The sequence below is a fragment of the Crotalus tigris genome, unplaced genomic scaffold (assembly GCF_016545835.1).
Source record: "Crotalus tigris isolate CLP2741 ecotype Arizona unplaced genomic scaffold, ASM1654583v1 scf7180000021269.431029, whole genome shotgun sequence".
Taxonomy (NCBI): domain Eukaryota; kingdom Metazoa; phylum Chordata; class Lepidosauria; order Squamata; family Viperidae; genus Crotalus; species Crotalus tigris.
In genome coordinates, this window is record NW_024098426.1 from 292,922 (window position 1) to 431,029 (window position 138,108).

The 138,108-nt window shown below is 37.6% G+C and overlaps 3 protein-coding genes and 1 long non-coding RNA gene across 9 annotated transcripts; all 4 read right to left on the reverse strand.

Moving 5' to 3' along the window:
- Positions 1-15,107: 15,107 nt before the first annotated feature.
- Positions 15,108-37,199, reverse strand: LOC120320259. The gene is made up of 3 exons (XR_005559937.1): positions 36,562-37,199; positions 36,377-36,478; positions 15,108-15,350 (listed from the first exon to the last, which is right to left on the reverse strand). It is a non-coding gene; the product is annotated as an uncharacterized LOC120320259 (long non-coding RNA).
- A 1,883-nt stretch (positions 37,200-39,082) lies between these two features.
- RASEF (RAS and EF-hand domain containing) lies at positions 39,083-73,875 on the reverse strand. Its single transcript, XM_039369829.1, has 17 exons — positions 72,601-73,875; positions 62,904-63,050; positions 61,145-61,235; positions 58,145-58,240; positions 57,422-57,499; positions 56,795-56,910; positions 56,643-56,711; positions 54,165-54,249; positions 53,497-53,588; positions 51,938-52,172; positions 51,222-51,359; positions 48,478-48,625; positions 46,135-46,216; positions 45,475-45,589; positions 44,321-44,440; positions 43,799-43,875; positions 39,083-42,683 (listed from the first exon to the last, which is right to left on the reverse strand). Exons 1-17 carry the CDS (start codon positions 73,005-73,007, stop codon positions 42,575-42,577), a joined length of 2,205 nt encoding a protein of 734 aa, XP_039225763.1. The 5' UTR covers positions 73,008-73,875; the 3' UTR covers positions 39,083-42,574.
- A 2,538-nt stretch (positions 73,876-76,413) lies between these two features.
- On the reverse strand, positions 76,414-121,483 carry LOC120320256. Of its 6 annotated transcripts, none has more exons than XM_039369830.1 (14): positions 121,373-121,483; positions 116,605-118,558; positions 114,623-114,737; positions 113,164-113,246; positions 112,099-112,157; positions 109,318-109,462; positions 101,803-101,972; positions 98,992-99,146; positions 96,700-96,777; positions 91,351-91,540; positions 88,316-88,443; positions 84,800-84,916; positions 80,656-80,766; positions 76,414-78,214 (listed from the first exon to the last, which is right to left on the reverse strand). In XM_039369830.1, the coding sequence occupies exons 1-14, from the start codon at positions 121,466-121,468 to the stop codon at positions 78,088-78,090; spliced, it is 3,528 nt and encodes a 1,175-aa protein (XP_039225764.1). In that variant the 5' UTR covers positions 121,469-121,483; the 3' UTR covers positions 76,414-78,087. The 6 variants fall into 6 exon arrangements, 5 of the variants coding, with proteins under 5 accessions (XP_039225764.1, XP_039225766.1, XP_039225767.1 ...); XM_039369832.1 differs by lacking the exon at positions 121,373-121,483 and adding an exon at positions 121,147-121,325; XM_039369833.1 differs by lacking the exon at positions 121,373-121,483 and adding an exon at positions 120,384-121,088.
- An 8,544-nt stretch (positions 121,484-130,027) lies between these two features.
- LOC120320258 (FERM domain-containing protein 3-like) lies at positions 130,028-131,747 on the reverse strand (the record flags this gene model as incomplete). Its single annotated transcript, XM_039369835.1, has 1 exon — positions 130,028-131,747. A coding segment is annotated over one exon (599 nt), but the record flags the coding sequence as incomplete, so codon positions are not given.
- Between the last annotated feature and the right edge of the window lie 6,361 nt (positions 131,748-138,108).

The following is a 138,108-nucleotide window of genomic DNA, read 5'->3' on the forward strand; positions in this document are numbered from 1 at the left end:
AGAGAAAGAAACAGTGAAATGGAGGTATGGTTCTCTGAGATCATGCAGGAAGGGAAGATTAAAAACTGAGTATAGGAAGAAGTCAAGGGCACAATTATGCATAATTATCTGCTGTTCTTACCATGGCCCTAAAATCAATGCCTTAAGTCTGGGTGTGCTCTAGAGACATAAGAATGGCCTGCTTAGAAGTGATGACCTTCCCAAAGGGACATACATGCCATTTATTGTATTGATTGCTCAACAGCAGCAAAAGAGGTTTTTATGGTCCCAAGCTTTTAAACACATTTCTTCCTCATCTTTATTTTATCACCATTGCTTAGCTCCAACAGTTTAGTGCCTATTTAAATGGCATTATTATTTGATTATTTTGCCTTTATTTTTATTTTTATTTTTTTGGCCATTTTTATTTGTTATTTTAACTTTTTAAATATCAGTTTTAAATTAGACCCATAAGACATTTACAAGAAAAGTTTGCTTGGGAAGACAGCATGCCAAAGCTTACATTAGTAAGCAAAATAAATATCCTATTTTAAAAGGGCGTAGTGAAAAGCAGCATATAACCCCATAAATAAATAAGCTAACTTACTATTAAATGGGAAAGAATTCTATCTGGAAGGGAAAGGAGAATCTCATGAAAATGCATTACTCTGGTTGTAAGCATCGATCCCTCTCTCTATTTTTTTTTCCTTCCTAGCATTTTCCCACAAGCATAGGCTCCATTTTTCTTTTTTCAGGTCAACCAAGTGTTGATCCATTTAGTTGCAACAAGAATTGACCAACAGGCTTGTCATCTAAGCCTGACATTATAGGCTGAGAGAGAATGAGTGGCCCAAAATCACCCAGCCAGCTTTCATGGCTAAGCCTCTTTAAGTCCAGAAACAGGGCTTCCCATCAAAGCCAGTCATGCAAATAGCCCCACACGTGACTTCCATGAGCACAGGAACTTGTTTCTAAAAGCCAGTTGATGGTGGACAGCAGTTAAAAGAGTGTCTTTGCTGTAGGCTTTCCAAAGATAAATGCCCCTAAGCTGCTGTGAGGAAAATGTTTGTTCTGCAAGCAGCATGTATTATTTGTATTTGTCAGGAACACAATAAAGCCAGACTAGATGAGCCTGGACTGATCCAGTTGGGCTTTTCTTATGCCCTTCACTAATCTTTTGTGGCACTGACTCAATCTTGCATCTCTGAAGGCTACAATGGATTAAAATTAGCTCCCACACACGCACACACAAAATTACTGTGGACACAGGTATCCTCTCTTCTCCTATTTTGAGAGGAGGTTTTTTTTTTAGAATTCTTTTTATCAGCATGAGAAGATTAACCACAAATTTAAAACAAAGGCCACAGGATGACTTTGTCTGACAAAAGAAAGCATTTAGTTTCCCGTGTCATTCTCGGTGGACCCCACACGTCTCACCTTTGGGGCTTCTGGAAATGCCTGTGATGAAAAATGTAAATGGCATCCTTATCTTGTCCCAGAAGCTCAGACGTTGGCAGAAACCAGAGAACCTGTTTTGAAGGTTCTCTGAGTAATCCTCTTCTCCCCCAAATCATAAGGTTGTTCTTTGTATCTCTCTAAGGCTGCCACAGAGGGGAGATGCACAGGAAAACAATTAATACATCAGAAAACTGTGCCAAGCTTTTATACCATTATAGGCTTTTTCCGCTACAAAAGAACATATTGAATCTTTAGTGGAGAACCCATTCTTCACTGTTTCAGTTGTCTCCTTTTGTTTACACATCCCTGCCATCCTTCTTTCCTTCTTTGTGAATTGAATGCTAAATTATCTCTAGGGAAATGTTAGATTGCTTACAGAATGCTTCAGCAGATGGCTCAGAATGCTGTAACAGAAGGCTGTGATTACACCTGAACTCTGAAAGAACTCTAAACTTAAGCAGAAAAACAAGATAAATGAGGAATCCATAAAGTTTTCTTTCCAAGCCATGGTTTCTGTAGGAGAGGGAAACAACTCATTGTTCATTTGAAACCTGGCACAAAATCCCTTCTGTAGAATTTGCCTTTCATTGCATTAAGAGGGTTAAAGTTTTAGATCTCTATTAGCTTGGATTATCCATAATCAGCAGTGTTAAGCTGTACTTCATTATAAAATGTCCTTGCAAGCTAAAAGTACTGCTAGAAACAAACAAACAAGGAATACTGTGATAATCCTTTTTCTCCCCTCTCTGTCTTAATTAGTCTGAGAATTCCCACAATTCTCTCATGTTAATTAATTAATTAATTAATTAATTAATAATAATAATAATAATAGCAGTAGTAGTAGTAGTAAAGTTGGAAGGGATCTTGGAGGTCATCTAGTCCAACCCCCTGCTCGGGCAGGAAACCCTACACCATTTCAGACAAGTGGCTGTCCAGTCTCTTCTTAAAAACTTCCAGTGTTGGAGCATTTACTGCTTCTGGAGGCAAGCTGTTCCACTGATTAATTGTTCTCACTGTCAGGAAGTTTCTCCTTAGTTCCAGGCTGCTTCTCTCCTTGGTCAGTTTCCACCCGTTGCTTCTTGTCCTGCCTTCAGGTGCTTTGGAAAATAGCTTAATTCCCTCTTCTTTATGGCAGCCCCTGAGATATTGGAATACTGCTATCATGTCCCCCCTTGTCCTTCTCTTCATTAAACTAGACATACCCAATTCTAGCAACCGTTCCTTATATGTTTTAGCCTCCAGTCCCCTAATCATCTTTGTTGCTCTTCTCTGTACTCTTTCTAGAGTCTCAACATCTTTTTTACATCGTGGTGACCAAAACTGGATGCAGTATTCCAAGTGTGGCCTTACCAAGGCATTGAAGAGTGGTATTAATACTTCACGTGATCTTGATTCTATCCCTCTGTTAATGCAGCCTAGCACTGTGTTGGCCTTTTTGGCAGCTGCAGCACACTGCTGGCTCATATTTAGGTGATTGTCTACTAGGACTCCGAGGTCCCTCTCACAGTTACTACTATTGAGCATGGTGCCACCTATGCTGTACTTGTGCATTTGGTTTTTCTTGCCTAAATGTAGAACCTTGCTTTTTTCACCATTGAATTTCATTTTGTTAGTTAGTGCCCAGTGTTCAAGTCTGTCCAGATCCTTCTGTATCTTAAGCCTGTCTTCTGGAGTGTTGGCTATTCCTGCCAGCTTGGTGTCGTCTGCAAATTTGATGAGTTCCCCATCTATCCCTTCATCCAAATCGTTGATGAAGATGTTGAAGAGTACTGGGCCCAGAACAGAGCCCTGGGGCACCCCACTACACACTTCCCTCCATATAGATGCAGTTCCATTGAGGACCACTCGCTGAGTACGGCCGGTCAGCCAGCTACGGATCCATCTGGTGGTGGTTCTGTCTACCCCACATTTTTCTATCTTGTCAAGTAGTAGGTTGTGATCTACTTTATCAAATGCCTTACTGAAGTCCAAGTAAATTATGTCCACAGCATTCCTCTGATCCACTAATTTTGTCACTTGGTCAAAGAATGCAATAAGATTTGTCTGGCATGATCTATTTTTGACAAACCCATGTTGGCTTTTAGTAATGACTTTGTTTGCCTCTAGGTGTTCGTTGATTCGTTGTTTGATTATCTTTTCCAGGATCTTCCCAGGTATTGAGGTCAGGCTGATAGGTCTGTAATTTCCTGGATCCATTTTTTTTCCTTTTTTGAGGATGGGAACTACATCAGCTCTTTTCCAGTCCTCTGGTAGTTCCCCTGTGTTCCAGGATCTTTGAAAAATATAGTTCAGTGGCTCCGATATCACATCTGCCACTTCCTTGAGAACTCTGGGGTGTAATCTTAAGCATCTTAATAGCTGTGCATGCAAACATCACCTAAATCAGGGCTTTTCAACCTTTTCACCCATTGCACCACTTTTAGGCTATGGCAACATCCGAGTACCACCAATGGCCTAGCAAGGTGTCAAAAACTTGATGACAAAAAAAAGGAAAAAAGTGATAAAGTACAGGTAGTCCTTGACTTACAACAGTTCATTTAGTGACTGTTTGAAGTTACAATGGCACTGAAAAAAGTGCCCCCCAAGCCACAGACGAGCAAGACACCTGCCTGCCCACCCAGTGGCACCCTTCCTCCTGTCCGAGGTTTTCATTGTTGTGAGCATTTCTGTTGAGGATTGGCAGCCGGGATGTGGTGAGGGGTGTTTGGTTTTTATTCCCCCCGTCTTCTGGGTGATTGCAGCAGGTTTTGGTCACTTCACATTACCCTGGGACACTGGGACCGTCATAAATATGAATCAGTTGCCAAGCATCTGAATGTAAATCACAAGACCCTGGAGATACTGCAACATTCCAGCTGATCGATGCTTCTTCTCGGCTCAGCAGAAGCACCAGGAGCCTGGTGCTGATCCTGGCACTTCCGCTGAGCCCTGACAGCCCTGAAAAAGCACCGATCAGCTGGAAAGGGGCACTGATCCTGGCGCTTCTGCTGAGCCCTGACAGTCCTGCAGCTCCAGCCATCTCTCACTCAGGCTTGTGTAGTGCTGTCACCGGTTCGCCTCATTCCCCTCCCCCACTACCACTTTTCTAGGATGGTCGCGTACCACCTGCCAGGTGCCAATGTACCACAGGTGGTACCTGTACCACTGGTTGAAAAACCCTAACCTAAATATATCCAGTGCTTTTTTTCTAAAAAAAAAAAAAGGTGCCGGAACTCACACACGTCATGCAACCCACCTTGCCTACCCTACAAGGTTCCATCCAGAAATGGTGCCGGAACTCTGTTCTGGGCATTCTATGAGAAAAAAGCCTGAATATATCTATTTTAAAGAATTCAGGAATGGGTTAAATTAAAATAGGAATGTTTCTCTTCTATCAGGGCTACTGTCATTTGCCTATTTAATTTTCAGGAGATCCTACTGAATTCAGCAACGCTTGCTTCTGAGTAGGCAAGGCTGTTCTACTAAGTATACAAGACTAAGACAATTTGCTATGGCACATACTCACAGCGATGGTGATGGCATTTAATGCAGTTGCTGAGGGGAGGCATCATTAAATATTGTCACGGAAACTTGTTAATGTTACTTTGATTTCCAATAAAATAAGCAAACTCAATGGTGCTGAAAGGCAACCATTTCTTCTAGACTCCAATTTGCATGCAGATCCTAATTCACATGTGAATCTATTTCTTTAAAAAGTAGCAAAAACCTATGGACCATGCTTTCTGCTCAGTTCATCACTTAACTGTTAGAATCACCGGGTCATTAATATCAATAATGAGAGAGAACTGCAATTAGGATGCAAACAAAATATGCTATGCCTGAGTTGATTTATTAGAATGTTTGTCAATAGAAAGTATCATGATGCAGTAAACCAGACTGCAATACTAGGACTGCTACCTTCTCTTTAAATGGGAATCCAAAAAAACAAAAGAATCTGCAGCAGCATCATTTAATTACTGAACGGACTTAATATGAAAGATTTTTTTTAAAAAAAAATCCAGTGCCGTGCTAACTTGTATTAATTTTGGAAGGCACATTTCCAATTATTGAGTGTTCTCAATTAGCAAGTAATTATTTTCTTGCTGCTGATCTAACCCTTCCCTCTTTTCATTGAACACCTCCCATTAGCTCCTCTTTGCACAGCTAATCAGATATAAGCTACTTGCCATTAGTTTCAAGCAGTGCTTTTTTTGTTTAAAAAAAAAAAAGGTGCCGGAACTCACACATGTCATACAACCCGCCTTGCCTACCCTACAAGGTTCCATCCAAAAAAGGTGCTGGAACTCCGTTCTGGGCGTTCTATGAGAAAAAAAGTCCTGGTTTCAAGGGCTGGAGTGAAACAGTTCTCAACTGGCATTGGAGATAGTTTATCTAATTACAGATTTTATGGAACTTACACCTGAAGGAAGGATTGGGGGGGGGGATTCAAAGTAGATGAAAAGTATGTAGACTATATTGAATTTTAGACCACAGATAATTGGAACAAATTGAGAAAACATGGCATGTTTACAGCCTGTTTGCCACACACAAAGGTGGCCCACTAATCTTGTATCAAGGACAGGAAGACATAACATCATCCTTAGCCTGCCTCCAGCCAACCTACAAGGAAGGCAGCTTTCCCTGTCTTAGAATCATAAGATTTTACTGTTAGAAGGGATCTTGGATATTTTCAAGTCACGTTCCATGCCCTGAACAGGAATTCTTAGACAATGCCAGACAAATGACAATGCAGCCATGACTCCAAGTGGCAGACTGTTTGACTGCTTGGCAGCTCTCATGTTCAGGAAACTCTTTATTTCAAGTTTAAATCTTTCTTTGTAACACTTTCATCCATTATTTCTTGTCTTGCCCTTGGCCATTAGGAGGATAATTACAAACTCTTGCTTGTGACATGTCCCTTCAAGTACTGGTACACTGCTATTTTGTCTCCCCTTAACTTTTTCTTCTTTAGGCTAATGAATCTAGGCTTTTAACAGTTCTTCATAAGATGTAACCTTTAAGCCCTTCACCATCTTTGTTGCTTTTCTCTGTACAGTACTTTTCCCAATTGTTCAGCATCCTTCTTATGTTGCAGTAACCAAAGTAGACATAATCATTTAGGCATGGTCTGAAAAGTGCAGCATACAACGGAACTGTCACTTCATACAACATAGAACATAGAAAAATAGAGTTGGAAGGGACCTTGGTAGTCTACTACTTCAATCCCCTGTCAAGCAGGAGACGCTATACCATTTCAGACAAATAGTTGTCCAGTCTCTTTTTGAAAGCCTCCAATGATGGAGCACCTACAACTTTTTAAGACAAGCTATTCCATTGGTTGATTGCTTTCCTCTCACATTATACATGTTGATGCAAGCCAAGAATGAACTGGCCTTTGGGGCAACTACAACAGACTGCTGACCCATGTTTAGTTTGTAGCCAACTAGATCTTTGTCATAAGTACTATTGCTGAACCATATACCACTTATCTTAGCACTGTGTGTCTGTTTTTTCCTACCACATGTAGAATCTTACATTCTCCACTATTTTGTTTAATGCCACCTAATGTTCAAGTCAATAAAGATTCTTTTGAGACTTGGGTCTGTCTTTTGAAGTGTTAACAAACCTTCAGGTTTGTATCATCTGCACCTTCGATGAGCATCCCTTCTATTTCCTCATTTAAGTCATTTATAAAAATATTAAAACCTGAACCCAAGACAAAACCCTGAGATACCCACTGTGTACCTTGCTCCATGTAGACATAGATCCATTAAGGACATCTACCATATTAGTTATGATAGTTCAATCAACTGCAAATCCATCTAATAGTGGAACCATCCATATTGCTATCATACTGTTACCATATTTGTTATATTCCACTTTTTCTATTTTTTAAACTTGTCTTTTTGGGTTTCACAGTTATCACAGAACGCTTTGTGCAGCCGGACTGGTCTTATTAGCTGCCTTCCTTTTTTGCTCTCTTTGTGTTTTTGGTATTTAATTATCTCATTTTTCAGAATTTCACTGCCCTCCTGAACCATTTTGCCCTTCAGGATTTCCATCCATGGAATATTTCCTTACTTTTTCCTTTAGCTTATTGAAGTCAGTTCTCCTGAAATCTAAAACACTAATCAGAATACCTTCAACTCTTCCTTCCTGAAGAACAGTGAATTCTAAGATCAGTTGTTCATTTGCTTTCATTTTCTCAACCATTTCTTTCCTGTTGGTAAATATTAAGTCCAGTATTATTGATACTCTACTTTCCTTCTCCATCTTTTGGATGATCAAGTTGTCTGCAGATCAAGAACCTATTGATTCTCCAACATGCCAAAAGAATTTAATTCTCAGTTAATGTCAGGTTAGTTGAAATCCCCCTCTTGTGACAGGTTTCTTAGACATCATGGGTAACCGATTTGCGAAGATTTAATCTATATCTTCTGCTTGGTTGAGTGGCATATGGTATACCTACAACAGTATCACAATTGTTTCTTTTCCCTTTATATTCACCCAGACACTTTCAGCAGGGTTTTTAATCCTTGATATTATAAATTTCCATACAGAGATAGTCATTAATTATGTAAAATGTATTTCCCCCTTTTAGTAGTCTATTTCTTTTGAATGAACAATATCTTTCCAGTACTACATTGTAATCATGAAGTCCACCACAAAAGGTTCTAGTAATACTAACAATGTCACATTTTCCCTTCACCCAATACCAGGACATCAAGTTCACTCTGTTTGTTTTCCATGCTCCATAATCTTCTCTTGTTCTATGTCAAAAAGAATGTTTTTCAGCTCTTCCAGCAAAAGAGATGCCAGGTGGCCTACCGACTATGCATTATTTTATATAGGTACATATCTTTATTCCAATTGGCTGCCCTGCACTGTGGCAGAATGCCCCCTCCCCTCTGGTCCCTAGTAGCTGCCATCTGGCAATTTAATTCTGCCTACTGGACCACGGAGACACTGATTCACCAGTGGACCAGTGAAGGCCTGAGCTTCTGGCTTTGCTTTCCAGCTTCACGAGTGGAATGGTGGAAAAATAATACAAGTGTAGTACAAGTATTAGTACCACTTTACAAAGCCTTAGTATGGCCACACTTGGAATACTGCATTCAGTTTATGTCATCACAATATAAAAAAGAAGTTGAGACTCAGGAAAGAGTACAGAGAAAAGCAACCAAGATTATTATGAGATTGGAGGCTAAAATATATGAAGAACAGTTGTGGGAATTGGATATGTCTTGTCTAGTGTAAAGAAGGACTAGGATGACATGATAGCAGTATTCCAATACTTGAGGGGCTGCCACAAAGATGAGGGGGGCAAACTATTTTCCAAAGCACCAAAGGCAAGACAAGAAACAATGGATGGAAACTAATCAAGAAGAGAAGCAACCGAGAACTAAGAAGAAATTTCCTAACGATGAGAGCAATCAACTGGTGGAATGGCTTGCCTTCAGAAGTTGTGAGTGTCCATCACTGAAGGCTTTCAAGAAGAGACTGGACAGCCATTTGTCTGAAATATTATAGAGTCTCTTGCTTGAACAGGGGGTTGGACTAGATGACCTCCAAGGTTCCTTCCAACTCTGTTATTCTATATTAAGTCTATGTTCTTCTTCTTTTTAACTGGTATATTGGCAGATTTACCAAATGGGAAGTATGAAGAGAAGTCATCTCTCTCTCTCTCTCTCTCTCCCTCTCCCTCTCTCTCTCTCTCTCTCTCTCTCTCTCTCCCTCCCTCCCTCCCTCCCTCTCCCCCTCTCCCTCTCTCCCTCTCCCTCCCTGTGTGTGTGTGTGTGTGTGTGTGTGTGTGTGTGTGTGTGTGTGTAAAAAATGTATTAATGGAAACCAGATGTTCACAAATCCTCTATGGAAAAGAAAACAGTTGGTACATACGTTCCTGGCACAAGTGGAAGGGAGGTAGAGAAAATTTACCACTACGAACTATCTTGACAGAAGACCAGGCCAACATCATCGCCAAAGCTTGGAATTGAGACAACAATTTCTTAAGCTGGTATCAGGGTGGAAACAAAGCAGCTTAAGGCTACCATAAGGCATTGCTCTCAACAAGACTGAATCAGGCCTAATATGGGGAACTTATTTTGCAGGTAGGAATAGATCTCAGTGGAGTTAATACATTCATTTTTGCTTCCATGGTAGATGTAAAAAGTACAAAAGGAACACATAAAGTGAAGACTCAAAAACAATCTGCCCTAACTTGATGCCCTCCAGATGTATGAACTAAAACTCTTTTTCAGCCTAAACAGCGCTATAATAGTTAGGGATTATGGGAATCATAACTCATACATGCAGAGAGGTTTTGGTAAACTGCTTGGTCTTGAGGGCAGGTTCAATAGATAAAAGGGAAAACTTTATGGAAAGATACTTATGGAAGAACTATTAGGACTGAGGAAATCCAAGTTCAAATCCATAGTACAGCCACTGACAGTCCTTGAATGATTTTGAGCTAATTACTACTATTAGTCCAGCTTACCCCACAAAGTCAATTTTTGAGGAAAATGGGCCACATATACCGCACTCAACTTTTGGAAGATAAGATATAAATTCAACTTCAGCCATGAAGATTGACTAGTGTGGGAGAACCAAAATAAATAATTTTGTTTCTTTTTTAACCACCTACAATTTTCATAATAAGCCAGTTTCAAACTACCAGACTTTCATAATCATTTTGAATTATTAACATTTAATTCTGATCACGACTTTATGGAAACTGTTCACAGTTTAGAATTTGTAGGGATTGCTTTCTGTTTTTATGTCTGTTTTCAAGGGATTAAATATTGTCAGAGTTCTGATGATACTGAAATGTTAAATCCACTGAATGTCAGCTTACCTGTCAAGGTTCATTAAAGGCCATTCTAGCTAGACATTTTGGGAATTGGAGTCCCAACACATCTGGAGGCCACTCATTAGAAAAATCTAAATTAGAGCAAGGATATGCAAAAACCAGAATGACACTGTATTAGCTGATTCCTTGGTAGTTGATGGTAAATCCACAATCATATTGCTAAAGAACAAGTGGCAATCTTAAGGAAATATCTGCATTAAAACCCATTGTGGTTTCATATTACATTTTAAAAAAAATGTTTCATTTCCCATATATTCAATTAATAAATGTCATGTCTTGCCTGGGACATTTCGCTATTTGTCATTAGTGACTCAGAAAGGTCAAAATACTTCACACATTACTTTATAGCTGTTAGATAATTCATTCAGCAAGACTGTTTTTGTATTTGTCTCGTGTCTTCAATGTTTCATTAAACATCCACTCTGTATAACTTCCATTACTGTCAGTGTTAGAAAACAGTACTTCAGTTGATGATCAGCATGTAGATTTGAAGAGTGAATTCAGATAAACATTCTCCAAGCTTTAATAGTTATCAAGCTGCATTCATTTTAAAACTGGTGAGCTCCTTTGCTAAACATCTGTTAGAAAAAGAAGCAGTAATACTGACTTACTCTACTGTTTGTAACGCACAGCATGATGCTAAAAATGTCTCCTCCAAATTTTCCTCAAAAATTTTCTTCCTTTACAAAGGAAAGTTTTGCATCTCATCCTCAGGGCTTCTCCATGCTTTGCAAATATTTTAAAATTTATTATAGATACCGTAGTACTTAGCGGTTATCTGTATTTTTGCATCGCAAATAAGATAGATCTTCCTTTTTGTTGTTGCAAGATGGCGGGAAGTACAGCAGCTTACTCTGCTGCCTAATCTGGGAACGTTATCCAAAAATTGGGCTTTCATAGAGGCATGAGATGCTGCACTATACAAAAAGGATTATACAATAAAGTGTAGGACGTACATGTGCAACATCAACCAACTCATTTAAGGGAAAAACCTTTCTGTCTGGCAATGAATATTCAATTAAATTTTCTTTGTGGTAAAAAAAATTCTGAAAACAATATTCCATCACACTTAACAAGAATGGTTAAAAAGGGGGGGGACCTTGTTAGAGTAAATTTTGGAGGAGGAAGAGGAAGATGGAAATTTAAGTTGTTGAGTTGTTTATCAAGTTGCATCTGATTAGAGAAGTGAATAAAGAACCTTATCAACCCTCAACAATATTTGATTTTCAGTGGTTTGTTTTCAGTGCACTGCAGAACTTATCTGTGAAAAGGAAACATACTGAAAAAGAGAAAGCTTCTTCTAAAAAATCAGAATTAATACAGTATTTCTCTGTCTGTGTGGATTACCTGTGATCCAATTAATATGGTGAAAAGGGAATAAGGGAAAAACAACCTAGTAATACCTGGACTTTTATCTACTTCATTTAATTTTCAAATTATATTGTTATTTATATGCATAATATTGATACATATTAAAATGTGGGTTTAATATAAAAAGAAATTTTACTACCAAATGTAACATCATTAATTACATTGCGGTTGTAAGAATTATTGAATATTAAGATATTAATAGATCTTAAATGAACATTAACAGGCAGTAGATATTAATTCTAAAATAATTAGATATTAATATAAGGGTTTGCATATATCACTTCCTTTTCAGGAAAAGAAATATTCTAACTCATTAAAATCATCTTCTTTATTTTTTTAATAATAATAGAAGAATGTGTGAATGTAAGACTTTAAAATATTTATTATTACAGTAAAGGCTTATTTAATATTATTGCTTCAGTACTGGAGCCTCGATAATAAAAATATACACAATTTCTTCCAGATTAAAAAAAAATCTCGCAAAATATCCTAAGGAAAAGAATGTTTTCTTTTGTTCTGTACTGTTCTGTTTTACTTTAATTTGTTTTGTTCTGTTTAACTAATCACAACTGTGCAGAAATAAGAATTTGATCTAGCTAATAAATGTTTTTAATCTTCAGCACAAAGAAATGTGAGTAGAAAAGTATGGGTGAATTAATGTAGTGCCAGCTTTCCTAGGAATGGAAAGTGGATTGTGAATATCTTCAAGAATGTGATGTATTTATTAGCTCTGAAAAACAAAAAGGGGAAAAATATTTTCCTCTGTGTTTTTAAATCACCAGTAATCGCACATAGTATGTTAATGCAGGCAACAGGGCGTTAGCTAGCCAGAATTTCTATTCTATTCTGTGCTAAATAGAAAAATTGTAGATGTAGAAGGACACTTTGATTATATCAAGTAAAACAGGAAGCCCCCTCCATTCTTTCTCTCTCCGTTTTCTTGGAAATGCTGTCAAGCATGTCTCATCACTCATACTGAATTATTCTTGATGGCATTGAGATGTGTGAGACTGTCATCCAAAGACTGGCCTCTGCTGTTGTCACATCCTTTTTCTTCCTGAATCTTGTGGAAAACATCCAGCCATGTTCCAAGCAGACTCTTCTACTAATTCATAATGGGGGGAAAAAAAAACAAGCAGGCTAGGCAAAGCAAACCCAAGAGAGGTAAGAATCAACATTTGGAAAAATGGAGTTCCCCGTCAACACGTGGTGCAGTATTAGCTGCTCACCAGTTGGCCCACCTGCTTGTTGAAATGACCTTATTTATCTCACAAATAAGATGAGATGTGCAATAAAAACTGTACAACAGCAATACAAAAAACAATAGACAATGAAAACATGAAAATCGTAATTAAAAAAGCAAGGAGAGAGAATTAGATATTACAGACAATGGAGCTACTTCACTGGCTCACCATTCCTTTGACCCTGCCTGGCTCAGCTGATACAACCAAGTTTTCAAGGACTTAACAGAACATTGATAGGGAGATCAAGCTCACGGTTACTTCAGGGCAGTTTCTTTATTGCTGCTACAGACAAAAGTCTTGCCAGGCTAAAGCACTTATCTGCCTTACTCAGTGGTTCTCAACCTTTTTAATGACGCGACCCCCAACCGGTCGTAAGAATGGGACTTTTGGCGGGCTCAGCAGGGCAGAGACAGCCTGGACAATTCCTATTGGCTTTTGAAAGCCAATAGAATTAGACTCTATTCAAGAGAGTCTATTCTATTGGCTTTCAAAAGCCAATAGAATAAAAGGGAGTAGCACAGCTAAGGAAAAGGGGGGAAAATGGCGGACTGCGTTGTTTGGCGACCTCCGTGAAATGGTCATTCGACCCCAAATGTGGTCCTGACCCACAGGTTGAGAACCACTGGCCTTACTGCTAGATATACCCTGTGAACTGCTAGGGGAAATCTATCTTCGCTTTCTTTCTGCATAGCAAAGACTTCGAAGTTTGCTCTCTGGGGAAGAGCCCCTCCCTCCTGTAACTCTGGCCTACACATCACCCCCCTGGGATGAGTTAACTTCACCTGCTTGTTGACCTGATTTCAATTACTTCAGGTAATAGCCAGAGGTTTAATCTCGTTAGCCCAAGGATAGCAGTGCCATGACCTTTCCTTGGACAATTGTTTGAATATGAAGATCTCAGCCTGTGCTCTCCAGCTGAGATCAAAAATTCCCATAGTCTTCAAACTCATAAGAACCACTTTGTACAGGAACAGTACATTCTAGGGAAGAGGTGGCAACTGAAAAAACTGCTGGAGTCTTGGATAGTTTATAGAAATACACAAAACACATAGACTGAACAAATGTGCCTGAAATAGAGTTGTAGAGACCAACAATGAAATGCCTTCACATGCCATAATCACATACCCAATTGCCAATGTGTACATTGAAAATAATTCCTCATTGTTGTCCCTTGGATTTGGTTGATATCCAAAAGATGAATTATATATCCTATTCACATCCTTCAGCCTTCGTCCAAGTGAAGGAGGCTTGATTAGGCCAGAGTTGTATTATAAGCTTCAAATCAATACAATTGTTGGTTAACTACCTTCTTGAATTCAGGAAACTAGACTTTACTAAGGTGGCATCCATCATCTTGATATAAGAACAATGCAAATTCCTTTATCCCTTTCCCAAAACTTCAACAATTTTAGTCTACCTAATTTCTCCTGACTGAAATTTCTATTCAACCAAAGAAAATCATTTGCTTGCTTGCTAATTATTTTTTATTAACACATTTTACCAGTTGCCTCTCATTTTATCATTTGAATTTTCTACACTAGTAAATCAAATGTAACAACAGATAAAAGGGCATCCTTTCCTTCATTAAGAGTTTACCAATTATGAACCATAAACACATGGGCTTCATTTGCACAATCAGACAGTGCTAGGCAAAAAATGTTAATTTGGGTCAATGTGTCATACTACAGAGACCTAGAAGTTGTTCTTAGCATCATTTGAAAAAAGATATGCTACATGATTAACACTTACAATTAAAAAAAAAACCTGACAGATGTTTGTGATATCCTCCCACAGTGCAATGTAACACTTCCAGGACATAACCTTCCTATTTCTCCTAATATGTCTTTTGAGGAGCTGGCAATTTAAAGAAATGCTGCCTTGCCCATGTATAAGTCTTCATATAAACCCTGCCTGCTGTCTCCCAGTTGGCTGCAACTCCAGCTGTACACCAACAAACGGTTTTCGTTCCTTTCTTTCCAGGCTTTTCCTCGCTCACTTCTGCTTTAACACATCCTTTGGCTGCCAGGCAAATGAAGCCATTCAAATATTTGCTTATCTTGTCATCTGTTCTCAGCAGACCTTGCCATTTCTGTCAGGCCCCACATGTCATTTCCAAGCATAACGTCATTAATACCTCCAGTGCACTAATAGACGCTTCACAGATGAACGCATTAATGAAATGTGTTATTGTTTTCTCTCACAGGACATTAACAATCTCGCTCACGTTGAGCCTGCAAAGCCGTGCGGTGGGGCTGAAAACCACTAGCTATCAAATGAACCCTCAGTTACGCCTCGGTAAGTTTAAGTTCAAGTTTATCGCTGAAGCTTCACTCATGTGAAGAGAAGATACAAGCCTCCAAGGTCTTTTAGGCCCAGCTTCAATTTCCATGAAGAGTAACAGGAAACAGCCGACCGGGGTGGTGGAGAGGGAAGCAGGGCTGCAGAAACCGACCCTGTCAAGATAAAATAAAGCAAGACCTGGATGTCACTGGAGTGATTTGTTTCTTGTTTCCCCCTTTTTGCCTAGGGGCTTAATGACTTGAGTAATGAAGGCAGGATCCATTTTCTCTTTGAGTATACAAACAAGGGTGGTCTGGTCTCCAGCCAAATGTCAGCTATTTCAAGTCGGATTAGAGATGCTCCATCAAAACAACAGCAGATGAATCTGGGCTTTTCTGATCAAAGAAAAGCATACTTGATAACAGGTGTCAATGAACCTTATACCTGCTGCGTTTGTGTATTTTATATGTATTCCTATAAATCATAGGCAGAGCCCTCCGATGGTGGTTTAAGATGGCAGTGCTTTAGCTAAAAGAGAAGATGGATGGATGGATGGATGGATGGATGGATGGATGGATGGATGGGAGGGAGGGAGGGAAGGAGGTTCTTTCAATGTTTTTATTTCTCTGGCTTGGTTTACTGTAGTGCAAAAAGTGCCAGTAATATCCATACTATAATTGTCACTCATGGGAGTGCGTCCTCAAGTCATTTCTACAACAAAGCTTGCACTGAAACTTCCTCATGCTAAAATCTACTCACAAATTTGATCTGCAAAGGATTATAGAAGTCATTCGTCACGTGAAGGATGGAGTCCGGCCCATAAATTATCCTTTAGCTAGAGGGTTGGGTCACACAGCCCTGTTTTGCCCTTTGAGGAATCAATTTCTGGTAGTCATCGAAGCTGCATTTAGTCCCCACTTGGAATGATTCTTCTTTATCTTAAGCCCTTTTCAGGCATTACAAAAAAAAAGTTAAAAGTGTTCATGTGCGCAGAAGGAATAAGTTCTGCCCTTCCCAAATTATGAGTGTGACAGCTTTTCTCCAAAAGCATTCAAATTTCTGCAGCAAGAAAGGCTTCCTCTACCTGCAAGCAACTAGAATTATGATAGAAAAGGATTTGAGCACACATAAAACTTACTGACTGACTGACTTAAAACCATTTCTACTATCTCATAAAAATGACTCTGAACAGCATGCAAGAATTAAAACCAGAATAATTAGAACAACAAGCCAGATAAAAATGTACACTGTCCCAAAAATGCAATTACAATAAATATGGCATCAATCAGCAGACCCTTTCGGCTTGAAGGCCTGGGGGAACAATCAGGGTTTCAGGGCCTTATGAAAGGTTAACGGGTGGGAGGGAGGCATTTGGATGTCTGGGTGGATACTGTTTGTTTGTTCATTTGTTTGTTTAGTTATCTATTTGAACTCTGCCCATCACCCTCACAGAGCGACTCTGTGCAGTGATACTGTTCCATAAAGCAGGTCCCTGTTGTTATTATTATATCAATCTTATAGATATGTCATCTTTTTCTGCATTTGCAAAAAACAACCCCCCCCCCCGAAAAAATAAGATTTTTATTTATTTATTTATTTGCTATTAGGCAGCCCTATACTGTATTCTCCATAATTCCTCTCCTAGCAGTAACATCACTTATGGTCTGGGGGAACTCATATATGTGGAGAAAAATAAAAAGGAATATCAAGTCAAAACTCTATACATTTTCTGATAACTTTCTACAGTCTTGTTCTCAGAAGCACAATTCACAAGTTAGATCTGTATTACAGTAAAGCAAGTTTTATAACTATAACCAAAGGGGATTTAATTGCAAGTAGTACATTATACGTTTATGAAAAGCCTAACCCCTAACTAGCTTCATTTTACCATGAGGAGAATTTAAACTGCTCCAATTTTCCCCAAAGCTATCAGTCTGAATAGCAAAAGAATACAGATTAATTGAATTGACACAATTAATATCAAGCCTAGTTTGACCCTAATTTATAGTAGGAGTACATTTTTTGCCATTTACAAGAATATGGAATAGAAGATTGATTTTCCCTTTATGAAGAGGAACTGCATGTAAGATCTGTGACAGTAACTGGATGGGTTTTCTGATCTTGCATAACCTGCTTCTTCACAGATCTTGCCAATCAGCTGCAGATCACAGCTTGCCTGATTCTGGTAATCAACTCTGCTTCCAAGAATCTGCCCCTTAACTTTCATCACTATTAGCTAATTGATACACTTCATAAACCTGTAGCTACTTTTTGCTATTACATGTCTTGCTCAAGTTCTTAACATTGCAGTCAAGCGTTCGTCATCAGCCATTTCGGTACTAATGCATATGCCACCATGGAACTGAGTTAATCGGCTGACTAACATTTGCAAAAAGTCATTTGGTGTATTAGATTTTGGTGTCCATCTTCCAGACAAGGTTCATTTCCCCCTAAGTTTTATTTAAGAAAATTAGGTGCGTCATTTCAATCCTCCTGAAGATTTCAGCTCGGCTCTTATTTTAGATTCTTCATTCCTATAGCAGCAGGAATTGCTGGCTTGGCTCTGAAAAAGGGATGAGCAACTTGCTCCCCTCTAGGCTACCTGCCCCACCTAGCCTGTTTCAGATCTTTGTAATTAAAAATTAAGAAAAGCTCATGTGTGACAAAACAAAATGCCCGTCTCTACCATCAACTTTAGTTACCTTTTGAGGCCCATTTAAGTTCCAGAGGCCTTCATGAATTTTTTTTTTTTAAATGTGGATGCTAACAGCGCAAGGATCTGTTTGCAAATAAGATGATCCAACAGAAAAGAGACAAAGATGAGCAATGCTGATAAGCTGCATCCTCATGTTTTAAAGAGATGGCAGGGAGCAATATGACCAGCTTATCATCTAGTAAATCAGGAGTGTCCAACCTTGGCAACTTTAAGACTTGTGAATTTCAGCTCCCAGAGTTCTCCAGCCAGCATGAGAATTCTGGGAGTTAAAGTCCACATGTCTTAAAGTTGCAAAACACCCATGTGGTACGTTGATGTTTTACAACAGGAAATTGAAAAAACATTCCAAAAGAAGGGAACACCAAGTTACCACTAAAGTGTTGCCAAGAAAACAACACGGATGTACTTATATCTTGAACAGGATCGCAGCTCAAATAAAGGGAGATCTTTTTTGCTTCTTATGCTGCCTGGCATCATATGTTCTCCAAAATCCAAAGATGGCTTGTATTGCCTGTTGAACATTCTAGAGCAGTGGTTCTCAACCTGTGGGTCGGGACCCCATTTGGGGCCGAATGACCATTTCACGGGGGTCGCCAAACAACGCAGTCCGCCATTTTTTTCCCCTTTTCCTTAGCTGTGCTACTCCCTTTTATTCTTTTGGCTTTTGAAAGCCAATAGAATAGACTCTCTTGAATAGAGTCTAATTCTATTGGCTTTCAAAAGCCAGTAGGAATTGTCCAGGCTGTCTCTGCCCTGCTGAGGCCGCCAAAAGTCCCATTCTGAAAACGGTGCTGCACCAGTTGAGTAGTCCTCGACTTACGACCGGTTGAGTAGTCCTCGACTTACGACCGGTTGGGGGTCGCGGCATTAAAAAGGTTGAGAACCACTGTTCTAGAGGCAATAGAGTAGAAACATTTAGCTAGACTGATTCCTCTGCTAGCTTTCTTGAGCTCAGCTGTTTCCAGTCTCCTAAACTGGATTCCAGGAGTGGCAACATTTGCTTGCAACTGAGTGAATCTTGTTGACTATTTCACTTCAAGCATTTGTCTATTGAATGGTAATTATGCCATCTTAACCATAGAACTCTTAGTGGTATATAAAGCATCCATACTAAATACAGAACATAAATGGAATAATAAAATAAACCTGGAGAAGGAAAACAAATTACATTCCAGGATCATTGTTTAACTAGCTTAAAAAGACCTTCAAGAAAGTTTAGCTTTGACTTGTTTCCAGAACGTGAACAGGGTTGGAGCAAGTCTGCCGGGGAAGCTCGTCCCATAGAGTGGAAGCCGTGACAGAAAAACACACCCATGTTTGCACAGTCATAAGTCATTTTTCCCCTGATGTTGATTCTACTTGAAATCAGCAAATCTGGAGACACCTTGATTGTCTTTATTGGTTACAACTGGCTTTTTAAGCTGCACCCAGAAATCTATCAGGAAGCAGTGCAGATCCCACAGGACAGGTGTCCCATAGAGGGTCTCATTCTAATTATCATGGGAGTGAAAATAGAGAGGGAAGAATCCCAATAAATACTTACTGATACTTGGGGTTCCACCAGTGCTTGTCCTTCTCTTTCACTGAAAAAGCACATGAACATTTTGTCCCAATGGCAATTTCTGTGTAATCCTCAAAGACAACTCCATGTAAAGCACATTGCAGTAATCCAACTGTGTAATGATAGCAGGGATTACTGTTGCATGATTCTATTGTCTCAGGAAGGCCCCGAATTGGTGCATCAGCTGAAACTGGCCAAAGATCCTCTTGGCCAGGGCCACCACCTAACCATTTACTCCGAGTAATGGATCTGCTTCCTTAAGGAGAGGGTCACTCCTCAAGCAGCAACTCTGTGTTGCTTAGATTCAGCCTTAACAATTGATTTCCATCCAGACCTTAATTTATTCCACATCTATTGGGCATTTTCTTTGCCCCTGGTTTTCAGTTCATTCATACTTAGGAATTAAAAAGCTCCTATTTTCCACCATTACATTACATTACTGATTTTAAATTAAAAATAACTACCAGATAGTATTTAGGAACAATACTGAGGCATTGGGTCCCACACACCTTTTTTTATTAGCATTGCATATCAAAATTGCAGCCCTCATTTATTCGGGATTTTTTTCCCCATGTTCAAAGTTAGAAATTATTCTGTTTCTACCATCTTCTTCAGTCTTTTAATGACAGCACTGAGCTTGTTTGCAACAGTTTGCCCAAAGCTTTTCCATACACAGTATCTTAGCCAGAACAAGATCTAGCCAGCATTTTCACTAGAACCATGCCCAACTTTGCCTCATTTATTCAGGAAACAATTTTTGCTGGAGAACGTTTAGGGATTGTTACCCACAAACACTACAATGATATTTATATTGTTCAAAATATACCAAGTTTCTTCTGATTATGACAACTGAGCCTCTATCTTCAAGGATTTATTTACTAATTAACCACCCAGAGAGATTCTAGAAACAAAGCACTCTTTCTTTTCTGAAGAACACTTGGTCTAACTGTAATCTTAGTTTAAACATTATAATTAAAAAATAATAACAGTTTGACAAGTTTCAGTAGCTGCAAAGATGAAATTGGATATTTGCAGAGAGGCAAGGTTAGGGGCCATCCATTTCCAGTTGAAAAGACATCCCTCCCTGGAGTATTTCCGACCCACACATCTAATCCCATCATAGTATCCTTCTGTTTAACACCTTTAATGGCCTCTGGATGTGCTAAATACAGAATGAACTTATCTCTTCTTATTAATTCACAATGCCCTCTGTGCAACAGGCTCAAATCCAGGTATCTCCACAAGAAAAGTGTTTTCACCATTATAAGAATCCTTCAGAAGCCAAACTTCTAAGATGCCTCATGCTATTTTGTCTTCATTCCAATGTTTATACTGAAGGAGAAAAGGGAAAGAGCAGCTCAAGCTTCAGAAGAAAAACAGGAAACCCCAAGAGGTATATTCCCTTCAATCTACTATAGGCCTATACACACATTATCTATTTATATTCATTCATTTAATCAGCCTATTTATATAAGGACAGTGTAGTGCCTTAGAGTCAGTCTCTGGAAGGATCTCTAGAGGCTATGGTTGAAAAAATTAAATAGTGGCCATAATAGTTGTGAATGATGTTTCATTGCTTTTTTACATTTATCATATATAGAAAACAGATAGAATTCTTTACCCATTTCAACCAATATCTTGACTTTGTGCCCAGATCCCACTAGATCTCCAAAAATTGCTTTGGAATGCCCAGGGGTGGAAACAGAACTTATTTGCAGTTATCCAAAACTCTCATTTTTATATCTGTGTTTAAAAATATTGTCGAACTATAACAATTTAAAACTAAGTGCATATTAAAAGTACAAACATAATAACAATCACCCAAATTCAAGCTGTTAAATAGCAATCAAGGATGGTTGTTCAAAAAAATCAGTTCACTTCAGGTAATTTCAACTATTGGAACTCAACAATGGAGTTTGTAAATAATTAAATAAACAGATCATACAACACAATTGTGATAAATCTTGCCCACACTTCTCCCTTATTAAGCTATGTTTGAGGAGAGGGAAAAGATACCCAGACAATACCAAATATAGATGGATGGATGGATGGATGGATGGATGGATAGATAGATAGATAGATAGATAGATAGATAGATAGATAGATAGATAGATAGATTGTAGACAGACAGACAGACAGATAGATAATCTCCCCACAGATGATTACATCTCTGATTGATCTCTATGATTCAACTTTATTGCCTAGCCAAAAGAAATCTGAAAACAAATGATCAGGGTTAAGCTGCACTAGAATGGCTTATATTAATTTCTTTCTTTGGAAGTTATCCAAAGCTTTGAAAACATGTCTTTGTCTTCAGGCATCTAAGGGAAAGTACAGACCTAGTTATGCCATGCCAACTCAAGGATTCCCAGGATGCCAAAATATTCAGGTTGGATTCTAAGTTACATCTTATTTGTAAAGTAACTATTTCTAACCCATCTATATTTGTCTTTAATAAATCTGTTTGATTGAAGTGGGTTTATTTCTTCACACTGTGCACAAGTCATTATCAAAAGATATGGTGACAGCCATTGAATCTGTCAGCTTTAAAAGAGGTTTAAATCAATTCATGAAGGAGAAGACTGGTCAAGGGATATCAACTCTAAACCCTCAGTATTACCAAGGGCAATATGCTTCCAAATATCTTCTGCAAGAAACAAGAACTGCAGACTTCTCCTGCTTTCAAACACCTTAGAAGCATTGGGCATGTCCTTAGGAGAAACAAAATTCTCAGCTAAGTTGGATGTTGGCCTGGTTCTGTAGATCCATTCTTATTTTCTTATGTTCTTAGCTGAGATGTCAAAAGAAGGGGGATTTAACATTTTCACTTTATTTTTTAAATACAACGATATGTCCAATCTGTTCCACAGCTGAAAAGCAAAAGATCTAGAAAGCAACAAGGAGAAGAAAATAAGTACAAACTCATCTGTCGCTACTCCCACTGAGATTTGAAAAGAAAAAGAAATTTCAAACACAAAGTTCCTTCTCTTTTGGCCACTCAATCAGGGAAATGGCTTTGCATGAGCACACATGTAAAACTCCTTGCTACATGCCAATTAAGGTCTGGACTGTGTATGATTCACTCCAATAATTTCCCTACTGCGAACAGTAAAAGAACAACTCTCCCTGGAATCAGGATCATAATTACAAATAGCTAGAAGGATCCGCTGTACAAAAAATGAGATATTTTCTTCAGGTAAGACAATCAAAAATCAATTATGACTTAAACACAAGACAGCACTGCCAGGCCCTGGAGTTATAATAAGTAGCACTTGGCTTGCCTCTTCATTACCAAGGTAATCAAGAATGACATCGCTTAATTATTTGCAGTGATCCCATATAATTTGTTTCTGAAATGTTATGCTGAGTTAGCTTGCCTCAGTACGCAGCCACCAACAGTTCCTTTCTATGCAGTTAAATAAGAAATTAAGTATAGTAAAGCTCTTAGCAACTTGTTAAATTCAGTCATTTGAAAGGCTAGAGCAACTTTCAGATGTGTGGACTTCAACTCCCAGAATTCCCAAGTCAGCTTTGCTGGGAAAGTTGAAGTTTCAACAGAATTTATGGGGATGCTGAACTCTTGTGACTGCACAATGATTCCAAACTGATGGCATGTTTAACCCCTCCCTTAGGCTCAGCCTGCTCATCTATTATATCTACTAGATCAGCAATGTTCTCAGGATGTATGTTGGGTACGATGAGTCAAAAACCTCAACATGGCAATCATGACCATGCAATCAAAGTCACCCCCCACTCCTTTTAATGTACATTATACATAAACACTCATAAAAGGGACAGGGCTTTTATGGCACTTTCGTGGACTTTTTTGATACCATTTTGATTCTCACACAATGTTCTAATGTCCATGCCCCCCCCCATGCCCAAAATCTCCCAGGCCTATCTTTAAACACATGTGAACTAATCCTAGAGGGAAACCTTTTAATTACTGCAAATCCAAAATCTTTTATGATGTTATTTACAACTATCACCATCTGAACTGGGGTTTAGTATTAATCTAGATTTCATTCCCTTGACCTCTATTACTGACAAACCATTTATAGAACAACTGGATCAGGATGCCAGACCTATGCTGGCAGGTGATCCACAGATTACTGGACTCATTTTGGTTGGCTCTTCAACATTAACCTGAAATTCAGAAGCAAAATGACCATGGTGGTTTTTAAAACTACCCCATTTTTGCCCCCACAAAGGTTTCAAACTTTGAAAGGACCAGAAGTGAATCCACCACCTGAGGCATCTCACTGCCACACCCTCTGAGTTTGAGGAAGCTGATAATAATCTAAATTTTAAAATGGAGCTCAGTTTAGCTGCTCAAGGAAGATGGCATGGGATACGGAGGATAGAATTGCAAACATCTACACTACATGCAATCAAATGCCCTTTTAGGTTACATTTTATATTGCATAACCATAAAGCAGAATTGAGAAAAATCATTACCTATAGTACTAAGATTTGAACTGCAACCTGCAATATTGGTCAATTGCACATGGTACAGAATTAATTCAAATTGAGACAGAAAAGCAATTGGAATTCCCACTGATGCATAAACTGCCATCTTCTCCAAATTCTGTTATCTTGCTACAGCGATCAGGGGCCACTTTAATCTCACAGGCATTCCACAAATTTAGTTAAAGGGGGATTTCTTTGCCAGAGGCAGATGGGAAGAGTCCACTGGCTCTGTTTTGCTTATTACTTGAGCAGCTTCTACCTCATAAAACACAACCTCAGTCTACTAAGCGTAAGGGAAATCGGAGGCACTTCATCTATTTATACCCATTTCCCTCCTTTCATTTAGAAACTCAAAGCAATACACTTGGGGCCTGGTGTAGTTTTTCTGCAGCAATACTGTGGGACAGGGATGGGCTGTGAAGTAGCGACAGGCCCAAAGTCACCTGGTGTCAGCCATTCTGTGGTTGAGTGGAAACTGTTCATTAAATTGACAGCCTACATCCTATTGTTCCCCCCCCTGCAAATCAGGCTTCTAATGGCCTTCAAAATATGACTAATTGGGTCTAATTAAAGATAAGGAAGCAAAATTTATCCTTGGAACTCAAGCACTAAAATGTTTCAGTGCATCAATTTGAGTTAACCAGTTAGGCATGATAACAGAACACCAACAAGCAACATCTTTTTAAGAGAGAGAAAAATACTTAATGTAATTAAGCTATTTCAGGAAAGAATTAGGAATGGAAAGATCTATATTTATCTTTCATTAGCTAATTGAAATTTATGTAATCTCACTTTCCAAACCTATGTAAAAGTAGTATCCTCCAGATACTGCTGAATTATACCTCCCAACATCCCTTACCATTGACATAATCTGCTGCTTTTTGCCCACATCTACTATTTGCATTCTTCCAAGTTCTGTGATACACTGTGTAGCTCAAAAATGTATAGAAATATATAAATTGAGGAACGTGCACACAAAATGCATTATAATAAGTTGTTGCAGTAGAAACAAGAAGTTAGGAAGTGAGCTTGGTGTTAGGATACTAATCATAAAGCTTTGGTAGCAGGAGTAAGTCAGGAGAAGAAAAAACACAGCAACTTCAACTCCCAGAATTCCTGAGTCAGCATGGCTGGTTCAGGAATTCTGGGTATTGAAGTCCACAAGTCATAAAAGAGCCAAGGTTGCCTGCCTCTGCTCTAATCAAAGAACCACCAAGAAATAAAACATCCAAAAACTGGCAGGACAAGTTATTATATATAAACAGGGGCTCATTTTGATGATGTTTCCTAGTTGGATAATGAAATCTCTGCAAGCAAACAACCAAGATCAGAATTAAGAATTTTTGAAAAGAATCAAGAACTTTATAGTTCAACCCTGAGCTTCAACTATTCTCTTCTATTGGATACTCATGACTGGTCCAGAGGGTAAAAAGTGTAAAGCACAAGTGTAAAGCTCCATCACTTTGTGCAGCTACAAGTCCCCTCACTGCTGCTGCTAAGATCTTGGGATTCATCACTTGGCAGTTGGGCTCAACTTAAAGACAGAGGAGCTAGTGGACTTTATCAGAGAAGAAATCACTTGCATTGGCCAAGGGAGAACTGAATCTTGGACAATAGGGAAGAGACATCAGTTGGAGACCCAACCCAGAAGGTAGGATGAAGAGTTAGAAATCTACAAGGTCATCTCCCTCCCCCATAGACTTTGTAGAGAGCATTTAACCAAAGGATGAAGGGGAGTTGATTTGTTCAACAGCCAATGGATTACTTCAAGAGACACTCATCCCAGTGACATCTACCCATCCTATCAGTTCACTAGGAAAGTCATATTATGGGTCCTGAATATTAAGATGTGGTGATCTGATGGGACCCAGGAGGAGAGTTTTTCCTGTCACACTGCCCACCCTTTGGAAATCATCTCCCTGAACTTAGATTGGCCTTGACCTTCTGAAAGCCTCTAGAGCAGTGTTTCTCAACCTTGGCAACTTTCAAATATATGGACTTCAACTCCCAGAATTTTCCAGTTAGCATGACTTTGTCCGTGTGCCTAGGAATCCAGCTGTAATTCAGAGTCTGCTAGATGGCCGTATTGATGACTTGCATTTGCCTGCTTTTTATTTTTTTCTGGTTTTAATTTTGGTTTATAATTGGGTTTTTAATTGGGTTTTAAAGGGGGTTATTGTGTTTTTAATGATCTGCTAAATCTGAGTAAGCCCCTTAAAAAGATGGGTTCCATTGAGTTCTGTAGCCTAATGCTGATTATATTTCTCTCTTGTATTGTTCATGCATTTGTCTATATGCAATTTCTTAATAATGTAAGTAAACTAGACAGCCCATGACCTGTTGGGCCATTGTTTCAGAGATACTTCCTTACCTTACACTGGTATATTTCTGCACATCCTTCCTATGTCTCTCTCATCTATTCACACACCCCATGCACTCTCTCTGGTACACACATAATGCCTCTCACATACCTCCTGGCACCCTTCACACTCTCCCAATCCATTAATAACATCAATAAAATAAAATAAAATCTGAGTAAAATTAAAATGGTTCAGTTCAGCTATTTCTAGAAAAAGGAGGGTTTGTGAATAGATAGCCTTACAATAAAAAGAGAAGAAAAGAAAGGCACTTAGCAGAGACACTACATTTTTCAGGAAATGATGAGAATTCCGAGAGAAAGTATCACCTACAAATCTGTACAGAACATATACAGACTGCTGGAAGCATTACCACTTACTGAAATCCCTCTGGGCATCAATAATTGCAAAGAGAGCCAGTTGATAGCCTTTCACTTCTAAAAGCTATAAAAGATGTGATGAACCGGGAGTCAACCCTGCCTGTTTCACAGCATAAGCAGTGATTTCCAGCAAAAGCTAGGGATATACACAATTCTGTGAGAATTTTTCACCAAAAAGGCAAACAACAACTTATTCCCCACCACCATCTCTCTGCAAGAATTTAAGGCAACCATCCTTTAGAAATCAAATCTATACATCTATAAGAAATCAAATATATAAACTGAATAAGTAAAATTACTTTCTGAGAGAAAGTGGAACCACCCAACAATTGGGCACTCAACTGTATTTTTTAAACATTTCCACTGGAGGTCATTCTCAATGAAATGTCTTCTCCAGTAGTCCAGTAATCACCTTAAAAGGCCACTACATACTTAGGGGCCTTAGGACTGGACGAAGATCTCGGCCATTTTTAACATACTATAAGAATATTGTATTGTCTATCTTCTCAGTACCTTGATGTGGGAGATGGCCAGGCTGCATCCAAGGATGGGGTCACCACTCCTGCACAAGAGCCTAAGTCCACCACCACCCCCTTGAAGTCCGTTGATTCTTAATCCGGTGCCAATTTGCCTTGACTGTTAGTAGATCAGATTCTTGTGTATAGGTAGCACGGAATGAAATCATAGTGCTATTGAACTCTGTCCTGGCTCCTGATTTTTTGCACCTGACATTCATAGCTCATTATTCTTTAGGCTTTGCAGCTTCCAGATACCAGCACAATTCCTGAATACTATATGGAGCAATGGAATGGCCAGCATTTGCTAATGGTTTCAAGATGAAGTATTAGTGGCAGCAACAGATAGGTTAGTAATACCCATGGTAGCTCTTTTCTTTGCTTCCCCCAACTTCCCCCTCTCCATAAAAAAATGGTTGAAACTGTCTTTCTCATCACACATATTCTAGTCAGCATCCATAATTTGAGAATTTTTTAAATTGGACTAATTTTATTCTTATTCAAGTGATTTCGATAGGGCTTTTTTGGTGTACGTGAGCAATAAATTTTTAAAATACTTGATTGCATCCTTCCCGGTCATAAATTTTGTAATTGTTTTAATGATACTGAAACAAGCATAATATAGTTAATGTATTTGTTTATTTACTATGAATATTTATACACAGTAAGCACTCAATGAATTGGAGTGTTAAGGCCAGTGCTCAGTATAAATCATTTCATGAAAATTTATTGTTAATTTTCTAGAATCTGATGCACAGTCCAACGCAGTAAATCGAATTCTGTATTCCAAACTTGATTTAGTCCTTGCAAGCTATGATAAATGCATTTTAGAGGGGTGATATTTGGGAGGAGGAAGTAAAAGCCATGTGGTGCCCATAAATAAAACAGAGGATGGAATAAGGAGGAAGAAATCAAAAGAATTAAATTTTTAAAAAAGGTAAGTAGAACCTACTGCAAAAACTGTTGCATTAGAAGAATGCAGGATATTAAAGATTGATTTCTTGGTGAATTAATAACATTAAATTAATTGATTAAAATAATCACTTCAAAGAATTTTGAACAGTGCAAATCATAAAATGATTGGAATCATTAATAAACATGCTACGTTATTCTGTCGGCAATACTGTCAAATTTATTTGGCATTCATGCTCTCTTTATCTTCTTCACTTTGACAGAAGTGGATGCTAAATTGCAGTATCTAGTACACTTGGAAAGTTGGAAATTATTGTGGGTAATTTCCAGTTTTATTTGCCCCATCACATTCCCAGGCAGTCTTTATATCGAGGTTAAAGCAATTATACATGCCACTCAGTTCAATTAGTAAAAATACAACTTAATTTGTATTTTTATCTGAAAAAGTCAGATAAACCTTTTCAGAGTCACTGGAAACTCTGGGTACTAATTAGCATAGACAATCCGAAAGAGAGTGGCCTTTGGTTATTCCAATCTTAACCTCTTTATATAGTTCAGAGTTCTTGGTGCTGAGCTTGGTTATTTGCTTGCAGCATTTCAATATTTACTAGGAAAACATCAGAGCACCTTACCTACTTGGGTAATGAAATATCTGCAAGAAAATAACCATGCTCAGAAAGCACCAAGGGCTTCACAGTTCAGCTCCTGAGCTACATATATATCCTCTTCTACTAGAACTTTTTAAGTTGATGGCAGTAGCAGAATAGCCATAGAAAGAAGGATTCCAGGTGATCCTTCCTCTATTCACTATGAGGGAAACACTTTAGTGTAGTGTTTCTCAACCTTGACAATTTTAAGGCATGTGGACTTCAACTCCCAGAATTCCACAGCCAGCTGGCTGTGGAATTCTGGGAGTTGAAGTCCACATGCCTTAAAATTGTCAAGGTTGAGAAACACTGCTTTAGTGAATAAGGATATGGTGTTCAAGTATCATTCTATATATTGTGTCCACACCTTACCGTTACAAAGAATATAACTTGAATCAGATCTTTTTACATAAGAGCGGCTCCAGAGGACCAAGATCTGTCTAGACCAGCATTACTTTTATAAGTAATGATGAAGGCTTCAACCTCACAAGGGATTGATTAGTCCTGGTATATGGTAAGTGGAATTAGATTCCTTGTACGGAAGGGTCATTGCTAGATTAGCATTAAGGCAACTGTGAAGTAGTTGAGGGATACATTTGGCCTCGAGTGATGTTTCAGGAGCTATACACTGAAACATCAGGAGGAAGGATAGGACAATCTTCGATAACATTAAAAAGTATAATTTAATAGAATTCTTTGGAGGAACTTTGGAGGCTGCACTTACAGCTTTGGAACCACATGAGTCTAAAAGCCTATTGTTATCTACATTAAGGCACCAATCAATGACTTGCCTAATCAGCCTCTGGCAGCCTTATTATTTCATTTTTATTGCTAGTTTTATCCAGTTTCTTTCCTCTTAATGATCCATCCTAATTTTAAAGCCTTTGAAAGCTCTTGAGTGTTGCCCATAAATGGAGCAAAACATTGCTGGCTGCAAGCTTATCATCGTATAGCTTACTTGCACGCACGTATAAATGCTTCAGATCTGGAAGATTCTTGGACAAGACATCCTTGCTACTCCAACTCATTAAGTATACTTATGTATAACCTCTAGTAATATGGAGACCTTCATTTACATCCTCTGTAACCATTGGTGCTGATGGCCAAGACTGATAGGGGATAGAGCCCATTAGAGGGAAGGGCTCAGCCTGGTAAATGCAGGGGATCAAGTCAAAGCATTAGGCTGAAATCCCAGATCTTTTGATGCACAGCATCCTATTCCAAAAGGTCATGTCTTCCTGTTCAAAATGCTATCAAAGTTATATCAACAAACTACTTAAGCAAGGACAAAATGTCGACATTGCACATAATGGAATGTCTGGGCAAATGCATTTTGGGGGTGGGGGCAGAAGCAAAACAATCTTATATTCTCTCCCTATTTGTTTCCCAATAATTCAGGTTGCAAATTCACAAATTTACATGTAAACAAGATTGTTTAGACTCTCATAATTTTATATATTAAACTTAAAGCCTAATTAGCTTTTCAAGTCAAACTGATTATGTCTTGTTGACTTGTTTGCTATAATATTCATTCGGATACATAAAATATCCTAAGCAGCGTTCCATCTGAATCCTATCAAGCAAAGCTACTGAAGCATGAGGCCAATGCAAGCAGCGAAGCAGAAGACCATGCTATTACATGGATAAATGCTCTAGAGTTACTGAAGCAATATAAAAACAATCACAGAACATTGCTTTCTGAAGCCTCCAATGCAATTCATTTTTTAAAAAAAAAGAAAAAAGAAAGAAAGAGAGAAGCGGGAAGAAGCCATTTGCTATCCAGAGATCTTTAGCTGCCCACCCTCCTAAAGTGAAAACCATTTCTCTTCTTAAAGCCAAGGAGCGTAGGGACAATTAGACCCAAAGGGTACAGAGGGATTTTTCAGACCAATTGTTCTTAGCATATACTTATACACTAAATCAAGATGTTAATAGTGAAATACTGAAGGGCATGCAAATGAAGCTGGAAAAGGAATAATTATTTTCAGCTGAGCTTCCCTTTTCAGTTCATTAGCCTACTTTCACAAAAGATAGAATGATCTGTTGGCATCTCAACTGCAGTGTGGTCTTTTAAAAGCCAGGATTTTAATTTAAATTTCATTGAGGCCTCATCGGGGAGAAATATCTGCAATTAGAGACTAGTTTCCAGTTCTTAAGATATGCTCATAACATCCTGTACCAATCTTAGATAAACCTGACCATCTCTGAAGCAGGGCTTCCTTTGTGCTGGAGCGCCAATATTAAAGAATATGAGTTTTCGGCGGGGGAAACCCATATATGTAAACATCCTTGCATCCATGGCCACGAAATATCTGGTCAATAACATCTCTCTGCTGCAAAAGGACGGAAACTATTTCAGAATGAAAGATTGACCTCTAGTTACCTCCAATCTTGGTTCCCTAAAGGATTCTGGATCCCCATTGTAGTCGTAAGGAAATCAAGTCAGTGAATAATTAGAAGCTGTTTACAACATTCTTGACTCCAGAGGAGAAAAGAAGGAATTAATTGCTCTTGTCTGATACAGTATAAGAGCACTAAGGAGTACCCAGTTATGGTGAAGGAGGCCTTAGGGATTCCTAGCGAGAGCGTGTGGACTGGGGACAATTGGGATCTAATATTTTAGGAGATTTTCCACAACTATAGGAATGTCTCTTCCTCAATTCATTCCTGGTCCCAGACATTTTCTCTATCTAAAGCAAGACAATAGTGCCACCTCTGCCAGATAAATTAGCCTAATTCAAGTACCAGTTCTTGCTTTCTATTACCATCCTCATCCCAGTCTATGACACCATCTAAAACTGTTTGTCTTTGCTTCATATACAGTCAATGCCACCATTACTTCCCTCATTTCATCTATTTACTATTCACTATATAGTAGTAGTAGTAGTAGTAGTAGTAGTAGTAGTAGTAGTAGTAGTAGTAGTAGTCCTATCCCCTGCTCAGGCAGGAAACCCTATACCATTCCAGACAAATGGTTGTCCAGTCTCATCTTAAAAACTTCCAGTGTTGGAGCATTCACAACTTCTGGAGGCAGGTTATTCCACTGATAATTGTTCTAACTGTCAGCAAATTTCTCCTTAATTCTAAGCTGCTTCTCTCTTTGGTTAGTTTCCATCCGTTGTTTCTTTTCTTGCCTTCAGGTGCTTTGGAGAATAGTTTGACTCCCTGTTCTTTGTGGCAAACCCTGAGATATTTGAACACTGCTATCATGTCACCCCTCATCCTTCATTAAATTAGACATAACCAGTTCCAGCAACCATTCTTTTAATGTCTCCTAATCAACTTTGTTGCTCTTTTCTGTACTTTCTAGAATCTCAACATCTTTTTTACATCATGGTGACCAAAATTGGATGCAGTATTCCAAGTGTGGCCTTACCAAGGCATTCTAAAGTGGTATTAATACTTCACATGATCTTGATTCTATCTCTCTGTTAATGCAGCCTAGCACTGTGTTGGCTTTTTTGGCAGCTGCAGCACACTGCTGGCTCATATTTAAGTGATTGTCCACTAGGACTCCGAGGTCCCTCTCACAGTTACTACTATTGAGCAAGGTACCCCCTATACTATACCTGTACATTTGGTTTTTCTTGCCTAAATGTAGAACCTTACTTTTTTCACCACTGAATTTCATTTTGTTAGATAATACCCAATGTTCACTTGTCAAGATCCTTCTATATCTTAAGGCTATCTTCTGGAGTGTTGGCTATTCCTGTCAGCTTGGTGTCGTCTGCAAATTTAATGAGTTCCCCATCTATCCCCTCATCCAAATCATTGATGAAGATGTTGAAGAGCACTGGGTCCAGAACAGAGCCCTGGGGTACCCCACTACACACTTCCCTCCATGTAGATGCGGTTCCATTGAGGATCACATGCTGAGTACAGCCAATCAGCCAGCTACTAATCTATCTGGTGGTGATGCTGTCTAACCCACATTTTTCTATCTTATCAAGTAGTAGATTTTGGTCTACTTTATCAAATGTCTTATCGAAGGCCAAGTAAATTATATCCACAGCATTCCTCTGGTCCACTAATTGAAAACCAGTTTGGTCTGGTGGTTAAGGCAGCAGACTAGAAAATCAGAAACTGTGAGTTCTAGTTCTGCCTTAGCCATGAAAGCCAGCTGGGTGACTTTGGGCCAGTCACTCTCTCTTAGCCCAACCACCTCACAGGGTTGTTGTGGTGGGGAAAATAGGAGGAGGAAGGTGTGTTGGATATGTTCTCTGCCTTGAGTTATTTGCAAAAAAAAGCAGGATATAAAAATATTAATATTTTCCCCATTATTGGTATTACATTGATCTTTTTGAAACACATAGATAATATACCTATGTGTGTTTTAGATAATTGACAGATGCCCAGGAAGACATGTCATCTTTTTTGTGCTCATATTCTCTGTCTATCAGGCATAGCCTTAAATTCAAATTCTATCTGTTTTTTTAGTATCTCCTCAGTTTTTCTCCTCAACCAAGGCTAACCACAAGTTAATTAGTTCTGTTCTGTTACCTTAAATCACTTGGCTTCCTTGGTTTCAGCTGCTGCCTCAAATTGACAAGATCTTTCATCACTTATGCACTGAAGACTTGCCTCCTTAGTGGCTTCTGCAGATGCCAATAAAATTAAACTGTGCTTTCTTTCTCCCCATTGGTGGTCCTTTCCTTTTCAGAGATCTGATCACCCTAATTTCAGCAGATATCTTACATCTTTGGGTTATAGCATTACAAACAACCACCTGAGGATAGCAAAGGACAAGAATTTTCTGAATCTTTTTATATCTGGAGTAGCCAGTGGATCTCTTGATTTTTGCAGCCCAGATATGGTTGTGGGAGATATCATTCAAACCTCAAGTGAGCTATTTTGCAAATGTCACCACACAGAGGAACTACCTGTAATAAACGGTGTCTACAAAGGAGAAGATGACATGATAGACTACAGTTGAAGTGTCAGTTTCCCAGGAAAGAGGAAGCACATTCCAGAAAGTGACAGGAGGGGACAAGAGCCAGCCCAGCCAGAATTAGATCAGAGACAGAGGAAGAGAGTTAGGATAGACACTCCCTAGAATCTCCCATTAGGGTGAGAGTAGTTTAGTCTGGCTAAATTCTGTCTATTGGGTTTGAATAAATAAAGACCTGAATGCTGCCTTGATTGTTCTATGTCATTCTTGAATTGGACCCGACACCAAATGGCTATTGTGGTGAATCTGACTAATCACAGAAAGAAAAGCGGTCTGGGCAGGGTTAAGCAGCTTCCTCAAGAATCAAAGATATACCACCGGTCTGAGCTCCAGAACACCAATCCATTTCTCTGAACCCCACTTATTTTTCCCAGCTAACTGCATTTCTCAATTTTTCTCTTACCCCACAGGGAACAATATCCAATCTTCTTAAGAAGGTATAGTATTTCTCTCCCCCTCACAGCATATTCATCCACTTCTAGATTCTCTGTTTTCACCTAGTGAAAGTTCTGAAGAGAATTTTTTTCTCCTCAGTTGACAAAGGAAGGGAAAGCATTTCATTGTTTGGGGAAGTGGCCCACTCTCTTCATTTTAGGGTCTTTGCCATCTGCCTTATTGGATTGTTCTCCCATTGATTATTTTGGGAGGCAATTAATCTATGCCCACTTTAGGGAGTTTTCATACCTCATCTATCCCCCCTCCACGGATGTTGAAGATCTGTTTTCAGTGAAGCCCAAGTTGAGAGGTTCATGTCTACCTACAAACAGGAGGTTGATCTGTTTCAGAAAGATCCAAAACCACCTGTGGTCTTTGCTGAAGCTCCTCAAAACCATTGCAGCTGAATTTGTCTCTAATCAGCATCAATCACTTGATAAGGGTTGCAATGACTTTTTAAGGCTAAAGGGGCAAAAATTCATGGATTTTGTGCAGTGATGAGGTTTTAAAAATAAACTCTTAAAAACTCTGAAAGCCTGACAGTTTTAGGTTATAATGTGCCTCTGAAATAACTTACTTTTTATTACATATTTTTAAATGACTTTTTCTGTACTCCTGTCTGCCCTGAGGTGGCAGTATTATCATTATCACTATTGTTGTTACAGTTGAGTTAGGCAATGCTGCCCTCTTGTGGCAACTTTTAAATAAAGGGAGCTTATTCTCATTTGTTGCCTGGTGCCATCTTTTTACCGACATAGGCATTTTTTATGCTGTTTGAAAGGGGGGGGGGAGGAGAAACACTTTGGGTTGAATTAAGTAAAAAAACCATACAAATCTGGCCAAAATGATTGCAGCACTAGTCTCAGCACTGTGCCTAATTGCAGCTTTATCATGACGAAGCTAAATTGTAAATTGCACTATTTCACACAAAACAAACCCAGGATTCCTTGTAGAATTTGAGAATGTCAGTCAGTCACCCTGATTGTTTTTATGACAAGCAATGTGAGGTGAGATTTGAATCATCTCATATGCTGCCTGCATCAGAATGACAGAAAACAGCTGGGAATTGTATTGTTCTGAAAAGTTGAATTACTTTATAAGGTCTGGTCTTTGATTTGATTATAAAAGAGAAAATGGTAGAGGAGAGAAATACATAGGGCCATTCACAGATGAAATTGTGTCACTGGAAATAACTAGGTATTAGTAAAGTAGATATATAGGGAAAAGAGAGAGAGACATTCTTTGGAAATTTAAAATGAAAAATTTTACTTTAGAAACTCCCAAAATTCCTCAGCCAGGCATGCCAGTTGAAGTCCACAAGTCATAAAGGGGCCAAGTTTGAAGACCCCTGCTTTAGGAAATAGCCTGTGCTGGCTAAAACTGTCTAGAGTTATAGTTTAGAAATATATGATGTTGTATGGTTTTCACATCCTACCTTAATGCCACAATTGATTATACAACTAAACTGATCAATCAGATGTTGTGCTATATTTTGATGCAGCAACCATTTCTTAATGCTATATTTGGTACCAAATTAGCAACATGGCAATTTTATAAATATAATATAGAAATGATAAGGCCTTGATTTAAAAAAAGGGAGGGGGGAGTCAATATATTCCTTTTCCAAAGTATTTCCCATAATTTTGGATAAAATTAACGGAATATTAAGATGAAATCAAAAACATATTTGAAACTTAGAATTATTATTCATTTTGTAAATGTATCAGACTGCCCCCCCCCCAAGAAAAGTCCATCTCATTTTTTAAATTATATTTTTGTATAATGTTCTTGGTTGCATATTTAAGAACAGGATTTGTGATTAATGTTTTTATACCCTTATTTTCTATGTCAATTCAGCTAAAATTGTGTTACTACCTAACTACCCTGCTACAATCAATTTCACTCTTTGGAATATTAATTATATTCACATTCACATTAATTGCAGCATCCTTTTATTCATTACCAATGTAGATGAAACAAAGAGAAAGCCAAAAAGTTTTCTTTTCATTATTCATTCTAATGTGTGCTTGTGTATGCGTACATATGTGTATGGCATACACTACATATTTCTACATATGGAGAAAGTACAGCTGGTGTTTCTTATCATGTGCTCATGTAAATTATTGCCTCCACAATAATCAAATGTATTAAAATGATTTCTCATTGCTATTGATTTCATGGGATAATTTCTCTGCCCCATTTGTTTGAATGTTTCCTGCAATAAACACTAAGCTCGGTGTTAGTTTTCAGCCACTCACCATTTGCAGATAATGTATATTGAGAAGTTTCCTGACCAGAGTTAAATGTTGTCATCAGCACAGCAGTCCTGAAAATTCTTCATTTTTGAAGAAGTCTCCTGACTTTTAGATGGGAAGAAGGTAAAATATGAAAATATTACTTAAAGAAAAAAACAAAATTCAGCGCTACTGTTTTCTTTCCTTACTGTTGCTTGCTGTCCAAGTAGGGTCACTATCAAGAGTGATTACTGCCAGTGTAGTTATTTAATACACCCCAGTCAGGTCTGGCTGCGTGGACATTGTTTATAAGGAGCTGAGCAAACACAGTTTGAAAAACAGTGTCCCCAGCTAGGAATAGGCGAAAAACTTTCTACTGCACCCATAAGGTACACAGCACAGTGTTTCTGATGCAAAAAAAAATTGCTTCCACCCATGGAATTTAACTTCTAATGAATTGATTTACAGCTGGGATGTTCCAAATAAGTGCTTATGAAAGCTCATAAATATAAATAAGAACTTGAGATGATTATGTGTCAAGCAAGCCCTTTCTTGTAGCATGTAGAACCAGGTTTCATTTGTCTTATGTTCCACACCCTCTGCAAGTATTTTCTCTCGCTGCTGGGCTGCAGAACGAAAAACTAAATCTGATTATTAAATCAAAAGATGACCTTCTAGGTTTCCTGTGGAATATGCTTGTAGCTTCAGTTGATTCTTTTTACATCTAGAAGGGACAGATATCACCACTCCCAAAAAAGCTTTGATGTTAAATTATTGGAATTCAATGCAGCTGAGATTCATAACTAGAGAACAGACATTAGTACAGGCTGGCCCACGAAGCCGTGAAATCTCCTTCACTGGAAATCTTCAAATAAAGCCTGGATGACCATTTGTAGTGTATCCCACACTGAGCTGGAGTTCAAACAATTGACCTCTAAGGTGTCTTTCAATGCTATGACTCCATCAAATGCGTGAAAGTTCATGATAAATATGGCCAAACAGATCAGAACCCATTCTAAGGTCAACTCTACAAAATTTTACCTCTTCATAATCAATTTGCAATGTAACAGGTGGACAAAAATCACTTTTATCCACTCCTGCTTGAATGCCAGCCTTTTTTCAGAAGACAAATGTGAAATATACTTTTTATTTTATTTGGCAGGTTTTGATTAGCCTGTGGCTTTTTGAATTATTGCCTATTTTATGAAAGAAATGTGCCAGATTGGACTATGGCTTTATTGGAGATGAAGCATTTGTTAATTATGTCTTGAAGTTGATATTCTTTTTAATGATGTAATAGTAGGATAGAACTGAACATGAAAAGTGTAGGGAGAAGACAGTATTAAATCTGATATTGAAGAATTAATATTCACTGGATCTGGAAAATTATTTCTCAGACTCAGATCTGTCAAACTCGAATAATTGATTTAAGCTTGTATTACGTAGGCTTGTGAGCCTCTTCAACTATAACCAACTTTAAACAATAACCACTTCATCATCATAACTAAAGAGATTGTGGAGGTGGGTGGGAAAGATTAAGGTCATTCTTCATTCCTGGCTACTACCTGAATGCACCACCCCCATATCAACAATGCATTCACCACCGCTCTAACATAGGCTCCAATCACATTAATGGAGGGTCTCACCAACTAGAGCAGGTATGTCAAACTCACATCACGTGACATTGCGCAACGTATTGTGACTTTTTCCCCATTGCCGGCAATGGGGTGGGCGTGGTTTCAGCATGATGCATCCAGCCCGTGGCCTGGGAGCTTGACATGCCTGAACTAGAGGATCAACAATCTAACACCCAGAAGACAGAGGACAGTCATGAAGAACTCTGTCCACGTCCTCAGAACCAACAGACTCAAACTCTCCCCAAATAAATAGAATAGACTAAACTGGTCCTTAATGACCTCAGCTGGTCCTTCCTAGGTTGCATCCAATTTGAAAGTATCCAAGTATTGTTATCCTGCAAAGTCACCACTAACTCTTCATGGCAGCCAAACAGATGATTGTTATGGCCTGTCCTTCCCCCCAAATGAAATAAAAACTACTTTTAAATGGGCTGCCAATCATTAATCAGAGAACACAACAAAGGTGGAGAAATAGTTTATCACTCTTAGGCCAGACAGGAGCTTCAGTAGCCTTGCAGTCATTCGCCCTTATGAATGACCACAGGGATGTTGGTGCAGCATCCCTTCTCTCTCTCTACCCCCCATCCCTCCCCAATGGGACCCTGCAGTGCTCAGGCCTGGCATCCATGCCTCCTGGAAGCAGCCACCATTTTTCAGCACTCCAACAATTCCTTGCATAAATAGTGGCTGCTTTCAGAACTTTTCTGCCCTGATCAGCTGGTTTGCAGTCTCCCAACTAGTTCTTGCTAGACTTTGGAGAACTCAACTGCCTGCCTGCAAAGGTATCAGCTTCAGGATGAGCTTCTCAAAATCTTTCCCTTACTTAACCCCCTCCCTCCCCTCAAAAACCATATTTCACAATACAGATAGTCCTCGGCTTACAACAGTTCATTTAGCAATTTTTCAAAGTTACAAAAGGGTCCTTTTTCAGAATTCATGTTTCAGTCTTCCCCACCTAAGACTGAGTTTTTGAAATTAGCTGTAGCCTGATAAATCTTCTGGGAGTTACAATATGGTTAATCTCATTTTTTTTAAAAGCTGCATTTTAAAAAAAATAAGCTTAAACTAACATTTCCAATAAACACAGATTTCCTGTGGCTTATATAACTTTATTTCTAAGAAAATATGATGCAGCACATTTGGGGCACATAGCCTTTTAAAGCATGTTATACATATCAAGGCATTTAACAGATTAAATCTTCCAGAGGACAAATATTGCCTTTAAAATGGCACGTACTATAAACAGAGACAGTAAGGACAAAACAATTGTGATCACTAATTGCATGAAAAATATATCATATATACAGAATTTACCAAAAAAACAAGTCTAGTTTCCTGTGAAAATAAATAAATAAATGCAAATAATGTAACAACTAAATAAATATAAACATTTACTTTGGAAGTTAAGAGTACAAGGTAAATATTCAACAATTCTTTTCAGAAGTTGGCTGAGCGCAGTTCAGTCAGGACTTTCATACTGTGATTTTTCTCAATGCAGAAACTGTATTACTTCCTGTGATTCTAGAAGCCTGGTTATATTTTAATCTGTTTCAAAAAAATCTCTGTGACTAGATCTTGTAGCATGAATGGAGCTCTCCCTGAAAAGATAAGTCTCTAATGTCTCTTGGCATTGGAGCGCCTCATCCACAAAATATTGCTAGAATTCATCCTTCAATAGAAACCCAAATTATAGAAAGTGTAACTGTGCTGATTTAAACCATATGGTCTTGGTGGACTAATAAAGCCAATACTTCTTTTGTTTCAAGTGCTAAGTGCCTTGTTACTATATTAAAATCTAGGTTTGTACATGCATGTCATTCAGCAAGGCAATTAACACGTACTTGGTAATTGATTTATAATTCCTACGAACTAAACTTTATTTTTTAAAAACCATCTTACACTGACTTATTTGCATTCCAAGCAAGGATTTCTTAATTTAACTACAGGTACTTCGAAAAAACATCTTTAAAATTTCAAAATAATTAAGAGAACAGTGAAAACTGACACCTATAAAAGAGGTTACAATCATTATAAGAGAAGCACAAATATAAAAAAATAAGGAATCTGCAAAACATTTATGACTCACTTGCACAATTATGCTTTGGGGTTGGCTTAATATCAAAAATGTTCATTTCTGAACTCCTCTTAATTCTATAGGTTGTCTTCTACTGTTATATCAAAACATCCTCGCTATTAAAAGGACTGTAGTGTTGTAAGCTTCCCCGTTCTGTATGACAAAACCTTTTTACTGGGACACAATCTTCATATACAGTTTAATATTATGAGAGAGATTTGAACATAGATACTTCCAGATATTCTCATTCTAGAACTTCTCCAATTCCTACAGAACAGTAAAGTTAAATAAGGTTAACAGGAGTTATAGGACAGTCTGGTGGGCATCTGCTTCAGAAGTTACTCCAATCTCAACTACTTGTATTATAACTATTTCAGCTTTCAAATAATCAGACTTCCACTGGGTTCAAGAACTCAGTGGAATTCTAGTTAGTTTGATCTATTAAAGAAACTGAGGATCAAAATTGTGGCTTGTGATCCTGGCGTGTAGTCTAATAATAAAATAATTAGCCTCAAATGTCCTTCAAGATCAAATACTCTTATCATAGATTGCTAGGAATAAGGATAGTAAACATGAGCCCAAGGCTAATACATAATATATCTGAATCAGTCCAGTACAGTTAGAGACAGAATATTAAACAATTCATTTTTTTCAATTTATTTATCTAAATGGTGTGAAGTGGGCCAGTAAGACAATTTAGAGCTTTCAGGCTAGTTGTAAAAAATGCATGGAGAATCCAGCTGTAAACCAATTTCTGACACCAGATCAGGGTAGAGAGAAATAGGTTTCTCTTCTCAGAGCCTTGTGAGAAATCAATAATTTTCAAGACCTCCAGAATTTGAATTCCTTTCCTAATTTGGACAGAAATTGACAAATGTGATCAGCTAACTATTGTTTCAACTATGGAAACTTCCTTAAAAATGAGAAAGCTTAACACAGTACAGCAAAATAAAATCTATGCATTTAGAAAAATAGTTTAGTTGTATATATATATATATATATCAAGGAGAAAAACATGAATCTTTAAAATCGTATAAAAGTGCCTCTTATTCCAACAACAGAATGACAAACTTTTGCATTTCCTGATCTTTAACAGATTCTCAGGAAAGTTGGGATTTTGACAGCATCAAGGCTTATCATTACAATAACATATTAAAGTGTACAGGCTACAAGTTATAGATTTCATGTAGTCCATGTAGATGCTCTTCTCGGTTTCCAAGCATGGAGGACACTTCTTGCAAAGAAGTTCAGACAGCCTTTGTATTGGTTCCCCTGTTGCAAAACAATAACTTGGAGTAGGGTGTCCAACCTTGGCAACTTTTAAGAGCTGAGGACTTCAATTTACAGAATTCCCCAGCTAGCCATGCTGGAAGGGGAATTCTGGGAATTGACATCCACAAGTCTTAAAATTGCCAAGCTTGGACACCTCTGCCTTGGGGGAAGACCAAAATGCCTATTCATTTTACAAAGGCCACTATCTCTTCTGGGATTGAGGACTGGGATCCTTTCTGGTTTTGAGTATTATTTACATAGAGAATTTGCTTTCAAGTCTTTTCTTCAGTGAGGCCTTGTTGCTTTCATGTTCAGTTCAGACTCAGAGCAAGAATAAGCCTTTTGATCAAGTTTCACAAATGTTGGTCCTTCTTCTTGACATCAGAATACAAAAACGGTAGCAGTTTCAAAGAGCAGCTTCCTATTTCTGGGGAGAAGGGAAGGTAATGTCTCACTTCTGCTTATCGCCAAGGCACAATCACAATATAGTCTACATTCTTCAGAATTGCTGGGACTTCAACTTCTTATATTTCAAAAGAGCATCCAGTTATAGACCCCAAATTCCAGGAAGGCACTTCACAGATAAAGATGCCATCTGTGTTTTATACATTCCACTCAGAGATCCTATATAATGCCAGCAGCAGCGTTCTGAATTTAGCATCAGAAGGGGTACATTTTTTTCTAGATAGTTGTATTTTTCTTCCAATTCAGATTCAAATCCCGAGTCATCACTGCTTTTTCTAGGATCTCAAAAGCTGCACGGTATGGGAAAGTTGAATGCTTCAGAAAATCCTTCAAAACAAGCACTGCACAAGTTTTATGATTAACGACGAAGAATCACAAATGTCTTTATAATGCAAGGCAGAGACTGGGCTATATACTCCCTTAAAAAAAAAAGCTAATATTTATTTATATAAACAGTAAGACTTTGGAGGGGGAATCGTTTCATCCAAGCAGATTGGCTTATGAAGGCACAGCTGATTTGAGATGGAATTATCGTAACTGCATAAATAAAAAAGTGAGTGATTCCTCTGACCCAATAAGAATTTTATACCTTTTGGCTTGGTTCATTCAATAAGCAACATATCTCAATTTTGCCTAAAGACTCTTATGGGCCAGGTAGCTGAAAAATTAGTTCCATCTTTCCTTCCGCTGATCATCTGGAACAACCTATGTTTTTCATTTTTTCCTCTTCCATTGCCACAGAAGTCTGTTTCTTTGAGGTAAAGGAGTTACTTCTCAAACACTGCAGCAGTTTTTGGTGAGCGAAGACTTTTTTACTGTTGTCCCAGCCAGCTTAGTGACTGTTTTATCATCATCTTTGCTATCGCTTCTTTTTCGCACTTCTCTGAAAAACAATAGTTTGTTTGATCAGATAAAGCATTTTCAAAGGAAAATTATCCTGCTTTATTGTGAGCATTTGCTGAATAACAGTAAAGGTTCGTGAATGTTGTGTATTGATACAGTTTGCTTTCACCGTATATACCGAACATGAATAAATAAAATATTTTATGTGAATTAATGCTATTTACAGTGCTTAGTTTAATGGCAAACATAATACAAGACATACTGTCAAGAAGAGGTGTTTACATAATAAGCTTCAATCTTGAAGTCATTATGACACATCCCAATTTAGCATATTTTCCCTCTCTCTGGACATAACTCCCAGAGAAAATCCAAATTATCATCTATAGAGTGCACTAAAATGGAACTGTGGAAGGAAGGTTGCCTATGAACTGTGATTTGAGTAATAAATTAGTACTAGCAACAATATGCCGTGATTGTGAGAAGGTAGCTATTCTCTGCAGTATCTAGATCAGGGGTCCTCAAACTTGGCCACTTTAAGACTTGTGAACTTGCCAGTGCTCACTGGAGTGGATGCCTTGCCTGGTCTCAATGCTACCAACTCTTACATCAGGGGTCTTCAAACTTGGCCCTTTTATGACTTGTGGACTTCAACTCCCAGAATTCCTCAGCCAGGCATGCTGGCTGAGGAATTCTGGGAGTTGAAGTCCACTAGTCATAAAAGGGCCAAGTTTGAAGATCCCCTGTCTTATATACTTAGCCCCAGGAAATAATGTTCTTGAGCTGCAGCTTTCCTCATACCTAATTGGATTCACTAACAGCAGTGATCCACTTTTACTTCATGAAGTTAATTGTGCAAGGGAACAGCTCCTGATAGTCTTATCTGATCCTTCTGAATTAAACATGAAGGAAGAGAGCAGAGACCTTTCTCCTGAATGAAGAAAGAGAAGGTAGTTTGTGCAGTGACATTCACCAAGGGCAGCCTTTGATAGCCCCTGAAAAGCTGGAATTGGTCTTGAAACTAGGAAGAAAAAACACAACTGTACACATACCAAGCTATTCATTCCACCTATTCCAGTTTACACAGGACACTAAATGTACATTTTAAAAAATGTGTAGCACTGAACAAACATGGCTTTTTATGGCCTCTGAACATACCGAGCAAGATGAAGCACTGCCTCAACAATATTAGAGCCGTCTTTAGCACTTGTTTCACAGAATAGTGCACTGTAAGCCTAAAAGGTTAAAAAAATAAATAAATCAAAAGCATATTAATTACATTCATGGAAATTCAATTCAAAAAATGATTAAAAGACAAAGCTGAAAATAAAATAACTAATTGCTTTTATTCAATATGATACCTTCCAAATGTTCTCGACATCAACTTTCATCATTTCCAGTTACTATGGAAGCTGAAAATTGCAGAAGTTGATGTCCAAAATTTCTGGAAGTACCATAGGATGAAATATTGCATTTAACAGCTGTTGCTTTCCAAATGTTTGCTAACACCCACTGAACTACAATATCAATAGCAATTTTTTTAAAATCAAGTTCTTATACATTGTCTGAACCTCAAGGATTCAACTTCTAATGATTCAAGCTTTTATTTCAATATATGATTCTACTTTCAATATTGTCTTTTTTTTATTTTCGCAAGCTATTGGAACCCATCATTCTTACCATGGCCAACTTTTCTCCATAGTTGAGAGGTACGCATTTTAGTCCTTCTTCAGAAGCCATCTCACGAAGATCTGATTTGTTTCCCACCATCATGATTGGGATATTTTCATGTGTGGCATCCTACAAAGAGTAGAACTTTAAAGCTGGGGGCTTCTGATGTTAAATCCGAAATACAGATTTTAATGGTCTCATGTATCAAAATACTTTTTATTATTATTAGAAATTTACCCTGCTTTTGATTAGCTTCAATAAGAAAAAACTGTTGGAATACTGTATCACAGGGGTCCTCAACCTTGGCAACTCCCAGAATACCTCAGCCTTGCTTTGCTGGCTGAGGAATTCTGGCAGTTGAAGTCCACAAGTGTTAAAGTTGCCAAGGTTGAGGACCCCTGCTGTATCGTATGTTTTAATGTATATTTATTTGTTAAATTTCTCACATCTCACAAGAAGTGACTCTAGGCAGCGTATAGCAAAAAAACCCCAAAACAATAAGCATGTCAAAACCATCATATTAAAGGGGTTTTTTAAAGCATAAAAACACCACAAGAAATTAGATAAGCAAGGGAGCCATCTTAGGATCTCACCAGTCCCTAGGCCTGATGAACATAGCCAGGCCTTGAGGGACTTCCAGAAAACAAATAGGCATGGAGCTAACCTCATATTTAGCACAGGTAGTCCTCAGCTTATGACCACAATTGAGCCCAAAGTTTGTTGCTAAGCGAAACATTTGTTAAGTGAATTATGCTCCATTTTACAACTTTCTTGCCACAGTTATTAAGCGAATCACTGCAGTTGTTAAGTTAGTGACACGGTTGCTAAGTGAATCTGGCTTCCTCGTAGACTTTGTTGGTCAGAAAGTCGCAAAAATGTGATCATACGACCTTGGGACACTGCAACCATCCTAAAGATGAATCAATTACCAAACATCTGAATTTTGATCACTTGACATGGAGATGCCGCAACGGTTGTGTGAAAAACGGTCATAAGTCACTTTTTTCAGTGCAGTTAGAACTTTGAACGGTCGTTAAATCAACTGTTGTAAGTTGAGGACTACCTGTACTGCAATACACTGAATCTGAATCATCTCAAACCATTAATAACATTTAAAACACAAGCTCCCTTAAAAGGTTTTGTAAGATTCAAAACAACCTTACCGCTATCATATCCACCCATTCTCGTACGTTAAGAAAGCTTTTTTCACAGGTAACGTCGTACAGTAGTAGCACTCCGTCTGCTCTTCTAAAGTAAGACTTAGCAATACTTCGGAACCTTTTTTTAAAAAAAAAAAGTTAAAATTTGCTGTAGTTCTTCTATTCCACATTGTTCTGTGGAGCAGGTTAAGTTCAGCAGATTAAAGTCAAACATCTGATCCATAAGCAGGGTAGGAAAGAAATTAAGATGGTAAAGGCTGCATTACATACCCTTTAAATTGGTGACAGTAATCTAGTGGCAATTTAGGATTAGTTTGAACTTTAAAGAGCCAGTGCTTTAAGAGTCCAATGGGCCACTACTATTCAAGACCAGGTGTAAATACCAGGTGTCCTGTAATTGCTCCAGAGTAAACTTTCTTACCATTGTCTGGAGCTAGTGGAAGCTGAAATTCAAAGTATCTACATGTTGTTCAATTTTAGGGCGTTTTCTAAGGCATTCTAGGGCAATTTTCCTTAACCTGGCATTCTCCAAAATGTACTAGACTTCCTGACATTGTTATAAAGATTCTAATATCGCCAACGTAGAGGACAGCATCCAAACATAATTTTCTTATACAAAACTTTTATTTTTATCTCAAACAAAATCAGGTAAATTTAACTAACCTCTCTTGACCAGCAGTATCCCAAAGCTGTAGCACAGTAGGTTCTCCATCAACAATGAGTCTCTTCATTTGAAAGTCAACCCCTTAAAATAAATAACATCTTTTAATGCACTGCATTGCCATCTTTTAATTCAGTGAAGGTTAAGAATCTGGAATTTATCTGTAGGATTAAACCTAAAAATATAATCAGGGTTAAATAAGTGAGTATTACTGAGAATTCTGAGGCAAGAACAGGAGCTTGCCCCCCCCTCCCCGCACAATGCTTCGATCTTGAACTGCCAACCTTCCAGTTGACAAGTCCAACGTCTAGATGACAAAACAATATAATGAAGTAAAGAACTAAGTTGCACCATCTGGCTGTTTGTCTGCTTCCAAATATGAGAAATAATTTCCCCCTCACAGAATTAAGTCTTTGACTCTGCTTCCAACAGATGACATTTGTCCATCAGCGTCCTAGGTCCGGAGATCAATAAAATCACTGTCCTGGCAATGTTACCACTAAAGGAACAACTGAAAATGGAAGTGCTCCTTTTGACAGATATTTGAGATTTCAACATTTCATTTTCATGTGCATGTAGGTTCTGGAAGAAGGCTAAACCTGGGCTGCTAGTTATTGTAGCTTGAAGTTAGGAAACATGGAAAAAAATGTGGGGGGGGGAAGACAGAGGGGGAAAAAGTGGTCTGGGAATAAGCATTAAATGCCAGTTTAAGAGGCATGCTGTGGAAGGAATTCAAGGAATTTCAGCTGATGGGGTCCCAGAGAAGAGCCTTTTCTGCCTTGGTCCTGCCCTTTGGAACATTGTGCCCCTCGCCAAGATGAGAGCCACACCCACCCTTTTGACCTTCCATAAGGGACTAAAGATCTGGCTCTGCCAATTGGCCTGGGGTCCCAACGGAGATGTATCACTCTGGAGGTTGCCCACTGGATTACAAAAGACCCCATCTCTCCCTGTGTACTTTGTGTTTGCCTCCTCCCTATCTTTTAATGGTTATGTATTTATTATTGTTATTTTTTGTTTTATTTTATTTTTTATTAGTTCTAATGTTTGTATACCGCCCAGAGATATGTCTGCATGAGATAGGCAGCAGAGAAAGAAAGAAAGAAAGAAAGAAAGAAAGAAAGAAAGAAAGAAAGAAAGAAAGAAAGAAAGAAAGAAAGAAAGAAAGAAAGAAGGGAGGGAGGGAATTTACTTTATCTAACTATCTGAAAAAGTCAGATAAAGCTTTCCAGAGTCACTGGAAACTATGGGTACTAATTAGCATGGACAATCTCAAGAAAGAACAAATCAGGAAACATAAAGGGAGACATCAGCCTGGTGATTGGAAGGAAGGAAGGTAAGGTTAATGACTGTTCTTCCTTGTCATACTACAATTTAAACACAAAAATCATGATGACAGGGATCTTTGCAATCTGAAAAGTTCTGTTCTTAACATGAAAGCAGTTGCTGATGCAACATATATTATCAAAGATTTAACCCTAAATACAAATGTTGATATGGCAAGTATTATAGACACCTGGTTAAAAAGGAACTGGGGATTCGTTTCTCTCTAATTGGATGTTGTGTTAATAAATTAACAATTTCATTTCTGCACATTTTTAATAAAAAATATGTGTGCAGAACAATCTATCAAAGCAAAGTTTATACTATCTACGAAGTTTGGCTTTTCCATTTACAGTATAGGCAATAACAGCACTGAGCAGAATGGCAAAAAGTGTGAGTTGAAAAGAATTTTATAGGGCATCTAGTCTAATCTGCTGCTCAGTGTAGGAATCCAGTAAATCACTCCCAACAACTGAACATTTAATGTGCACTGAAAACTCCAACAAACTGAAATCCACCACTGTCCAGCAAATTGTTCCAGTGTTCTATCAGGAAATTCTCACCTCTTGTATCAAAGTAATGTAGTGTCAAAATTTATATTCCAGTTTTAGTCTAATGTGTTTTTTTCTTTTTTCTTTTTTGTAATCTTACTCTTGGGATGTTCAGCAATTTTTTTTACAACATTTTGGATACAACATTTAAATTTATATTATTAAAGTGGTGGAGGGTACTTCTGCTATCCTTGTTTTGGGGAAAGGGCCTAACTATATCTTTATCTCTCTGTCACTTTACTGTCTGCCCTTTTCCCTTTAACTTCAACGGAAGTTTTGAGATAGGTCAGGACAAAACCACATATGATGTCTTAAGGTCCGTGGAAGAAGTTGAATGTAGAGGGGACTGAAAGATAAGCTATTATAATCAAACATGGTGTCTATATTTTGAGGGGACAAATATCCTCAAAACTCATATATTAGCTCAGGCAGTTATGGGTGCCATAGAAAAAGAAAATATAAAAACCATACCCAGGGTTGCACTGGTGTTCCCTCGAAATTCATTTTTGCAAAGCCTCATAAGAAAGCTAGATTTCCCAACAGCTGCATCCCCAGCAAGAACTATCTTGTAGGCCTTCTCTGAGCTTGGGTATCTGGAGTTGCTGTGTACAGAATCAACCTAATATAACAAAACATGTATCATATTGACAACTTAAAATAATACTGAGCTTTGATTCAGTAATCTTATTTTTAAAACACATCAGGCTGTCAGTGCTAAGTCTGGAACACTGGAGCAACAAATAGCATCTGTATGTATGTACACACAGTTAATGGGTTATAGTGATCGTCTTCATCGCTGAAGACTAGCATAATAAAAATAATTCATCAGACATCATTGGGATGGGAGTGAAAATGACAACACAAATATTGCAATGTCAATATTGCAACACTTTCTATAAATCCAATAGTAAAGTACAATTTAGAATACTGAAAACTATACAGCTTCCTACTTAACTAAAGTTATCAAAGAAATAAATGGAGGATGTCAATCAAAGCCTTTTTAAAAGTGGTAGTATGACAGACGCTCATACAGAAATTAACAAGTTAGAAAAATTAGAATTGGTTTTCATCTGCAGTAAATTCTCTAATCTAGCCATACTGTGTTTGCTAGTTTTCTGCCAAGTCAAACTGAGAAACTGAACTAAGGATTAAGTGCCTGGAGATGTGTAATTTACTGTTGAGCTCAGAGATGAAGTTTGTCAGAACTCTGGGAGGTATATTCTCAACATTTTTAGAGCAGCGGTTCTCAACCTGTGGGTCGCGACCCCATTTGGGGTCAAACGACCATTTCACGGGGGTCACCAAACGCAGTCCGCCATTTTTTTCCCTTTTCCTTAGCTGTGCTACTCCCTTTTATTCTATTGACTTTTGAAAGCCAATAGAATAGACTCTATTCAAGACACTCTATTCTATTGGCGTTCGAAAGCCAATAGAATCTTTTGGATTTCGAAAGCCAATAGAACAGACTCTCTCCCTGCTGAGCCCGCCAAAAATCCCAGTCTGCAAACGGTGCTGCAAGTTGTCTGCAGCTAAGGTGAGCTTTCTGGACGTTTCCACCCCTCCCTGCTGAGCAAGTTGCTGGGCGACAGCCTGCGTGCACCCTCGGCCTGCCCAACGTGCACTCCAGCCGCAGAAGAGAAGGCGGAGCATGCGCGCCTCCTCCTGCCCCGCCCGCAGGGAAATACAGGTAGTCCTCGACTTACGACCACATGGTTGGGGGTCGCGGCATTAGGAAGGTTGAGAACCACTGTTTTAGAGGATACCAAACAAAGAAGATTGACCTAGTGGATCTCTGACAGATTTTAAAGGAAATTTATGTCTGGTGATTTCTGGATTTACTAATTAAAAATGAGGTGTTTATGGGAAGAAGGGAACCAAGATAGGCAATTTATAAAGGTGGAGATGGTGACTATTATGTCTATAACTGCTGCAAAGAAAATCAGAAGTTATTTCTTTAGATATCTTTTTTTTTGTCTTTTGCAGTTTCTCATTTTTTATTTTACATCATTTTTCATTTTTCTGTTTTTTTCTGTTTAAGTAATTAGTTTTTTTTAATTCTGTGAAAATGTTTCTTTCAATAAAAATGATGTTAAAAGTATTTCATGTCTTATAATGGATTATAAAAATATCATAAAGTCTATTTTTATATTAGCATAACATGCCTAAAATCACTGGAGGACTTTTTTGTTTCGCTTAAGTTTTTAAATTTAAGTTATAAAGGACTTTCAAAGATAAAATTTCAGGAAACTCAGCTACATAACAAGATAACAAGCACACCCTTCCTGAAGATTTCACTGAGCTTTGTAAATAATAATCTGGTAGTCAATAAAATCAGTGAAGCTTGCATCTAAATAAGCATCCATAGTACCGGATGCTTATGCTAAACAAGCTTGTTTGGTTCTGACAATGTATTATACTATGAATCTCGTTATAGTTATTTATTCAATAAAATATGGCTCAGGATAATGTATCACCAAAAGAATAACATGATTAGTTCTTCACTGCAAAAGAAGCTTCAGATTTCCATCAGCTGCTCCTTCATGCCATACAGAAAATGCCTTTTGACAGTAAAAAAATAGTGAAAAATGAAATGGCATACAGGAAGAGAATGAAGAATCTGAGCTTAAAAGTGTCAAGGATACCCACTGTATACAAGATAGATAGCCTTTATTGTCATTTTTTTTACTGTGGGCACACTGGTACACATTAAAAATGAAATTTTGTTGCCTGTTCTCAAAAGTGTACACATACACAGCACACTTAAAAACATACTATATACATACATATGTATATGCCTACACCTTTACATATAAATACATATAAATATTAATCACTGTCCATCTTGAATACATAGCGGAAAGAGAAAGCTTGAGAATTCACAAGGTTAATACTGTATGGAACAAAACTGTGACTGAATCTGGATGTTCTGCTGCAGGTAACAAGGAAAACAGGCCATGAAGAGGGTGTGTAACGTCCCAGACAATCCTGTGGACCCTGCTCAGGCAACGCTTATATGCTATGTCCTGGATAGAAGGAGAGAACTGCCAATAATCTTTTTTGCCATCCTCACCACTCTCTGCACCACCTTCCTGTCTGATGTAGTAATACTTCCAAACCAGACTGTAATGCAATATGACATTTTGGTTGTTCTGAAGGAACAACTAATCTCAGCCATCGTGCCTTTAAGAGTAAACATGGCACTCTATAGTTAATACCTGTGGAGAGATTGCAGGAATGTGTTTCCTTGTTGAAATTCCAGAACTGCTTTGACTGATTGATTGGTTGGGCTTCCAGTGCATTATTGTATTTATATCATCAGAACTGTATACCTCTTCATCTCGTATGTCTGGGACCTGCAGAAAACAAGAAGTGTAACTAACCTACCCTGGAAAACACTTGTTAATGAAAGCAAGGGGAGGGAGGGAGGGAGGGAGGGAGGGAGGGAGGGAGGGAGGGAGGGAGGGAGAAAGAGAGAGAAATCAATCTACTGCCATAATCCAGTTTGACTCTCAGTTGATACATGTCATAAACAATTTTTTTTTCATTTGTATGGGTAGCATTCCCCTTGGAGAAGTGGAGTAAATTCTTCCACTATCCCACGCCATCTATTAAAATTCTAGACAGTCTCTTTACTGTAGATTAATATGGATATATTTTTTATTATATCATTCTTCAGGATGGGATATAATGGATAAATAAGCAAGCATGCACTCTTCCCCCAAAACTCTGTGAAGAATAACCACAGAAATAATGAGGTCAAATAACCCCATTAAACTTAAAACCTGCAATTCCTCTATATATATTTAAATTCACAAGTATTTCTATCTCATATGAGGTTTTAGTTCACTTTCTTGACAAGCAGGAAGTGATTTTGCTTTTAAACACCAATCTGAACATTTTAAATGTATGGTTAACACACTCAATAGCTTACGTCTGTGTCAGAAGCATCACCCGGGAAGCTTTCCTGCAGACACTGTGTTCTCTGAGACGTTCTTTGATGCTTGGATTCCACTTCTGAATCATATTCATTTGAATCTCTTAATGTAGACAAGCCGCTATCAAAGCAGCTTTCAGGCAAGCTGTCAACTTCACAGTTTGTCCTCTGCATTGGATCACAAAGTGCGAGGGAATCATACTCTTCATCCACATAGGATGAATGAGACAGCCTGATTGGGACATAAGGAGAAATAATTTTTGGAAAGGCAATGCAATGTAAGGTTCAAACCCACTCCCAGCCATGAAAACTTAGGCTTTGAGGCAGTCACTCTTTAAACCCAGCCTACCTTGTTAGATGATCATTCAATTCCACTAGAGAGCAGCATAGGGTAGGCGACCAATGCTGCATATTAAAGTTATCATAAACCTATAGTAAGGGTGTCCACTCCAATCTTGGCAACTTTAAGACTTGTGGACATGCTGGCTGGGGAATTCTGGGAATTGAAGTCCACAAGCCTTAAAGTTGCCAAGGTTGAACACCTCTGCACTATAGGAAACCTACAGATTGCTATTAGTATCTACTTGCTTCTAGTTTCCATCTTGAGCACACAACCAACTGTATCATGTATAGCCAGGTTTACACCACATTTGTTCTTGACGGAGATGCTTGACTATGGAATTAAACTATGCATTCTGAAGACTAAATTACTTCAACAGGTCAACAGATAAATCTATAGATCCAGATTGATTCCAGGAAGAATCTAATAAAAGAAGACAAAAAGACACCACTACAACTCACACCATTCAAATACTCTCTTGTTCTCTCCAGTCTAGTCCAGTCCAGTCCTAATTTAAAACCTACACCAATCTGGTCATTCCACTGCACTGCAGCAATCTGTCTTTCAACTTCTAGTAAGTTTTTATGGAAGATTAGTAATACCAATTGGCTCTTATCTGTGTGGCGCAAATAATGAACAGACAAGACTGCTGGCTAATCCAAATCAGCTTTCCACACCTAAATCAGGTTCTTCAGAGGAAGAAACGAACCACCAGAGATGGAAATGTGATGAACTCAGATAAATCCATGTATTGAAAATACAAACTGTAGACTCAGAATTTGCTCAGGGACATCCCATTATTTAACCACGCACAACAATAAAAACTAGCTTTTATCAAGTGACAATAATTAATCAGTGGAACAGGTTGCCTCCGGAAATTGTGGGCGCTCCATTACTAGAGGTTTTCAAGAAGAGAATGGATAGCCATTTGTTCTGAAGGATATAGGATCTCCTGCCTTGGACAGGTGATTGAACTAGAAGACCTCTAACATCCCTCCCACCTCTATTATTCTATGTTCTAGAAGATCATCAGATATTATTTCAACCCTATCTTGGATTGTCAGAGATTGAACATGAGAATGAATCTACCCTTATCATGAAGATCTTCTAGAAAAAGAAATGAATTTGAAAGGTAGAAAACTGCTTGACTCCGTCTTTAGAATATGACTGAAAACATATATCCAGTTTTTCAAATTTTAAAGATGATCAATTCTACCTGTCATATTGTAGATTTTGGGGAGAATGGCCACCAACACATTTGGGACTGCTTCTGGACATTGTGTTTCCAGGAGAAATATTTGTTAGACGCTGGAAAATACACACATAAATTAGAAAGGTTTTCAGAAAACTTGAAAAAAGTTGGTTTAAGATCATCTCTTTATCAACCAAAACACTTTTCTTGATTACAGTTATTTCAATTTTGGAAAATTTAAAACAAAAACATGTGGAATCATTATGTGCCTAATTTGGGGGAGATATAAATGAAGCATCTCCTTGTTATATTGGTTTCTCAAAAATAATTTGTCTTATGAAATAAAAAATAATTCTATATGTCCTACTTTAATAGAGAAAAATACAAAACTATAAAATAAATAAACAATATTAGATGAAATAACCAAAACTTTTTCTCAAGAATTCTAAATAATTCGGTGTGTCTTCTTTCTAAATAGGCACAGAATTATCCTATCAAAGTATATACGTTCAGAGAAAGCCCCATTATTTCCAGGTTAAAAAGCACAGGATTGTTTTGATACAAATCCAGAAGGTTATTATATTTCAGTGACTCCAATGTAGGTATTTTATTAATAAGCCCAAAACAAAAATAGTGATCTATTAATTAATATATAATCAATGACATGTTGAATGTACAATTTTCAAACCTACCAGTGATCTGTTGTATATGCTCCAACTATTCTCTAATGCACTTCTTAAGCCATCATTACTGTCATGTAGTTTCCTGTTAGCTGACCTAAAATCAAAACAGAGGGGGGGAAATTGCCTTACAAGATCAACCCTGGCACTTGCAGTTTAAGTTGGTGTTAAGAAATTCAACAAAAATAAGAGAATAAAAGGGGTTCCATGTACACCTTCAGTAAAGGTTAGGAAAATGGCAGAATGGTTTGATAAATGCCTTTCTGCCTATCTATCTATATGTGTATCTTTCTGAGTCAGTTTTCACTTCCTGGAGTTTTCTTGGTGAGATTTTGAAAGCAGTTTGCCACTGCATGCTTCCTAGGGCTGAGAGAGAGTGAATGGCCCAAGGTCGCCTAGCTGGCTTTTTACAGGGCTAGAACTCACACTCTTCCAGTTTCCAGCTTGAATCCTTAACTGCTACACCAGTGTTTCTCAACCTTGACAATTTTAAGGCATGTGGACTTCAACTCCCAGAATTCCACAGCCAGCAACGCTGGCTGTGGAATTCTGGGAGATGAAGTCCACATGCCTTAAAATTGTCAAGGTTGAGAAACACTGCACTACACCAAAATGGCTCTCTATCAGTGTTAATACACTATATTTAGTCTTTATAATAGTTATCATATGTGTGGATACCACTGACCCCAAAGCAGGGAAAAAAATAATTACTACTATAATCACAAAGACTCCATGTTTACCTATTTGAGAAGGGTCAAAGAACTACTGGTTTTTCATTCCCCACTCCACTAACTTTTTGCCAGTCTGAAGGTTCACAAGGTCCCAATCCAAATTAACAGGAGGAGAAATCAAAGTACTGCAGATGCACGATAAGATATTACCCCCAAAAATGAGAATCTTCATTTTAAACACTATCAAGATCCTTTGCATCACCCTTCCCAATTCTGAAATCCTCCATGTATCTTAGGTTACAACTTTCATCATTTGCAGATAATTTGACATGTGATGGGAGTTGTAATTCAGATCTAGAGGACATCAGGTTAGGAAGGAATGGCATAGTTATCAAAGCATTAAAATGCATAAGGTAGTAAAACAATTTATGACAGTGATTGCTCTGAGCAGTTTGCTGCAACTAAATTTGGATTTTTGTCTGTATATGAACCTCAGCCTGTACAAATTAAAGAACTTTGAAGCAGCAGAATTAATTGTATTATTTCACAAGCCAGTTGAGGGTGGGGAGCCCACTTTTTAATGTTCTCCCATATTTCAAACCAAATGCTTTGAAATCCAAAAGCTATCACAGCAAACTTTGAAAAAAGCAAAAACCTCACGGAATGCTTCCATGAAAATTCAGTATAGAAGAGGAAACAAAAAATGGCATTTATTTCTAAAATAAATATTAGGCCTCTGCAATGCTCAAGAATGAATTTTGAAGAATGTTTTGGCATGTGTGGGGACTTAATCTACATGCCTCATTAAAGCAGCTTTGCCAAGATTGCAGTTGAAGAAGAAGCCTTCCCACAGTCTCTATGCAATAAGAAAATAATGTGGATACTTTAATGAGTCACAAGCAGGCTGACTTCACAGTGCAAAGCACCTCTTCAAGAGAATAGACAGCTGCAATAACATCCAGTACTTATATGGCACCACAAAGACCGCAGAGTAAAGTCCAAGTAAGTTATTCCAGAAGGGTTATTTCAAAGTGGAGAAGGCTGATTCTAGGTATAAGCCACCTTAGCAGTCATGTGTTCTTGGAGCAAAGCCTCCAATAATTAATTACCTTAGTTCTCAGACAGAATTATTTAATTCAAACATCTATTTTACTGCAGACCAGTTCAATTCTTCCAAGAACATTCAGCCAGGTATTAGTGGTATAAATAAGCATATTATATTATGTTATACTGTATTTTCAGGTACTTTGAACCAACATCTTAATGTAATATTAAAATGTTACACTACATGTAATGTAATAACCACTGTTTTAATTGTTTAGTTTTATAGTTTTAATATGGTTTTATATATTGTGTTAAATTGATTAGAAGATGGGCAGCTAGATGCATGTTTTAAATAAATATGTCCTTTTGGAAAGGAACATACAAATAAATAAATAAAATGCAGAGAACTATGGCTCCTTTAGAGTTCAGTGACCTAAAAACCTGTAAGATTATAGATTTTGGTCAGGAGAGGTATAAAAATTAAAAATAAATAAAAATTATTAAATTTTATTTCTGAAGAAAGATCTTATCAATTTCCTATAATACCAAATACAGCTTAATACTGTGACTATGTTTTATCTACCAGATAGGCTAATTAAAATATAGATCAGGGAACTGGAGACACCTTTCACAAAAAAAAAAAAAGAAAAGAGAGAGAGCTGTTCTTTAACAGAAAAAAAGAGAGTTGTTCTTTTCCTCATTGGAGATCGTAATTTCCGAATATCAAAATTTATAAATGAAAACACTTTAAAAAGAGAATTATTTAGCAGCTTACTGTAATATTGCTATCTGCCTCTCCAAGCTATCTCTGTCTTCAGTGTACTCTCTGATCATGTCTAGATCTCTGCAAAGACAATAGTTTAGGGAAATTAATTTGGTTTTTTACCAACAATAACTTACTATGTATCTGTAGAGATATTCCCTTACCTTTCTGAATTCAAACTTTGATCTGCAATATCACTTTTTAAAGTATCTAATTCACTCTGAAGAAAAGCTATATTTGTCTGTGCTTCCATAAGATCTTTTTTAAGTTTCTGGTTTTCCTAGAAACAGAAATTTTTAAAATGAAACATTCAAAAATAGTAATTTATGCAGTAATGATTTATGAAATTAAACATATTTTTAGTATTATTTGAATGGCTACTTTAATCAATTATTTCACCAACCTGTGAACTACTTGAATAGTCACAGTTTAAAATAAAAGGATTAATTATTTCTGCACTGGTTTTCCATTTGTACCCAAACTGTTTTCCCCCAAAATATGTTTGTAGCTTTTCCAAACTTCCTAGAATGGTATGTACAAGGTCACAGAATCTATAAGAATTCCATCTCACTGTTCAACATATCTGCATCTAAGGTTCAATCTGTATTTTATTGTTACACAAACTACATGCCTAGAAACTTTTTTTTTCTCTCCTTAAAATTCTATTTGTTCATTTAAACTCCCTGACAGTTCAAGAAAATATCAAATTTTACCAAGCCAGAAGAGGCAACAAAAATACTAATTATGTTGAGACTGATAGACTAAATGAAGAAATTTTAAGTAAGTCATACCAAGATCAGATCATGTATCCTTCTTTTTAATACTGCCAAATCTTCTTTGTGATTAATGTTTTTAGATTGTTCCTCAAGCTGTAAACAATAAAGAAAGCATAAAAGTTATAACAATTTTTTTCTGACTGCTTCAGTACAATGCAAAGGGAATCAAACCTTTCATAAAAATACTCAAGAACTTAACTGTTTTTTTTTACTGGTTATTTGATGGCAACTTTTAAAACTAGCAAACTAATAACTTGTAACAGTACTACACTATTAAACTAGTCATTAACTTCCTGAGCTATTATCATCAGTACAAATAATTTATGATGTGTAGCACTAAAGAACAAAGAACTATTGCATTAATAAATGAAAAATTAAAATAATAACTGGAAAGTTAAGAACTAACTAATCTTCAATCTACAGACAGGTTTCTCAATCTGCCAACAAAAAGAATTCCCGCTCATTTTAGGCTATAAGCTAAATCCTTACTTTCAAACTGACCAAAGTCTATTTAGATTTAACAGGTATTTTGATCATTCAAAAACATAATTCTCAAATATTGTTATTATTAGGGAAGTGAGTAACCAAAAGACATGTGAATATGTGAAGTTCATTTTTCAATAAGATGAAAGTCTTCTTGTCTGCTTAATGCTTCAAAGATAGCAGAATATTTACAGAGAATCGGGCCTGGATCTATTTAACTATACACTGTTCACCACATATTGAGTATGTACACACCATTTTTAATTTTTTTATTGTCACTTGGAGATCCCCCACTTCGGTTTCATATTGACGCTTGAGATCATTCAAAGCTTCTTCTGCTTTACGCTTCTCCTGAAACATTTTACACATTTATTAAATTAGAAATGGCAGACTTAAGCAGTTTACACTGCATTCTAATTCAGCAGAACATGTATCTGCTCTAATTATACAGTCAAAAAATATTTGGCCAGTCTTAAAGCATTCAGATACAACTAGACTTGCATAAAGGTTTGCTATAATATGTTTCATGCCTCTGCCACCTGGAAATAAACACAAAGCATATACTCTAGAGCAGGGGTGTCAAACACACAACGTCACGTGACGCGTCACGACGTATCGTGACTTCTTCCCCATTGCCGGAGCTGGGGTGGGTACGGTTTCAGCATGACACATCTGGCCCATGGGCCGGCAGTTTGACACCCCTGCTCTAGAATAATTATTAGCACGCAAAGCACTGTTTGACTGTGTTACAAGTCAGACTTGCTTCGGTGAAAGCTATGTGCTAATAAAATTTGTGGTTCAGAACTATCCCACAAAGTAAATATCACAGCAATCTTTCATTTACATTTGAGGCGTCTTTCTTTTTAACAGTACATTTCTGAAGAACAGAGTAAGATAAGCAGAATTTCAAGAATGATAAGCAAACTACATTATTATAGGCTGTTCTTAGTATTTAGATGGCAATTAATACACAAAAAATACCCATTTACACTTTGCTATTGTTTTATCAAATACCAACCCATTCCTTAGTACAGTCAAAAATGTCCATTGCACACACATTACTTGCAAGTTTGTTTTCCCTTCTCTAAAAACAAGTTTTCCTCACTCCACAGGACAAAAACAATATTTTTGAAACTCAGGGATACTGCAAAAGCAAATTATATTCAGAACCAAGGTTATAACTACTGTATACTATTGCTATTAGTTGTCGACAGCCACATAAATTGGTTTAACTAGAATTTATTTAATTTGTTTGGTTCATACAATATATTGAACTATAAACCATATTTTGCAAACTTTACTTCAAACCCTATTTTAAAATCATAATATAACAGGGTAGCATGTGAATTCTATTAGAATCTCTTGCTTATTTTGAGAGATAGGGCAAATACTCAAAACTAAACCCAGAATTTTGCCTTCATTTTTTCCTGTATTTTTCATATGTCAATTGTTTGGAGGAATAAATGACACTGTGCATGGGTGTCCACAGAAGTTTCCCTCATTTGTCAAAATGACAAAAACAGCAGCTTATCACAAGCTTCACCCCTTAGGCATGCATAGTGTCACATGCACAAAAGAGGAGTGCCTTTTATCGTATCAGTACAACATGGTTTTTGCTCCTTAATTTAGTTCACCTGTAGATTCTTCCCTACTGTGTTCTGATTTTTTTTATTAAAAAAGTTTTTATTTTCCATTTATTCATACAAAATACAATTAACCATTGGTACCGCCTGCCCATTCCCCCCAGGCTGCGTCCACCCTCTCTAAACCTTCCCTACTTCCCTCCTCTTTCTCTCCTCCCCTCCTACTCTCTTCACCTCCCCATCTCCTCTAACCATCCTACTTCCTCCCTACTCCTTCCTCCCCTCTCATCCCTCTCACTACTGTGTTCTGATTTGAAGAAAAAAAATTCTCAACCAATTCTGCTTAATCTATTTTAACATCTTGGTTCTTCTAACTAAAAAAACAGTTTTAACAACATCGTGATCAGATTTCTTATCCATAAGACATAAAAGCCTACTATTTATGGCTCCTTAAGTATACTAAATAGTTTTAATTAATAGAAGGAATACAACTCACTAGTAAAGGTGGAATAATGAAGTAGTAATCTAAATTGACAACAGGGGTTGTATGAAAGAAATCTTCCAAGAATACAGAGATGTCCTAGGACAGGGCTTTTCAACCTTTTCACCCATTGTACCACTTTTACGATATGGCAACATCCGAGTACCACCAGTCGCCTAGCAAGGTGTCAAAAACTTGATGACCAAAAAAAAAAAAAAGGAAAAAAGTGATAAAGTACAAGTAGTCCTCAACTTACAACAGTTCACTTAGTGACTGTTTGAAGTTACAATGGCACTGAAAAAAGTGCCTCCCAAGCCACAGACGAGCAAGACACCTGCCTGCCCGCCCAGCGGCACTCTTCCTCCTGTCTGAGGTTTTCATTGTTGTAAGCATTTCTGTTGAGGATTGGCAGCGGGGATGGGGTGGGGGTGTTTGGTTTTTATTCCCCCCATCTGCTGGGTAGTTGCAGCAGGTTTTGGTCACTTCACATGGCCCTGGGACACTGTGATTGTCATAAATATAAATCAGTTGCCAAGCATCTGAATATAAATCACAAGACTCTGGAGATGCTGCAACATTCCAGCTGATCAATGCTTCTTCTGGGCTCAGCAGAAGCACCAGGAGCCTGGCACTGATCCTGGCGCTTCTGCTGAGCCCTGACAGCCCTGAAAAAGCACCGATCAGCTGGAAAGGGGCACTGATCCTGGCGCTTCCGCTGAGCTCGACAGCCCTGCAGCTCCAGCCATCTCTCAGACTTGTGCAGTGCTGCCACCGCTTCAACTCATTCCCCTCCCCCACTACCACTTTTCTAGGATGGTCGCGTACCACCTGCCAGGTGCCAATGTACCACAGGTGGTACCTGTACCAGTGGTTGAAAAGCCCTGCCTTAGACTACAACATAGTCTGCAATGACAAATTACTTCAAATTACTAGCCTGCAGTAAGCTATCATGGACATCTTTCCCTCTTTATCTAATTTTCTTTTTTTGCATACAAAGCTGGATAAATTAGGAAAGAGATAGAGAAAGTGCTGGCTTTGTACTGTTTTGTATTAGAGGCAAACTAAAGAGGAAAATAATGTAGAGAAATGTTCTATACATCAAATCTGAAGCATAAAATTTAGAATTATTTTATTTATTTGGTTGAGGGAAGCAATCCTTTCTAAATCATTAGCATTGTAAGCATTAGTCACCTCCTTCTTGATTTTACGTTCTGTAGCCTGTATGCGCTGGTCCATCTCCTCTTCTAGTTCACCAAGCTGCATGGCTGCTTTATCTTGTGCTCTATAAAAATGAACATTCATATAAAACAGGGGTGTTAAACTGGCAGCCCGTGGGCTGGGTGCATCACGTGCAGGCCACGCCTACCCCAGCTCTGCAAAGGCAAAAAAAATTACGACACATCATGATACATCACATAACACAATCAAATTTAACACCAGTGATATAAAACAACCTTAAAAATAATTGGGGCAAACCAGGAATCAGAACAAAGGAGAACAGACTATATCTCTATCTTTAAGTAACTGGCAGATCCTCTCTCTAGCTAATGTGACATTATATAGCTAAATGAGACATGTAAATTGCCTTTGATACCCAATTATCCTATTTATCAATGATCTTCAGTATTGAGCAATCATAAATGTTGAACTATAGTGATTGACTGTCTCCATACAACTCTGAACAAAAGTTTTTCTATTCCTCACAGCAATAAACAAATTACAGTATCTGTAATACTGTACCTTGTAATACTAGGTGCTAAATCTCTCTGGGTGAAACTGATGTAGATGTTTAAGAATTATCACATTAATACCATAACTCCAAAGATTACAAATTAATACATATATTACAGATTATACAGTCTACCTTATTTCCTCCTATAGCATAATTCACTGGAAAATACCAATAAGCCAAAATTAAAAACAAATATATAGAAAAGAAACATAGTCCAGATAGTCTCAGAATGTTGAATGTTAGGAGCAGAAAAAAACTGACAGACTGCATATAATAGCAGTATTCACATCTTATGCACTAAGATGAAACCCTAGTACAGAAATATGTCCACTAGCAATATGGTGACCAGGTTCTATTAGTGGCCTCAAAAGTCTCAATCTGGCAGGAAAAATTGTCTCAGAAAGAATGCAGGGAATGTACACACGCAACGGTCTTCAATGGAGAAGACTTAAGAGGCATGAGAAGATGAAGGCTTCTTTGCATAAGTATAGAAGTGCAAAATGACTGCATAGGATTTGAAGTAAGATTAGGTATTATCAGTGATGTGCCATCTCTTCCACCAGTTCAAACTGCTATGGCTGCCATTCTAAAACTGAAATACTTGTAGCATCCAAATATTTGGGAAGCTACTGCTGGTTTGTGCCTTGTTGAGACAATGTGAGAAAATTAGTATTTTAACCATTAATAAACCAAATTCCTAATTTCTATGTAGCAATACATTTTCCACTTAATTCTTCCTTCTCTTCCATTCAGCCTCAATTTTTTTGTGATCAGAAATCTCCAAGTTAAGTTAGAGATACCTGTTTTGAAAATGCTGTTTTAGAAAACAAATAATGGATGTTCACAAACTATAAAGCAAACAACAAAAGCTTCAAGCATATTTTAAATCATTTGCAAGCATACCCTTTATAATTTAACCTTTAATAAAATATTAACTATTTGTTCTTCACCCACATGATTTATTGGGTATTTAAAGCATGAATAAACAAATTCAAATACCTTGAACTGCAATTCATCCAATTCCTTCCCACAGTTCTGTTATCTGGTATTGATGGAAGTATTTGAATCCAGTAGTGCTCTGCATATGGTGTGGGTATTCTTTATTTATTTGATGCAAATACAGATATGCTCACAGATCTAGAGGCTACTAGCTGCTTCAGATTTGAATAGTATACTCTAACATAATTTCTTATAAAGTACAAACCCAGTTAACTTTACCTTTTTACAGCGATGGCCAGGGTCTCCATTTCTGTACTCTGCAGCTTGATCTCTCTAATAAAGTTCTTAATAACATTTTCATATGGTTGAATTAATCGTGGTTCCACTATACTGATGTTCTGATACAGAATGTTGACCTGCTCTTGCCTAAAAATGGGGGACAAATCAAGCATTAATGTTTTGCAGCTTTATTTAAAAATATATCTTACATGGTGATGTCAAGGAAAATGGGTAGATGGAACAGACTTTTTAATTAAGATTTTAAAAAATGGGTCAATTAGTTCATAAGAGTACATTACAGACATATTACTTGTTAATATGATTTATTTTATTTTGGTGTAAGCACTGTGATCTTAATCTATCCTGGAATCAAAACATCTCTGGAGATTTAAGCTCAAAATCTCTTTACCCAAGCACTTAGATTATAAAAATTTAAACCATTGCATGAATAAACACTTACACATATACAATACTGGAGAAACTTTTATAAATAAAGATGCTAATAGGACGGAATCAGGTTTGCCCTTCACACAGGAAATGCTTCTAATATAGGATCAGATAAAGTTCATCAAATGAGTTGTCTGGATAGGCCTCATCTTTCTGATATTGCTCAAATTACATCTTTCTCTGTCAGGAGCAAAAGATCAGATCCACACATGAAGGTTCAATTAAGCTAATTTACTGCTAAAAGCCTATGCACAGGAATCTTCTTAACTAAGAAACATCTGGTTAGAGTTAGATAAGGGTCAACAGCACTCAAGGGGGTCATACTTACCATGTTTCCCCCAAAATAAGACCCGGACTCCTTTTTTGCCTCCAAAAGGGGCATGAAGTCTTATTTTCAGGGAGCGGGTCTTTTCCACAGTCTCACCTCGCAACAGTGGCACAGACAGCCCTGCCCAGCTGGCCCACTTCTTCTATGGCTGCTTGCCACCACTCAAGCATGTCGCCCCTGGCCTCCATTTCACCATCAGGGGCCTTCAAGAAATGCCTCTGCAGCGAAGAACCAAGCTCCAGATTGACGCATGTGGTGCCCCCTGGCCTCCAGGAGGTGCCATGCACGTCAATCTGGAGCTCCATTGTCAGCTGCAGAGGCATTTCCTGAAGGCCTCTGTTGGTGAAATGGAGATTGGGGCTGATATGAGCGCACACCGTGAGATGAGGCAGGTGTCGGGACATAGGAGGTCTGGCTACAAAGATAAGTGGGTGTGGGGCTCGTGAGGTAACTCCAACCTCACCCCACCCTAGCTTGATTTTCAGGCGTGTGCCTCTCCCCAATACTAGGGCTTATTTTGGGGGTAGGGCTTATATTAGGCCCACCCACCCCCAAAATCAAACTAGGGCTTATTTTGGGAATAAGTCTTGTTTTCAGGAAAACACAGTAGTATACTTGCGGCTAAGTAGGGATTCTAGACTTATCCTTCTTTGCACTCCGCCCCCAGGTTCTGCCATTCCTTTTCCTACGTTCTCCTACTAATGGATATAAGAAGAGAGAATCGAGGGCTGCAATGGGTAGTAGAGTTCTTATGAAAAACAAACCCATCACACATGTGAATGGATGTAGGATTTTCTATGCATTTAGAGGAGATATTCCTTTTGATGTTTATTAAATCTACTTTAGGACTAAGCCCTCCACTTAGTAAATCACTGATTTGGGGCTGTCGAGGTTGGAAGGGATTTTGAAAGATCTTAAAAACAAAGTTTGTCAGAATCACATGCAGCCTGGAACTAGTCCTTGACTTACGACCACAATTAAGCCCAAAATTTATGTTGTTAAGTGAGATAATTGTTAGGTTAGGTTTGCTCCATTTTACCATCTTTCTTGCCACAGATGTTAAGTGAATCATCGCTGTTAAGTTAGTAACAAGATTGATCACATGACTTCAGGAAACTGCTACCATCATAAATATGAACTAGTCGCCAAGCATCTGAATTTTGATCATGTGACCATGGGGATACTGCAACGGTCGTAAATGTGAAAAAGCGTCATAAGTCACTTTTTCAGTGCCTTTATAACTTTGAACAGTCACTGAACAAACTCTTGTAGGTCGAGGACTACCTGTATTTATCATACCTGTTTCTAAATCTGGTAAAATATTTACTGTATAGAACTTTATTGGATAAGGATCAATTTATTCAATGCATAAAATGTTATCCTCAGTTGCCAGAAAGAAAGAAAAAATACAATGCCTTTTATGGGTTCAAGAGAGCGTGACAATGCAAGTAGTACAATCTAGGACAGTTCTATTTAAAACACAAATATAATAAACTGAAAATTCACAATGATAATAAGCTACAGTGCAACTATAAACATTATTATAATTTTAAATAGCAGATATAGTGGACAATAAAAACATTTAAAACTATTTAATTCATTTTTTTCAACATCTTAAATTACCAAAATAGATTTAGCGTTATTAGTGTTACATTTCAGGAAATCTACAATGGTCAACAACCACGGAAGTCTGGCAGCAGCTCTATTTCAATGCTTTTAGTTTATAAATACGTAAATCAAGACAATGGGAGACTTTTTTTGACCAGCTTTGTACGTAACCCCAAACTGGAGTTTAAGAACAGCTGAGGTCTAAAACTAATCCTCCTGTTGCCTTACAGCTTGACAGTCCTACCTCTTGGTTTTTTCTCTGAACTATCTCACAGCTGCTGTTCTTGGGGATTTTTCATCTCCAGAAGATTAAACCAACCAGAAACGTGAACTAAGAAAAGCTGAAAGATATTATTCCCTCCACTGAGCTCCTTCATGTAGGCCTGCTGAGCTCCGTTTGGAAAAGCTGCCGTCCTAAACATTCAGTACAATAGTGACTGCAAAGTTTACTCCGGTTATTTGATCACAGAATCTTAATGTGGTTTTGTTGTTTCTCACTGACCCAATTAACAGCTCCATTCAGGAGCTTTCTGTGGCCTACATTTACACAAACAGGTGCAAGAATAAGAAATCAAATTCGGGGCAAGGAGAACAAAACAATTCCCTAGAAAAACATGAGCTCTAAGGATGGGGGAAGACTTTTTTTTTGAATGAAGGATAATTACAAGGATGCTGACCTAAATACCAACAAGTATGCAGCAATACTGGCAAATCATCACATCACCCCTGCACCCATAGCCATTTAAAAAAGAAAAAGGAAAAAAACTATACTCAAAGCCAACATCTTGATTGATTTTGAACAAACTATAATATTTATACATTCTCCAATTAAAATAACTTACAGCCAGTGGAACTGGTTGGCATCCAGCAGACTGAAGAATTTTACTGGAGTTTAAAAGTACAGTATGATATATGGGTCCTAATCGAGGAGCTAAGAATTACTAAGGGAGCATCTAGGAATATAGGCACTTCTAAGCAGGATGGTTTTTTTTTTGTAAAACTAGGGTGCTCAGGTTCGATAAATTTAATTGTTTCCAGATATCAGATATCCTTTAGATATTAGTTCAAGGGCTCCAAATACTATCAGTATTGTAATGTCAGCCAGATATTTAAACTGGATTTTGGCATTTTTATCCATCTATCCATCTTGAAGGTATTGTGGCAGGATGTAAGCTGTACCACGTAAAGCTGCCTTTTTGCAATTGCAATTTTATGAATGCTGATGGTGTTCAAATAATACTGTATTCCAGATGTTTTGGGAATGCATCCAAGGTGCCTATTACTATTGGTTTCATTATCTTTGCTTTCTTTTACCACATTTATTCTACTTCTATTTGCATGTCTTTAGAGCAGGCATGTCAAACTCGCGACATCACGTGACATTGTGTGACGTATCAGGACTTTTCCCCCATTGCCAGCAATGGGGTAGGCGCGGTTTTGGTGTGATGCATCCGGCCCACAGGCCGGCAGTTTGACATGCCTGCTTTAGAGTATATTTTGTTATTTTCTCTACTATTTTGCTGGCTCCAGGTATGCAATTGTCTACAACCCAGATTTTTTTGTCTTTCTTATCAACAATTGTTAAGCTGGGGTATTGTCCAGCAGAAGTTTGTCTGTTTGCATTCTAAAGTCCCAGAGCATTTTGCATTTTTCATTTTCTATCAATTTGTCTATTTTGTAGTCCTACCAGTTCTTGTTTGCGGGCAAGAAGTATTTCTTGAAGATATTCCAATGCACCATTGTTGCTACTTTGTCATGCCGTTGTTTATAGTCAGTCTCTGCGATCTTTCTGCAGTTGTTGTTGTTGTTGTTGCTGTTGTTATTATTATTATTGACCAGGGAATGCTCTTTGCCACAGAGTGCATTTAGTAAATCAGAAAGGAGGACAAATAGAATAAATCTTCCGTTCCAGTTTTGGCAACTTGAGCAACTGTGCATGTTGATTGGATGATTATTCTTACCATTATTCTGGCTGGAAGTGAGCTGTAATCCAATATATCTTATAACATCAGCTTTAGGATGCCGAGTTCTGTTTTTCAAAGTTTCCTTGAAATAATCTGTCACCCTATTTTTTCACTATTATTCCTGTGATGAAAATAGCATCCCATGTAGGGTGTCTGGGAATAGTATTTGCAAGTTTTCTCTTTAATCCTAATGTTAAATTTCATGACCTGTGAACATTTTGATTATCACAATTCAAACAGCCATTTTTTTACTTTTTAATTAAGCATATTTCTAAATAACTTTGTCCTAGTTTCTTTTGCAACCAACTTTCACAACCTAAACATTTGGCTTTTCCTGTCTCATATTCTATAAATGTGTTGGAGTATATTTTCAGAACTCAGATAAGAACGGCAGAAGCTAATCCAACATATCTGCAAGGCAGTAATTTGAAAAGGCAGGCATAAATCATCTTAAAACTGGTTTAACCACTATGCTATACTTTTATGTATTGGAACTAGATTCTACCCCAAGGGTAAGAAAACTAGATATAATTTTATACATTTATAAAATTAATACATAAATTAATAAACTAGGTATACGTATACACATATACGTAAGTTTTATATATTGAGGGCAGATCATCCTGGAGTATATCTATTTACGTGATCACAAGAGTTGACACAGACTTGGTGATGCATAATCAAGCAAAAAAAAAAAAACCCCAATAATAATATACATGTTTGGTATACTTTAATTTCACATAAAATAGAAATAAAAATAGACAAATAGAAGAAAAAGAACTGGAAAAATTTTAATCAATTCAGGATAATTATGATTATTATAAATCCTGAATTATAAACTAAGATAACCAATAATTACATACCAATATTTCACAAAATAATCTGATTCACACTTTTCAGCATTTAATTATTCTCTGAAATGTCTGCATATTTTCTCTATCTATAAAAGGTTTCTGGAAGTATGAAGATTTCCAGTTCAGTTTGGATTTGTTACTGTTTGAAAGGGCAGAAATCACTGCTAACATTAAGTTTGTGTTTGGTACAATAGTTTAAATAGATACTCAAGCAATGACTAAACACATAAACTGATTAATACATATCTGCATACCACCTATGATACACGTGACCCAAGATAACAAGGTTACTTTTTTTCTTCTTTCTCCAACATTAAGACCTGATTTGTTAGTTCTGGGTTCAACAAATCACAACTGACTGGATTCATGTATCACACCAAACAAAATCACTTGTTAGCACAATGTGGGAATTTAACCAGAGTAGACAGTCCTTGCTTAATTACTATTCGTTCAGCAACTGTTCAAAATTACAGCACTGCTAAAAGAATGGTAGTTAACATTTGGCCCCTGAAGTTATGGATGCTGTAGCACCATCATAGTGACTTGATCAAAATTTGGGTGCTTCAGTCTTAGCTGTCTGCTACCACCCTGGGCCTTTACTTTAGCTTCAGCACCACCACCACCACAGAGAAGTGCAGCTTTGCCAGGGGCCAAATGGATGGGGGGGGGGGAGGCAGGAGATAGCAGGTGCAGAGAGTTGAAAAGGAGGCAGAGGAAATAGTCTCTTACTGAGGATCAGGGCTAAAAGGGACCAAGCCAGGAATAGCTATGATCGAGTTGGGGTCTCACCAAAAAACCAGTGGGATTTGGTTAATGATGGCAACAGGGACTGCTGGGATTGCTATCACTAAATGATGCAGTCATGTAACATCATACTTTATGCCCACATTGCTTAGCAACAGACATTCTGATCCCAATTCCAATTGTGACTTAAGGACTACTTGTAGGTATTTTTATGTCCAAATATAGTAAAGATACCAAGCCTCAGGTTCAATATTTATACAGAAGTTGCAACCTGAAACCATCCAGATACTTTTAACTATATTTCCAATTAGCCTTTTTCAAGACAGCCAATTGTCAAATATTCTGGTACTGTTGCTTCAAACCATCTAGACCAGGGGTGTCACAGGCTGGACGCGTCACGAGGAAACCGCGCCCATCCCATTGCCGGCAATGGGGGAAAAGTTATGATAAATCGTGCGACATCACGTGATATTGCGAGTTTGACATGTCTGATCTAGACACTGCTGAGTTTCCTATTCCTTACACAGATCTTTCTTTCACTATGGATTTAGTTTTGAAAAATTAATCTATTCAAAATGCCTTGAACATATTGTTCATGATGTTTGATAAACATACTGTTATTCACCAGGCCATCACCCCTTCCAGAAAAAGCCAATGCAGTGTTGAACTAGGAATGAGGATACCCAAGTTCTAAATCATCCTCAGCCAAAAAACCTCCTGGGTGACCATTATTCTCAGCCCAGCCTGAGTTGTTGCTATAAGAAAAATTAGGAGGCATGAATACTATATAAGGAGCCCTGGTGGCGCAGTGTTTAGAATTCAGTATTGCTGGCAAATTCTGCCCACAGCCAGCAGTTCGATCCTGACCGGTCAAAGATGACTTGGCCTTCCATCTTTCCAAGGTTGGAAAAATGAGGACCCAGATTGTTGGGGGCAATATGCTGACATTTGTAAATCATTCAGGGAGTGCTGTAAACTTCACTATGGAAAGATATATAAGTCTATTGCTATATCTACCATCCTGAGTTCCTGAATGAAAGGCAAGATACATATTGTAATTCGTACGTAGATAATACCAATTCACATCTTGAATCTGCAGCCTACCATCCACTCTTTAACTGGAATATCAGCAAGGAAGAAGTAATTTTTTTTAAATTCTATAAATTTTTTGAAAACCCTGTAAATTAGAGCATCTAAAACTCCATTAACAATTTTTTTTTCAATAAGCAGTTAATTGTGCCCTACTTCTTTAGGGATCATATCCATTTTGTTCTGAGTATTCATTCTACTTGAAACAATACACGAGGACTGCTATTCAGAATTCAGACGCATTATGTCTTTATACTTATGCCAAACAAAGGAATTGCAATTCATTCTCCTGTCTTATTAAACCAAAGTAGCTGGATTACAGAGTACTAGTGCAAACATTGTCTCCATGGTATCAAGATAAGGCAGATGCTTACACAAACTCTTCCTGCACAAACCTCATTCCACCACCTACAGAGTTCTTCTAAAACAGGATATACTTCTAATAGGTATAACTTAAAAGAAAGTACACTTCAATACTGATCTCTAATTTACAGCATCCCTAATCATTATGTAGGCTAGTACTGCTGGGAGGTCTAGTAATTCTTAATCCCTGTCCCTATTAATCCCTGTTCTATTAAGTTCAAGCAAAACTTTAAAAGTGAGATTTATTGCACAAACTTTTAATATTGTTTAAAAGGTAAACTCTGAATACTTTGTGCTTGAAAATATAGTAATCCATCCATTTTAGCCAGTATAGCCATGCTGAGAAGGATAGCTAAAATATGCAATCCAAGACATCTGAAATCCTCAAAGTCATACTGTAATTCATGGAAGTGTTGTGACCTCCCATCAGCTCTGTTAAAGTCCCAATTAAATCAGGTTTATGCTATTAGCCATAATTTATACTAAACGAATGGGAAGTAATTGTTAGAAACAGAGCATAAGTCTTGATGTTTGAGCAAAATACATATAAGATACTATTTGTACACTGCTCAGAGTCACTCTATGTGGGAGATGGGCATTTCCTAACTATGAGAAATGGGTGGATGGATGGATGGATGGATGGATGGGTGGATGGAGGGACAGACAGACCACAACAAATCAATTTCATCTACTTCATGAATGATCACACTGGTCTGCTGGCATGTGTGCACCCCTCCCCCATTCTTGAGTACCCTATTGAGATTATCATAAAATCAGTTCAAATTGAGTGAAATATGAAATATGCTAAATATGAAAGAAAACAGAATCTTTGGATGTTTCGACTGTTGTTCTGAAAATTCCTAATGATACAATATCCTTTGATAATCTGCTCTCCAAATGAACCATAGAGTTGTTTGGGAAACGTATGTTGTTTTTTGTTGATAGTATTCCTAATATGGTGCTAATATCCTGGGAAATAGCATTTCAGAAAAAAAAGGCCTGTTTCTGTGAAGAAAACTTGCTATTTGGACATTCAGGATACAGCTCAGGGATTTTCACAATACACCATATAGGTGTAAATTGACATCTTCAAACAGTCAGACAACTAACTATAAAAAGAATTTTGAATACATTAAAAAATCTGACATCAAGCAGGACTATCACTTGGTTAAATTCACTTGACTGGGTTTTTTTTTTCATATGTTTGTCTGCTTTTCACTGCACAGGAACAGCTGTCTGTTTGAAAATCAGGACAACTATAAGAAAGTATACTAGCTTGGAAATGTGCTTGACCGACTTCCACAAAACCTGAAGACTGCAAAACGATCAGCTGAAGTAGGCAGTACCAAGAGAAAATAAAATGAGATTCTTCATAAGAAAAGACTTGAAATCTGAGCAGAGCAGCTCTATTTACTTGCAGTAACAAGACTAAAAGCAACGTGGCACCTTGCAGGCTCACTGACTGAGAGTTTTCAAAGGTATGTGTTGCATCATTAAAACAAAAAACAAAAATTCCCCTGTCATTTTTCTGCTGCCCTCTCTAGCCATCCTTTCTTTAGTGATGCTACCATATGCCACTTCTTCTAACAGGGATGATTTTCAATGGGGACAGCAAATTCCAAAAGGAGGAGGGAATGGTTTTTATAAAACAAGTTTATACTTTAAACAAAAACTATGCTATAATGTAGACAGGCATGAGATAAAACTGCAATAGACTGAAAACTGCAGCCGTTGCTTAGAAGCCAACCATAATCTCGGACTTTCTCTGCTTTGTTGGAAAACCAGCATGGGTTACTCACTGGCAACTACCTAAAATTTTAAAACGTTAAATGCCAGCAAAGCCACAAATACACACTCGCTGCCTCTTCTACTTCACAGCCTTTACACTGATAAGAGAGTAAACACTGCCTCCCAGTTCCTTGTAGAAAAGGTGGCTAGTGCTTACCATACTATAAAGAGTGGAAATAATAAAATACATGATCCTCAACTACTATCCAAGCAAAGGCTGAAATAAAAAATAATCACATGGTCAAAGGCTGCTCGCGCTAGCCTTTGTGTACCCCTGAAGTAATACTTGCCCGGTAGAAGTTCAACAGGTGCAACCTTCATCAATTCCGAAAACACCGCTTGAAGTTTGCTAAACTCATTTGTTAACATCCTTGTATCGTTCGAAAAATAAAAGGTGGAAGAAATATTTTTACCATCTTTATCTTTCAAGGGTGACTCGAAAAGCAAGGGCTAAAACTTCTGGGGCTGGGTGTGGTGCGCCTTTCCCCCACGGAGGAGCAACAGCGACTTACCTGGGAATATAGCCCGCCTCCTCCCCAAGCCGGAGCTCAAATTCCCGCCAGGCCTGGTTGGGACCCACCGCAGAACCCGCCGCCGCTGCCGCCATCCCGGCGAAAGTGCCGAGCGTGTCGCTCTCTTCACAGGGGAGCTCCTCGCAGTCGCTCCGCCGCCTCTGCGGTTGAGTGACGCCGCGAAATCCCCGAACGAACTCGCGGAAGGTGATGGCGCCGTCGCGGTCAGTGTCCAGGCGCTGAAAAATAGCTTCGGCCTCCGCCGGCCGGACCCGCAGCTCCGCGCAGAGCGAGCCGAAGTCATCGCGCTCGATCCGGCCAGAACCGTTCACATCGCAGGCCAGAAAGAGCGAGCGGAGCCGGCCAGCGTCGTCCAAGTCCACCTGCTCCCCCGAAGAGGAGCCCATCACACGGCGAGGGAGACTCCGCGGGCTCGCGGAGACGCCTCGACGGCTCCAAGCGGTGGGGACCCCGATCCGGGAAGGAAAGACGCCGAGCCCAACTCTCCGCGCCCAAATCCGTGCTTTCGCTGCCGGCTGCCTTCCAGGCCGCTTCTTCTCTGCTCCACCCCTCGAGCAGGAAAAGTTCTTCCAAGAATTTCGCCCTGCCTGCCAGTGGAGAGCTGCTTTGAGAGCGCCCGCCCGCCCCGGCGCGGCCGCCCCGCGCGGGGCCGCCCCTGCGGCCTGCCAGACGTGTAGGAACGAGGCGGAGGGGGCTGGTCCGTCACAGGTGTGAATTCCACTTCTGACGATTGTTTCCCCGCGGCGCAGGTTTCTTTTGCGGCCCGCCAAAAGCGCCGCATCCTGGAAAGAGGCGGCTTGGCCGGGTAGTCAAGGGTGACGACGCTAATTGACTTGGAGCCAAAGGAATGTTTAGCCCCACGTTGAAGTGAGCTTTTGCTACAGACCAACTCAACTGTGCCTAGGAGGGGGACCGGGTCTCCGCTGCCTGCGGCCTCCTTTATCCGGTAGGCAGCAGGCTTAAAAGCGGCCCTTAGAGAAGGATGTTCCCCTCAACGCAGTTTTCTTTTAAATAAGCGGGCAGCAGGTCCTGTTGTTAACTGAAAACCCAAAACTATAAATGGGGAGCCCAGGGATTCAACTCGATAATCAGCTTAAATGAGTCCAAGACTCATGTTGTCAAGAAATAGGCTTCACAGTGTTAGAAGTAAAGTCTTCATCCTGGTTCATCCAAGCCGGGAATAAATAAGCAAACATGGTGACTGCTTTGGGAAGAAGGTTACAGTTTATTAGATAGTTCTTCAGGAAAGTACAGAGGAGAGAGAAGAACAGAGAGCACAGAGAGAGATTGAGCACATGGGCAGTAGGTTTTATACCCCCCCTAGCCTTTTGTTTGGAATAGTTTCCTGTTCCTGTGGCATGAACCTTGAGACTGTTTCTGAGTGTTTGTCTAGGCCTTGATATCTGTGGTTTAATTCTGTTATCATATCCTGCTTCCCAGGTGATGGGGCTGACTCCTAGAGTTTGGGTGGGGTATGCAGATCTTCTCTTTTGTCTTCTTGATTGCTCTAGCTCCAACTTTCTGATGGTTTTACATTTGCATAGGGCTAAAGTCTTGCTTGGGGCAGAGAGATAGATTTGGGGCCAAGTTTGGTTTTAAAAAGTCCTTTTGAGGAAAAATATATTTTTCTGCCCTTTTTAATATTTCCTTCTGGGCTAACTTTCATCAACAGGTTCGAATCACCTAAATTCTCTTACTTTGGAGAAAGAAAAACCTACTTTGGGGGGGACTTTGTGCAGTCTTCCTTAAAAGATTTTACTGATAGAAACACTTCGTGGCTGCCCTCCTCCTGCTTTTTCCCATAAGGTTGCCATTTTAATGCTCCCCTATGTGAGTGAGAGAAGCCTTGTTCTTCACTAGGATATTCTCCCCAAGCAAGAATACTGTACAGCTGTGTTGCAAAAGAAACACCATTATTATTTTACTGGTATTATTTTAGCTTTGACAACCAAATTGCAGATCCATTGTTTGTGAAGTGGGGAAGATGGACCTTGTTTTTGAAAAGAAGATTCTTCTGATGGAACATTTTTGAACCATACATTCAAAATTCATGGATGAAATGTAATTTCACAAGTTTTATGATAGATTTATTTAATTTGATTGTGATTATCTGGTTTTTACATTCATAGTAAAAAAAACAACATATCCCTACCTGTGACTTCATAAATTGAATTGTGACAGTTGATTAAATACAATGAAATGTCATTCTGAAATGTGGAACCCAATCTTATGTGCACTGGGGACTGGGACAAGTTTCAGGAAATAGTGCACCACAAATTGCAGCACCTGACCTTTCTGCTTGTAGAACAGTGAACACAAAATAAATCACCTGAGACTTTAGAAAAGGAAGTGACATTTACTTGTAACACTGGTTTTGTGAGGTTGAGATTCATTAAGAATAACTAGAGAAAATGTTCCCTTGCCAAGCTTGGTTTCTGGACATAATTCTGTTTAGCCATACTTTATCAAAAGTTACTTAAGAATGTAACACCTGTGTTATCACAGTGAAATGCTCATTTTTTTAAAAAAATGATATGTTTTTATTTTAAAAATAGCCACTGCATTAAGATCGTAGATAAACGTACGGACACATTTATCTTTAAAAATATAATAACCTGCTCTGATTCTTAGTATTTCACAATACAGGTAGTCTTCGCTTACTATAGTGTCCATTCATTAGTGACAACATCACTGAAAAATGGGCTTGCCACCATTCCTTAAACCTGTGACTGTTGCAGTGGGAGGCAATGCTCCTTGGTAGTGGTGGCAAGCCCAGTAGAAAGAGGAAAAGAACATGATGATTGCACCCTGGAGGACAGGGAGGAAGGACCATTGGGATGGTGGCAGGGAATACAGCAGCCTTTTCAGGGCAGCTGAAAGGGCAGAGTTGGGGGAGAGAAAGGTACATGGAGAGAATGGAAGTTCTCCAAGAAGTTGGAGAATTGAAGTTCTGGGCTGGGAGGGACCAAGCCAGGGATGGCTTCAATCAAGGCATATCCTCACCTAACAACCTCAGGATTCATATAACTGTTGACAGACGAAAGCTTAGATTTAGCTTTTGTATTAAACAGTTTTTGTTTTAATATTATCCTGGTGCTCAGACTATTCTATTTCTATTATACGGATTTACCCAGGATTCGCATTTTTGGTATAATTAGGGTATGTATGTATGTATGTATGTATGTGTATATATATATATATATATATATATAATTTGTTTTCTGAGGTTTTTGCAGGTGTTTGTATGTAGGTCTTTGGTTGTTCGGGTTTTCTCCCACGTAAAATTGGAAATGTCTTGGCGACGTTTCGACGTAAAATAGTTATGAACAAAACAATCCAGATACCTTAGGGACATTGTTTTTATTCTGGATCCTGCTGATGCGGGAGCCACCAGTTCAGCTCTAGAATATAAGATCAGCAAGCTCTGGAGGAGGAACATACTAGAATTATTCCAAAATGAATCTCCTAAAACCCACCAATCAGCATAGTCTGGAAGAGACAACCCTTCATCATTTTTGTTTCCCTGTTGGTCTTACGTAGATTCAGAACCATAGCTGTAAATCAGACTGGGCACTTTACAGCCTCTGGCCACATTCAGCCCTTTAGCTGTTCCTGTCTGGCCTGCATGGATTGCCTTTTTTTTTTTAAGTGATTGCTATTTTTTTTATTTATGTGTGCCTATCCATCTTCACAGCTCGATTTGTTCGCCCTTCCACAACAGTCCTAGTTTCTCACCTGGCCCCTTCACAAAATTAATTGCCCTCCCACACTGTAAATAAAAATAATTCCAGATTTCCATTTAATCTTTAATTAAAACAATATATTTTACAATTCTATCAGGGGGACAGAAGTTTGATGAGTGTTAATGATGTCCATAGGTACATGGGATTCTGTTGTATTCTTCCTAATCTTAAGAGCATAGATTTGCGGTAAGTTTCAGCAGAAAAAGAAGTTACATAATTGAGGAGGAAAGGCACTACTCAGAATACAATTTTTGATACTGGAATCCTAAAATCAGAGATATTAGATTTGGAAGGGAGCTTAGAGATCATTATCAAATTTTCATAATAAAAGTGTTATCGTGGTGGCAGCATGTTTGACAGATGATTCTTCAACCTCTTTTTGAATATCACTTGCACAAAGCCCATTTATCCAAAGATATTTACATTTCATTGGTCTTCATCTATTAACTGTAAAAAAAAATGCAATTTTCTGGTAATTTTCTACCCAATTCTGTTTCCTTTTATGTCTTGGTTCTATTCCTGCCCTCTGAAACAATAAAATACAAGGTGTTGCCATTTAGTTTCCTATGTCTGTTCTCTCTCTCTATATATATATATATATGGAAATAGGCATTTTGTCTCTCTTAATTGTTATTCCTTTACAAAATATAAGCATCTGCTTAAGAATTTTTAATTGGTGTCGAAATTTGTTATTGGTTATTTATAAGGGATTAGTTTCTAAAATCATGGTTATGGTATGATGATAAGGTAAATGTGATGGTTACAGAACATTTTGGAAAAAAATCGGGTTTAAGAAACATTTTGTGGAGATACTAATTCAGCTTTATGAGATGAAAGGATTTAGATGATTTTCTTCTGAAGTAAATAGCATTCAGACCAGAGATGGTTTCTGAGATATTTGAGGTAGCTGGGCTGGGCTACCTAGTATAACCCAAGAAATTGAGAGATATCTAACAGTAAGATTTTGCATCCATTTCTGACACACAGTGTGCCAATGTTATCTAGAAATACTGTGACCAAAGGTTAATAGTACACTCTTATCAAAATTTTGTATTTGACTTCCTAGAGAAATGCAACATTGTGGGAAGGCTGATAGTTATCTTGCCATAATGTTCAAGCCCTTTGCTTTGACTCTCTCCTTAAAATCAAATACGGTGTCGTTTAGTGGTGTCACAGAAGATGCAGCTTACAAAACAGATGGTTCTTGATGTATTATTCGGGCAGCCAGTTTCCGCCTATGTAGGACTGACATCAGTGTAGCAGCCAGAGGGACAACCCATGTTATTCAAGCAACTGGCAGAAAAAGCATTCAACAAAAGACGATTTATTTTTATGAGCCATAGTGCAAGCAGTGAAGGCAGAGCTCTCAGCATAAAAAAGCAAAAGAAGGTTTTGTTCCAAAATATATTACGTAGGTATTGGTTTAAAAAGAGATATCAGTCAGAATGCAGCTCTAATTTAAATGTCCAATATCTAGAGAGGTTAGATCTTCTGAGAACATCGTGTCATTTAAATTTGGTGATGGTAGTTATATCATCAAATAAACTGGAAATATATCTTGAAAACAGCTCTAACAAGATTTTCTTCATTTTGACTATTCCACAGATGACAAAGTATCACAAATAGGAAGTATTGGATAATACTTTCTACATTTTAACCACATAAAAACATAGTCAAACTCTGAATTATTCATTAGCAACTGCTGAAAGATTTGGCAGAGTTCTCATTCAGTTAACAATTTCACAGTTCCAATTGTCAGGTTATGAAATATTTTAACAGTTTTATTAAATTTTGTAATGGATTCCAGATCAGGTATAAAGCGGCAACCATATAAGTGAAGCATTCTCAGTCTATTGGAATGAAAAAAGAACATCAGTCAGACAATAGCTTCACAATTGCCAAATGATCACACAATCACAATTACAGCCTTGAAAGTTGTTTCTTTAAATAATTCAGACAATTTTTACTATAAAATATATTGCAGGGTATGAGTAGTGCAGCATATATAATTCATAAAGTATTGCCAGAATGTGAAGCAAATGGGAGACACTGGGCGTGTTTCTGTAATTAAACTGAACCTGCAGTTTTAATTTTGCTCTAATTCCTAGTGAACAGCAGTGTGACATAAAGAATAAACAGTGAGGTTAGCATTATAATATATCTAAAGAATGTATTAAACAAGGAAGTTTTGAGTGAAGCCAGTCCTTTATTTGAAAAGAAACTAAAGATGATTTCACTAAAACTATTAAATAAAACAAAAAATAGAAGATATTGGAAGCAAATTGCTCCAGAATTAATTATAGCACTCCATACTTGATGTATGTACACTAAATCAGAACTGAGCACAAATTGGTTCTTAATATAAATGTGAAAACACAGATAATTATTTCGGATCTCGTCTTGTGAAAATTAAGCTCTGCAGCTTAACAAGGCTTAAAAGTAACAATGTCTTCAAATCACCCGCAAAACAACACAAAAAATATCCTAAAGTTCTACCTTTATAAATATCCTTAAGTTACAAGAGTTCAGCGGTCCAATTTTTAGACTTATACATTATACAGGCCACAAACTCTTTTCTACCCTTTATTACACATTTTATCAATCTAGCTAAATTCCTCATATATGAGCCAGTTCCAAGAATTGCCAGCAATGGGGAATGAAACTTCTGAACATGTTTATCCATAAAATATCCCTGGCATTATTTTTGCTGCCCTTTTCCTTATTAGCATAAATATTTGCTTTACTCCATACTATACCCCTACTATAGTATATTTCTCACATCTAAAAGCTTATATTAATAAAAGATACTGGTTATTCTCATGTACCTAATTTCAGCAATATTTTATAAATAATTAGTTAGATTTCTCATCAATTCTAAAATGATATGCAGCAATAAAATCACTGTTTTAGTAACAAAAGAATCATAACCACACCCTTTGAAAATTAATTCAATGTAATTTGAGATATGAAAATATGGGTTTATAGTTAGTATAGTAGGTGACATCTACTAAAAACTTAAATCTGTTTACCTAACAGATTAGATTGTCTGGAAATATAAATGTTTTTCTCTCATGATGTTGGTTGGCTAAGGATAACGGTTAAAGCACTGACTAAATGCTTGAATAGGAAGCAGGTTCCAGTCTCTATTTTGAAATGTTGTTTTTTTCGAAAGCTAGTAGGAAGCTTTTGCAGAATCCTTCTGCAGTACCAAGAAAAATCTTTATTGAAAGAATGCTTGGGTCCCAAATATACTTAGGATGATACAGGAAAAGAAAAAGGAAAGGACATGACGAAATAGAGAACATTCTGAGATCCTTGATGGGATAGTGAGTATAAAGTATAACTTCTGATAAATGAGTATTTTGGAACGATTCCTGCTAAAAAGATCAGCCATTTAGTGAGAAACATTCAAAACAGAATCTCCAAATTCCAGGTCCTCCCAATGGCCTTCAAAGGTTAGGAATCTCCAACTTAGTCATTTAACACAGGAGAGCATGCAATAAACTGTAAAGTGTTGCAGCATTTCTCCAGGCACTTTTCCAGTCCATATTTCAGTCTATTGCCCCTCCATTTCTAAAATTGACTAATTTGCTTTGTGTGGGTATCATTTGTTTCTAAAGATATATTAGCATGTATCCTTGAATATCAGAGAAATATGTTCTACCATGAATTTGTCTAAACCTTTATTCAAACTATTAAAGATGTTATCACACATTGAAGCAGCAAATTTCATTAATTATGAACTCATTAAAACTTTGGTTTTGGGATGTGTCAATAATAGGGGACACAGGGATCCTATTCTTTTTTCCCCCATGCTGTATGTCATATAATAAATCTTGGTCATAACCCATGGTAGTTTCTTTTTATTATTTTAAACATATCATATACTGAGGACTAAATAATAATAATGACTTTATTGTCATTGTATGTGTATACAGTATACAACAAAATTTACATGACACCCAAAGACCAGGTCCCACACACATAATCCCCAAAACACACTCCCACCCACCACAATTCCCCACCCCTAAAACCGCTCAAACATCCACCCAACAGACCAAGTAATACTGTCCAACAGTTCACTGATGGTGGCCCTTCACTGTTTATAAACCCTAAATCTCCTGATTAATATGACCAATAATCCATAACATCCGGAGACCACCAGGATATATATCCTTGAAACTCCATTTCAATAGTTAAAACAAGCTCACTCTGCTTATTAACAAGTCACCAAAATGAAACTGTGTGAATTTTAGAGAGATTTTAGCATCACAGTTTAAATTACACTCACCTTTTGCAGTTTTTACATAGTTTTGCAACTGCATCTAGAGAGATATTCTTGCAGTAATTCAGCTTCAGATGCTCTAAGCTATTAAAGCAGAAATTAGCCAACAAGCAAACCCTGAAATCCAAGAACAAACATTATGCTTTTACTTTAAGATTTGAAAAGAAGATCATTAGACAAGAATCTTGGATACATTATTTGTACAATATTGGATGGGTCTATGTCCTTCATCATGAACAATTGCAGTGACATGGTAAAGAGAATGGTTCTGTTTTCTCTAATTCACTATTTGGTTAATTTAGATGACTATCACTTTATATACAATTTGCATAAGTACTAGACTGTAAGTAAGTTGTGCTGAGACAGGATTTAAGTTGCAAATTGCTCCAGGATCATTAGAAGGCTGGATTAGAGACCTTTTGTGGGGATCCTGTCATAGGCTTACTCTTTTCTAGAGGATATTAGTGATTTAAGATGATGGAAGAAAAGATCTGCCAACTGAGTGATCCTGCAGCTCTGTATTTCTTCTTCTCCTTCCCTGGCTCTTCATTGCAATTCTAGATCACAGACTAGATAAAAAAATAATGCTTCTCCTCTGTTGCTAGCTAATCCCTTCTGGTGTTGCTCCTATCCATTTAGAGCAACTGAGAAAAGAGCGCCTATAAGCCAATCTCTGCATTACTGTTGATGGGTGTGATGACCGGTCTTCAAAGCAGTAAAGATCATCCATCATCCCAAGTCAGCAAGTTAAGCAAAAGGCCTTTTACTCATGTTGGTTGGACACATTGAATCTACAGAAAAGATTATCGTAAATGACTATAGGCCTTGCCTATGATGTGGCTGTTTGTGAGCACTACAAAAGGAGTAAGATGATATTCTGACAAAACCTGTAGTTGTCTCTCCCATATTCATTGCATTCCTGGACAATAAACACAGTAACTGGGTAAACATAATGTTAAGTTGTCATCACTGCCATCTTGTCTTCCAGTTGGTAGACAAGATGGTATTTATCTTTAAGGGAAATGTGTGGAGGAAAACCCGTTAATTTGTAATGCTTTATCTGTCAAGTCAGAAAAGGATCTTTTGTTTTCTATATATCTGTTACCTTGAAAAGTATGACATTTAAAAATGAACATTCTTTTAACTAATAGAAATCTCATATATCTTCAAGTTTGCAGAAAGATATCTTGATTTTTACCATGTGAGTTATGTCAGCTTATATTTACTTAAAAGATTAATTGCAATATATTTGTGTGAAAGGGATTGAATGGGTACTAAACTTAGCATATAATTATTTTTATAAAACAGGAAAAAGAGTGTGCCTGGCCTCTGCCCATACATTTAAATTCATGCAATAGTAACAATGAGTGATATTTCCCACTGACTGATATGGTATTCTTAGCAGTAAAAATAGTTAAAAGATAATTCATCATAATGTTATATAAATTTAAAATCTGTATCTCCCAAATCTGTATGTCAACCAGTTTTGGCACTCTTTGTATTTTAAGAAAAAAATCTATATATTAGATGAAAAGTTTTACAAAAAATTTAAGCATAGAAAAATGCTTGCAAAAAGTCTACATGTTAGGTAAATGGATACAAAAATGTCCATATCAAAAGCATACATGTTGTGTATGCATTTTCTTGAAGACCTTTTACTAAATTCACAGAGTGATATCAGTCAAAACTGGTTACAGATAAAATGAGAAAGTAAGCAAAACTAATTTGAAGTTCTCAGGAGTCTAAATGATCAGGGAATAATTTACATATAAGCTTCATAACAGCAAATAAGGAATGTATATGAGAGTAAGTTCTGAAAACTTTTCAAACTGTGTTCCATTGAAAGCCAGCAGACGCCTAGGGTAATGTGTACCCTAGTAATGTGTACAATGTTATACTACAATCTATATTATTGCAATAAGGACTTCTCCTACTGCAGTGGCATTTAAATAGTTCATAGGAAAAATGCTCATAAAAGAAGAAACTTGAACTAGGACTGAACAAAAGATAAGTCAAATCAATCAGATAAAACTCAGTTTAGCAATACAGGAATGTATTTAAGCAAGCTGGGAATCACAATAATTGCAATTTTACCATAGCTACCTAGAATACACAGCTTAATGTTTTACAACTCAGGGAAATTGAAAATGTACTGGAAAAAGTTCTTTGGTCTACTCTCCACTCTGTATCTTAATTAATAGATCTTCAGACCTCCACAGAAGTTGAAATTCATTATATTTATGTGCAAACTAGAGTGCTATAGCTACTAATGCCCACTGTCCAACCACAGTATGGGGATAAACACCTACCCACAAGCCTTTTAAAAAACAATGTTTACTTGAATTAATTTAGTAACAGCACATTTTTGTAGATTAACTGGCACTACAGATCAATTCAAGCCTACATAACTAAAATTAAGTTTTCTACCAGCTTGTACTATTCATCCTAGGGTTGGTGTAGTGGTTAAAGTGCCTCCCTAGAGACTGACTCTGAGCCAGTCACTGTCTCTCAGCCCAATCCAACACCCAACTCACAGGCAGGAGTGTTAAGTATGTTCACTACCTTGAGTTGACTGTCTGTAAGGATGGCATTAAAGTATAATTGTCATGGCCAGCTCAGACTTGGAAGAGGATCATCAACCTGAGAGGATTCAGCAGATAGAGTTGCAAGTAGAAAAAGCAGAATTGCCTAGCAATCAAGAGGGGCACCTATCACTTCTGGCCTCAGAAGACCAAGAGGTGGATCTAACACTTCCTCCACTACCACTAGGAAGAGAAGAGGGCTGAACAAAGGTGCTCAGCAAGAGTATTGGCCAGAGGACTACATTGTGAACCTGCCCATCAAAGAAACAAATCCAAGTCACACAGCCCCTATATAAGAGTTAGGGCTACATGCCTCACAGATCCCTTAGTGACAACTCTCCATTTACATTGCCTATATATATATATATATATATATATATATATATATATATATATATATATATATATGTAGTCTTTGGTTGTTCGGGTTTTCTCCCGCGTAAAATTGGAAGTGTCTTGGCAACGTTTCGACGAAGTTTCGAGGAAGCACGAAGCTGAAAACACCAGCCTGAAGATGACGAATGGGATTTCGTCAAAACGTCGCCAAGACACTTCCAATTTTACGCGGGAGAAAACCCGAACAACCAAAGACCTACACACACACACACACACACACACACACACACACACATATAAAATAAAAGCATTAATTGCCCTAACAAAGTGATCCTGATTCTGTCTCCTTATTATGATGCATTTAGGAGTTGCTACAGCTACATTTACCCTATAATTCTTCCTTCAGAGATCTAAAAATTATTATTATTTCAGAAGAAAGTTACTAGAAGCTCATTTTGCCACTAAAACAACTCCAAGACATATTTAAGTTTTAATGACAACAATTTGAAGATGCTCGTGCTCTTTTCATCTGTTATATGGAAGCTCACAGCTTAGCCCTCTATTTTGCACATTTATAGCAAGATGCATTTAGATCATACAACTGTATATAGCTAGTCCTCAACTTACATCCATTCATTTAGTGACTGTTCGAAGTTACAACAGCACTGAAAAAATGACATATGACCATTTTTCACACGACTGCTGCAGCATCCCCATGTCATGTGATCAAAATTTGGACACTTGATAACTGGCATGTATTTATGATAGTTGCAATATCCCAGGATCATGTGATTACCTTTGGCGACCTTCTGACAAGCAAAGTCAATCGGGGAAGCCTGATTCACTTAACAACTGTGGCAAGGAAGATCATAACATGGGGCAAAGCTCAACAACTGTCTTGCTTAGCAACAGAAATTTTGGGTTAGTTGTGGTCATAAGTTGAAGACTACTTGTACTGTACTGCTAGGAAAATTAAGTAATTTGTAAATATTCCTCTGTTCACTAACCAGAAACAGTCCTGTTTAAAGACTTCATTCATTCATTTATACCCTCACCTTCCTGCTTATATAACCACTTGAGGTGACTTAAAGCAATTTTTATCCAACAGTAGTATTGTGTTACTGCTTGCACTGACAATATGGTTAATATTAAATAGACCCTTAAAATCAGTGTTAATGTTTGTCACCTATTTTCTTTTACAAAATGTTCAAAATTTTTACCAAATATCTTACCCTCTTTTGCTTGTTGCTGTGGAACTCAAATCAAGATAAGAAAGTTTATGGCAATTCCTTGCCAAAGCTTGAACTCCAATATCACTCACATCTTTACATCCATTAACATCAAGGTACCTGAAAGGATGCAAAAAGCAGTAACCTGACACAGATACTGGCTCACCGTGTACATTGGAGGAAAAGATTTGAAAGAGATATGGTATTGTACTGCTACATCCTACATGATATATCAGTTAACTAACTGACTATTTAGAACAAGAGTGTCAAACTGCCAGCCCGTGGGCTGTACGCGTCATCCAGAAGCCACGCCCATCCCATTGCCGGCAATGGCAAAACTGTCCCGATATGTTACGCGACATCACAAGACGTTGCAAGTTTCACATGTCCGATTTAGAAGATAAACTGTTGATAAGTATTGCTTGTCAGCATTTGAACTACTGTTTTTTTCAACAAAGTGGCAGAGGAGATTTTTGAACAACATAAGTAAAGTTTTCAGGATTGTTCTGCTCATAATTTCCAACCCTTTTTTCATTCTTTTCTCTCCTTGATTATCAATTTTATAATTATTTTGATTCTTTAGTTCTATTGTATTCATTTGCACTTCTGATTAGTTTGCATGACATTTAAATTGAAAAGAAAATATAGAAGCCTAGTTTCACGTGCAGTTTTTGTACAAAGACTGAGGATGTTTCCGTTGACATTTTTTATTATTGTTGTTACATACACTACAATGTGAAGTCTCAATTGCCACAATTCTTTAGCTGGATATTGACCTTCATATGCATTGACCTCTTCACAGCAACCTAAGATGCCATAATGTATTAATCAACTTACAACCATTTGTTTAGTGATCGTTCAAAGTTACAACAGCACTGAAAAAAGTGACAGTACTTAACAAACATTGTAGTATCCCCCACAGTCACATGATGAAAATCTGGGCACTTGGCAAGGATTGGTTGAAGCATCCCCTTCTCTTCCTTCATCTAAACTGTTTATGAAGATGCTGAAGAGTACTGGGCCTAAGACAGAACCATGGGGCACCCCACTGCATACTTCCCTCCATTTAAGTGTAGTTCTATTGAGGACTATATGTTGAAGGCACTTTGTCATCCAGTTACGAATCCATCTGGTGGTAATACTGTCTATCCCATATTTTTCTATCTTATCAGGAAATAGGTTATGGTCTGTTATATCAAATATCTTACTGGCATCCAAGTATACTATGTCCACAGCATTTCACTGGTCCGCTAATTTTGTCACTTTGCCTATGTACTCTGTCTCTCATGAACAATTTCTCCTTCCTAGCCTTGTGATTGCAAACCATGAGTAAGGCAACATTTTAAAAAGTCGAAGTGTGTCATTTTGGGAGTAAACGCAGAAGGAAATAGGCATCAGTTGCAGTGATAGCAAAAGGACCATCAAGAGACTGTCCATAATTTTAGCAAAATAAAGAAAAACAACAAGTTTTTTATCCAAAGCAAAGTAACATAACCATTCCATTAAGGGGGAGATAACAATCACAGAGATGTGCAACTATAATATTCCTTATTATAGTTTGATTAAATAGATTAGAAATGATTATTTTGATTAAATAAATTAGAAATGAGTTTCAAAAGTGGAACAACCTGCCTCCAGAAGTGGTGAATGCTCCAACACTGGAAGTTTTTAAGAAGAGACTGGACAGCCGTTTGTCTGAAATGATATAGGGTTTCCTGCCTGAGCAGGGGATTGGACCAGAGGACCTCCAAGGTCCCTTCCAACTTTTATTATTATTATTATTATTATTATTATTATTATTATTATTATTATTATTATTATTATTATTATTATTATTATTATTCATCGCACAGTATTATTATTATTATTATTATTATTATTATTATTATTATTATTATTATTATTATTATTATTATTATGGATCATCGCACAGTCAGCCAGATGTTCAGACTGGATTTGGCATTTTGTCTACCTATCGAGTCCTTACCCAGGACCTGGGATAGGCAGATGTGGATGTTTGATGGTATTACAGATATCGTCGCAGGATGGAAGCAGTTCCTAGTAAGGCCGCCTTTTGCAATTGACTAATAGCGAATTTGTCAATGCCAATGGTGTTCAAGTGGTGCTCCAGTTGTTTTGGGATTGCACCCAAGGAGCCTATGACTATTGGTACTACCCTTGCTTGCTTTTGCCACAGTCTTTCTATTTCTATTTGTAGGTCTTTGTATTTTGTTATCTTCTCCAGTTCTTTCTCTTCTATTCTGCTATCTCCAGGCACTGCCACGTCCACTATCCAGACTTTTTTGTCTTTCTTATCGACAATTGTTAAGTCTGGGGTGTTATGTTGCAGGTGCTTGTCTGTTTGAATTCTGAAGTCCCAGAGCAGTTTAATTTTATCATTTTCTATGACTTTCTCTATTTTATGATCCTATTATTATTATTATTATTATTATTATTATTATTATTATTATTATGGATCATCGCACAGTCAGCCAGATGTTCAGACTGGATTTGGCATTTTGTCTACCTATCGAGTCCTTACCCAGGACCTGGGATAGGCAGATGTGGATGTTTGATGGTATTACAGGTATCGTCGCAGGATGGAAGCAGTTCCTAGTAAGGCCACCTTTTGCAATTGACTAATAGCGAATTTGTCAATACCAATGGTGTTCAAGTGGTGCTCCAGTTGTTTTGGGATTGCACCCAAGGAACCTATTACTATTGGTACTACCCTTGCTTCCTTTGCCACAGTCTTTCTATTTCTATTTGTAGGTCTTGTATTTTGTTATCTTCTCCAGTTCTTTCTCGTCTATTCTGCTGTCTCCAGGCACTGCCACCTCCACTATCCAGATTTTTTTGTCTTTCTTATCGACAATTGTTAAGTCTGGGGTGTTATATTGCAAGTGCTTGTCTGTTTGAATTCTGAAGTCCCAGAGCAGTTTAATTTTATCATTTTCTATGACTTTCTCTATTTTATGATCCCACCAGTTTTTGCTTACAGGCAAATGATATTTTTTGCAGGTCTTCCAATGCACCATTGATGATGATGATGATGATTATTATTATTATTATTATCCTGCTAAACCATTTGTTTCATTTGTTGTATACATGTTTCTTGGTTCCCTTTCCAAGTTTAATCTGTGATCAATAGTAACCACAACTCTTTGACTTCCAGCTTCAATTATAATTAGCTTCCAGTTCTTTATTTTAAATTTATTATTAAAATATCACAATGTTAAGAACCTAATACACTTTTAAATTTTACTTTTTAAAAACATACACATTTGATAGTGCAACAAAAAGTTAAGTAGTTGCCATAGAAATAGTACTATCCAGTATTAGCCTCGATGACTTCTTGTTTAATGCACTTAAGGCCACCTATCTTGTATATGCCACAAATAGCAAAAAGGCAAAACAAAATGTCAACATAACTAAGGGGGTAACATCATTGAAAATTATTTAAATAATGCCAAAATATATAAATTCAATGACAAGTGCATTTCCAACATATTACCTTACCTGATACCTGGCAGATAAGAGCTAATTTCAAGTAGACTGATGTTAGTTATGTGAGCACACGAGTTAAGAACCAAACAATCCAGTTTAGGACATTTCTTCAAAATACAATGTACTAGAGAATCCCTCATCTGCAGCCCAAGACAAGACAAAAGCAGGAAATAAGCCAATGTGGAGGATTGTCTTTCAATAATAGAGCAGAGCTGTTCACTGCCAGTCAAGTTCCTTATTCCCAGTACAATAAGGAAACTAGCTCTGATATATTATTTAAATATTAATGTTCAATGTATATTGGCATACATTTTTCCCATAACTCTTTTGATAGGTTTCTATATAAATCTATGGTTCTACTGTTCTAATCCAGATCCTTTTAGGAAAGCAGAGGGAATAAGAACATCGAAGAAGTAACTGATTCAAGAGTTAAGAGTAGGAAGCAGAGATTACATTGATTTTCTTCTTTTCTTGGAGTCAGTTCCATTCAGAATAAGTAGGCAGAAGAGAACAAGCCTGAGATCCTTGCTTTGTAAGATTCCTTAGGGCTTAATTGTATCCCCACTTCTATTTAATACCTGAGCAAGATTATCCCTATCAATATATCAATGACAAACAGCTGTATATCTCAACTCTAGACTGAACTGGTGATGTGGTTGGGGCCCTGTTCTAGAGACTGGATTCTATTAGTGATCATATAGGGAGGAAAATGCTCAGCCAAACCGTATCATGACTCAGTTCTCAGTGCCTAGTAATACAAGAAGTCCCGTTACCAGTAATATTGGACAGTGTTGTTCTGGATAAGATTGTACTACCTCAGACACAATTTGTGGGTAACCTGAGGGTCCTCCTCACTCTTGGCTCTTGCTTGAAGTGAAAGTGACAGCCTTACTAAGAAGGGCCTTTGCATAGATAACATAAATCCTTATAAATATTCTGCAGTTCACCTATGCCAGGGCTTTTCAACCAGTGGTATGGGTACCATCTGTGGTACATTGGCACCTGGCAGGTGGTACGCAACCATCCTAGAAAAGTGGTAGTGGGAGAAGGGAACCAGTGGCAGCACCGCAGAAGCCTGAGTGAGAGATGGCTGGAACTGCAGGGCTGTCAGGGCTCAGCGTAAGTGCCAGGATCAGTACTTCTTCGGGACTGTCAGGGCTCAATGGAAGCGCCAGGATCAGCACCAGGCTCCAGCTAGAGCTCAGCACTGATCCTGGCGCTTCTGCTGAGCCCAGAAGAAGCACCAATCAGCTGGAATGTTGCAGCATCTCCAGGGTCTTTTGATTTACATTCAGATGCTTGGCAACTGATTCATATTTATGACGGTCACAGTGTCCCAAGGTCATGTGAAGTGCAACCACCCAGCAGACGGGGGAAATAAAAACCAAATACCCCCCCACCCCACCCCTGCTGCCAATCCTCAACAGAAATGCTGACAACAATGAAAACCTCGGACAGGTGGAAGGGCGCCGGCGGGTGGGCAGGCAGGTGTCTTGCTCAGGTGTGGCTTGGGGGGCACTTTTTTCAGTGCCATTGTAACTTCGACAGTCACTAAGCAAACTGTTGTAAGTCGAGGACTACCTGTACTTTATCACTTTTTCCTTTTTTTTTTTTTGGTCATCAAGTTTTTCACACCTTGCTAGGCGACTGGTGGTACTCGGATGTTGCCATATCCTAAAAGTGGTACAATGGGTGAAAAAGTTGAAAAGCCCTGGCCTATGCAACACCTGTTGCACTGGCTTTCAGCTGCAAATCCATGTATAATCACATATAAAGCCTTAGGTTCTGGATATCTAAAAGAGCACCTTGCTCCAAAGTTGCTGCTCAGTTACCCACATCCTGGATTACTGCAGTGCACTCTGCATGGGACAACCATCCTGGAAGAGTATTTGGAAGCTACAGCTGACATAGAAAGCAGTCCTGCGGATAGTTCTAGGAGCCCCTAGAGTGGCCCATTTAACACTGCTGTTGCACAAACTGCACGGGTTGCTGGTTTGCTTCCAAGTCCAATTCAAGGTATTGGTTATCATCTTTAAACCTCTTTATGACATGGGCCCGGGTTACCTGAGGAATCATCTCACCCAGTGAGACTGGCCCATCCTATTCGTTCCAACAGAAGAGGCATGCTGTGAACCCTTTTGTTAAGGAATTCTGTCTGGCAGAATCCAGGATAAGGACTTTTCTGCTGTAGCTCCCATCCTCTAGAACATCACACTCCTCAAAGTGAGAACTGCTCCCACCCTCTTGTTCTTTTGCAAGAGCCTCAAACTGGCTCTGCTGATTGACCTGGGCTCCTAATGAGAACATTCCATATTGGAACTCATTAGTGAACTATACAGAAGATTCCACCTCTACCCCATTGCATTCCGGTTTCTAACTCAAGACGTTTCTGTTAATTTTAACATTTAATGTTCTAATATTTTGTATTTTGCTTTTATGTTGTTATAAGCCCTCCAGAGTCACTTGACGGTAAGACGGGCAGCATATAAATTTAACAAATGAATAAATATAGTGGCAGGTGGGCATCCTCTGGATCAAGTCTGTGTCTTAGCATCAGAATAGGGGACACCAGCTGAGAGAAAACTAATTTAGAACTTTAAAAAAATCTTGCATTAGTATAATTTAATCAATAAGCTTATTAAGTATAGAAGAATTATTTTTTCCAGGAATTACTGAAGCTTCCCTTAAAGAAGGAAGGTTGAAAGTAGAAAATAATTGCTTAGGACTATGGGGCCCAGCAATGACTTTTTAATTTTAGTGACTGAATGTTTATATACAATTTGCACCTATTTTCATAATATTTTGTGAATATTATGAATATTCACTTTAGCATTCAGTTTCCAAACTTATATCTAGAAGATTGATTTATTTTTTTAAAAAAGCAACATAAAATCTCAGTATTTTTCTATATTGAGAAGCCTAGAAAACCTTCAATGATTTAACTTTCAAGTTATCAACCTTTGACATACATAATATGATAAACTGAACACAAGCAAAAAGAAATAATTAACAGAGGAAAATGGGTGAAATAAATAAACAGCTCTTACCATTTCAAGGCCTGTGACATTGAGGCTAGTAAGTTTTTGCAATGAATTTACCATTTGCACTAAACAGTCCTGAGAGATTCTATGAAGTCTGCCAATGTTCAAAACCTCTAGACCTGGACATTTAGTAGTAATTGATTTCAAGCATTTGTCAGTAATGGCTTGACAACCAAATATTTCCAGTTTCTTAAGGCTATAAAAGAACACATTATAAGGAAATTAGTAACATCCTTCAATATTAGCCATTCAACAGTCATTAAAATCATTATTCTTTTTAAAGATAAGTGCTTAAAAATAGCACCGCTCCCCAATATTAACACTAAGAAACATGAAAATAAAATATGAAAGTACTGATATAATAATACAGTGTCTTGGGCTAAGTCTAAACACATTATTCATATATTAATTGAAAAACTAAGCAGCTAGAAGTAACTATATTTTTTTCTATTATAGCCAATTCCAGAAAGTACATGCTTCTTATATCATTCAGTAGAGCACGCTTGGGATTGTTTATTTGACTATTTGCAGTTACCAATATGACAAGAAAATAAGAATGTATGTAAGAACCCTAGTAAGCTGCAGGATTCCTGATAATTATAAACAATCCATTTATAAAAATGCCCTCCCCTTTAAAACAGGTCTCTCTGTGGAATTTCTCCAGTGAGTAATAAAAGTTGTGTTGGCCATATCCAACCAAGAAAATGAGAAAGAAAAAACAGAATAAATTTGCAGGCTTTGGTTAGGTGACACATTTAACAGAGAAAGTGGATAATTTTTAGGGCCTTGAAGGATCAGCATGTATTTGTTGACATCCTGGACTAGGGACAAGATAAAGCCAGCATCATTTGATCAAGGAAGAAAAAAGTGGCTTGCCAGGATATTCTTGTGCCAAAATAAACCACAAGTGACAAATTAGCCTTAGAAATCTGGATTGTTATTCAACTCAGACTCACTAAATAGCTTCAGACCAGTAATTTCTCTCAGCCTCAGTTTATTTTCCTGTCAGATTATATACTGATCGATCTTACAAGGTTGCACAGTAAGAAGCACCTAGGAAAAAAGATACAAATACTTTCCTATCATCATTAAGAATTCTCTATATTTTCAGCCCAGATGCTAGTTATTCCTGTTTCTCTACTCCACTTTCAGATCTTTCAGCAGACATTTATTCTGCTTAAAAGTGGGCTCTGAACAGTATGGGGAGTTGTCCACTAGAGAAGAGTAAAAAAAATTCAAAAGGGCAGCAATTCTTCATAACTGGAAAAGAAAAAAGTGTGAACAGTTTGTAGGAAAGGAAAAGAAAAGTCACATTGGGAGTCTCTGGTTACCATCTGTTAGGTAACCAAATGGAAATATAAACAATTGCTAATGTTTGCACTGCATTTGGTTTTATATATTTTTATTCATGTAGATAAAAGATATTATATAGTTCAAATTAACCATAAAAACTAACTGTAATTAAATATTTTGTTTGTGTAGATAAATATCATGTGTACAGGGAAAGAAAGAAGTTACCTGTCTATCTCAGGCAAAGATACAAATCTTATGTAGGTGAATACATATGACAATTTAATTATGAAATAACATACAGTCAAGTTTGCCTTGAGCTTCATAAAATGTCTTCTTAATTTTGGTGATGATGCTTAACGTTCAATTCAATTTTGATCATTTAGTTAACAATTCATCCATGCTTTTTCCAAAGAGTGACTCAAGCTAAAGGTAAATTTGGTTAGTATTGGGATTGAATATTTGTCCTAATTTAATGCATTTGTTAAGGAAAACAACCTTGACTGTTCTTTGGAAATACAGATACAGAAGCTGAAGCTCAAATACTTTGGCTACCAAACATTATTATTGAATAATTATTATTATTGAAGTACTTTTTGTCATTAAAGTAAACCAAACCACAATTAACATACAGGTTCAATACATACATTTAAATTCATATTGGTATTTAAAATGTGCTAAGTCTTGTAGATTTCTAAATCAATTGCATCATCTTAAAATGAAAATCACAATAAAACAACAGAAAAAAAATTGATGGCAAATGCTACTTTTAAAAAATAGTTTGCAAAATAGTCACAGCTTTTTTGTTCACTTTTGAGTCATCTTTAACTTTTTTTTGCCATTGTGGATGAAGCACAAAACCAAGAAAGACTAAATCAGGATTGAGATATGATTTTATTTTCAAAAATAGTAAGCCAGAGTCTCTATATCAACTAGTTATCTAATCAACTTGTGATTTGTTCCAAAAAACCAATCCATTGTTTTCATCTTGAAGTGAATATGCATACAGTACTACATTAAGATAAGAAATCAAGGAGACGATATCATAACTTCTTTTTTTTTTAAGTGAACCATGCATATTTGTTGTACTTACTCCAAGACCTAAATTCTTAAGGCATTCTGTGATAAAAATGCAAAATAATAAATGGCATTTGTAAGGTTTTGTTTTCTCTTCTGAGACTAGAACTTATTCAAAGTACTGCAAGCTACAATATTTCCTCTAAGAAAAAATGACTTATATTAAACAATATAATACATTATACAGAAATAATGTATTATTGAAACTCTTCTTGTCATTGTTGTTGTTAATTGCGAAGTCGTGTCCGACCCATCGTGACCCCAGGTCTTCCTGTCCTCTACCATCTTCTGGAGTCCATTTAAGTTCACACCTTCAGTGACTCCATCCAGCCATCTCATTCTCTGTCGTCCCATTCTTCTATTGCCCTCAATCTTTCCCAGCATTAGGCCCTTCTCCAGTGAGTCCTTCCTTCTCATTAGGTGACCAAAGTATTTGAGTTTCAACCTCAGGATCTGAAGAGCAGTCGGGGTTGATCTCTTCTAGGACTGACCGGTTTGAACGCCTTGCAGTCCAAGGGACTCGCAGGAGTCTTCTCCAGCACCATAGTTCAAAGGCCTCACTTCTTTTGCGCTCAGCCTTTCTTATGGTCCAACTTTCACAGCCATACATTGCAACTGGGAAAACCATGGCCTGGACTATACGCACTTTTGTTGGCAGGGTGATGTCTCTGCTTTTTAGTATGCTGTCTAGATTTGCCATAGCTTTCCTCCCCAGGAGCAAGCGTCTTTTAATTTCTTGGCTGCAGTCCCCATCTGAGGTGATCTTGGAGCCCAAAAAAATAAAATCTGTCATTACCTCCATTTCTTCCCCATCTATTCTTGTCATTAAAGCAAGCCAAATAACCAATTAGCATACAGGTTCAAATTGCTACAAAGTGCTTGAATGATGGCAACATGATTAACTTAAAATAAGATTTCCAACATTTGCAGTCATCACTTGTAGTGCTTGTGCCATGTTTTATGTTTCTTCCTGGAAACAAGCTGGCACCATATTTGCAGTATGCAAATGTTAGTAGTATCCAGCTAAAAAGTGAGATGATCAGAGCAACAATTGGTTGTACTTCAGTGGATTTATGATTAAATGAAAGAAGGGCTTATCAAGGGGCTGCTGACAATGGAGGCAACTGTCTATAAAGAAGACAGTGAAAAAAGCAGGAGAGAATCAGAAACAAAAGACAGAGAACATTCTGTATTGTTGGAGCTCACATAGATCTTTCTGAGAAGATTCTACGTCTGAGCCTTCAAGAGAAAAGACACTGTAGAACAAAAGATAGGATATAGATCTTTAAAAGACAGAGAGGATGCAGCAGCACTTCTCAAGAAAATAGAGAAAAAAACTTACGGTGTTACCTTGGATGATGAAACATCTGCAAGAAAACAATTGAGCTTAGAGAGCACCAAGGACCTCACAGTTCAACCCTGATCTGCAAGTACTTTTCTACCATAGAAAATATTCTTCTATCATAGAAAATTTGTAACTGATCTATTGCTACAAAGAACTGAAACTAACATATTGTACATCCGGAGGATCAGTGAGCTTGTGAAGTACTGTATGCTAAGTACCAAGAGTAAGAATCAGGAATCTGAAAGAACTTCCAAAACTTAGCAAGTTCACAAACAATTGTTGCTTCTCCCAAGCTATATATACGGGAACATATGTACAGCTACAATCATATCATAATTTAACAGATAAGGAACGGAACTAAATAACCTAGTCTTTTTATTTATTCATTTATATCCTCATTTATTCAAAAGGAATCCACAGAAAACACTTTTAAAAAGACAGGTGAATGAGATGGTGTCCAAGAGACAAAGGTTTGTAAGATCACAGTCTGAATTATCCAGATAATGGACTATTGAAACACCATGCACTGCAATCCACAAATATTAGTAAAAGTAGCTTAAGCATAGTAAGCTATTTTTTTCTGTCGCAATAGCAGGGCCTTTGAAACTACTTAATAAAAAAACAACCAGAGAGTTATTTTATAAAATTTGTGATCTGAGTCTACGCACTAATGTTCAGATTATGGAAAATAAAATAAGATGAATATAGTAAAAGAAAGCATATTAAGAATAGTGGAAACCTGGGTCGTACGACTTCTACAACTAAAGTAGAACTGAAGAACACAATTTATTCAAAAGGAAGTAATAGAAATATTAAAAGACAGTTGTAGGTTAAAAAAATTCATATCTCCTCAGAAACCCAAGAGATGAATTTAGTGATACTACAATTAACATCTGGATTAAAATATGTAGAGGAATGAACAAAAGTAATACTGATGACCACTATCACAACATGAACACAAAGAAAAGATGTGTGGTAAGTTATATAAAAATAAACTATAGAATTATAATTATCAAAGATACATAGAGTAATTGTGATGGAGGATTTTTTAATTACCCTTACTTATGCTGGGGGATATATTTTATCAAACATGGTCCACAAAATTTCTAACTTACCTTGTTGGCAATTTAATTATTAAAAACTGGAAAACAGCACAAAAGCACAGTATCAGGTATCCTTGATACTAGTCATGACAGGATTTAAGATAAAGGATGGTAAATTCCACTGAATTGAGATGGAGATCCCTTTCTAATGATCAGAGAAGCTTGTTAAGTGAACCAATTACACAGTGAGGCAGTGGCCTGTTCTTTGCTTAGATCATGTATTCAAGCAAACTAAACAGTCATTTGTCCAGGATGCTTTCCTTAAGTCTGGACTCAATTAGAAAGGCCTGTGTGTCCTGGGTTTAAATTCATGAATTTGACTTCTTTGTCCTAAAGTACAATTGCCAAGCATAGCTAACCACTACCATACAATAGAAAAGGTTGTTTCTATAGTTATTGTGATTTGGCAGCAAAAAAAATAAGTTCAATTTTATAGAAATTAAGGGGGGAAATCATTGTGAACCTTTCTAAATTAAAGCAGTCATGATGTACCACCTTGTACTGAATTTTGATTCACAATTTCAGTTGGCATGCACCTACCTTTTTCCATGTTTTCCAATCAAGGCCATTACTGACTCATTGGTAATCTGGCATCCATTAGCAGAAAAACACTGTAAACTAAAGGAACAGTAGCAATTACTTTATTTTTTTCATATAATACAGTAACATGCAATTTAGTTGACTTGAGCTTGTTTCTTGTTATCACTGATATTGACTTTCTGATGAGCAGGAAAATCTGAAGAGCAAATTTCACCCATCTATCTATGCACAAGAATTCTTTTCCTGTCAATCCTCTTAACTCTCTTTAGTTAGTACTTTTATACAAGTATTTTCTTATATAAAATATTACATTTTCTTACAATGAATATGTTTTGATTAGGAATCTATAACATAAGATGTGGTCTTAAATATAGGCACCTGCACTGATCTCATTTTTTTAGTAAATGAAACAATATGAATATTGAGCTTAAAATATTGCAGCTATGTTAAAAAAATTATGGTGAATTATAATATGATTTGTTTTCATCTCAGCAGATTTAGGGAATCATATATTACAATTTCATACTATGTGTGAATCAAAGAAAAAACTTTTCAAAAAAGATTATAAAAAAAAATCTTGGCTTAGAGCCCAATACATGAATTTAGTCAAATTTAATCAAAGTTTAATTTCTATACAATTAACCAAGCAGGTGTATTTAGTTAAAAATCAATCCCACCTTATTTAATAAGCTTCCTCTGAAGTAAGTACAAAAAGCAGGACAGCTTAAAATCAATAATTTGATATTGTGCTTTAATGAAATATAAGCAGGTATCTTTTACTGGATTAACTACATTTAGCAAAACCAGTATAGATGCTTGTAATTTCTGCCAAACCTATTAACACTGTATTTTTAATCCTAATTTTCCCTCACTTCAGATGCTGAATGTCAATAGAAAGATGTCCAAAATTGGATATTGAAGGAGAAAAAAAAGAAGCTTGCCTTATCAGACATTACTATTATTGTTGTTTATTTTGTTGCATTCATATGCTACCCAACTGCCAATGACCTGGGTAGTTACAATTAAACACATTAAAAACAATTTTAAAATGTTACACCAACTTGAAGAGTAAAAATCGCAAGGATGACAAAAAATAAATAAATAAACCCTGACAGGAATAAGAAGAAATAAATTGCCAAAAGGGACTTCGTTCATTCTTGCAAAAGATCTAGGCAAAGAGCCAAGTCTTTAAGGCCCTTCAAATCGAGTCTATGACAATTCGCTATGGCCAACTCACTATGGCCAACTCAATGCAGGACAACTTGCCACAGCCAACTCGCCACAGGACAACTCATTGCTGGACAAAAATTATACTAATAACAAAAAAAATGGTGGAATGAAATCATTAAAAAAAGGATGTGAAAGGAAGGACAGAATGAAATGTGATTGACAAAAAATAGAATAATTTTTAATTTATTTTAAATAATTAAATAGAATTGTTAAATTGTTCCACAGTGAGTTGTTCCATGGCAAGCTGAATGTGGCGAGTTGACCGCAGTGAGTTGGCCATGGTGAGTTGGCCATGGTGAGTTGGCTGTGGTGAGTTGGCCATGGTGAGTTGGCTGTGGCAAGTTGTCCCATTCCCCTTCAAAACACCAGCTAGGTGGGGCTATCCAGAACTTAGGGGTGATCTCAGGGAGGGACTGCTACAGAGCAGTCTCACTTATAGGGTTCCAATTCATAGCATGGTTTAATTTAAGGACTCTGGAGTGTGCCAATTATGTCAAATCGAATTGGCCAGGCAGATAATATGGGAGACAAGATAATGTGGCCCCTCAAGTAACCAGGACCTATGCCATGTCAGCTTTTATAAGTAATAACCAGCACCTTGAAACAAACTGGCTTGTACAGCTGACAAAACAGAGATGTTACATGGGCATATTAAGATATGCCCATCCCTGCCTGCCCTACTGCATTTTAGACCATCTTAAGCTTTCTGATGTCTTTAAGGGAAGGCCTCATGAAGAGAGAATTGCAGTAGTCAAGACATGAGGTGACCATGACATGAGTGAGTGGAATCATCAGGGAAATACTAGAGTGGAAGAGAAAAACAGAGGAAAATCAAAATCAACAATAAGTTGTTATAAATTAGTAATGTCTTATGGAGAGAACAGAACAATATGATGAGTGAAACTGAAGAATTCTGGTAAAAAGCAGAGCAGGGCATTCCAAACTGCAACAAACCCCTATGTAATCTACTTGGCCTTTTTCATTGTTTTGCATCTGGTTGTACAAATGGTGGTAAAAGTATTTGGTGGCAATAGGGTTTTCGGGATTTTTTTTTTCAGATACCTGCTACAACCTTTAACCAGGGAATTGAGTCCAAAATCAGTAGCTCCTGTCCAACTTATATCTACAACTGCCAAGTTATGGCAAAAGGTGCTTGCGTGAAGAAGAACGCTGTCCCCTTTATATCCAGAACCACTGCAGTTTTTTATATTCAGTGCCTAAGCACAAAACAGAGGAAAAAAGGAAATTGCAATGAACTGACTGAAACAATTATTTTTGTTAGCATTTCTTATGCATCAATCAGAAATGTTTATTGTTTATTAGGGCAGTGCGATACTTCAGTTGTAAAGCAAAAAGGGTGTTTGGAAGTTGTAAGTTGTCAGCAATTCCTTAAGGCAGCTGCTTCTTTTCCTGGAATCTCACAACTGTAATGTGATCCTGGGAAAAATGTGTTTAAGAAATTGCTGATAGAAGCTTCATGCAAACGTATGTTTTCTCCAAATCATCCCTTGAATCTAAAACATCACCCAACCCTACGTTTATGTTTATAACAGGATAGTTAGAAGAAAACAAAGAGTTTATTATAATAAGCTTCCTTTCAAATTCTAGACAAAGTTTTTGTAACAATCAAACCAAAGGATTGAAGATTCATAAAGATTATCCAGATTTCATTACTATTGCTTCAACTTCATACTCAGGCCTGTGCCTCAAAGCAATTCTTCAACTCTACATAGTTAATGAGAGATAAAAGAAAGGGAAAAAAGGGGGGGAGATACTGTAGCTGCAGTTTTCAATATATTTTTGTTCTTTCCAGTTTTTCTGTTAGCTTCCATCACCATTTCTCAGACAGTTTCTACTGCAGCGATAAGCAAAAGCACCTCTTGACCTCAGGCACTAACGTTATATAATTTGTGGAATGACACAGGATGACACTGCCTTGTAAAAGTTTGCTTTTCTTTTTAATTCGTATTTATACTGGTATTAATTCCTAAGCTGTCATTTTGCAGTTTGATAAATGTACCATCTGTTATAATCTTTTAATTAAAAAAAAAGCCTCTCCAGGGCTTTTTTCATCTTAAAATGCCATCTGAACATTAATAAATCTGACTGGAATACCGATACTAGATGGGCAATGACAAATGGCTCACATAAGAAAACATGTCTTGAAGTAACAACAGGATTAATTAATTTGAGTTGCAATCCTGAGGCTCCTAGACTGGCATCTTGGATTGATTGGATTTCCTTTTCCAATCTCAAAGAAAAACTTTATTTTTGGATGGTAACACTACCTGCTAGATAGTTCCAGTTCTGAATCAGGCAATGGGGCATGTTGGAAGAACTACAGAATGACCAATGTATTTCCAACCTGAGGATCAAATAAGGGCATTCCTGGAGATGTTTAAATTAATTTACTCTTTTTGCAAGAGGAAAGCATGGAGGAAGAACAAAGCATACAGCCTCACTCCATATACATGTCCTCTTGGGATGACCTCAACAGAAAATTAGGTCAACACCAACAGCTTTCATTTCTAATATCACATTCTAAAATTATACTGCTTACAGTAGACAGCCAGTTTGTTATCTCAACATCCTGAATTATAATTTTTACAATTAAATTACTCATTATTGTTCTGGATATACAGTCAGAAAAATTGAAATCAGTCGTTCTGGTCTTATTGACTGTGAAAATGGCCTTTAATATGGAAGTGTTATTACAAATAGAATTACCCTTTTATCTATCATGTCTTATGAGCTTGTCATAGATGCCTTTTTGATTTTAATTTGATTTTGGAACCACGGGTTTGCCTTATTACACAGACATGTTCAGTATAAGAACAAGAGGACTGAATGCAAGCTGTTATTAATGCAGATGACATACTATGTCTTATTGATAATTATACCGTATATTGTACAAAAATTACTTATATTGTACAATGCTGGTAATTTATCAGCTTATTCAATGCACTGGTATACATTTCATATCTCCTATGGGTAGTATGTGTATGAAAATTTGTAAAAAGTAGAGTTCTGCTTGTTGCTTGAATATTTTAAACAACTGGGAATAATAATTCTAAGGAACTTGTAGAAGAGCAGGCAGAGCTGGGGGCAGAGTTAAGCACATCATCAGCTCAGAATCACTGCATTCCCACAAGCACTCTAAGTCCAACCCCTCTTGAATTCCATTGACCCTTATCTGGTGCCAATTTAGAGTGGAACTTTAGTTGACCAGATTAATGCAGGTGCAAAGAATCAGGACCATTCACAAGGTTTCAGCATAGAAGATGGTATTCAAGGCTATACACAAGCCAGCTTTATATGGCTTTATATGGCTTTATACTTAGATCAAATCTAACTTGTATGAGTGAACTTCTGTGCATATTATAGGACTTTTTGCTCTTCCTTACAGTCCTTGGAGGTTTAAAATGTTTACTTAAGGAACCCTGTAGTACCTGTTTGGGAACTTAGAATTAAATAAGACCTCCCAGCTCTTGGATGCAAGAGCTTCTATAAGAGGAGAAACCAGTTGGATAAAAATATCCAATCTACTCTTATTCATGTTTATTATTATTAATGTAAATATGGAAACCATACTGAAGTGAGTAGAGCTTGGTTTTCAATAGAATATATTTTTAATTTTGTGAAATCATATTACTGATATTGTATTAAATTAGAAAGAATATGGCCCACTGTGAGCTTCAGAATCCAGTAGTGTGTATAGAAACTTTATTTCTTATTTCCCTTATATTATACTATGTTCACCCAGATAGTATAATTTAAAATCTACATAAAATTATAATGAAAAATCATAACTATTTCCCAACTTGCTATAATTACAAAAACAAAACCAAGCTTTATATTTAAAGTGGACATTACCTTAAGATATCCTTCACAGTACTGGAAGAATTGTTTTAGCCCAACCTCAGAAATTCTCTTATTTTTATCATGGCAATGATCAAGAGTGAAACATTCAGGGTGGTGTTTTCCTAAACTAATCAACCAATCATCATTCAAGCAGTGGCAATCTTTAAGCTGAATCTTCTTCCCTAGAGAAAAATAACCTAGTTTATTTGGTGCAGGTAGATGTTTATTTATCAACTAAAGACTCTTTACAATATTTCATTTAAAATTAAAATAAAACATTTCTATTAATAGAATAGAATTCTTTATTGGCCAAGTGTGATTGGACATACAAGGAATTTGTCTCCAGTGCATAAGCTCTCAGTGTACATACAAGCAACAAAGTGGTGAACCATAGATCATAAATCATAAGATACAATCATAAATCATAAGATACAAAACAATTGATAAATCATAATATGCCACTTGGAGAAGGTTGTAGGAAATATGAGTAGTGAGAAAGATGAGAAGATGATAAGGATAATAGCAATACAGCCTACTACATGGGTAAATATTTTGGGGCAGAAGACAGTGTTTAGGAAGTATTTAGCAGAGTGATGGCATGGGGGAAGAAACTATCTTTGTGTTTAGTTGTTTTGGCATGGAATGCTCTATAGTGGTGTATTGATGGGAGAAGTTAAAACAGTTTATGTCCATTTATTAATATTCCTCAGCAAGGTTTAGGGCAAAATGTGTGATTTTCTTTTCCTTGGAGATATATTGTAGCAACTGCTCATCACAATCAACCACTACATCTGACAGGCAAATATTTGAAGTTAGATTTTCTCAAACCCCATTTTATATTCCAACCACTATATCTGATACAGTATATCAATAGCATGGAAGAAGATTCGGGATACCAAGAAAGAAAAGCTGCAATGTTAATTGGCTGACATAGGGAAATGCCTGTGTAACTCTAATCAAAGTTTTCATGCTAGTCAAGGCTTATTAGTATATTATTTTGACTATTGTACAGCCATCTGGAGAAAGCAAATCCATCTTGGTGTGCTAATGGCATTACATAATGTCATGGGAGTCACATTTTAAGAGTCATCTGCTGAGGCAGTCTCTAATGATAATTATTCATTTACTGAATAAATACTAAAAATCCCAATAAGTGAGGCAGAATAAGCTCTTAGCCTCTTCTAAAGTAGCTCTTTGGATCACAAACTTTATGTACCAAATAAACACTAGGCAATATCAAAGCAAGCAAATTAAATGGTATGAACTAGAACTGAAAAGTACCTCTCCTTTCATTCTAATTTGATTAAATTCTTTGTTATAGAGTAATGAGAAAAAAAAGAAATAACTGTTTTTATTAAAACTGTGTGCAATTTCTTCCAGAGGCAATGTCAACTGTTTGAATATGTGCTGATTCTTAAAAGTGTTTGCATAGCAGAGCTGGCTGATTTCTTCCATTAATGATTCTTCAGATCCAACCTTATATTTTTCCATTATGCCTCACAAATTTATAGTGCTGTCTCATGCATGTTTACACAGGTGCAAACTCTAGAGAATTAGTGAAATTTATTCCACTCTAAGAATACCATATGAAGGATTACAGCTATAAAGTAAATGATCTAATATTTATCACATGCAAACTATTTTGAAAAATATTGTAATAATCTTGAAATATAGACCAGAGTAATAAAAGTGCCACTTGTCCAAATTGAGAACTCAAGGTATTTGTAATTTGCCAGCAGTTGCTATTTATAAATTGGCAGTTATCTAAAGTGAGATAATAACCAAGCTGTCTAGGACAGTGGTTCTCAACCTGTGGGTCGGGACCCCATTTGGGGTCGAACGACCATTTCATGGGGTCGCCAAACAACGCAGTCCGCCATTTTTTCCCCTTTTCCTTAGCTGTGCTACTCCCTTTTATTCTGTTGGCTTTTGAAAGCCAATAGGATAGACTCTCTTGAATAGAGTCTAATTCTATTGGCTTTCAAAAGCCAATAGGAATTGTCCAGGCTGTCTCTGCCCTGCTGAGCCCGCCAAAAGTCCCATTTTGCAAATGGTGCTGCACCAGTTGAGTAATCTTCGACTTACGACCGGTTGAGTAGTCCTCGACTTATGACCGGTTGGGGGTCGTGGTATTAAAAAGGTTGAGAACTACTGGTCTAGGACAAGCAGTGTACAAGACTAAAGAACAAATCAGAATCAGAAGTTAGAAGCTAAAAGGCAGGAATGAGAAAGAAACTGTAAGTCACAGCAATGGCCACGATTTGAGAAAAACCATAAACCTCAGAGGGGCCTTGTTATTCAAACAAGGCTCAACTTGAACAGGAAGTGTCTTGCAATGCTTTCCAGGAGGATCCAGTACGGATAGTCCTCAACTTACAACCCCAATTGGGACTAGAATTTCTGTTGCTAAGCAATGCAGTTTAAAGGAGATGCCATGTATCACATTCACTTAGTGATCACAATTTTGGCAATCCCCATTGCTGTCATTAAGTGAAGGTTACCAATTGTTAGCCAAGGACCCAAACCAAGCCATTCTGCTATTGGTCCCTCCCAGCTCCGAGCATCAGTAAGGTAAAGGATTCCCCACCCACCCATCTGTCTTCCCCCCATTTTCTGCCTTTTGGGCTGCCCTGCACCCTGCCTTGAAGAACATCAAGCAGCCCCCAAACCGTGCAGTTCTGTGGCTGCTTGACATGACCCGGGAAGCTGCAACTGCCCCAGTTTGACATAGTAAAAAAGAATAAGAGGTTCATTTCATATATTTGATTTTCAGAAGTCCCAAAGGAGCCTTGAACTTTGCTCTTTCTTGCTAGGACAGAAGTCTCGAGCCCAACCCAAGAAAGGCATCCACAATGCAGCCAGGCCAGCTCACCACACTTTATTTATAACTGAAGTTCAGGTAATCCTCATTTAACAATGGTAATAGGACCAACAACTCCGTCAATACATGACCATGCTGACTTACGATGGCCGTTGCAGCAGTTCCAATTGCCATTGTTAAGAAAATTCTATGTGGTCATAGCATCCCATGGTTATTGGTCAACGGGGACTAACTGCAATACTTATCACCATCTAAACATATTACTCTTGAATCTAATGTCTTTAAAGCTTAACTTTATTTTATCCTTGTTCTAGAGCTGGGTGGAACTTCACTATAAACTCTAGAAGTCTCAGTAACTCTTTTCTTACTCTATTTCTCACATCAACCTACCTTGTGTATATTCATATTTCTCTAAACTACTTAATTTAAATACAGAAGAGAACAATTAGCTTGGCTCAAAGAGAATAAATTACAAAATAACAGAGAACTAGCTGAGTTTGTTTTCTACCGTGAACAATAAATATACCCACTTAAGGTAAAACACCATTATGGCTAATAATTTTTAAAGAAAAACCATCTCCAAAATATAAAGCTTTCATACTGTAACTTGATATCTCTTTGCATATAAGATGTTAGATATGGTGGTAGAGTTTTGCTTGGTATAAAGTACTCAAAGCTCAAATGTTCTTGCAGAGCACAAACACCTGATAATGTTATGCAAGAAAATTGTTACTAACTTGATCTTTAACTTTTTCTAAATAAGCCTACTCAACCCATTCCCCCTCCCACTCCCCAACACACAAATAAACTTTTTTTTTTTTAAAAAAAAAAAGATGCTTGGAGGCAGATGTTATCTGCAGACTGCTTTGGAAGTCTACATTTTTAACTATTTATTATTACACTTCTGGGAAAAAGAATGTTCACTTATGCAAATATCAGGTTTTTTTTTTTACTTATGCCAATTATATTATTGATTATTGTCTTTCAGCAAAGTATTTCAGCCACTTTTTTTAGAGATGGGTGGAGTGTTACTATGCAAAGATCATGCACCTTACAAAAGCAAGCCTAAAATATATACACATCCTATGCAACATTTACACATTACTGAAAGACAGATCTTGGCTGCATCTAATTGGCTGCCTTTCTTTACTCAAGGCACCAAGTGTTTGCTTTGGAATTCAGTGTGGGAACTAACACAAGCCTAGAGCTATTGACATGAAGCAAATGACCTTCAATTTGTTTTCTTCTATAGCAACTATCCAAAGCATTTTCCATTTCTTAGAAGTTTGTCAGCAGCACCAAATCCTGTGTTGCACACCTCAGTTTTCTCTAATAATATCTAAGACAGATAATTCATATAGCAACAGATGTCTGGAACTATCATGAAACAGGAATGTTTTCTCACGTGGTGAACATTTTTTAAAAAAAAACCAAAGTATTGGAAAGCTACCTAGCACAATGCAGAAAATTCTGCAATTTAAATCTGAAATGAACCACAACTTTTCCTACAAGGCATAATTTCAGGGGAAAAAAACCAATTGTAATTTAATGAGATATAGCTTACAGCAACAAAAAGAAATTTTGTTTAACATTGGAAGAAAGACACAACTTTGACTACATCTGACTGGGAACTTAAACTTGGAAAATACACAATGATGGCAAAACTAGCAGTATATGTACACAACAGAAGTTTAATTAAATGTAAGCAAGAATTGTTCCTATACATATAATGCATGGCAAATATAATCACTTACATTCTGGCTTCTAAGGGGGGCTAAATATCTACAAATATTGCAAATCAGCAGATGTCTATAAAGGAGGGACCCTAACAGTTCTTTTTATTATGTTCCTTTTTCTTCCTTTTGTTTAGTAATTAATTCTCATTAAATGTGCTTTATCTTTTCCTTTTATTAGTAGGTAATACATAAGCACACACTAAGCAACAATACAAAGGGGACTTTAATGAGTAATCTAATTAAGATTAAAACCTTACAACAATTACTTTTATATGAGTTGTAATGTTTTTCAATGTTATGCTCAATTTTGGACGAAAAAGCTAAACAATTTTATGCGTACAATGTTGCTATTAAATAAAATGGAATTTAAATGGAATTTTTTTCTTTCTCTTTTCTATTCTCAATATTGTAAGCTATTTAAATAATAAAATGTTAATAATTTTAAACATATTATACAAACATCAAAGTATGGAAACAACATAATTTATGTACTAAAATTTATAACATAATGGAAAATGGGGGAAATATCTAGTTTGTCAGGTCATCCAGTATATTCCTAACTATTTTTTAAAAATTGAATCCTCCCCCCCCCCTCTCTCACACACACACTCACACACACACACACACACACACACACAGCCATGCTCTGAATCAGCCTTATTTACCTTTTGCAGGGTTGGGTTGGCTGTATTATATAACTATGTATGAGTCATATCACGAGAAAGTCTATTGACAACATCCTAGTTTAACAAATAGATTGACAGGAGCCAGCTCATGCCAGGCTTGGCAGATATTGATATGATTAATGCTGCCATACAGTATATAGATTGCAAAATTCAGATACCCACTAAATGGCAACAAAAAGGTACAGAAATGTATGACTGCTTGCTATCGCCAAATGGTTATCCGAAATGCAGGCCTAATTTGGTAGTCATGATTATATTTACTATTACTATTGTTACTACATTGCTCCTCACATAAATGCTACTAAGATAAATATTGCTAATGCATAGGTGATCAGAAATCTCTTTTGCCTATAGTCATCAGTATGTCTATCTATATAATATTAAGGTGACCAACTTTTTTACAATAAAAAGGAGGACACAAATAAATTGAAGAAAAAAATATTGTAAATAAAAGAAACATTTTATTCATTGCAACAATAATACAGACAACTTGCATGTGCAAAGTTTGCCAGCCGGGTGTTTTGGCGCGCTCAGCAGCAATTCCTACTGGCTTTCGAAAGCCAATAGTGGGAGTAGCACAGCTCATGCAAAAGTTGAAAAAAAAAACCATCCAAAAAAGGTGCAGGAACGCCGTTCTGAGTGTTCTATGAGGGGGAAAAAAAGCCCTGCAGAAAAGGAGGACACGAAGGAGGACACTTTTTGACTGAGGACAGAACTTACAAAAGGAGGACTGTCCTCCCTAAAGGAGAACGGTTGGTCACCTTAATAATAAAAGATTCATCTGCCAAACTTTTAGGAAAAAGAAAAAGGCATTTCATTCTTTACAAAATGTCATGAGACAGCACAAAAGAGAGAAGTTAAATCCTTACTCCTACCAGCTAACTTTCATCATTTTTTTCCTGAATATGTTTCCACATACATGCAGTTCTGCCATTAGAATTAATACCTAAAGCCTGCTTACCATGACATAGAGAGGAATAGTGCATAGCTTATTATGAATCTCCCAGCTACTATCAGTCTCATCCTGTTTCAAAAGGATTGTTTTGCAGTACAGATGTGCAACCCAGGAATAGTGAAATGATGTTCTGTTGCTGCATTCTAAAGATTATGTTCAAGCCAAGTTCAAACCCTGATGATTACATTTGTGATATTAAGTCTCCATGGCTCATCCCAGTTACTCATCAACACAGTGCTAGGCTGCATTAACAGAGGGATAGAATCAAGATCACGTGAAGTATTAATACCACTCTTCAATGCCTTGGTAAGGCCACACTTGGAATACTGCATCCAGTTTTGGTCACCACGATGTAAAAAAGATGTTGAGACTCTAGAAAGAGTACAGAGAAGAGCAACAAAGATGTTTAGGGGACTGGAGGCTAAAACATATAAGGAACGGTTGCTAGAATTGGGTATGTCTAGTTTAACAAAGAGAAGGACAAAGGGGGACATGATAGCAGTATTCCAATATCTCAGGGGCTGCCATAAAGAAGAGGGAATTAAGCTATTTTCCAAAGCACCTGAAGGCAGGACAAGAAGCAACGGGTGGAAACTCATCAAGGAGAGAAGCAACCTAGAACTCAGGAGAAACTTCCTGACAGTGAGAACAATTAATCAGTGGAACAGCTTGCCTCCAGAAGCAGTAAATGCTCCAACACTGGAAGTTTTTAAGAAGAGACTGGACAGCCATTTGTCCGAAATGGTGTAGGGTTTCCTGCCCGAGCAGGGAGTTGGACTAGATGACCTCCAAGGTCCCTTCCAACTTTACTACTATTACTATTACTATTACTATCTGTACAAGTCGTGGCCCAAAGGGGTGAACCACACAACTTTATACACAGGATTAGCCGTCCTCCTGTTAATCCTGACTGAGCATTTCCTTGAAATTTACTATTTTGCACTGAGAAAAAAACATTCTGCCTTTAAAAATATGCAAAAAACTTTTGGTGAAATTCAGTACTACAATTTTTAAAAATTACAAGCATGCTTTTACTAGATGATAACCAGACAAAAGGGAAGCAAAGTATGTTTACAGCATGCACAGGTAATGTAAACAAGAAATACAAAAACAGAACTACAATGTAAAAGATTCCCAATAACAGCATAAATATGCAAACAAACAAATATGTAACTTATTTTAATTTGATGTCAGGGCATGAAAGCTTTGCTCTTGTTGTCCCAACTAAATATAAATGTACATATTTAAAACTATGAGATTTTAAAATGACCATACAGGACTTTTATATTACTCCAACCTTTTAATGTTTATTCATTTTAATGTACTTACAAAAGGACTTATCTCCAGCTAGTTGATAAAAGTGATGACAGACCTGGGAAATCCGAGAAATATCTTTATGAGTCAGCAGGGAAAAGATACAAAGCCACAATTCATCAGGAAGCAGCAGCCATGGTGTGAGACTGAAGTCACTTTTCTAAAACAAAACAAAACAAGAAAGCATTTGAATCCCAAAACAACAGTAACAAGCATGCAAGTCAGCCCAATACTGAATGAATGAGACAGATGTGATCAAGGCAGTAGCAGATCAAGCTTTATGATTCAATTCACAAATTGTATTTGTGTACTTTGCTCTCATCTGGAAGATACCTGTAACTATTTTTTTTCTTTTAACAGGCTGAATGCCTCAAAAATTTTGAATGCTTAAACTAAATTATCACTGTATTTCTATAAAACAACTTCAAACAAAAGGCTATAGAATGGAACATAATTGCTATATACACACATGTAACTTACTGTGCATGTTCATGAAACTGAAAGTTAGACCACCATTGCACATGAATCATTTAACATAAAAAGTTAAATTTGTTTGCAATTTTAATGGGCAAAAGCAAACAATCATAACTTAGAAAAATGTGTACAAGCAAAGCTAATATAATCATTGCTTATAAGTACTAGACAAATTGTGATTGAGTAGTCAATGATTTATTGTGTTGTGCGACTGCCAGTAGTCAAGTTAATTTAGCAAACTAAGATTCGATTAAACATAGATTAGCATGTTGCAGAAAGAGAGTCATAGTCATGATCTCCATTTTTTCTTACATACAATATAGTTATGGGACACAAAACCATACAATAGAGAGCAACCATGATGAGGATGGGTATTTTTAAAAGATTATTTTAATTAAAAGATTTGAAGGGAAGATAACATGCTGCAAAGCAGAGCTCAGCTGTATTTTCTACGCTGGCATTCTTAGAAAACGAAATTGTGGTGGCTCTAACCTATGGCTATTAGTGAATGTATATAGATAGTCCTCGATCTACAACTATAAGGAAGCCTGCCCGTTATGGTTGCAGCAAGTCATGGCAGTCATAAAGCAGATCATCATGTGACCAAAAATGGTTTTTAGTACCTTTTTTGCGGCAGTCCTTAAACAGATGCCACAATCAAAGTGTTTTCTATGGGATGTTTTTGAAAAACAGAAGTAAATGCTGGTCATGTGACGATGGGACACTCCAAATAGCCATAAATGCAGGCCATTTATTTAAATCAGATGCTCCTCTTCAAAGCTAGCAGATTAATATACCAGCCGGACATAGAGTCTCAGTGTATCAATACTGATAACATCAGCCTAAGCTTACAAAAAAGTCAAGGAAGCAATTACTGACCAGCCATTTGAGACAGTTTCTATGGTCTGCTTATGAAAAGTTGGAAGTGAGTGAACAACTACATCTATATTGAAAGGATTGTTACAATTAAATGGGAAGCCTACAATACAGAAACTTGTTTTGAACACGTGCATTTCCATACAACAAATCAGATTTAAAAGCTCAACAAGAATGTTGCTTAAGCAATGATTATTACAAGCAGCAGAGAAGGCCTGAAGAACTTATACCATACGGTGATATTTCTATTGCAGTAATCCTTAAGAACTGTCCAAACTGATAACACAACCATCATCAATTCTATCCTACAGACCCAGAAAACTACCCGTATTTCAAAATCAGCCAATTTCAAAAGTCCCTCTGGTGAAGGGAAAACACCAATTTCCTGGTAAGCAAACTATAACTCCTGACTGTATTGACCTGCAAACTCAGGGCTGGCTTAGTTTAAAGGCTGTTTTGCCAAAAAGGGCAGGGCTGGTGCGTGGGGGTAGGGGGTAATTGGAGGAAAAGGTGGAGAAGTCAACAGATACCAGAGCACGACAACGAAGAAAAGACTGCAGAGAAAGTGCTGGAAATTCCCTTATCATGGCCTCTATAAACATACTCTCCCATCTGTCTATGCTGCCTGATTGGGACCCAGATCATTTGTCAGGCACTATAGCAATTCTATATGTAAGGAAATTTAAAAGTCAGAGCCTTCACAAGAAGTCATTGCCTGTTTGTGTAGCTGGGGCACCCTCTGTGTCTGCTGGCGTGAAGGGTATCAATCCTCTAACTATTGCTGCCTGTCCCATTTGATATCTCCCTTGATTTGTATATTTTATGTTTGAGAAATTTTCTTTTGCATGCTTGGACTGCTGACACTGTTTCGTTTTCAGTTCCTGAGCCTGAATGCTTAAGGGTATGGGAAGAATAAACTGCAGCAGGTTTTCTAGATCTTTGGAGTCCAATGTTTGCTGCTACTCATGAATCAGCTCTCTAACTACAGGGAACTTTGCCACAGTCCTTTTAAAAAGTGTTTTTTATATATTGTGTCTAATTATGATTATGCAGGTTCAAAAATAATTCTGAAGTATTTCAGATTTCTCATGAGCATAGTATCTCACTTCTATTAAAGCAGTCCATCTTTTGGGTTTGGGGAGGGGATTTTTCTTGTAAAATTTAAAAAACTTTCAATAAAAAAAAAGCAGTCCATCTTTTTTCATACTTCTGCACAAGCCTGAAAAAAAATGTGGCGGCTTTAAGAATTGTATTAATTGTAATAAGTCAGTTCCTTAAAATAACTACAAAGTTTTTAGCTCACACAGAAGATTGGAAAAGGTTTGATTTATAACATTATCAAAGCTCTATTTCTAAACCTTAACTACATAATGGTATACATACATTCTCCAAATGTTTCTGGTGCTACTGTTGTAATATATAACTTAGAAGACAACATATGCTTACCATGTTTAATTTGTTATAACCTTGAGGAGTGTTTTCATACTGTAGCCTACGTTGTGTCCCTAGAAAAGAAATACGAACTTTGAATTTCCCAAATATGCAGTTATTTGGGACAACACAGCAGGCTTTACAGAATCATTAGCCTTTAATATGTTGACAATATTCATTGAAATACCACTGTAGCTCAACATACACTCATCTTGTGTCATACAATTTGAAATTTCATTGGCTCATACCAATTTCCTTTCATTGTAACTCAAGTTGCAGTTATTGCACTAAAATATTAAAGTAGTGAGGCTATAATCTTTTTTACAATAGTATATTGGAGTCATTTGCTTGGCAGATGCGAGAATGGAAAAATAATATATTTTGACATACTGAATGCTACAGTAATCATAGCTGGGGCAACGGCGCAGGTGCCCACAGAGAGGGCTCTGAGTGCCACCTCTGGCACGCATGTCATAGGTTCGCCACCACTGTCCTAGGGGGACACTGAAGGTATAATACAAGATTTTCTATTTCAGCAAAGGTATATGAAATTTTCTCAAAGGAAAAAAAGGATTAGTTTACAGATCTGAGAGAGCTCAGGAAGCATCAAAGTCATGAATGCGCTGGTCTCTGGGCTGATATTGGATATACTACAAAAAGATCTGGAAATTTTCAAAAGATTCCAAAAAGAATCGAATTAAACCTCCCACTTTTCATTTTATTCAACTGTTTCCCAGATTGGTTGATTCTTGTTTTAATTAAAACAATCTGCACTGATACGTTCCTTATGAAAACATGCTAAACCCAGGATTTAAAAAGCTACTTTAGATACATAAGTGGACAATCCCTGCTCTGCCCCATACAATTAGGTTAATTTTACTATTAAAACTACTAGCGAAAACATCTGTTAGAAAAACAACATTTTCAATATGTTTTATTTCTCATGAACTTAATTATAGTGGCAGTGAGTACCTGTTGAAAGTCCTGAAGGATTGGGGACAGATTATCTTGGATCAAGGAAAAGAAAGAAAAGTGAACAGAGTTTTTGACAACAAGGACGTCACTTTAAATTCTACAAACCTGAAGATGGACGGCTCTCGGAGTTATAACTGCTCTTCCTTATTAACTTCTTGCCTGTTGCAGGTCTTTGGACATGTGATCTACTGCAAAGAAAAACATAGTGCAACATTAATGAAAACAATTACATAAGATGTCCTGTGGAACAATAGCTAGAAGGGGCGTTGTCTTACCTGAACACCTTTTCTCAGCATGATGATAGAGAATATGTGATTTACATATACAGTTCAACTCTTTCTCAGCCTCAAAATAAATAACAACTGGGCCAGTTGTTACTTATCCATTCCAAACTTCTCTTCGTGATTTGAACAAGAAAAAATATACAGGTAGCAGGAGCAAACTGGGGAGTAGTATTGAACCAAATTTACCCTGCTTACATAGCTTACTTTAGCTTCTGTTATTTTGCATTTTTTAAGGGGAAAGGCAGCCACCAGTACTAATCCTCTGCTGTGATAAACAGATTGTTACACTTGTTGGAGGATCAAACATAAATCTACCCATAAATAAAAGACAGATTTTCTCAAACAGAAAGAAGATGAAGAAATTTAAAAATCAAAATAAGAAATAAGCAATTAACGTTGTTTTGCTTTTGTGCTTTTGAGTCAGTTTTGACTTCTGATGACTGCCTGGACTAGTCCCTGAAGTTTTCTTGGAAAAGTTTTTGCAAGTGGTTTGCCATTTCCTTCTTCCTAGGGCAGAGTGTGACCAGAGCAAGGTGACCCAGTTGGTTTTGTGCCTCACGTACCTCCGGAGTTTTAGCCTAACACTTAACCATTATACCAAATAGGCTCTCTAACTTTAGTCTTAAAAAGTACAAAGTTCACTATTCTCATGAAATTCATGCACTTTAGTGATACAAAGTCTATGTCAAAAACTATTATTTTTATTTAGATTATACTCATGCATGCATTTCAATGTTATTCCCTTTACAGTAAGCAAAACTATGCAAAGCACAGAAGAGAGTAAAAAGTGTTGAGAAAAAGAAACCGGAGCCAATAAAAGATAATCTAACTAAATCAACTTTATACTAACAAGATTTACCCTAATTCTGTGTGCTTTCTACTACTGCACCCTATCTTTGCTTTCATATATGAATACACTAAAGATATTACTATAGAAATTTACACATAGGTGTACAATGTTATTTATACTAGACTCAATATAATCCATCTCAAATTAGTATTTCATAATTAAATGGAAATAGTTATGCAGGGAAAACATTAACATAGGAAACCAGTATTCTCTTTAAAATAGTAAAAGATTATTCAGGACTGACATATACCGGTGTGATTGTAAAATAATAGTGTTGATATCATGAGATATTTATAAAGTATAAAGCAATCTGCAGGGAACCATTATAAATTCTGAGTTAAAAAATGAAACCCAAATCACAGGGGAGGTAGGCCTTTTGTAAATGCACTGCTTTGTTCACACAGTTGTACTAAATATTAAATAAGCAAACCTTGGCTTCAGTTTTCTCTGTGTGTAAGATGAGCACGAAATGCTGGCTCTTTCCCAATGTTTCTTAGAACTAGCCTGTTTGGGGCTTGATTTCCTGCTTTCAAAAACGTCCTGGTCTATAAAAGATAATCCACAGAATATAGTTACAGTCACAGTTAATTGCAATATGCAGTTAAAGGAGCTCCAGGGAATGACATAAATATCTAAAACACATCCTTGGCATTCATAAGACATATTAGGAGACTATAATGAGTCCAAACCCAGAAAAAATACACGGAATCTGATTGGATTTCCCAATTTAATTACATTTGGATATAGAAGGGGAATTCTGAATATCAGCTGTGGAAATGTTGGTTTCAGTGGCCACAGAGGTGCTGGTTCAAATTACAACTTCTCTGCATCCTGCTTTCAGCTGAGAAGGAAGGGGAGAGAGATTGCCAGTAATTAATCAAATATATAAGAGAAGAATAAGCTTATTCCCAGAGGCATCCACAGAAACTAATGCCTTTGTCAAAATGATGGTAGTGGAATTGCACCACTGTGCTGGAAACATTGCCCTTTTCATATGTGAATGTGACATCACACAAAGATACATGCAGGGAGTTTGCAGCACAACTGCAAGACTTTACTTTTTTCATTTGCCCTCACCCAGTAATGCCTGCATCACTACAGCAATGTCAACAATGTCACTTGTGCAAAGACCAGTTCCAGCCTTTGATTTACTAAATCACTATGAAGTGGATTGTCCTTGTTGCTAGAACCAAACAATCCTACCTTAGTTGGGAGCAATCTCCTTATGGTTTATGTAAAATGTACTTCGGAGGTTTATCCCATTTGTGAAGAGCAATGAAACTAAGAGCATACACACTAGTAGCAGCTTCTTCATGACCCAATCTTAAAGAAATCAATGCTGTACCAAGAACTGGCCATATTGTGAGATCAGAACACAGAAAATACTTTGAATACATAAAAAGTCTCAAATGGAAAGTATGTTTATTCATAATTTCATGTATTTCTAAGTCTATTCTAAAAAATACCAAAATTTATTAGTAAATAATAAAAATGAAGATAAAAATTAGGGGGCTCTGAAAACAACTGGCCCTAGAGTAGGAAGTTGAGATGCAGTTGCAAATGCATGGACAAGTTTTTTTAAACTGAGTAGCACTTTAACACTTCCTTCCTCTTCCAGAACTAGGATTTTCATGAAAGAGCCACTGCTATCACATACAAAGATTTCTGGAGAAAGGATTTATTTCTTATCACTTCTCACCATAGCACATATTAGTTCAAAACACTTATGTTCTCTTTCATTATGGTGGTGGACAGGACATGTGGGAATCTAGAAGTTCCCACCGTCATTAGCGCATCACATAGCACTCCAAGGGATTTGTAGAGCCTGCAAGTTATTTTTCCCTCTCCTTAATACATGGAAGATAAATTTAAATTCTTCCTGAGCGATTGACATAAACCCTACAATTATGGTATTAAATATGAAATCCTATAAATCCTGTTGTTTTCAAACGAGTTTATGGCTAATACCCTTCCTAGATTATGTCATTTAATCTGAGCCACTGCCATACCATGGAGTCATAATTTTAAATTCTCAATAAAGTAGGACAAGAATAAAATAACCTTTCTTTTAAATATAAAAGCTTTCACTATATTTTGTGTTTGTGACAAAGTAACATGGGACAGTAATTAGATGTCCTCCAAATAGTTTTGATTTCACCTGCTAACAATCACACCCAAAATGGCTAACATAAGACATTCTGGAAACTATAGTTTAAACCAGGGGTCTTCAAACTTGGCCCTTTTATGACTTGTGGACTTCAACTCCCAGAATTCCTCAGCCAGAGAGGAAGAGAGTCATAAAAGGGCCAAATTTGAAGACCTCTGGTTTAAAACATCAAGTTTCCTGCTCTTGCAAGACATTTTAAAACAATTGTACATCTGACTGACTAGAAAACAACAGTCCAATTTTACCTTTAAAACTGCCTGTTCTCTCCATTTGTTTGAGGCTGCTATTTGCAGACTGGGGCTTCAACACCTGATCTTTGAAATGATTTTGCTGTTTGATGATCTCAGTCTTTTTATTGCCTTCAGAAGTTCCCAGATCATTGATCATATTTTCATCTGTCTGCTCCTCATACATGCTATTATTCTTACAGTAACAGGGTCCAGTATCGTAGGTTTCTTTGGAAAAATCATGTTCTTGACAAAAAAAGAACCGATGGGCATTTTCACCTTGAAATCTTTTGGACTCATTGAGATAGTTCAAATAAAAATAATATTTAGCCAAAATGCCATCACTATGGCTGAAATCTAATGGGAATGTATTGCTGCAAAGTGGTTTCTCATGACCATCCCCTTTAACAGTTGCAGTGAGGAATTCTTTAGCACCAAATGCTGATTTGAGGCCAATTACAGAAATATTATCATTTACAGAGCTTTGCTCATTTTTGGAGACGATACAAGGCTTATGGACTACCTGGTCATCCCTGATCTGGTGAGGCCTAGCTAGCAAAATGCAGTCACTATTGCTCTTATTCATGCTTTTGTGATTCAAAGAGTCTGAGTCCTCTTTATAAGTATTATTTACTTTATAAGCATTATTTTCTGAAGGCTTCAGTAATGAACTCTCCGAACTGCTCTTAATTTGCATAACTGAATATTCCAATAGAGATATCAATTCTGCATCTTTTTGATATGTATCACAACTATTTTTGTTAAAATTGACTTCCTGTTTATTTTTCCTCCCTTTAAAGATCTTGTCCATTTCCAGCGTTTGCTGTAATTTAGATTCGTTTCTCTGGTCTGAGGCTCTCTCTAGAGGTGGAATACCTGATACCTGATCCCTCAGCATATCTTTTTCTACTGTAGACTTGAAATGAAAATGGATATTTCCATTTGTAGACTTTTCATGGTTGCTTTTTATGGAATTCCGTCTTCCACTAAAATCTTCATATTTTGGAGTCTGGGTAAAACTCTTGCATTTATATTCTCGAATATCCAAGGTTTCCATTCCTGAATTCCATTCTTCGTAGCTGTCAAGCATTATTTTGAAGGTAAATTCCTCTTCCGGCATTGATGAATTGAAATATTTCATAATAGTTGGATTGTCAAAGTTAGCACTTTTATAATTTTTGCTGTCCATAGTTGTCCACTTTAAATTATTTTCTGTCATATTTGTCCACTCTTCATCCGAACTGTCACTGAGTGGAGCCCAAAAATAGTTTTCATTTTTATGTTTGGCTGGCTGGATGGAATCTGAAATAAAGCTTGCAGGACATGATGTATTATTAGTTACCAAAGTCCCAGGAGTTTCTTGTTCAAAATTCTCTGAATTATTTTCAAAGGCTACAGAGCTTTTTAAAATATTTGCATATAACAGCTTTGGATCAAAAGTGTCAGGCTTTTTATTTATGCTATCTTTGCTCCTGTTACTTTGAACCATCTTTTTTAATATGCAGTGATCCCAGACAGGTTGATTACTTTCCTGAATGCTATCCCCAATGGGAGACTGATCAAGAAACAATTCTGTCCAATTTACATGTTTGAGTTTTTGAATCTCAGGGATGCTACATTCCCTATGTAGTTCATTATCTGATTCTGAAATACATATATTCTTTAAGCATTTTCTTTCGGCAAGACCAGCTGTAGCTCTTGCTGTTTCTTCCTTTCTTAGAGAAGTCACTTCAGAGAGATTCCCAATAGTTGAAGGCTTTTTTCCATTTACTGTTTCATTGGGTTCTTCAAAGCTCATCTTAGTATCAATTGTAAAATTCAACGAACAACTTCTAGACTGTATGGAATTGTTATTATCTGCTGAATAAGGCACTATTTTTCCATAGCAAGATATAGGAATAAATGATACAGAGATTTCAGGAACAGTATCACCAACAGATGGGTATAGTATATTCTGAGACGGATATTCCATCTGTAGAAATAAAAAAAATGCACATTAAAGCTGTTTTATCTGAAGATGAAAACTATTGCTGAGCCTAAACAGTTAAACATTGGAGCTCTCAAATCTTGTCTCCCATAAATCCTTTGAGTTTACATACCCTGGCCTACCTTGTTACCTTAGTAGCTGCTACATAGTTATTGCTACTATTACTTCTCTTCCAAAGAATGCTTTTGCCTGGCATCCTATCCCTACAACTGGGGTATAAGACAGAAAAAAAAACCACACACACTAGACGCTTTATCAGCAAATAAGGGGAAAAAAGGAAATAATGAATTTAATTCTCCTTGGAAGTTAGATTGATGTAAGTTATCATTAAAATCACACTATTAAGAAAAGGAAGCAAAAATTTATTATTTATTTTAGGTAGTCACAAACAATCAATGTTTCAGGAAATTAAAACAAAAAAAAAATCAGTGCTCTTAAATCCACAAATAGTACTTAAAGGAATCTGTTATAAAAAAAACTATAAAGGAGAAGATAATCTCCTGATAAATCACAAGTTGAACTGCTTGTCAGAGATCTCAAGAAGCATCAAACATACAACAGCTGAGCTTGCACAGTTCCTTTTTGATTCAGCTTTACTTGGGCTTAATTTTTGATTTTCTGGAAAGTCCAAGCTAAATTCAGCAGCTGAAGAAAAATTTCAACCTTTTGCTTCCCTTCATTCACAAAATAGCATACCTATTTTTCTCCCATAGAAATATTTCCTGCCATTTCATGCAAAGACAAGCAAATATCTCTCCCTAGGAGTGAAGAAGTTGAAGATTTGACTCAGTATCATATATGACAAACTACATGTCACCTCAATGTTGGCAGAAACTCAAGAGTGCCTGTCATTTACACTAGTTAGTATCTGAGAGAGAGGTAAATGACAGAACATGTCACACTGTGATGTAAAGTTCACTGATTTTGTACATGTGTTGTGACATTGCACACAAACACCTAAGGATCACAACTTGTGCTGTAATGTCAGGATACACTTTTATTGTGTTGAAGAAACCTCCAGATTCTGCAGATCCCTATGGCTGTGAAATCCATGAATATGGGACTAAGGGCTTGCTTGCACATTCACAACAGGTATAGATACCAATATTTCACATAATTATATTTGGTTCAAACTAATAAGGCTGCACCTCTCAGAAGATAGCAAAAAATGCTCTGTTATAATCTCTGCAAAATACCATAAATCCTCATCTTATTTACATAAAACAATGAAGTCCATCTTCCTGAACCAATGGACACATATGGAATAAGTATTTTCAGAGCTCTTACAAAACAATGTAAGTGGATATGGCCAGTTATGCATTTTGAAAAAGTGGAATGGAGAAACATGCCTAACAGCAAACTGAGGTCAAGTCTTCAAAAATCATTCAAAATAATTTAGTCAACAAGTGCAGGACACAGATTTCTAATCACAAAGTTGCTGAAACAAAGTACAACAAAATATAACATTTAAATTGCTCAGTTAGTGTTTTTTTTTTTTTTTTTTTTTTGAGAAACAGGACTTATAAATGACCAAGCAATAGCCAAGCTGTCTGAGGATTAAAAGAACAAAAATCTAGCTAGAAGCATCTATAGAAGAACAAATAAAGACAGCAGTCACACCTGTGTGATTAAAACTTCACCGTTTTTTGGGGGGTGGCACATCTGACTGAATCAATAGAACACCCTGTTATCACACATGAAATGAGTTCGCCATCATTCAACAAGCCAGAACCGATGGTATCTGAACAAGCCCTGATGACACAAAAATGACAAGCATGTGAAGATATCATGATGCAAATATTGAACTTACATACATGCACCCGTCCTCCTTTCTACTCCTTTTCCACCCACAGCTGTAGAGGCAGGATAGGGATAAGCAGTGGAAAAGGCACGTTTTCTGCCCTGTTCTCTGTCAGCCCCTATATTGGCCGATAGTGCTGGAGGTTGAAACATTCAGGATGCACATATGAATATTCCTGAGATCAGGATCCTGACTTGAGCAATCTGTAGATTTTATAACTACTGATTCGGGACAGACCATAAAGCATACTAATTCTAACCTTGCTGATTTTAAGTCTCCAGTTTACAGGAGGGAGAAAACATCTTATGAAGCGCCCAAGTCTTATTTCTCAGAGTCACAGAGAATGTGATAACAAAGCATTCTTATGTCATGCCAGCTCCTTCTAAGTTACCAGGAAAAAAATGGATGGATAAAGCTTATGAAGTCAGTTTGATCTAGAGCCAGCTTGGTCAAGAGGTTAAGTCACCTAGCAAGAAAGCAGGAGACCATGAGTTCAAGTCCTGCCTTAGCCATGAAAGCCAGTCGGGTGGGTTTGGGCCAGTCACTCTTTCTCAGTCCAACCCATCTCACAGGACTGATGTTGTGAGGAAAATAGGAAGGTGTGTTGGATATGTTCACAGCCCTGAGTTGTTGTTTTTGTTGTTTTAAAAAAGGGGGTTATAAATAAAATGTCTCTCTGGAAAATTTGGCAACCTAGTTCGGATTTCGGCCTGACAACCTCAACAAACCCTCTCTCCAACCATGAGCCTGGGCTACGAGTAGTAAAACCCACCTCCTCCATCGGCAGCATGCTCCTAACCAGGCTCCAAAAGCAAAGGAAACTGCAAGCCTCCCTTGCGCGGATTGGTTGCAGTTTTCGCGGCGCCCTCAAGAAGACTACACAGGTTGGGCCGACCTCTCTCTCACACACACACTCTCTCTCTCTCCTTTGGAAGAAAAAGGTAAAGAAGAGGCGCCAAAACTGAAGGAGCCGCTGGGAAGTTTTCTCTAACACCAACCGTGGGAAATGTGTACTCCGCCATCCCCGTGGCAACCGCCGAGGGTGGAGCCAGTCGCCGAGGGAAAAGGGTGGAGATGCCGGCTCCCTTCTCCATTGCTGAGAGCGTCTGAACCGGGTCTCCGTTTCCGCCCGCCTTTTCCCTCGTCCTCTTTCTCCTTCGAAGACTGCTAAATGCCCTAGAACGGCGGTTGTAATTCAACACCACATAACCAGTCCCGATATACCTGACTTTTATCCTAAGTAATGACAACAGTAAGCGTATCAGATGAATTTTGAGCGTGTGTTTTTCAATAGGCTTTCGGCTGCCGCCTGTATCTCCTTATCCTTTTTTCCAAGTCCTGGAAACCTTCAAAATAAATAGGCTTCCAGCTGCTACACTACAGGGACAAGCCAGACTTTCCTTGCGTGAGCACACAGTTGCACTAGGGGGCGCTGTCGGATTCAGAGAAAGAAAAAGACCTATTTTTCTGTCCGCAGGAAAGTTCTGAAGGAATTGCACCGTGTTCTCCCTCACGCGCTTCCTGCGTAAGCTTGGCTCTGAATGGCGGAACACACGCAGTTTGCGCACAGAAGGTTCCCTGCACCTTCTTCCAAAGGAGAGAGAGAGAGAGAGAGAGAGAGAGAGAGAGAGAGAGAGAGAGACACACACACACACACACACACACACACACACACACACACACACACACACACACACACACACACACACACACACACACACACACACAGACTTCATCATAACCTGCTGCTTCTTTCTCTCTAATTCTCCTCCCCCTCCCCCCGTTGACTTGTTGCTGCCCCAGAATGATAATGACATGATGCCATTTGGAGATTCTAGGGAAATGATTGGAGATTTTATTGATTAAAAGTAGGCTGCATCAACTGTCATCAAATAAATTTAATGCCAGGTGTAAGGCTATATAAAAATGTATTGCCTGATGTATTTGGCTGCCTGGTTATCAAGATAAGGACAGCAAAATGGTCCCTCTGGGTTTCCTTTTTTATTTACTAAAATTAGGCCAAAATAGGAGATGGAGGTTGAGGAATGCTTGATTAGCCCATCCTAAAGGCACTACTGTTCCCTGTCATCTCCGCATAGAAGAAACAAGCAAGTAAAACAAACACTTCATTCTCATGTCCTCTTTAATGGATTAAAAAGATCCCATAATGCGTCTTTTCCTTTGTTTCCAATTAAAGTTGTCCTTAGCTATTCCAGATTTAAATTAGGATACAGGTAGTCTTCAATTTACAACCATTCATTTAGCAACTAATCGAAGTTACAACACACTGAAAAAAGTGAGTTTGACCATTTTTCACACTTATGACTGTTGCAGCATCATGTGGTATACATTCAAATGCTTGACAACTGACTCATATGTATGTCCCTCCTGGCCAAGCCCCCCCCATCCCCCAAGGTCAACTGCAACCCTGATGCAGCCCTCAATGAAATCGAGTTTGACACCCCTGCTCTAGGCATTTAGACATCAGCTTCAAGATTCACTGGGTACCAGCCTTCTGCTGAGGCATCTGTCTTCAGAATGCTGACTGGTGTTTTCTGACTGTTTGAAAGATCCCACAAGAAAGCTATAAATATAAAAGCCACACTTCACTGTGCATTAATGATTCACCTGCGGAGATGGTTACCAACATCAAATTTCTGGGCAGGCAGTTAACAAGTAGGCTGGCTTGGTCGCTCAACAGCGAGACACCGGTGAAGCGGGCACAGCAGCACTTGCATTTTCTGCACCACATGAGAAAAGCAAATCTTCCTTCCCCTAGCCCAGTGATGGGCAACCTTTTCGGCGTGGTGTGTCAAAATTCGGCAAAAAATCGAGCATAACTCGCGTGGTGTGTCATTTCGACAAAAAAACATAATTTTGCGCAATTTATAGTTTAAACTACAAAAATGTATAATTGCAATATATAATTGTATTTAATAAACCAAAAACAAATTATTTAACATACCTGCTTAGTAACTTCTTTGTTCATCAATCTGTCGATTTCGTATGTTGCCCTTGATATTATTGAACTTGTTTGGGGTGCCGTGAACTGAGATAAGTGAGGGGGAGGGCGAATTCTTTAACTAACCTGCATATTAGTGACTTTTTTGTTGCTGAATTTCATTGGCTAAATCTTCAATTGAAGGTTGGTATTTTGTACACTTCAGGCCCAAGCAAGCGCTACTAACCTCATCTGTCAATCTGTTTCTTTTGTTGGTTTTGATATTATTTAATGCTGAGAATAAGGTCTCACAAAAGTACGTAGAAGGAAAAATTGTGAGTAAAGCTGTTGCTATATTTTTCAGGGTGCTAAAAGTGTCTGGTAGTCTGTTCCAGGCACTCCAAATTTCCTGTTCGTAGTGGCACTCATCTTGATTCTCCAAGTGGCCCCTTTCCAGATTCTCAAGCTTTGACCTCAAGTCGACAAACACCTGAGCCCAGATGCTGTCTTGAAATTCTGCAAGCTGCATCTCCAAATCATCTATTTGCATCCATTGGAAACCATTTAATTCCAAACTATTGTAGACTACTACATCAGGATACTTAATTATTCTCATGGTCTGTTCTAGATTGACTAAATCTATCAGTAAACTGGTCAAGTAACGAGTCTAAAACATGCTGGCACTTCATATGCAAGAGTTCCACTTCATTTCGTACAGCTGCACTGGCTTTCTCAAAATGCTTTTGTACTCGAGGAAAATACTTATACATTTTAGTTTCTACATTTTGCTTGAAAATTTTTACTTTACTTTCAAAAGCTTTTATGTATCCAAACATAACATCAATACTTTTGCCAAAACCTTGTAACTTTAAGTTCAGTTCATTAACATGAACAGAGAGATCTGTAAAAAACATCAGGGTGTTGACCCACTTATCATCATTGAGCTGAGGAAAGTTTCCCAGATCCTTATCTTCAAGAAATACCTTAATTTCTTCAAAGCACTCCACAAAGCGCTCAAGAACCTTGCCTCGGCTCAGCCATCTTACATTATTGTACATCAGCAGTCCACTGTAGGTGGAATCAACCTCCAGTAAAAGTGCTGAAAATTCTCGCTTGTGAAGGGGGCGAGCAGCTATTAAATTAACTATTTTTGTAACAACTGACATTAAGTCATTTAAGTCAGTGAATCCTGCCTTGGCACATAAAGCCTCCTGATGGATAATACAATGAAAAGGCACAATCGGATGTCCAATAGCTTCTGTAAACAATTTCACAAATCCAACTTTTTTCCCCACCATGTTTGGGGCACCATCTGTCGTCACTGACACAACTTTAGAGATATCAATGCTTAGGTCGCAGAATGTTTGCATAACAACCTTACATATTTCGCTTCCTGATGTACTTGTTGGAACTGATACTAACTTTATCAACTCTTCTCTCATTGTGTGACTATCAGAATATCGACCAATAATGGCCAACTGAGCATGTGACATGACATCAGTAGTTTCATCAAGACAGATGGAAAAATATTTACAATTCCTTATGTCTCTCTTTAATTGATGTTGTACGTTTGTGTTCAGTCTCATTATTCGGTCTTTTATGATATTTCTACTGAGTGGTAACTCAGATATTCTCTTAATAATTGCATCTTTATTCTGCATATCGTGAAATAGAAGTGGCGCACATCTTAGGAGAGTTTCTTTAATAAATTCTCCCTCATTAAGTGCTTTTGCATGCTGAGCTATGGAGTGAGCAATGCTCAAACTTGCAGATGTTAAATTTGTACAGCCTTTTATAAATTTAAGGATGGAGTTAGATTGGCTCTTATAAAGGTGTAGCTTCCTGGAAATGTATTCCTTCCTTTCATCCTCACTTTTTTCCAAGAGCTGGGAATGATTAGTTTCAAAATGTCTATTTATATTCCACGTTCTGCTTACTACCGTTTCAGTACATAGAACGCAAAATGATCTGCCATTTTTTTCTATAATACCATACATCTCGCTCCATGTCTCTTGAAAGGGTCGGCCACTGCTACTACCACTCCCTTTACTTAACCTTTGTTTTTTTATTTTTTGGGTGCTCCATCAGTGGGCCAGTGACAGCAGATAGAATTATAGATAGCTTGTTAGCCAATTAGGGGTTAACTAGCCTAACACAGCCTCCCCCTCACTTATCTCAGTTATTGTGGGCAATTACAAGTCCATGGCACCCCAATAGTTGCTGCTAATGGCGCTCACAGGTCCCCCTTACTGTGTGGCACTCACTAATTGCGGCCTGACTGGAGAAAGGCGCGCACTGTTCCTGCGCTCCTCTCCTGGGGGTCCTCCCTAACGTACTCTCAGCCGTGCTGATGAAGTGTGTGTGCACAGCACGCACGCCTTACCAGCAGCCCCTGCACTGATAAAGGGGCTGTGCCTGTGCTTGCCTGTCAGTCGGCAGTGGCGCAGGCTGAAGTTTGCGGCGGGGACACAGTGAATGAGTGAATGTGGGTGGGGGAGATCACACGTCCCGCCCCCCGTTCCTCCAGCACAGAGCGTATTTCTTTCATCCTTCCTGGATCCAAGGCCATAGTGGTATGGTTGCTCTAGGGGGGCGGTAGTCATGATGGGAAAGTTTTAGTGGGTTCAAGTCCCACATAACCTGGTGACCCGCCAGGTATCCGTGGGGATTTCTCTTCCGTGGCGAAAACAAAAAAAAAAATTCTTTCATCCTCGGCGTGCAGGAGCCGAGGATGAATTGCATAAAATCGCATGAAATCCTGCGCGTGTCACCCCAAATGGCTACGCATGTCAGCACTGACACGCGTGTCATAGGTTCGCCATCACTGCCCTAGCCTTACCACTTTCTACAGAGGGACGATTGAGAGCATCCTGTCATATAGCATCAGTCTAGTTTAGAAGCAGCACTGCTTCAGACAGGAAGGGGGTGCAGTTCCCTCCCTTCCATCCAGGACATAGCATAGAAGCGTTGCTTGAGCAGGGTCTGTAAGATTGTCTGTGACCCCATAAATCCTCTTCACGACCTGTTTTCCTTGTTACCTTCTAGAAGTGGTATCCGAAGCAGAACATCCAGATTCAGTCAGTTTTGTTCCATACAGTATTAATAAGGTGACCAACCATTCTCCGTTTGTGAGTTCTGTCCTCCCTCAAAAAGTGTCCTCCTACATGTCCTCCTTTTCGATATTTGAAGACTAATCTGCAGGGCTTTTTTTTCTCATAGAACGCTCAAAACGGCATTCCGGCACCTGTTTTGATGGGTTTTTTTCAACATTTGCATGAGCTGTGCTACTTCCCCTATTGGCTTTCGAAAGCCAATAGGAATTGCTGCTGAGTGCACCAAAACACCCAGCCGGCACCTGTAAGTTGTCTGCAGCGAAGGCGAATTGGCAGGAACTTTGCACCCCTCCCTGCTACCCAACTACACCATCTCCTAGTTAGTCCCGAAGATACCTGGAGGAGACTAGAGCGGCGATGCCACAGTAACTTTCCTTTGATCTTCGGCCCTGCTAGGGCAATAATGGCTGCGGGCGCAAGAGGCAGGGGCAGCGGGGCTGCTGCAGGCAGGGGTGTGAAGGGCAGTGGTGGCTGACTGCCCCCTGTGCTGTGGGAGCCATGGGGCCTGCTCTACACGGGGCAGTGGTGCTGGCAAGGCAGCTGCAGGCAGGGTGTGTCGACAACGGGCTGCCCCCCGGGGCCGAAGCCGGCGCAGCTGTTGCTTTGGGAGCTGCGGGGCCCGCTCTACACGGTGGGGCAGCAGTGCTGGCAGGGCGGCTGCAGGCGGGGGCACGGCGTGTAAGCATAATTACAATATAAAATGTTATTGTTACAAATATTTATTATGCATTTATCATATTATAGTGTATTCTGTATTATTGTTGCAATGAATAAAATGTTTCTTTTATTTATGATATTTTTTTCTTCAATTTATTTGTATCCTCCTTTTCACTGTAAAAAAGTTGGTCACCTTAGTATTAACCTTGTGAAATCTAAAACTTCCTCCTTCCATTTTGTATTCAAGTGGACAGTGATTAATATTTATGTTACATATGTAAGGGTGTAGGTCTATACATGTTGTATACACTACAGCGTGTTTAAATGTGTGTTATGTATGTGCGCAAATAAAACATGACAATAAAGATCTATCAATGCATGACTTTAGAGCGGTTTGGAGAAAGTATTAGATTTGATTTTTTAAATCTTGACTGAATGTAGAGATGTATAGAGAAGATCTTGGAGAAGGAATGCACAATTATATTCTGGAAGGCCAAAAATGTGAGAAACTCAAGATTATCCTGTCTTGATTCTCTTTGGTGTTAAGAGGGAGAGAAGGAAAAATGCTGTTAGGCCTTCAAGCTTGTTATTATAGCCTCTATCAATAACAATTCTAGTATTAGTCCTGTGCTTAGAAAATTAGTACTCTATCAAGAAAGCACTATCCTTGTGTTGCACAGATTTAATAAAAAAAGAATTGGGACCTGCCGACTATGTATTGCTCATTCTGTCCTCCATGAGCACATTTCATCTTTTTCATTGCTTCTGCTGGTGACTTTATGTGCCTGAAACTTTGTTTTCATTAATTTCTGTCATTATTGTCTGACTTTATTGGCAACATACAGCACTAGTCAAAGGACTGGTCATTAAGTCTCCTTTTTCAGCAGCATCATATTTAAACATGAGTCTATCAGCCCATGGTGGCTCTTTTCAATGTATTTTTATTAGGGAGTATTATCATTACATTAACATATAAAACAGTCAAGATGTGGACATAGAAATGTTAAATTCACTTTACAAAGATAAGGCTCAAGTTTACAGGTTTATATTTCCCGCCCTACCCATGCCAGGAATTCTTGCCCATTTGCATTTCAGAGAAATAATCCCTATTTAATTCTTCCCAGAGTTTGTGTTTATAAATATTAAACAAACCACAAAATATACGTCAAGTACAGAATGTTCTACAATATAGTCCAAGCACAAACAGAAATACACAATACTGCACCTACGAACTCTTCATATGCCATCTCTGGTACTTCCAGTTCTGGAGACAAGACTTCTCTGATTTATGTACATATTCTTCAGTCTTTTCTCATGTCTAGAATCTAGAAAAGAGCCCTCACAATTTGATTGATATATCTCTATCCCTTCATGTACATGCACGTGCCATTCATTGTATACATATCCTTATTGCACAGTTTATTCTCTGAGGTAACTGGTTCCTCAAGCAATTCAATCTTTCCCAGATCAAATTAACTACTACTAACAAAGGTTTCTAATGATTTTGGAGCAATAGTACATGGACAAGACTACATTTTAGAATCCAGGATCTATAACGAGCTTGGTATAAATACCCAGAGGACCAAGACAAGAGTTTGGATTTATTGCTATTATAATATTTGCAATATCTATATAGTCTACTTTTATAACTATCTCTAGGATTACTGTTATTTTGGTTTGGAAAACCACAATAGATGCTTCCTGACTGGGTTTTGATTCAGCTCAAAGTTTCAAACAGGATTAATATCACCAAATAATAAATAGAATTTTTCTTAGCAATGAAATAATTAAGGAAGAGCTCAAAAACACACTGAAGATAAAATGGTTTCAGTCATAAAAACATTTCATATATTTACTTATGATTGAAAAGATGGCTCTAAAAAAACCTACAAGTATTTACTTTTTAGATGATGTAATACATGAAAGGGAAATTACCCAAGCATTTCAACTAGCCAATTATATAAAAAAAGAAATCTAGTTTAAAACTTGTGTCCTGATCCAGTTGCTCTTAGCAACTCTGAGAACTCCAGAAAATGAACTATTCTAAATCAGCTCATAATTTCTTCTAGAGTGCATACATATTCTTTATACAAATTACAAACACAATCTGATTTTTAATTAAGCACATGGGAATTACATGGGAGTTAGTTAGAAAGGTTTATATATTAGAAAGTAGATGAAATATGGATTAGGTTTTGTTGCAATATTTTTAATAGGAAATGTAAATAAAAATATTTTTTAAAAAATTTAACTTTAAGTTTAAAATGTACTTTAAGTACTTCATACATTTATTCAATTATTTAAAAAATAATAATTTATTATTTTGTAATAATAGACACCAATTCTAAAACTTTAATAGAACAAGAATGCTTTGGGAGCTTCCTTGAAACAAAAGGCTGTAATCTTATTAATCTCGAACAAGGATCTAAACTGAACATATTTCTAAGGAAACAAGTGTAGGACTGTGTGTAAATATTGCTGGTATAGTTAGGAAAGGGGAAGAGTGAATTTTGTCTCATGAAATCCAGATTGGCAAATATGCTATTCAGTTTAGTTCTTCTGCTTCTACCTCCATACATTTGAAAATTGGGCATGTGAAAATGTTGATCTTCTTTAAATACATGAGATTTTAGTCACATCCTCTTAAAAGAGCTTGGTGTTTTACACAGGCACAAAATCTCCATCAAGACAACAAAGATAACAATACACCACTTCAAAAGGACTTTTTATAAATAAATCATGTGCATCCATTGTTAATTACACCAGGTAAGAAAGCATGCTTAAAAATAATGGCATGAAATTGTGACTTTGGGATTTATCGTAATGAAAAATAATGAATATAATCAGAAATTAACTTTTTCCAGGTGTCTGAAATTCACAGAAGTTTTTCACAGAAACTTCTATCTTTGTTATGTATTTTAGTAAGTTTAGCTTTATTTTTATTTTTTTTAAATCACCATTTCTCTGTAACTTACAATCATGTACACTCAATTCAAAATTTCTAAATCTCCCTCAAAACTGTATTTGTACTACTTTGCAAAGAAAAACTTTCATGAGTGCATCAAAGTAAAAATCCAAATTTCCATCTTGAGAAAATTATATCCCACTCTTCAGTTTCAGAACAGCTTCTGCAATGTGGTACTATACATTATACTGGTCATGTATCTGCTGCTTAATATTAATATTCCTCAGAGACATGAGGAATATGCAGGACAGGTTAAACCGATAGGAGAGTATGCTTAACCATTTCTGCATCCACTGATTTTTTTCTGCAAATACCCTTCCGAGCTGATTGTGCATACAGAAAAAAAAACACTGTACAAAGAAAGGAGTATCTTCTCCTCCCATGGAATTCTCACCTATAAATCACAGTTACACTGATTTATCCTAATGTATAATTCTTCCAAAAACTTGTTAATCAGTCTTTCCATATAGATCAGACATGCTTGTTTTCCATCTGAATTATTCACCTTGTGCATATCTTGAAGAATATTAGTCTTTTTTAAAAATGATAAAACGCTTTAAAAATTCATGTTATGTCTTTGTGCATTTATTCATCTGTACATTAAATATTTTCAGAAATTGCATTTGCTAAAAATTTACCAAAATTTGTAAAGACATAAAAATATTTTTAAATGAAAAAAATCAAACAAAAAAAATAATAAAACCCGAGCAATTGGTAGGTACTTATATAGGCATTGGTTAGTAGATATTGTTTTACTAAGGAATATATTCAAAAGCATCCTCTTCTACTTGTAGTAAATACTTAAAATTAGGATATCATGGCTTGATATGGTAGAAATGATAGCTTTCTCTTCAGCTTAATTACTGATAAAAACAGGAAAGCAAATAAAAATAAAGACTGCTTTTTGGTTACTTAAAGGCCACTACTACATCAATTATTCAATTACGAAAAGTAAATGTAAGAATTTTGAAGTTATTGTCTATCAAAATAAAGAACTAATTGAAGATAACCTGCAGGATGTTTATGAGCACCTAACTACTGACTAAAATTCACTAGTTTTGAATATAGCCCTTAGTTTTGCACATTTTTTTTTTATGTTTAAGAGCTGCCAAACAAATGGCTAATGAAGTCTACTTTGCAGGCTATCCACTGTCTGAGAGGACAGTAATATTCAATGTGAAATTGTTGAAACTCTGGTGTCTGGCGGATTTCATGGAGGAAAGAGATGTCAAGGTCTGATTCCAGAAGGACAAGTAGTAGAGGGAAAACCACAAGCAATAGCCCAAGCCCAACAAAAAGAAGTCTGGAAAAACTCTTCACAGCAGCATTTACCTTCAAGTTACCCATCAAAAAGTCATAGCTCCACCTAAGTGCTTTTCGGGCTTCCTTCAACTCTTCCTCCTCTGCAACCAAGAATGCATTTTCATCCGCCTCCAGTTCCTCAAATGAATCTGTATCTTCTTTCCCATTTTCTGCCCTTGGAGAAGTTTGAAAGAGAAGGTCTATCTCCTCATCATTAACAGGAGTGGGGAGCAAGCTGGTGCTTGGATTGTAGATCAATTCTGAAATTGTTAAAGGCTCCTCTTTGATTTTCTCACCCTCCTCAACGGAAAGATCTGAACCATCATCTGTTTCTTTAGTTGGAGAGCTTGATATCACAGGGAGAGAAATATCATCTTCTTTCGGCAGCTGGATTCCTGTAAAATGGCACTTTTAGATTCTCAAACTTACATTTCAAGGAGATAAAACTATAGACCAGTGTTTCTCAACCTTGACAATTATAAGGCATGTGGACTTCAACTCCCAGAATTCCACAGCCAGCGTTGCTGGCTGTGGAATTCTGGGAGTTGAAGTCCACATGCCTTAAAATTGTCAAGGTTGAGAAACACTGCTATAGACAAAACATAAACAACTGCAGAAAAAACTGCTTGCAATTTAACCATTAACTGGTTTATATTAAGTGAAGGGGACTTCTTCCTAGTTCAGCAAGCTAAATATAACTCGTTACCATTATTCATTTTATTACAAAATCCAAGTTTTTTAAAAATAAAAATCTGCATTTTGTAAACCTGAAATGAAAATCTTTGGTTATTTCATTGCACAGAACTATATTCCATGATTCTAAAACCATGATAAATACTGTACTTGCATTATCAGACACACGTATAATATGTGTTTATGATACATTATGATGTATCATAATCTATTAATAGACTATTGATAGCAGTAAATGAGAAAATACAGATTGATGGGAAATACTGGTTATCACGTAATTCTATTTCTCAAGATATAATATTAATCAATATTACAAGGATGTCATAAGTGACAAAATGCATTACAGTATGTAAGACAGTTTGAATGAACTAACTGGAGGAAAAGGTTTTCATTACTCCTAATATGGTTAAACTACAAATTGCATCATTTGCATCAACTTTGTGTAATGATACCAATATACAAATCATGCAGCTGATAGTATAATTTGAATCAATTTGTGTAAACAGCAGTGTGCAAATAGCATAAATCACAACAAATGATATTAACTAATTGAATATAAAGTAATTATCCGTACAAATTTTTATCTACTGTTAATCTGTGAAATTGACGTTTTGCTGTTTTAACAGTTATGCTTATGCCATTTAGCTTCAAAGTTAGCAACTCTAAATTAAAAGAGATCTCTATGTAAATTTGCAACAAACACTAATTTTTTGTACAGTCTTCTAAAATTATACAACTCCATTTAGAGTCCAGCTTTATTTAATTACTTTTTTGTGTGGGTGAACTGAAATGAGGTTTATTTTTCAATGCAAAAAACAGATAGGAATGAATATAAGCCTAAACTCTTAGAACTAAAGATACTACGTATAGGAAATTTCCCTAATTCTATCTCTATAGCAACAGTCTGGTAAAATAGTTTGGGCTAAGAAACAGCAACAGACTCAATGGCTTCAATGATCAGTTGTATTTATTTATTCAACAATATCAACAGCTTTGACAATCTGTTTTTAATTTAGTATTTCCCCTTGAATATCAATTGTAAGTCTGTTCACACTGGATTAGATTTAGCCTGGCTTTTATACATCTATTCAAAATAAACTAAAACTGCATCTAATTCAACTTGAGTTAAGACAATCTTGATTTTATTTATGGCTCCAAAATCCACTTTAAATGTTGTAATCCTAGATCATTCTGTTATCCTCCACAATTTATATATCTTCTCATTCATAATATCAAAGAAGTGGTAGGATTTAGGACTGATCTTGAAGGCAGAAGCACAAAAAGGATGTCCACCTTTGGATTGCTTCTTCAAGTAGCAAGGTGGCCAATGGATGTTTATTTGGATTTGGATATTAATGGAGATATTAGGGGCATCCCTGGGTGAAACAGTATGATAGTTGGTAGGGTTACTTTTTATTTCAATCAGAGCTGGTGTGATGGATAAATGAAGACAGGAGACAACCTGACCACAGCCACATAGGTGCAACCTGCATGTTTGCTTTGAATAAAGCTGGGTTGGATAGAGAAATGTACTATAACTCACTATGGGCTTTTAGAGTTGTAAATGAGATCCAGGATAACGGACATTTCTCTTTTAATATCTGTTTCTTGTTAATCGGCAGCTTTGAATGATTGTTTTCCCTGTTTGTATGACATTTCTATGGCTTAAAGCAGTGGTTCTCAAACTTTTTAATGCCGCGACCCCAACCGGTGGTAAGTCGAGGACTACTCAACCGGTCGTAAATCGAGGACTACTCAACTGGTGCAGCACTGTTTGCAGAATGGGACTTTTGGCGGGCTCAGCAGGGCAGAGACAGCCTGGACAATTCCTATTGGATTTTGAAAGCCAATAGAGTTAGACTCTATTCAAGAGAGTCTATTCTATTGGCTTTCAAAAGCCAATAGAATAAAAGGGAGTAGCACAGCTAAGGAAAAGGGGGGAAAATGGCGGACTGCATTGTTTGGCGACCCCCGTGAAATGGTCGTTCGACCCTAAATGGGGTCCCGACCCACAGGTTGAGAACCACTGGCTTAAAGAAAGGCAATTGAAGCTTAGACATGTGAATTTTATTTTCCTCCCTAGTCCATATTACGAAGCAGAAAGGAAAGAGGCAGATCTATGAAGGGAGGTAAAACCCATTCAATTAGAATGGTTCTTATCGGTGTCTCCTCTGTGTACTTCGCAAGTCAAACTGTATTACCACAGGATATGATGTCACTTTCTGAAGTGTGAAAACAGGAATCTTGAGTTACTCTGATGCAGAAATGGGGCAAATATAAGAAGACAAAATAATGGCACCATCATCTTCATAAGCTGGTTGGACTCAAGTGGCATCAACATTGAACAAACAAATAAATAATACATCTTTATGTTGAATGCCAGGCAGGTCTTTTAAAAAATGGTAATGGTTAAAAAAAGATAATCTCATAGTAGTACAAGAGTCCAACCTAGTCTTTATTATGAGATTAGCAGACTGTGGCAGGGATTTGTTTGGGCCCACTTATTGTCAATAAGCAATTCCTACTGTATTGGTTACAAACTTAATGGTATACAAGTTTTTCTTAATGGTGTACAAAGCAATATACAACTGAGGCCTACCTATTCTTACAGTCTTCCTCTGACTCTTTAATCATTAGCAGAAACTCTTGGGGCATTTTGCCACACATAATTTGACATTAATTCTCATTTCTTCATGTTACATGTCACTGGAGTTAAGAGCCTGAAAGAGGGCTTAATAATATTTATTTACTTAGACCTTTTAATTATTTCAAATTCTGATTTATTTTTTCAAAAAATTATTTCAGGCTTTCAATGAATTGTTAAGAGTTGCGTTAATTCTGTTTGTTATTTTAATTGCATTTTCTAAACTATCCTGGGTACTATAATAAATACAATCAAAGACAAGACAAAAGAGAAAAACAACAGTCTGGGAGAAAAAACTGAAACCCCATATGATATAGGACATATTCACTATTTGACAGTGATAGAGAATAATTAACAAAAATGTATTTCATATAAAATAAAACAAGTGCTACAACACGGAATGAGAAACTGGTAACATTCAAATAGAACAAATAGTAAAACTATGGACCTCATCTACTTCTACCTCCCAATAAATAATATTTGCAGATCAACAATACTGGCTATCACACATTTTGATCTGATTGCTGTATGAAATAAATTAACTAGTTTATAACCTAGATTATTTTGATTTAAAGCTATCAGCTATTTATTGAATCAACACTCCTCATGTTGGAGGCATATCTGTCATGGGCTATCAGGATAGGAAAATAATTAGTTCAAACCTACCATCTCTGCCCTGGAAAATGAAAATCTACTTCAAATAATCTCCTGATAACTTCAACTGAATTTGATGCTAACATATAACACAAAGAAGATAGGAAAAAGTTCCAGTTAAATAGTCAGTATAATCTTTTAGAGCAGGTTATATACTTGTAGAACAAATGGAAACCTGTAATATACTAATAGGGAAAAAAATTAAAATAATTTGCAAAGTCATTGCATGTTTCTGTATTAATTTAGAAATAAGAGACTGTATAATATTGTTTCAATTTCCTCAAAAAGTAGGTTTTAATTTAATAAGAATGGAGAATTAATCATTTTAATTCTTCGTGGTATCCGTAGCAGAACATCCAGATTCAGCCATACAGCATTAACCTTGTGAACTCTCAAGCTTCCTCCTTCCGTTGTATATTCAAGATGGACAGTATTTAATATTTGTTATGTATATGTAGGGGTATGGGTCTATACATATGTTGTATATAGTATGTTTAGATGTGTGTCATGTATGTGGTTCACTTTGAGAGCGGGCAACTAAATTTCATTTTTGATGTGTGCCGTTGTGCCCACAATAAAAAAATGACAATAAAGGTTATCTTATCTTATCTTAAAAAATTAATCTCAAGTAATTCAGCCACATGTATATATACATGTGTGTGTGTGTGTGTTTAAATAAATTCAGATTAAGCAGTATTCCTAGTCTTTAGTTGTTACTATTTTTGCACTCTTAACATTAAGATTAGAAAAACAACCCTTATAAAAGCATGAATTATGATTGCGTCTGATCCAGTATTTAGTTTTCATAGTTTATTTATTTATTTATTAATTAATAAAATTTATATGCCGCCCAATCCCGAGGGACTCAGGGCGGCGTACAAAATTAAAACAATATAACAATAAATAAGTACATTCATACAGCATGTCCAATCATATCCCGGCCCCCCCGGGGACATCAACCCCAGGCCTGCCGGAACAGGAGAGTTTTAATGGCTTTCTTAAAGGCCGGCAAGGTGGGAATAGTTTGAATCTCGTGGGAAAGTTGATTCCACCAGGTTGGAGCCACCACTGAAAAGGCCCTTCCCTGAGGGCCCGCCAGCCGACATTGTCTGGCCGACGGGACCTGAAGGAGGCCCAATCTGTGGGACCTCACCGGTCTCTGGGAACTATGCGGCAGTATGCGGTCCTGTAAGTAACCTGGTCCTAAGCCATGAAGGGCTTTAAAGGTGATAACCAACACCTTGAATTGTGTTCGGAGACCCACAGGAAGCCAGTGCATCTCACAGAGGATAGGTGACAAGGTACACCCACAATCGCTCTCGCAGCTGCATTCTGAACCAACTGCAGCCTCCGAACACTCTTCAAGGGTAGCCCCATGTAGAGCGCGTTACAGTAATCCAGTCTTGAGGTGACAAGGGCATGAGTGACCGTGAGTAGAGCCTCCCGGTCCAAATAAGGCCGCAACTGGTGCACCAGGCGAACCTGAGCAAAGGTCCCCCTGGCCACAGCCGATAGATGTTGTTCCAAATTTAGCTGTGAGTCCAGGAGAACACCCAAGTTGCGTGCCTGCATTGAGGGAGGTAAATTTACCCCCCCCCAGGGCTAATGATGGACCAACAGGATGACCCTTGGGGGGCAAGACCCAGAGCCACTCAGTCTTGTCAGGGTTGAGTCTAAGCCTGTTCACCCCCATCCAGACCCTCACATCTTCCAGGCACCGGCACATCACGGCGACTGCTTCACTGAAAGGACACGGGGTGGAGATATACAATTGGGTATCATCCGCGTACTGATGATACCTCACCCCGTGTCGCCGAATGATCTCACCCAGCGGTTTCATGTAGATGTTAAAAAGGAGGGGGGACCGGACCGAGCCCTGAGGCACCCCATGATCGAGGCGCCTAGGGGTCGATCTCTGTCCGCCCGCCAACACCGACTGCGACCTGTCAGAGAGGTAGGAGGAGAACCACCGCAATACGGTGCCGCCCACCCCCACCTCTCTGAGACGACGCAGAAGGATACCATGGTCGATGGTATCGAAAGCCGCTGAGAGGTCAAGAAGCACTAGGATAGAGGAATGACCCCTATCCCGGGCTCGCCAGAGGTCATCGGTCAGTACGACCAAAGCAATCTCAGTGCTGTAGATGGGCCTGAAACCAGATTGAAAAGGGTCCAGATAATTCGTTTCATCCAAGGATCGCAAGAGTTGGGATGCCACCACCTTCTCTACAACCTTCCCCACAAAGGGGAGGTTGGAGACAGGACGAAAGTTCTTCAAAACAGCTGGGTCCAGGGAAGGCTTCTTGAGGAGGGGCCTCACCACCGCTTCCTTCAAAGATTGCGGGAAAGACCCCTCCATCAAGGAGGCGTTGATTATCGCCTGGAGCCAGCCTCGTGTCACCTCCCTACTGGCAGAAACTAGCCAGAAGGGGCACGGGTCCAATAAGCAGGTGGCGGCATTCATTGCCCTCATGGCCTTGTCCACTTCATCAGGGGTCACAGGCTCAAACTCGCTCCAGATAACATGACTAAGACCAGCCCCCGACATCTCAGCTGGCACTGTCCAGTCGGAGTCCAGGTCTCTCTGAATCTGAGCGATTTTGTCCGAGAGAAACTGAACAAACTCCTCAGCTCTCTCCTGCAAGGGTTCCTCCGCCTCCTCCCCTTTAAGAAGGGAGCGGGTCACCCTAAACAAGATGGCCGGGCGAGATTCTGCGGACGCAATAAGTGCGGAAAAGTGAACACGCTTTGCCACCCTTATCGCC

Bases quoted from the DNA above. Each gene is read 5' to 3' on its own strand.
- RASEF (XM_039369829.1), bottom strand. From the start codon at position 73,007: ATGGGCTCCTCTTCGGGGGAGCAGGTGGACTTGGACGACGCTGGCCGG. The intron at 52,173-53,496 runs GTAGAATTGATC...TGTCCCAATCAG, and splicing joins CAAAATCTACAATATGACAG to GCTGTCTCATTCATCCTATG. The intron at 46,217-48,477 runs GTATGGTTTTTA...ATTTATTTTAAG, and splicing joins GAACACCAGTGCAACCCTGG to GGGTTGACTTTCAAATGAAG.
- LOC120320256 (XM_039369830.1), bottom strand. From the start codon at position 121,468: ATGGAGAAGGGAGCCGGCATCTCCACCCTTTTCCCTCGGCGACTGGCT. The intron at 109,463-112,098 runs GTAAGCATATGT...GTTTTGTTTTAG, and splicing joins GTTATAACAAATTAAACATG to AAAAGTGACTTCAGTCTCAC. The intron at 96,778-98,991 runs GTATCTGAAAAA...CTGTTCCTTTAG, and splicing joins CTGGTTAAAGGTTGTAGCAG to TTTACAGTGTTTTTCTGCTA.